A 144179-nucleotide genomic window follows, 5' to 3' on the forward strand; every position below is an offset into this window, starting at 1 on the left:
AATACCTGGTATGTGAGATGGTATGAAGACGTCCTGGACTCATAATTAGTCACCTTGAACATCACCTGGCCTCAGAAAACCAGTTAGAAACTAACATCGAATAAAGGCATGTGAAATGTCAGAACAGGGTAGATTCTGCACTTCTTACGTAGCTTTCCCATTTCTTATTTGACTGAACTGTGATGAAAAAGCAAAAACACACTTTTCTCCATTGCAACGAAATAGGCAGTTGTTTCATTGCGAGCAAATGAAATCATTTCCTGACTGTTGGTGCCCTACTTAGAAGCCATTTGCTGTATGGGGATCATAGTAAATACCTTGCAGGATTGATTTGCGGTTTTGCCATAATGTATGTAAAGTACCAATTAATACTCTGAGCCTCTCCGTGAAATGCCTGGGGAGAGAAGTAAAAGAAGCGCTCCTTGTTTTAAACAGCCTGGCCTGAGGGTTCTGAGCGGGCTTTGAAGAAGCGTTGGCTGAGCCGAGGGTCTCAGGCCTTTCCTCATGCAGGGGGTATGGAAGGCGAGGTGGAAGTAATTTTCAAACTGAAAGAGGATTTTGAGGGTGGGAGGGAGTGTTATGTAATCACTTAGATTATTCACTCAATCAATATTGGTACAATTCTACTCTGTGCTCTGTGCCAGGCTCTGGGAATATAGCGCTGAACAGATAGATCTGGTTTTTGACTTAAGTAGGCAGACAGGGGTCAAGCAGATCACGTAACAAATCAGGATACACACGGCTTGGTGGAGGGGAGATGGTGCTTCCAGAACAGGCCACCAGGCACCTGCGCCAGCCTGGGCGTCAGAGGTACCTCCCTGAAGAGATGGTGCATAAGGCCCGGAGGATGGGCAGGAGATAAGCGGCTGGGCAGGGTTTGGGGAAGAGGGTTCCAGACAGACGGTGGGACCCAGAGGGGAAAAGCGGGGCCCCGTGAGGAGCCTGGCCCAGAAGGAGAGGGGGGTGGGCGCAGTCATGCTGGGGAAGCAAGCAGGGCCCACGTGGCAGCTGCGGGCCACTGGAGGGGCTGGAGAGGGGCGAGGGGGTGGGACTGCCACTTGGATGTGGTGATGACGGAGGCGAGGGTGGGGGCAGAGGTCACAGGCAGCTGGGGGAGCTTGGTCCCAGGAGGAGACACAGGGAGGCGGGGTGGGGTGTAGGAGAAGAATGATGCCCTTGTTCTAGAAACGTCTTGTGTGCTGTGTCTGTCGGACAGCCTGGGGATGTGAAGTAGCTCTCTGTGGATACGGGTCTGAGGTAGTGTTTGGGAGACAAGAGGGACGGGGGCTCCTGCAGCTGGGATGGGAGGGTCTGAGCCCTAGAAGAGCAGGGGGCAGCCCGGAGGCATCTCGTGGCAACTGAGGCTTCCGGGATTCCCCGGGCTAATGGCCTGCTCTCCAGGCTGGGAGGGAATTGTTGCCGGGCGTCCTTGGGAACCACGTGCCGGCTCCAAGTCTCAGGGTGACCTGCAGCACACTGGCCCTCAGGCCCTACTGCCCCTGTGGGTCAAGGTCCTTCTCCCACTTCACTGGACCGCATCAGGGCAGGACTCCTCTCTGCCGCCAGCCAGCTGGTCCTCTAGCTGCTACAAGCCACTAGTTACAGCTCTGCAAGTTCCTTCACTACAAATCCATTAACTTGGAAGGAGCTATGGTGCACCTCCTATGCGTGGTGGTCTGGGATGCGGGATCCCACCTCCCATAGGAGAGGGGGCACCCAGGAGGGCCCTGCCCAGACGGGAGCGGCCAGGGAAGGGGTATGGAAGGACTGAACTCAAGCTGGGTCCTGGAGGACGAGGAGGAATGAAGCAAGGAGAGCAGGGGCAGGGGGACCAGTGTCCTTTGGGGGTGGGGGGCGGGACGGGGCTGGGGCATGGCGGACAGCGAGAGGGGGAGGGGAGGGGGAGGGGAGGGGGAGGGGAGGGGGAGGGGAGGGCCTCGCTGTAAAGCTTTCAGGGAAGCCCGTCCACCGTTTGTGACCCCATCTTACCCTCCCTCCCCTTTCTCCACAGGAGAACCGATGTCCTTCAAGGGCGCCCGGCTCAGCATGAGGAAAAGAGGGAACGGCACGCCGGACAGCACCCGGACCCTGTACTCCAGCGCGTCTCGCAGCACAGACGTGTCCTACAGCGAGAGCGTGAGTTCAGCCTCGCCCCCCAACCCGCTGTTATGTCAGAAAGCATCACTTTGCAACTAGGATTCTTTGGGGACCAATACTCCTTCTTTAAAAAGATCATATCTCAACATATGGCATTTCGTTCTGTGGATTATTTTTGTCGAACATAGAGGCATTTTCTTTTCTGTGTAGTTTTTCAAACATTCCTGTTTTGAAGGTTGTGGCTGTAACCTTAAGTTGCTAAAGAATGCACTTGTTTTTGGCCTTTTAAAAAAAATAGCAGTGTTAATTTCTGCTGTAGAGCAAAGTGATTCAGTTACACATATATATATACCTGCTTTTTCATATGGTTTTCCATTACGGTTTATTACAGGAGACTGGATATAGTTCCCTGTGCTGTACAGTAGGACCTTGTTGTGTATCCATTCAAGAATGCACTTGTTAACTGACTTTTATGAAATCCTAAATACTGCACTTTTAATATTCCTTTTACTATTTAATGCTTGGTGTTCTTGCTTCCATCCCTGTGGGTTCACCTTGGAAGTGATTCTTTTTTTTTTTTTTTTAAACATCTTTATTGGAGTATAATTGCTTTACAATGGTGTGTTAGTTTCTGCTTTATAACAAAGTGAATCAGTTATACATATACATATGTTCCCATATCTCTTCCCTCTTGCATCTCCCTCCCTCCCACCCTCCCCATCCCACCCCTCTAGGTGGTCACAAAGCACCGAGCTGATCTCCCTGTGCTATGCGGCTGCTTCCCACTAGCTATCTATTTTACATTTGGTAGTGTATATATGTCCATGACACTCTCTCACCCTGTCACATCTCACCCCTCCCCCTCCCCATATCCTCAGGTCCATTCTCTAGTAGGTCTGTGTCTTTATTCCCGTCTTGCCACTAGGTTCTTCATGACCTTTTTTTTTTTTTTCCCTTAGATTCCATATATATGTGTTAGCATACTGTACTTGTTTTTCTCTTTCTGACTTACTTCACTCTGTATGACAGACTCTAACTCCATCCACCTCATTACAAATACCTCCATTTCATTTCTTTTTATGGCTGAGTAATATTCCAGTGTATATATGTGCCACATCTTCTTTATCCATTCATCCAATGATGGACACTTAGGTTGCTTCCATGTCCTGGCTATTGTAAATAGAGCTGCAATGAACATTTTGGTACATGACTCTTTTTGAATTATGGTTTTCTCAGAGTATATGCCCAGTAGTGGGATTGCTGGGTCATATGGTAGTTCTATTTTTAGTTTTTTAAGGAACCTCCATACTGTTCTCCATAGTGGCTGTATCAATTTACATTCCCACCAACAGTGCAAGAGTGTTCCTTTTTCTCCACACCCTCTCCAGCATTTATTGTTTGTAGATTTTTTGATGATGGCCATTCTGACCGGTGTGAGATGATGCCTCATTGTAGTTTTGATTTGCATTTCTCTAATGATTAATGATGTTGAGCATTCTTTCATGTGTCTGTTGGCCATCTGTATATCTTCTTTGGAGAAATGTCTATTTAGGTCTTCTGCCCATTTTTGGATTGGGTTGTTTGTTTTTTTTGTTATTGAGCTGCATGAGCTGCTTGTAAATCTTGGAGATTAATCCTTTGTCAGTTGCTTCATTTGCAAATATTTTCTCCCATTCTGAGGGTTGTCTTTTGGTCTTGTTTATGGTTTCCTTTGCTGTGCAAAAGCTTTTAAGTTTCATTAGGTCCCATTTGTTTATTTGTGTTTTTATTTCCATTTCTCTAGGGGCTGGGTCAAAAAGAATCTTGCTGTGATTTATGTCATAGAGTGTTCTGCCTGTGTTTTCCTCTAAGAGTTTGATAGTGTCTGGCCTTACACTTAGGTCTTTAACCCATTTTGAGTTTATTTTTGTGTATGGTGTCAGGGAGTGTTCTAATTTCATACTTTTACATGTACCTGTCCAATTTTCCCAGCACCACTTATTGAAGAGACTGTCTTTTCTCCACTGTATATGCTTGCCTCCTTTATCAAAGATAAGGTGACCATATGTGTGTGGGTTTATCTCTGGGCTTTCTATCCTGTTCCATTGATCTATATTTCTGTTTTTGTGCCAGTACCAAACTGTCTTGATTACTGAAGCTTTGTAATATAGTCTGAAGTCAGGGAGCCTGATTCCCCCAGCTCCATTTTTCGTTCTCAAGATTGCTTTGGCTATTCGGGGTCTTTTGTGTTTCCATACAAATTGTGAAATTTTTTGTTCTAGTTCTGTGAAAAATGCCAATGGTAGTTTGATAGGGATTGCATTGAATCTGTAGATTGCTTTGGGTAGTATACTCATTTTCACAATGTTGATTCTTCCAATCCAAGAACATGGTATATCTCTCCATCTATTTGTATCATCTTTAAATTCTTTCATCAGTGTCCTATAATTTTCTGCATACAGGTCTTTTGTCTCCTTAGGTAGGTTTATTCCTAGATATTTTATTCTTTTTGTTGCAATGGTAAACGGGAGTGTTTTCTTAATTTCACTTTCAGATTTTTCATCATTAGTATATAGGAATGCAAGAGATTTCTGTGCATTAATTTTGTATCCTGCTACTTTACCAAATTCATTGATTAGCTCTAGTAGTTTTCTGGTGGCAGTTTTAGGATTCTCTATGTATAGTATCATGTCATCTGCAAACAGTGACAGCTTTACTTCTTCTTTTCCGATTTGGATTCCTTTTATTTGTTTTTCTTCTCTGATTGCTGTGGCTAACACTTCCAAAACTATGTTGAATAATAGTGGTGAGAGTGGGCAACCTTGTCTTGTTCCTGATCTTAGTGGAAATGGTTTCAGTTTTTCACCATTGAGGACAATGTTGGCTGTGGGTTTGTCATATATGGCCTTTATTATGTTGAGGAAAGTTCCCTCTATGCCTACTTTCTGCAGGGCTTTTATCATAAATGGGTGTTGAATTTTGTCAAAAGCTTTCTCTGCATCTATTGAGATGATCATATGGTTTTTCTCCTTCAGTTTGTTACTATGATGTATCACGTTGATTGATTTGCGTATATTGAAGAATCCTTGCATTCCTGGAATAAACCCCACTTGATCATGGTGTATGATCCTTTTAATGTGCTGTTGGATTCTGTTTGCTAATATTTTGTTGAGGATTTTTGCATCTATGTTCATCAGTGATATTGGCCTGTAGTTTTCTTTCTTTGTGACATCTTTGTCTGGTTTTGGTATCAGGGTGATGGTGGCCTCGTAGAATGAGTTTGGGAGTGTTCCTCCCTCTGCAATATTTTGGAAGAGTTTGAGAAGGATAGGTGTTAGCTCTTCTCTAAATGTTTGATAGAATTCGCCTGTGAAGCCATCTGGTCCTGGGCTTTTGTTTGTTGGAAGATTTTTAATCACAGTTTCAACTTCAGTGCTTGTGATTGGTCTGTTCATATTTTCTATTTCTTCCTGGTTCAGTCTCAGCAGGTTGTGCATTTCTAAGAATCTGTCCATTTCTTCCAGGTTGTCCATTTTATTGGCATAGAGTTGCTTGTAGTAATCTCTCATGATCGTTTGTATTTCTGCAGTGTCAGTGGTTACTTCTCCTTTTTCATTTCTAATTCTATTGATTTGAGTCTTCTCCCTTTTTCTCTTGATGAATCTGGCTAATGGTTTATCAATTTTGTTTATCTTCTCGAAGAACCAGCTTTTAGTTTCATTGATTTTTGCTATTGTTTCCTTCATTTCTTTTTCATTTATTTCTGATCTGATCTTTATGATTTCTTTCCTTCTGCTAGCTTTGGGGTTTTTTTGCTCTTCTTTCTCTAATTGCTTTAGGTGCAAGGTTAGGTTGTTTATTCAAGATGTTTCCTGTTTCTTGATGTAGGCTTGTATTGCTATAATCTTCCCTCTTAGAACTGCTTTTGCTGCATCCCATAGGTTTTGGGTCGTCATGTCTCCATTGTCATTTGTTTCTAGGTATTTTTTGATTTCCCCTTTGATTTCTTCAGTGATCACTTCGTTATTAAGTAGTGTATTGTGTAGCCTCCATGTGTTTGTAGGTTTTACAGATCTTTTCCTGTAATTGATATCTAGTCTCACAGCGTTGTGGTCGGAAAAGATTCTTGATACGATTTCAATTTTCTTAAATTTATCAAGGCTTGATTTGTGACCCAAGATATGATCTATCCTGGAGAATGTTCCATGAGCACTTGAGAAAAATGTGTATTCTGTTGTTTTTGGGTGGAATGTCCTATAAATATCAATCAAGTCCATCTTGTTTAATGTATCATTTAAAGCTTGTGTTTCCTTATTTATTTTCATTTTGGATGATCTGTCCATTGGTGAAAGTGGGGTGTTAAAGTCCCCTACTATGATTGTGTTGCTGTCGATTTCCCCTTTTATGGCTGTTAGTATTTGCCTTATGTATTGAGGTGCTCCTATGTTGGGTGCATAAATATTTACAATTGTTATACCTTCCTCTTGGATCGATCCCTTGATCATTATATAGTGTCCTTCTTTGTCTCTTGTAATAGTCTTTATTTTAAAGTCTATTTTGTCTGATATGAGAATTGTTACTCCAGCTTTCTTTTGATTTCCATTTGCATGGAATATCTTTTTCCATCCCCTCACTTTCAGTCTGTATGTGTCTCTATGTCTGAAGTGAGTCTCTTGTAGACAGCATATAGATGGGTCTTGTTTTTGTATCCATTCAGCCAGTCTGTGTCTTTTGGTGGGAGCATTTAATCCATTTACATTTAAGGTAATTATCGATATGTATGTTCCTATTCCCATTTTCTTAAATATTTTGGGTTTGTTATTGTAGGTGTTTTCCTTCTCTTGTGTTTCTTGCCTAGAGAAGTTCCTTTAGCATTTGTTGTAAAGCTGGTTTGGTGGTGCTGAAGTCTCTCAGCTTTTGCTTGTCTGTAAAGGTTTTAATTTCTCCATCAAATCTGAATGAGATCCTTGCTGGGTAGAGTAACCTTGGTTGTAGGTTTTTCTCCTTCATCACTTTAAGTATATCCTGCCACTCCCTTCTGGCTTGCAGAGTTTCTGCTGAAAGATCAGCTGTTAAACTTATGGGGATTCCCTTGTGTGTTATTTGTTGTTTTTCCCTTGCTGCTTTTAATATGTTTTCTTTATATTTAATTTTTGATAGTTTGATTAATATGTGTCTTGGCGTGTTTCTCCTTGGATTTATCCTGTATGGGACTCTCTGTGCTTCCAGGACTTGATTAACTATTTCCTTTCCCATATTAGGGAAGTTTTCAACTATAATCTCTTCAAATATTTTCTCAGTCCCTTTCTTTTTCTCTTCTTCTTCTGGGACCCCTATAATTCGAATGTTGGTACGTTTAATGTTGTCCCAGAGGTCTCTGAGACTGTCCTCAGTTCTTTTCATTCTTTTTTCTTTATTCTGCTCTGCAGTAGTTATTTCCACTATTTTATCTTCCAGGTCACTTATCCGTTCTTCTGCCTCAGTTATTCTGCTATTGATCCCGTCTAGAGTATTTTTAATTTCATTTATTGTGTTTTTCATCGTTGCTTGGTTCCTCTTTAGTTCTTCTACGTCCTTGTTAAATGTTTCTTGCATTTTGTCTATTCTATTTCCAAGATTTTGGATCATCTTTACTATCATTATTTTGAATTCTTTTTCAGGTAGACTGCCTATTTCCTCTTCATTTGTTAGGTCTGGTGTGTTTTGACCCTGCTCCTTCACCTGCTGTGTGTTTTTTTGTCTTCTCATTTTGCTTATCTTACTGTGTTTGGGGTCTCCTTTTCACAGGCTGCAGGTTCGTAGTTCCCGTTGTTTTTGGTATCTATCCCCAGTGGCTAAGGTTTGTTCAGTGGGTTGTGTAGGCTTCCTGGTGGAGGGGACTAGTGCCTGTGTTCTGGTGGATGAGGTTGGATCTTGTCTTTCTGGTGGGCACGTCCACGTCTGGTGGTGTGTTTTGTGGTGTCTGTGACCTTATTATGATTTTAGGCAGCCTCTCTGCTAATGGATGGGGCTGTGTTCCTGTCTTGCTAGTTGTTTGGCATAGGGTGTCCAGCACTGTAGCTTGCTGGTCGTTGAATGAAGCTGGGTCTTGATGTTGAGATGGAGATCTCTGAGAGATTTTCGCCGTTTGGTATTACGTGGAGCTGGAAGGTCTCTTGTGGACCAGTGTCCTGAAGTTGGCTCTCCCACCTCAGAGGCACAGCCCTGATGCCTGGCTGGAGCACCAAGAGCCCTTCATCCACATGGCTCAGAATGAAAGGGAGAAAAGAATAGAAAGAAAGAAAAAAAGAGGATAAAATAAAATAAAATAAAATAAAACTATTAAATAAAAAATAAGAAAAAAAATTAAGAATAAATTTATTAAGAAAAAAAATTTTTTTAATTTTTAAAAATAGATTTATTAATTTTTTATAATAAAACATAAGAAAAAAATTAAGAAAAAATTTATTAAGACAAAAAATTTTTAATTTTTAAAAATAAAAAATATGAAAAAACTTATTAAAAAATTTTTTTTAATTTCTAAAAATAGAATATAAGGAAAAAATTATTAAGAAAACATTTATTAGGAAAAAAAATTTTTAAGTAAAAAAAAGATAAAAAGAAAAAAAAACAAAACAAAAAAAAACCAAAAAAAAAACGGACGGACCTAACCCTAGGACTAATGATGAAAGCAAAGCTATACAGACAAAATCTCACTCAGAAGCATACACATATACACTCACAAAAAAAGGAAAAGGGGAAAAATTAATATATCCTGCTCCCAAAGTCCACCTCCTGAATTTGGGTTGATTCGTTGTCTACTCAGGTATTCAACAGATGCAGGCACATCAAGTTGTTTGTGGAGCTTTAATCCGCTGCTCCTGAGGCTTCTGGGAGAGATTTGCCTTTCTCTTCTTTGCTCGCACAGCTCCCAGGGTTCAGCTTTGGATTTGGACCCGCCTCTGCGTGTAGGTCGCCTGAGGGCATCTGTTCCAGCCCAGACAGAACAGGGTTAAAGGAGCAGCTGCTTCGGGGGCTCTGGCTCACCCAGGCCACGGGGAGGGAGGGGTACGGAGGAGGCGGGGCGAGCCTGCGGTGTCAGAGGCCGGCATGACGCTGCACCAGCCTGAGGCGTGCTGTGCGTTCTCCCGGGGAAGTTGTCCCTGGCTCACGGGACGCTGGCCGTGGCGGGCTGCAGAGGCTCCCGGGAGGGGCGGTGTGGAGAGTGACCTGTGCTCGCACACAGGCTTCCTGGTGGTGGCAGCAGCAGCCTTAGCGTCTCATGCCCGTCTCTGGGGTCCGCGCTGATAGCCGCGGCTCGCGCCCGTCTCTGGAGTTCGTTTAGGCGGCGCTCTGAATCCCCTCTCCTTGCGCGCCGGCGAAACAAAGAGGCAAGAAAAAGTCTCTTGCCTCTTCGGCAGCTGTAGACTTTTCCCGGACTCCCTCCCGGCTAGCTGTGGTGCGCTAACCCCTTCAGGCTGTGTTCACGCCGCCAACCCCAGTCCTCTCCCTGAGATCCGACCAAAGCCGGAGCCTCAGCTCCCAGCCCCGCCCGCCCCGGCGGCTGAGCAGACAAGCCTCTCGGGCTGGTGAGTGCTGCTCGGCGCCGAGCCTCCGTGCGGGAATCTCTCCGCTTTGCCCTCCGCACCCCCGTGGCTGCGCTCTCCTCCGTGGCTCTGAAGCTTCCCCCCTCCGCCACCCGCAGTCTCCGCCCGCAAAGGGGCTTCCTAGTGTGTGGACATCTTTCCTCCTTCACGGCTCCCTCCCACTGGTGCAGGTGCCGTCCCTATTCTTTTGTCTCTGTTATTTCTTTTTTCTTTTGCCCTACCCGGGTACGTGGGGAGTTTCTTGCCTTTTGGGAGGTCTGAGGTCTTCTGCCAGCGTTCAGTGGGTGTTCTGTAGGAGCAGTTCCACGTGTAGATGTATTTCTACTGTATCTGTGGGAAGGAAGGTGATCTCCGCGTCTTACTCTTCTGCCATCTTGCCTCTTCCCGGAAGTGATTCTTGAAGTCCTTTTCTTCAACTCTGTGGCCGGGGGCTCATTCTGGGTCTGCATTTGTTCTTGCCGTAGCTTCTAGCTGTTCTCCGTGGCACCTGTCTCTCCTCCTTCCAGGCCCGTGTCCATGCTGCCTTCAGGACATAGAGACGCACTGAGCTGTTGCTTAGGGGTGAGCGGACTCGGGGTGGTGGGCCCGGCAGAAGGCTTCCCGCTGTGCTGCGCTGCCTCTTCCATCCCCCAGCCACCTCGAGTGATTCCCGCAGGATTTCTGTTCACTCTCACATCCTAGAGAATACTCTCATTTGTCAGGAAATAAAGACAACGTTCCCGTCTGGTACCAAGCTTCCGCCGACTAGAGTGTTAAAAGTCGGGGCGGTGGCTAACTTTGGAAAAAGGAAGGAGGAGGGACTGGGCGGGGGCTTCTGGGGTGCTGGGCATGTCAGTATTTTGATCTGCTGGGTGGGGTTCTCGGGGGCGCCCGTGCACTTGCCACTCCCAACACCCTGCACCTCCTTAGATTTTGCACCTGCCGTCACCTTGACCCTGGTCCGGTGAGAATTACACAGTGGGCAGAGGGCGCTGGTGGCCCCTCCAATGCTCCCTCCTCCAGCCTCCCTCAGTGACAGACCTCTGGGAGGGCAGAAAAGGCCTTTCCAGATCACACTTGGACGCAGGTGTGGGTGCCTCTGGGAGACAAAGGCTGGCTCTCCCTTGCCCTGCTCCTTTGGGCTCCCATGGGATTTCTGGATGGATTTCCTGCTCCCCTCAGAGATGCCAGCTGCCCTGTGGGTAGAATTTCTGAGATCACCCAAGTACATCCCAGTTATGGCAGGGGGCAGGGGGTCCTGTTTGCCCCTGAGAATAATTACACCTTTGCAAAGTACATTTTTCAGAGGGAACTTTTTTTTTTTTAAAGGCCTTTATTTTTTAATTAAAAAAAAATTTTTTTGGCCACGCCTCATGGCATGTGGGATCTTAGTTCCCCGACCAGAGATCTAACCCATGCCCCCTGCAGTGGAAGCGTGAGTCTTAACCACTGGACTGCCAGGGAAGTCCCCAGAGGGAACTTTCAGCAACAAGGCAGTTTTTATCACCACCCCTCCTCCACCATCATCGATTTCACAAGCTTATACATATAAGCTTATACTGTTGAGTTTTCTTCATCTGTGTTAAGTAGACTTAAAATTAGTGAAGAGCTAGAAGATATTCTGAGGAAGAAAGGGCATCACAGGTTTTCAAAATTCTTCGCGTTCAGATGAGTGTAGGATTTATTTTTGCTCTCTACATTTTTATTATTTGTAGAAAAGAACATGCAGATGTAAATTCCCAGCCTAAGGAAGAATAATAAAATGAACACGCTTGCACCCACCATCAGCCCTTTTCAGGAGTCCCCCACGTGCCCTCCATGCCGAAGGCGACAGCTATCCTGAATTTTGTGTTCCCTGGTCCTGCTTTTATTTATAAGCTTATGATTTGAATATATGTCCGTAAACAATACGTGGCTTTGTTTTGTCTGTTTTGATATTTGTGGAATTACACAATAAGTATTCCTTTGTGAATTCATTTCTTGCTCACCATCCTGTGTTTGTGGTCCCTCTGTGTTGCCAGGTGTCATGATTCACTCCTGCTGGGCCACGCCCCATCCTGTGCAAGTTTGTCCAGCCTAAGCGGGTTGAACATTTGGGTTTCGGGTTTTGCTATTAGGAGCAGGGCCACTTTGAACCTTCCTGGATGTGGGATGTTCTCTCTGGAGAAGGTTCTTCGGCTTGAGGCCGATGGGTAAAGGCGAACACCTTTCCCTCATGGGAACTGGGGTTAAGACACAGGACTTCTGGGGGAAACTTGGGGCACGTGGTCCCCATGCTCTGATGTCTCAGGACGTACGTTGGTGGTGGTAGGGGCTAGCAAAGGGGGAGACTGCTGAAGGCGTGGTGGACCTTCTTCCAGGAGAGGGACTGCCGCCTCCCTTTTCGTGGTGACCTCATTGTGGGGGGGTGAGGAGTCAGGCCTGGCTTTGGTGCAAAGCCGGGGGGCAAACCCACATGACATTGTCTGAGAACTGCTGGCGCCCGGTGACCTAAGGGAAGTTAGTTTGGGCTGCCAGCCCCACCTCCACGGAACAAGACAAACCCCTAAAGCTGGCAGCGCGGTGCCAGGCATCTGAGCTTGCAGGTCATTCACGGGACACAGGGACTATCTCTAGGGGACAGTGGTGGACAGTTTCCCAGAGTGGTCGAGCCAATTCACTCACCGCCCATAGGGGGCTGAGGCCCCCTGGCTGGCTCTTCACTGGCATTTGGTGCCAATGGCTTCTCAATTTTTCCAGCCTGGTGGGTGTGTAATGGGATGTCATTGTGGTTTCACTTCACATATGCCTCATTACTGACAAGGTTGAGCTCCTTTTCACACATCTGTGTGTCCTCTTTTATTTAATGCCTGCTCATGTCTTTTGCGTTTTTCCCATGAGGTTGTCTGTCTTATTCTTAGGGACTTACGGTCTTTTATATATTCTATTTACCAATCTTATGATGATTAATATACGTTGCAAATATCTTCTCCCACTTTGAGGAGTGTAAATATTTTCGAAGTATTCTTCAGCTGTCTCCAAGGGGTTTGTTTCTGCCAACTAAAGGGAAGCGTTCCATTGTTTGTCAGAATTAGGTCCCAGATATGCCTTACCACCTTGCCCATGGGGGGACAGATGCAACTCTGGAAGGAGCATTTGGAATATATCTTCTTTTAAAAAGCAAGCGTAAGAGGAACTAGAATCTGCAATAAAACATTATTTATGCTAAACTATCAATGTATGCTTATATTCCCGCAGTTGCCTTAGAGTCAGAAAAACATACTTTGTATGTATATAATGACATTTGTTACAAGATGATGCCAAGTAACTTTTAGAAATATTTGCATTTAGTTATAAAAATGTAAACGTATGCCTCTTTTTACAAACTTTGTGTACTCTAAAAGCATGAATGGATGCTGGTTGCTATGGATGTGTGGTGAATCCTTAAAACCTTTGAAGTAGGTTTAAGTCATTCATGAAGAGCAGCAGGGGGTGAGAACAGATTAGTGACGTGTTGTTCCAATGTTCTTTCTCCAAAGGACTTGGTGAATTTCATTCAAGCAAATATTAAGAAACGGGAATGTGTCTTCTTTACCAAAGATTCCAAGGCCACGTAAGCAACTATTTTGCCTCCGTTTTTTGCTACCATGTTCAAAAATAAATTATTGACAGCCATGACAACTGACAAACAAATTGATCACTAGTTCATTATTCAAGTTGTTTGCATCTGCAATTCTCAGAAACGGTGTGTGAACAGGAAGAATTTGGCAAGCAGCTTGTCCCTGGAGAGGTATCATTTCATTTCATATTTTAAGCTTTGTCAGTAGTTGGTAAAGGCTCCAAGACAGGCTGTCACTCTCTTTGATATTCCCACGAGCCTGGGAGCCCACCGGAGTGGCCACGGCAGTGAACCTTGTTGTTTCATAGCGGTTGGCAGGAGACCCCAGACTTGCGCACACGTGGCAATCTGACTGGCTCCTCTGTCAGGCTGTTGACTGTGGCCCTTCCCATCTGATCGGGTGTTCATCTTCTCTGAATCTCGTGTGTTTTGAAACATCGAGGCTGAGTCACAAAAGCCTTGGGGAGCACCTCCAGTAGCTCTGCCCACAGGAGGTCCTCAGCGAATGCTACCTAGTGGGCCAGTGATATGTGGGCTGACCTCTGGTGTTTCCCACAGAAGGTGCCCTGGGATCTAACGAAGTGATTTTAGTCCTCCCTCGCTCTCATCTTTTTCCTCTCTGCCCCCTCTCTTTTGCTTACTGGTGATAGGAGAGAGTCTAGCTGTTAATATTTTTAAATTGAAGTGTAGTTGATTTACAAAGTTGTGTTAATTTCAGCAAAGTGATTCAGTTATGAACATAGATACCTTCTTTTCAAAATATTCTTTTCCAATATGGTTTACCATAGGATATTGAATATAGTTCCTGGTGCCATGCGGTACGACCTTGTTGTTTATCCATTCTATATAGAATAGTCCAGCTATTAATTGATTGTTTAGTTGCTGCTGTAGTTTGCAATGAAAGCACTGACTCTGTTGAACGGAGGCAGTGCACAGAGGAAGGCAATAGGAGCAGGAGCCTTAGAATCAGCGTTGGGTCCAACCTTGGCCCGGCTGCCTGCTCACTGCATGAGCTTGAACCAATTATTCTCTTTTCTGAACTGAATCCTCTTATCCTAAACCGCTGGCAAGGTACACCTCCTGGGTTGTAGTAAGGGTGCCGTGGGACGATACATAAAATTCCTGCCGCAGAAAGTTCTCAATCAATGTGTTTTCCTACTTTGTACGAACTAGAAAGCGAACATTGGAAAAACTAAGAGATCTCTATTTTGTCATTGGTATAAACTTAGTCATTATGAGTCATTTTGACAGAGTATAAACTCTGTGAGTCAGCTATTTATTCCCCACATGTTTCCCTGAAAGATTTTGCTGTTAATCTATTTGTTTGACTGGTAGAAAACACTGTTTGGATTCGTTCACTCATTCAACAAATATTTCTTGGGCATTGGCTATGTCGTGGGGACTCATGTACTTGACTACTAATTCTACAACTGCCCTGCAAGGTAGCTGTTATCATTTGACTGACAAGGCAAGTGAGGCCTGGAGGGGCTCAGTGTTTTACCCAGGGTCACACGGCTGGCAGGGGATAGATGAAGGACTGAACTCAGTTTTCTGATTCCTCCTTGTGCATTCCTTTTATGCCCAGCTCCTGCCCCTTCTAAGAACAATCCCGTCTCGGGCCGACTGTAATCGTCAGCACCTTGTCAGTTGCAGATATCCAGTCTAATTGGCCTAAGTGAGCGGTGATTGTAATGGGACAGCCACATCCAGGGCTCAGTGTCACCGAGACCCTCCCTCTTTCTACCTGTGGTCTGTCCTTCTCTGGGTGGGCAGGCTCCTTATTAATGGGGGCAAAATGGACACCACAACTCTGGCTGACACCTTTTCAGCTTCCCAGTGAGGGGAAAGAGGGCCTTGTTCCTAGCAATTCCACCCAAAGTCCTGGGCTCATGTTCATGGCTCTTATTGGCCTGGCACGGGTCAGGCACCCACTCTAATCGCTGCAACTGGGCAGTGGAATATGTGACTGGCCAGCCTTGGGTGTTGTGTCCACATGGACCTGGTGTGGAAAGGATGATTCCTCAAAGGAAAATCAGGGTGTTCCTACTAGCAGAAGGAGAAGTGGATGCAAGGTAGGGAAACCTATGGCTGCCCACCTTATGGTGCTTGACTACCACTCAAGTCTGGCCCCATATAAAGGGAGATGTGGTGAGCAGTCCCCGCCCTCCACAACAACAGCACAGGACAGGAAAACCTCAGGGTCTTCCAGTGCCCATGTCAGAGGGGACCCAAGGTTATAGACCAGAGTCAAGACTCTATAAGATTTTAACATCTTGTATTTATTATTTTCATCTCTCCATCAGCAGTGGGGATGCTCTGCGTAATCTGAATTACTCATCGGACAAGTGAATCAAGGGAAATGACTAGTAATAGTGATACTGTAATTTTGCAGCTACTTGCCACATCAGCTGACATAGGCTGCCCCAAATCTCCCCAGAGCCGCTTCACATGTGCTAAGCCCAGACCACTCATGTTTCTCTACTTTAAACCCTTTCGGATGTCTGTTTCTTGTGTGGTCACTAGGCAGTGACGCCGGACCATGGCTCCTCTTGCCAGGTACCCTCTGAGGCACTGCTGTCCAGCTTAGGGGCCACCTCCTGGCACTCCTGAGGCTGTAAGTCCCTGGATCTGGGTTTATTCTCTTCAGTTCTCACTGCCTCGGCCAGGCTGGGTTCTAGGTAGAAAAAGGAAGAACATTACTTTTGCTGTAACGGGCTCTGTGTAATGGAACTTTCTATTATTACTATGATGGAAATATTCTTTTTTTAAATTAAAAAAACTTTAAAAAATTTTTATTTATTTAATTTATTTTTGGCTGCATTGGATCTTCGCTGCTGCGCGCGGGCTTTCTCTAGTTGCGGCGAGCGGGGGCTACTCTTTGTTGCGGTGTGCGGACTTCTCATTGCGGTGGCTTCTCTTGTTGTGGAGCATTGGCTCTAGGCACGCGGGCTTCAGTAGTTGCAGCATGCGGGTTCAGTAGTTGTGGCTCGCGGGCTCTAGAGTGCAGGCTCAGTAATTGTGGTGCACGGGCTTAGCTGCTCCGTGGCATGTGGGATCTTCCTGGACCAGGGCTCAAACCCCTGTCCCCTGCATTGGCAGGCGGATTCTTAACCACTGCACCACCAGGGAACTCCCAGAAATATTTTTTATCTGCATCGTCCCATATGGTAGCCACTAGCCACGTGTGACTAGTGAGCATTTGAAATGTGGCTAGTGCAACCACGGCATTGAATTTTCAAATTAAGTTAAATTAAATTACGTTTAAAGTAAATTGCCACACACGGCTAGTGGCTACTATATTGACAGTGTAGCTCCAAAGGATTCAGACTTGTCCCGAGGGGTAGAACTAGCGTCCTGACGCTCTCCCGTCCTCTCCGTCTCCCCTCTCTGTCACTCCTTTGCCTCCTCCATGTATCTGTGCTCCTGACGCCTTCCTGGAATTCTTCCTGCCTCTTCTCCATTTGTAAGCCAGTTCATGTAAATTGGTGCTTGGAGGGCTACCAGCCCCATCATCAAGATGGAGACAGAGGTCACCCGAGACACACCCCTACCCTTGGAAGGGAAAAGGGCTCGAGGGTCGGTCTTCAGTTGTAGCAAAGACAGGTGGGGCAGGGAATTCCCTCCCGAATCCTGCAATGAACTTGGGTGGGTGTGGACAGACCCCAAAGGGTAGTGGGACAGTAACAGCTAAAGAGAGAGGGGAGGAAGCCAACTTGGACCCTAGTGAGGAGAGCCCTGAGACTGCTGGGAGCAGCCTTGGCTCAGGAAGTGCCCCCGGGCTTAGTTAGAGAAAAGGCTAAGGCAATTATAATCAATTCTGGTTGACTTTTTTTTCTTTGCCAAACTGAGTGTTGCCCCAGGCAACTGTTCCGAAAGAGGCAAGATTTCTGGTGGAGGAGTGACTTTGGATCCAGGTTCTAGCTCAATTTTTATAGCTCTAGAAAATATTGAATGTTTTGACATATATTTTTGAATACAGATAATTTCCATACTTATAGTAATTAAGACTTTCAGTTGCAAGGAACCCGAGCTAGCGTAACCTAAATGGGGAGATTTACTCTAAGGAAATAGAAATGCCATGCAGAACCTGAGAGAGAGAAGTGGCTGGGAGTCTAGAATTGTTAGGACCATGGCTGGAGCATGTGGAGGCTCAAGGACGCTTCTCTGTTTGTCTTTTATCCCCACCTCTCCCTGCATTCATGCTTTCTTCTTTCTCAGCGGAGATACAATTGTATTGTATTGCCTGGATCTTCCATGTCACAGGGGTAAAACACCAAGATAGTTTTTTGTTTTTGTTTTTTTTTAAAGATTGATTGATTGATTGATTGCTATGTTGGGTCTTCGTTTCTGTGCCAGGGCTTTCTCTAGTTGCGGCCAGCAGGGACCACTCTTCATCGCGGTGCGCGGGCCTCTCACTATCGTGGCCTCTCTTGTTGCGGAGCACAGGCTCCAGACGCGCAGGCTCAATAGTTGCGGCTCATGGGCCTAGTTGCTCCGTGGCATGTGGGATCTTCCCAGACCAGGGCTCGAACCCGTGTCGCCTGCATTAGCAGGCAGATTCTCAACCACTGCGCCACCAGGGAAGCCCACCAAGATAGTTTTTAAACAACTAACTGAGATGATGAAAATAGCCTGAAAATTAGATGTGATGGTGAAATCTCTTTTTGTGTTTATTTAAGCTAATTGCGTGTAGTCTATTCTAAGAAACGTGATGAAATATTTAAGCAGGTTTAATGAAAGCTATTCCTTCCCATCAATATCCTTCTGCTCAGGGAAAATGTGTGCAAGTGTGGCTATACCCAGAGCCAGCACATAGAAGGCACCCAGATCAACCAAAATGAGAAATGGAATTACAAGAAACACACCAAGGAATTTCCCACTGATGCTTTTGGGGATATTCAGTTTGAGACTCTGGGGAAGAAAGGGAAGGTAAGCAATGCTTTCCTACTTGAACTAGCTAATCCATATGCTAACATGGTGTGGGCTACCTTGAGTTACCCTGAATTGGCTAATAGTACACATGGAGGCGGGAGAGATGGGTAGTCAATCCAAAAATGATTGCAGAAAAAGATAAATCTTGTGAAAATCAAAAGCTGTGATTAGATTATGTGCCATAGCAACACTCCACGGGTGATGACTGGCTTGTCACTGAGGGTCTTTTCTCCAGGCACAGGGCAGGCTCATGTGACATCCACACTGGCCCTCACTGCTACAAAAGGCCCGACAAATGCACTTGTGAATCATCTGGTTTAGTTTGGTGTGTGACATTCTTGAGAATAAATGTGGCCTTGAATAAGGTGACATTTTCCTCTACACAATCACACTGCAGGCTCTTACACAGGATTCTACAAAGATGTTTAATGATTATGTCCAATGGAAAAAAAAAAAGCACAACATGAGAGTTGTGAGTTAAGTTTTATTTGGGGCAAAATGAGGACTATAGCCCAGGAGACAGCGTCTCAGATGGCTCTGAGGAACTGCTCCAAAGGGGGCGGGGGCAGTGTTATCTATGATTTTAGTGAAGGGGGGACGTGCAGTCAAGCTCACATTTTGGCAGAGCTTTCTTGCTCGTCACAAGGAGCAGATGTCTCCGTTAACGGTTTTAGTGCTTTTCCAGATACGAGGAGATGCAAGAATTTGGGCTCATAAAATCTCCTGAAAAATATCTAACTATCTGAAGGCCTGTTCTGTCAGTTTTTCCCAGAGCACAGAGGGCCTCATTCCTGATCTGCACCCTGACCTCCTTTCAGGGTGTGCTGAAGGTCAGCGACTGCAGTGGCTGTTGACTTCATCCTTGTAGAGGCAGATGGCAATGCCAGTTTTCAGTTGGCAATTATTAACAGTCTCCTTAAACCCTCCTGTGTCCTCCGTGCCAGTGACACAACCGTCCTCAGGCAGCTGGAAGCTGGGCCTTGACTCCTCACCTCCCCAGGCCCTGCCGTTGCAGCCCTGGAAGGTGACACGGCTCTGTCCACTCTGTCTGTTCCCAAGGCCTCTGTCCCAGGACGGGCCACCACTATCTCACCTCCCTGCATCTCTCGCTACCTGTCTTGTCCCATAGTCAACACTACCGCTGGAGGACTCGCTAACCTGTAAATCCCATCCGGCTTCTACTCTGCTTAGAACGCCTCACACGTGCTCCACTTCCTTTATGATAAAGTCCCAAGTTCTCCAGCCGGCTTGCGGGGGGGGGTGGGGGGGGGTCCCTGCAGGGGCACCCACACCCGCCCCCACTCCACTGCCTTCCTTCCACTTCCCCAAGGGGACGCTCCTCGGCTGCAAGGCGCTCCCCTCTCCCCAAGGGGCAGGTAAACCGGGCTAAGCCCCACCATCAGGAGAACACCTGCGATACTGATGCTTCCCCTCTTCCCCACAGTATATCCGACTGTCCTGCGACACGGACGCGGAAACCCTCTACGAGCTGCTGACCCAGCACTGGCACCTGAAAACGCCCAACCTGGTCATCTCGGTGACCGGCGGCGCCAAAAACTTCGCCCTGAAGCCGCGCATGCGCAAGATCTTCAGCCGCCTGATCTACATCGCGCAGTCGAAAGGTGCGTCGGTCCCCGTTGCGTCCACGCGGCTGTCGCTGCTGCAGCCACGGGACCGTCCCTGCGGCGGCGGGGACCTTGCGCCCGCGGGTTTGTCCATCCAGGCTGCGCAGCGTCTTCAGAGACGGAACGAGATTCTCCTTTGCAATCATGCGCAGACTCCAGATGCTCTAGAACTGTATGATTAATCATTATCTTAATTAAAAGCAAGATCCTTCAATGAAGGGACAGACCGGGAGCTCTGGCCGATGGTGAGGGGGTAGGTGGAGGGTGGGGACACAGTAGCTCTTTAAAATCAGCGTCAAGGAGCTTCCTTGTGGGTAATTTTATGTTTCTTTTAATCTAAAACGTTCATTTTGTTATTTTTACATGTGAACTTTTACCCAGAGTGTTCTGGCGAATCTAAAAGGAAAGTTTCATTCGTTTGCTCTTTGGTGTGTTTTGGAAATAGTGTTAGTGCCTGGCAGGTTGTAAGCACCAGGTAACTGTCTGATGGAGATCAAAACAAATAATCGTGGCTTTGTTATTTGAAATATTCAGCTTATTTTTTTTCTTTTTAACTTTTTATTATGAAAAATGGCAGACCTACAGGAGAGTTGGAAGAATAATACAAGGAGTATCTGTACCCCCTTCACTTAGGCTCACCAATTGTTAACATTTTCCCATATTAATCTTCTCTCTCTCTGTAAATATCCAAATATTATGATTTTTAAAAAATCACCTGAGAGTAAATTTCAGGTATCATAACCCTTAGTGCCTAAATATGTGAGCCTCCCTGAAGGACAGGGGTGTTCTCTCAGATAACCCGATACAACTAGCAAACCTGAGAAAGTTAACCTTGACCAACACTGTTATCTAACAAACAGTCCTTGGTTTAGTTTTGCTAATTATCCTAACAATGTCTTAAGAGAAAAAAAATTTTTTTTCTCCGTCTGGATTCCGATCCATTTAGCTTTTCATATCACAGGAAACTGAAAACCTTTCTTTAGTCTGGAACTACTCTTTAGCTTTTTTCAGTCTTTCAGGACATTTTTGAAGAGTATAGGCAAATTGTTTTTGCAGCCTTACTTCCATTTGAGTTTAACTAGAATGTTAAACTCTAATTTCAAGATTAGATTCCATGTATCAAAGCCTAACCTTTATTTTATTAGTTTATCTAAGGCTAACATTTTAAAAACTTCTTTATTAAGAATATTAGTTGACAGAACTAAGGAAGCATGTCTTGTTTCAGATACGTTTTTCCTTAATGTCAAGAAGAAACTGTGGCACCCCTCCCCCATTTATTCTTAATTTCCTGACCAGTCAGAGGGGACCACACAGTAGGTAGTTACTTTGTTATGAAACCCAGCAACTCAACTTCCTTACTACTAGATCTGAACATACACAATTCATTCATTCAGCAAATGCTTCTTAAATGCCTGCTATGTGTCAGGAATTGTTCTAGGTGCTGGGAATAGAGTAGAACAAAGCAGACAAAAGTCCCCGGTCTGGGACATCTACTTAGATGAAGTGAGGGGCCAGAGCAGGGAGGTTACTTGTCTCCTTGTGGAGAGCTACTATGCCTCCCATTGCCTCATTTGAAAGGGAGATGTTGACAACTGAAATCTGTCTGCTGGAAGGAGGCTGGCTGCCAAGGGGTCTGGAGTTCACCTCCAGTGAGAGCTGGCTGAAGGAATTGGGTCTGAAACTTCTAAGAACTACATCACATTTACCTTAAAATATTGGAAGGACTTTTATGTGGGAGAGGACTAAATTAGTTCCTCATCAGGAAGACTGTAGCAAAATTAGAGAATGGAGACAAAAATGAACAAAAGGACTTTTTAACAGCTGGGGGAGGGGGCTGCTCCGGGACCCCTGAGGCTTCCGTTACCAGAGCTAATCAGGGGAGGCTGGTGACCCAGCCTCAGGCTGGATTCCTGCGTGGGTAGCATATTAGCCTAGGGGCATTTCCAACTTTAGATTCTATTATTATGTGAGATAATATTTTGTAGGTATTATTTACTTCAATTCTGAAAACAAAAACAAAACTGTGCAACACCTTTGACACTGCAAAAATCATCAAATAAAAACCTTAAAATACCAGTGTGCAAAGCTGTGCAATTGTGAAGTTAAATCGTAGGCACCAGGGTCAGGCCAGGAAGATCACCAGGATCCCTGAGGGGGCTCTGGGAGCAGACCGCTCCGCTTTCCATGATGACGTTGCCGAACTTGCTCAAAGGCTCAGGCCAGGCATTCATTACCCATAAAAGATCTACCCAAGAGGCTGGTTAAAGAGGCAGGTGCCCTGGTCCCACTTCCCAGAGTCTGATGATGCGGGTCTAGAGTGCGGTCCAGAATCCGTATTGTTTTTAAAACAGCATCTCTTAGAAACTTGGAGATCTTCTTCTCCTTCCTTTCTATATGGTCAGAGGTCAAGCCCAGTCCAAAGTGTGGCCAGTAATGCCACGTCCTAGCGCTCACGGGTGGGGCTTCTTTAGGGGTCGAGCAAAGGATGGGAAACTTATGCAGAGCCAGCTGAGCGTTTGTTCTTCTCTCTTGTCGACAGGTGCCTGGATTCTCACTGGAGGCACCCATTATGGACTGATGAAGTACATTGGAGAGGTAGTGAGAGATAACACCATCAGCAGGAATTCAGAGGAGAACATAGTGGCCATTGGCATCGCGGCTTGGGGCATGGTCTCCAACAGGGAACCCCTCATCAGGAATTGTGATGTCGAGGTATGGGCTGGACATGAGGGGGTCTGCGGGGTCACGGGGGAGAAAGACCACGGCACAGGGCTCTGGCCTGAACGCTGGGGCTCTGGGATGGAGTCAGCTCATAAGGAAGTCGGCCTTACAAGGTTCCTTTGGAACCTCAGGAATTAAAAACAAGGATGACATAATCAAAGAACTCCTGGGAAGGAGTTACCAGTGGATGTGTTTTGTTCATTAAGATTTGTTCCCAGCAAAACCTGTTAGAGTCAGTTCTTTAGTTTTTTATTCGCTGGTATTAAGTGCAAGGACAAAGTATCTATTTAATTGCCTCTTTTCATGGTCCTGTAACTATGTGCTCCTCAATGGCTAGGACTCCATCTTATTCATTTTCTAATCCCTAGACGCTGTCTTAGGTCTTGGCATATGATGGATTACAGACAAATATGTGTGTGTGTGTATCAATGTCTACCTCTACCTTATCCAGACACACACACATACAAATGTATGTGTCTGGATACACACACACACACACACACACACACTTTCCTGAATGCTATCAGTTTCAATGAATTTATACTAAAGAGCACAGGGCAATGGAACAAGAAATGGATTAGAATCTGATTCTTACATGCCACCGGTTATTTACGTGACAATAGCAAGTGATGCAACCATTATGAGCCTTCATTTCTTCATATTTAAAATGATGGCCTGTACTATAAGACCTCTAAGACCCTTCTGCACTTAGGAATCTGGGAAGAGCATCAGTGTAGTTGAACCCAAAGGGTTACCCTTAATATGAACCTGTGAAAATGTCATCATGCGTTTTGGCCAACAAATAAACCTCAAAGACAAGTCTTCTCTGTGCCTTTCAGGGATATTTTTCAGCCCAGTACATTATGGATGACTTCAAGAGAGACCCTCTGTACATCCTAGACAACAATCACACCCACCTGCTGCTCGTGGACAACGGCTGCCATGGACACCCCGCAGTCGAGGCAAAGCTCCGGGATCAGCTGGAGAAGTACATCTCCGAGCGCACTATTCAAGGTCAGTGTTGAGGAGGTGGGGCCTTAGACAAACATCCTAACAAAAGCAGCAGCAGCAGCACCAACAATAGCTCCCAATTATTGAGTAAAGAATGGTGAACTCACCCAATTCGATGTTCTATTGCCAAAGAAGGGCTGTTACATCTCTTCTTTAATATACTAGAGGTGCTCCTGCCTAGGTAACTCTGATATGTACCCTTCAACGTGCTGGAACACTGACAAATGCTGCCTCGTCCTCCCCTGGTTTGTCCCACCCAGTATAGAGAAGCTGCTGTCCATTCTGCTCGACAACATTTAAGAACAAAGTAAAATTCGCAATGGCAAATTTGTGCTGACAAAGCAATGCGGTTAGCTAGGATAGAGGCGATAAAAACCAACCCACTAGCTTAACTGTTAGATGGTTTACTTCTTTGGTTATTGGCTACTTCTATATACTAGAACCACCTAAAACACTGGTTTCAAGGGGAGAATGCAGCAGTTGAGTGAAAGCCTTTATTTGCTATGGCAAGTGATAAATAACTCTCTCTCTTCCTATTGCTGAGATGTGTCCTGTTGTGGAACCAGATTACTTCGTGATCTAGTGATAGACTCCATCACAGGGACTTGTTGGAGATAATCTCAACCTTTTTCCTTTCTCTAAAGGAAGACATTTATATATGCAATACTCTCACTGGAAAGAACACATAGTTATGCAAATTTTTCACCCACTCAAGAAAGCATAGGATTATGCAAATGAGTGAAAGTGTAATTATTCTAAAGATAAACTTGAACCTGGCCTAATGTATATTAGCAAAAGTCAGTCATTCACAGACTTTGGCATTTTAAATATCAGTAACAAATTGCAACGTGACCTGTGTCATGCTATTACTGGTTTGGAGCACAGAGATGCACCCATTGTGATCAGCTGGTAGATGGTCAAGTCTGTGAGATCTGCAGCCATCACCCCACACCCTGGGCTCATGGGGTCCACCACTTCCTTGAGGTAGGTGAATATTTCTGATGTGCCCAAAATAAGTTTTACGTTTTATATTTTACAGATTCCAACTATGGTGGCAAGATCCCCATTGTGTGTTTTGCCCAAGGAGGTGGGAAAGAGACTTTGAAAGTGAGTCTTGGTTTGGTTTTCTAGAAGATCAGTCAACAAGCTTACTCAAAAAATTTGCATTTTCAGGGCTTTGGGGTTCACCTAATCTAACACGACTAATTTCTTTTCTACAGCAAGTAGGTAGCATTTTCCCAATCACACAGTGTTGCCCTAACAGGCTTAAGTTGTTTCCTCAGCTGAGAAAATTTAGGAAGAGAGTTTGTAGCAACATGAATAGTCTGTGCACTTACTGCTCTCTTTGGCCATCAACCTGCCAAAGGGAAGGCTTGACGTGAACTCACAGGACTTAGTGACCATAACCAGCGCATATGTTGGAAAACCATGGCCACCCCATGATCATATACACCTGGAGTTACATGAAATTTCTGGCAGAGTTATTTGGAATCATAATCTAATGCTTCTGTTTGTTTATTCTTTTCTATAACAGTGATTCATTCATTCATCTATCATTCATCAACATGCATTCATTCATCAACAGGTATCTATTAAGCACCTAAAGACTTTTCAGAGAGAAATTAAAATAGAGATTTTTTTTCATTGTGAAACAGTCAATATGGAAATGCTTGAAGAAGCAGTCACATTACAGAGGAAGAGAGATGGAGAAAAAGTAATTGAAGATGGTTACGTTTATTATCTCTCAGATTTTAGATTTAGAATTATGGTTTCCAGCAACCTGCTCCTGGCCTAGAGTACTGCATTTTTATAGCATTTCCCACAAGGTCTGTTCAGCCAATTCACAACCCACAGAATCCACAGGAGAGAGGAGAGAGGGAGGAGAAACTGCCTGCTGAACACTTCATCCCTTCATCCTTCACCTCACTCTCTTATCATCGCCACTTCCGCCCCAGCACAGCCCCGACACCCACCTGTAGCACAGGTAGTGAGGTGAAGATGGATCTCACTCTGATTTGATGAAGGCACCGCACTCTTTATGGCCAACGTCTTCTCTAAGGAAGACATCACTCCTGGCTAAAGGAAGGGGCTTCACAGTTTCTTCTGTACCCACGTGTACATCACTTTGTTTTGTTGTCAAGTGATTAAAATTTTTCATACCTGGTTCTCCTCTGCTGGTCTCTGTGATTTTTATCAAGGAAATAAAAATGTGGTAGGTGTTTATCCAGAAAGCAAATATATTTTTCTTTTCTTTCAATGGAAGGAGCAAGGGAAATTATTTGAAGAGGGAAATATGTGAGTCAACATAACAAAAAATGTATGGCTGCTGCTGTGAAGGTATTTTCATACCTTAAAAGTACGAATGTTGTAAACCTCCATCAGAAAAGCTATCAACGACAATGTTGAGTACCATCTTAAGAGCTGTCGCTCAAATCTACGATGTCAGTATTTGGAATGATCGATTTTGTATAGAGGCATATTTTAAAGCACTTACTGATGGAAAACTTGCCAGTCACACGTGTCCTCATTATGGAATTTGGTATTAACATAGGATGTAAGACAACTGGCTTACATTTCTGATGCTTAAAGTGGTTGCAAACATTTGGTTTGCTTCTGATTGAAAATAACCCCCCCACTGCCCCGCCAAACGATAAAGTGCAGAGATGTGTCAATGTGATTTGTTAACCAGCTTGATTAGAACCTCCATCCTGAGCTGGGTTCTGTTGATCACCTGGTCAACTCTATCTCCCTTCTCCCAGGCCATCAGCACCTCCATCAAAAGTAAAATTCCCTGTGTGGTGGTGGAAGGCTCCGGGCAGATTGCCGATGTGATCGCCAGCCTGGTGGAGGCGGAGGATGCCCTGACGTCATCCATCATCAAGGAGAAGTTGGTGCGCTTCTTACCCCGCACGGTGTCCCGGCTGCCTGAGGAGGAGATTGAGAGTTGGATCAAATGGGTGAGTTGTAGGGAGCAAGTTCCTGGGAAGGGAGAGCGCCTTCAGTGCCCAACTCCACTAGCAGCTGAGGGTCTTTATACTTTCTCAGTGACTTCGAAACTGCACTCTGGCCCAAACCAGGTTTTTTTGCTGGAAATTGAAGCTCACATAAGTTAAATGACTTGCCCTGTTTCCATACCTCATAAGGGGTAGCAGATGGGGCTTAAATTCCAGTCTGTCTGTTTGCAAAGCTGATAGTCCTTCTTTTACACCCTGTCAACAAGCATTGAGCTTCTGTGTTTTGTAGGTTATCAGCAGCGGGGAGGAAAAAATCCCTGTGATGCTGTTTTAGAAATGCAGATTCTAAATTGAATCTATGTCTAGTGGAGAAGCTGTTACTACAGAATAATTGCCTTTCTAAGTTAACTGACCTGTGATTAATTCAGAATCTCTCACCTTTCCTATTGGATCATATAAGAAATATGTACTAATCGAAATATCTCATGCTTCTTATTGCTAAGCCTGTAAAGCATTTTAACATAGTGCTATGCTTTCTCACCTTTCTCTCTTGTTTCCTGACTGGTGTTGACTTGAAATGACTTTCATTCTGTTGACTGTTCAGTTTGTGATAAAGCTCACATTAATATCAGTAGGTATGTTCACATCAGCTCATTCAAAAATGGCCTTTGCTGTTTGGATATTCTTAGGAGCATGTGCTGCCACTTGGAAATTTTCCCATGAAGGAAATGACAGGCTGTAGACAACAAGAGTTCCTTTAATCATACAGCCCATTTCATCATTAGAGTGAAAGGTTGAATTTAGTATAAATAATTTTAAAAGTTCTTTAATTAGCTTGGTATTTCAGCAGTATTTAGTTGTGGAAGAGCCTCAAAGTGTCAAGTTTGGCAAACTGAAATCCTGGAATAGTGAAGATTATCTGGCTTATGGTAGCCTTTGTCATTATTTTTTTCTTTTACTGAAGTAGAGTTGATTTACAATATTGTGTTAGTTTCAGGTATACAGCAAAGTGATTCAGATACATATATATATATTCAGTCATATGTATGTATATATATATATAAAACTTTCTTTTCCAGATTCTTTTTCATTATAGATTATTACAAGATATTGAATATAGTTCCTGTGCTATACGGTAAATCCTTGTTGTTTATTTTATATAGAGTAGTGTGTATTGGCCTTTGTTGTTATTTAAAGCAAGCCCGGATAAATCAAATTCTTGTAAATAATGAGAAAAATCAACCCCGCCTTCTAGGCTGACAGGTACTCTGTACGAAATTAACACACAGTGAGACCCTATTGGTTTTGTTTAATTTCACATGAGTAGGCAGTTGGGTGATAATCCCGGTAAGGTACAGCAGGGTCAAAGTGACCAGGAAACAAGTCCTTTCTGGATTAAGCCTCATTACTAGGACTCAGGATTAAAAAATGCACATGCATCTTCTGTCTGTAGCTGAGAGTCAGTGTTGGTACTGAACGATGCCCTGCCCAACAAATGCGTATATGATGTTCCTACTTGAGATACTGCATTTTGCAGATTTTACTGAAAAAGGTGAAGCTGATGGTTTTACATGAAAGTTTTTGCTGGGATTTTCTTGTATCTTGGCCAAGTCCAGTTGAGAGACAGACACAAGAATTAGGTAAATGAGAGATCAAAATATCAGCTTCGTTGGTGATGAAGGCCAAGTTGAAAGATGTGGCTTAGGGGTGCAGTCACCATGGGCCTCCTTTTGCTGAGCCCCAGAAAGAGACAAATGAACCCACCCAGACAGAGGCAGCCCTGGATGACTGCTGGCCCCCATCTGCCTAGCCCTAGTCTAGGCATGTGGCTGATAGCAGACACCAGAGCACTAGCACCCTGCAAGGAGCAGATCCCAACGGAGAAGCAGGACAGGACTTGGCTGGGCAAGGCCAAAGTCATCAACTGGCTGTGTCACTCCCCTACCCGGAGTAGCAGGAAGCGAAGGGCTGGGGGATACCTAGGGACCTGATTTGGATGGAGGTCCCTCTGCATGAAAATATGTGGGTGAGGAAAATATGTATCACCCAAAGTAGTTATCTTCAGTTCTCCATGTATTCAGACCTAAACAGTTTGAGTCATTCCAAACACATCAGGGGAGCAATCCCAAAGCGTAGATATCAACCTAATACCTTGTGTGTTGAGCAATGTCCTCAAGGTAACTTCCTGTGATGGATGGAAGAAATTCGGTGGTCCGTTCAAGGATGCCCACAGAGGAAGGAATAGACCACTCTTAATTCTCCCACCAAAGATGGCCCTGGGTCCATTCTAGTGACTTCTCTCTTACTCCTTCTGTGAGTTGGCTTGTTTAGTCCAGACCAGGTCATGTCCAGAGGGCCATGCCACCTTACGGGTCCCCACATCCTTTATGAAGGATTTTGATTTCTGCTTCAAAAAAACTGATACAGGAAAGTCGTCTGAAGCAGGCTAAATGTTGGACACATTTCACTTCCTGTGATTATATTATTCTTTCTGGGATTCACATCTAATTCATATTCATATGCTAATGATTTATCATAATTATAATCAAGTCAACCAGAAGACATACAACAATAATAAAAATTAGCCTGGCATTTTGATTATGCACTTGTATGGGGTTTTGCAGTTGGTAGAAATTTCCCAAAAGACCAAGCCCAAGAGTGGAATTATTAATTAATGAATGTATACATTCAATCAAATTTTTTTTTTGAATTTTTGAATTTTGTTTTATTTATTTTTTTATACAGCAGGTTCTTATTAGTTATCTATTTTATACATATTAGTGTATATATGTCAATCTCAATCTCCCAGTTCATCCCACCACCACCCCCACCCTGCCACTTTCCCCCCTTGGTGTCCATATGTTTGTTCTCTACATCTGTGTCTCTATTTCTGCCCTGCAAACTAGTTCATCTGTACCATTTTTCTAGGTTCCACATATATGTGTTAATATACGATATTTGTTTTTCTCTTTCTGACTTACTTCATTCTGTATGACAGTCTCTAGACCCATCCACGTCTCTACAAATGACCCAATTTCATTCCCTTTTATGGCTGAGTAATATTCCATTGTATATATGTACCACATCTTCTTTATCCATTCGTCTGTCGATGGGCATTTAGGTTGCTTCCATGACCTGGCTATTGTAAATAGTGCTGCAATGAACATTGGGGTGCATGTGTCTTTTTGAATTATGGTTTTCTCTGGGTATATGCCCAGTAGTGGGATTGCTGGGTCGTATGGTAATTCTATTTAGTTTTTTAAGGAACCTCCATACTGTTCTCCATAGTGGCTGTATCAATTTACATTCCCACCAACAGTGCAAGAGGGTTCCCTTTTCTCCACACCCTCTCCAGCATTTGTTGTTTGTAGAGTTTCTGATGATGCTCATTCTAACTGGTGTGAGGTGATACCTCATTGTAGTTTTGATTTGCATCTCTCTAATAATTCATGATGTTGAGCAGCTTTTCATGTGCTTCTTGGCCATCTGTATGTCTTCTTTGGAGAAATGTCTATTTAGGTCTTCTGCCCATTTTTGGATTGGGTTGTTTGTTTTTTTAATATTTAGCTGTGTGAGCTGTTTATATATTTTGGAGATTAATCCTTTGTCTGTTGATTCACTTGCAAATATTTTCTCCCATTCTGAGGGTTGTCTTTTTGTCTTGTTTGTAGTTTCCTTCGCTGTGCAAAAGCTTTTAAGTTTCATTAGGTCGCGTTTGTTTATTTTTGTTTTTATTTCCATTACTCTAGGGGGTGGATCAAAAAAGATTTTGCTGTGAATCATGTCAAAGGGTGTTCTTCCTATGTTTTCCTCTAAGAGTTTTGTAGTGTCCTGTCTTACATTTAGGTCTCTAATCCATTTTGAGTTTATTTTTGTGTACGGTGTTAGAGAGTGTTCTAATTTCATTCTTTTACATGTAACTGTCCAGTTTTCCCAGCACCACTTATTGAAGGGACTGTCTTTTCTCCATTGTATATCCTTGCCTCCTTTGTCATAGATTAGTTGACCATAGGTGCGTGGGTTTATCTCTGGGCTTTCTATCCTGTTCCATTGATCTATATTTCTGTTTTTGTGCCAGTACCATGTTGTCTTGATTACTGTAGCTTTGTAGTGTAGTCTAAAGTCAGGGAGTCCGATTCTTCCAGCTCCGTTTTTTTCCCTCAAGACCACTTTGGCTATTTGGGGTCTTCTGTGTCTCCATACAAATTTTAAGATTTTTTGTTCTAGTTCTGTAAAAAATGCCACTGGTAATTTGATAGGGATTGCATTGAATCTGTAGATTGCTTTGGGTAGTATAGTCATTTTCACAATATTGATTCTTCCAATCCAAGAACATGGTATATCTCTCCATCTGTTTGTGTCATCTTTGATTTCTTTCATCAGTGTCTTATAGTTTTCTGAGTACAGGTCTTTTACCTCCTTAGGTAGGTTTATTCCTAGGTATTTTATTCTTTTTGTTGAAGTGGTGAATGGGATTGTTTCCTTAATTTCTCTTTCTGTTCTTTTGTTGTTAGTGTATAGGAATGCAAGGGATTTCTGTGCATTAATTTTGTATCCTGCAACTTTACCAGATTCATTGATTAGCTCTAGTAGTTTTCTGGTGGCATCTTTAGGATTCTCTATGTATAGTATCATGTCATCTGCAGGCAGTGACAGTTTTACTTCTTTTCCAATTTGTATTCCTTTTATTTCTTTTTCTCCTCTGATTGCCATGGCTATGACTTCCAAAACTATGTTGAATAATAGTGGTGAGAGTGGACATCCTTGTCTTTTTCCTGATCTTAGAGGAAATGCCTTCAGTTTTTCACCATTGAGAATGATGTTTGCTGTGGGTTTGTTGTATATGGCCTTTATTATGTTGAGGTAGGTTCCCTCTATGCCTACTTTCTGGAGAGTGTTTATCATAAATGCATGTTGAATTTTGTCGAACGCTTTTTCTGCATCTATTGAGATGATCAAATGGTTTTTATTCTTCAATTTGTTAATATGGTGTATCACATTGATTGATTTGCATATATTGAAGAATCCTTGCATCCCTGGGATAAATACCACTTTATCATGGTGTATGATCCTTTTAATGTGTTGTTGGAGTCTGTTTGCTATTCTTTTGTTGAGGATTTTTGCACCTATATTCATCAGTGATATTGGTCTGTAATTTTCTTTTTTTGTAGTATCTTTGTCTGGTTTTGGTATCAGTGTGATGGTGGCCTCACAGAATGAGTTTGGGAGTGTTCCTTCCTCTGCAATTTTTTGGAAGAGTTTGAGAAGGATGGGTGTTAGCTCTTCTCTAAATGTTTGATAGAATTCACCTGTGAAGCCTTCTGGTCCTGGACTTTGTTTGTTGGAAGATTTTTAATCATAGTTTCAATTTCAGTGCTTGTGATTGGTTTGTTCATATTTTCTATTTCTTCCTGGTTCAGTCTTGGAAGGTTATACCTTTCTAAGAATTTGTCCATTTCTTCCAGGTTGTCCATTTTATTGGCATAGAGTTGTCTGTAGTAGTCTCTTAGGATGCTTTGTATTTCTGCGGTGTCCATTGTAACTTCTCCTTTTTCTTTTCTTCTCCATTTTTAAAAATTAAGTCCTCTCCCGCTTTTTCTTGATGAGTCTGGCTAAAGGTTTATCAATTTTGTTTATCTTCTCAAAGAACCAGCTTTTAGTTTTATTGATCTTTGCTATTGTTTTCTTTGTTTCTATTTCATTTATTTCTGCTTTGATCTTTATGATTTCTTTCCTTCTACTAACTTTGGGTTTTGTTTGTTCTTCTTTCTCTAGTTCCTTTAGGTGTAAGGTTAGATTGTTTACTTGAGATTTTTCTTGTTTCTTGAGGTAGGCTTGTATTGCTATAAAATTCCCTCTTAGAACTGCTTTTGCTGCATCCCATAGGTTTTGGATTGTCGTGTTTTCATTGTAATTTGTCTCTAGGTATTTTTTGATTTCCTCTTTGATTTCTTCAGTGATCTGTTGGTTATTTAGTAGCATATTGTTTAGCCTCCATGTGTTTGTGTTTTTTACGTTTTTTTCTGTAATTGATTTCTAATCTCATAGCGTTGTGGTCGGAAAATATGCTTGTTATGATTTCAATTTTCTTAAATTTACCAAGGCTTGATTTGTGACCCAAGATGTGATCTATTCTGGAGAATGTTCTGTGCACACTTGAGAAGAAAGTGTAGTCTGCTGTTTTTGGATGGAATGTCTTATAAAATATTAATTAGATCTATTTGGTCTATGATGTCATTTAAAGCTTCTGTTTCCTTATTTATTTTCATTTTGGATGATCTGTCCATTGGTGTAAGTGATGTGTTAAAGTCCCCCACTATTATTGTGTTACTGTCGATTTCCTCTTTTATAGCTGTTAGCAGTTGCCTTATGCATTGAGGTGCTCCTATGTTGGGTGCATATATATTTATAATTGTTATATCTTCTTCTTGGATTGATCCCTTGATCATTATGTAGTGTCCTTCCTTGTCTCTTGTAACATTTTTTATTTTAAAGTCTATTTTATCTTATATGAGTATTGCTATTCCAGCTTTCTTTTGATTTCCATTTGCATGGAATATCTTTTTCCATCCCCCCACTTTCAGTCTGTATGTGTCCCTAGGTCTGAAGTGGGTCTCTTGTAGACAGCATATATATGGGTCTTATTTTTGTATCCATTCAGCAAGCCTGTGTCTTTTGGTTGGAGCATTTAATCCATTCACATTTAAGGTAATTATCGATACGTATGTTCCTATTACCATTTTCTTAATTGTTATGGGTTTGTTTTTGTAGCTCCTTTTCTTCTCTTGTGTTTCCCACTTAGAGAAGTTCCTTTAGCATTTGTTGTAGAGCTGGTTTGGTGGTGCTGAATTCTCTTAGCTTTTGCTTGTCTGTAAAGCTTTTGATTTCTCCATCAAATCTGAATGAGATCCTTGCCGTGTAGAGTAATCTTGGTTGTAGGTTCTTCACATTCATCACTTTAGATATATCATGCCACTCCCTTCTGGCCTGTAGAGTTTCTGCTGAGAAATCAGCTGTTAACCTTATAGGAGTTCCCTTGTATATTATTTGTCATTTTTCCCTTGCTGCTTTCAATAAGTTTTCTTTGTCTTTAATTTTTGTCAATTTGATTACTATGTGTCTCAGCATGTTTCTCCTTGGGTTTATCCTGCCTGGGACTCTCTGTGCTTCCTGGACTTGGGTAGCTATTTCCTTTCCCATGTTAGGGGAGTTTTTGACTATAATCTCTTCAAATATTTTCTCGGGTCCTTTCTCTCTCTTCCTTCTGAGACCTCTATAATGTGAATGTTGTTGCGTTTAACGTTGTCCCAGAGGTCTCTTAGGCTGTCTTCATTCTTTTCATTCTTTTTTCTTTATTCTATTCTGCAGCAGTGCATTCCACCATTCTGTCTTCCAGGTCACTTATCCGTTCTTCTACCTCAGTTATTCTGCTATGGATTCCTTCTAGTGTATGTTTCATTTCAGTTATTGTATTGTTCATCTCTTTGTTTGTTCTTTAATTCTTCTAGGTGTTTGTTCTTTAATCCTTCTAGGTCTTTGTTAAACATTTCTTGCATCTTCTCGATCTTTGCCTCCATTCTTTTTCTGAGGTCCTGGATCATCTTCACTATCATTATTCTGAATTCTTTTTCTGGAAGGTTGCCTATCTCCACTTCATTTAGTTGTTTTTATGGGGTTTTATCTTGTTCCTTCATCTGGTACAAAGTCTTCTGCCTTTTCATTTTGTCTGTCTTTCTGTGAATGTGGTTTTCCTTCCACAGGCTGCAGAATTGTAGTTCTTCTTGCTTCTGCTGTATGCACTCTGGTGGATAAGGCTATCTAAGAGGCTTGTGCAAGCTTCCTGATGGGAGGGACTGGTGGTGGGTAGAGCTGGGTGTTGCTCTGGTGGGCAGAGCTCTGCAAAACTTTAATCTGCTTGTCTGCTTGTCTGGGTGGGGCTGGGTTCCCTCCCTGTTGGTTGTTTGGCCTCAGGCGACCCAGAACTGGAGCCTACCTGCTCATTGGTGGGGCTAACGGTGGACTCTGGGAGGGCTCACGCCAAGGAGTACTTCCCAGAACTTCTACTTCCAGTGTCCTTGTCCCTGTGGTGAGCCACAGCCACCCCCTTCCCTCCACAGGAGACTCTCCAACACTAGCAGGTAGGTCTGGTTCAGTCTCCTATGGGGTCACTGCTCCTTCCCCTGGGTCCCGATGCGCACACTGCTTTGTGTGTGCCCTCCAAGAGTGGAGTCTCTGTTTCCCCCAGTCCTGCCAAAGTCCTGCAGTCAAATCCCACTAGCCCTCAAAGTCTGACTCTCTAGGAATTCCTCCTCCCATTGCCGGACCCCTAGGTTAGGAAGCCTGACATGGGACTCAAAACCTTCACTCCAGTGGGTGGACTTCTGTGGTATAAGTGTTCTCCAGTTTTTGAGTCATCCACCCAGCAGTTATGGGATTTAATTTTATTGTGATTGTGCCCCTCCTACCATCTCATTGTGGCTTCTCCTTTGTTTTTGGTTGTGGGGTATCTTTTTTGGTGAGTTCCAGTGTCTTCCTGTCAATGACTGTTCAGCAGTTGGTTGTGATTCTGGTGCTCTTGCGAGAGGGAGTGAGAGCACGTCCTTCTACTCTGCCATCTTAAACCAATCTCCAATCAAATATTAATTGAGCAACCTCCCAGGGTAATTGTGGGTGACCTCACTGATCATGCGGACAAAGAGCCCCCAAACCTGACCTCATGGTTTCTCATCCTCTTCAAGAGACCCTGTATTCTTCCCCTCTGGGACCAGGCCCTCCTCCCTTAGCAGTGCTCTCATAGTTATTCCGCTGTACCTAGTCCCCACCTTCTCAAGAACTTAACCCTTCAGAGTCTCCCAGTCTATCAGCCAACCAAGGTATCATTCATTCATTCATTCATTTCAAACACTTGGATTTGTTTAGTTGTTATTTATTGAGCACATACTGTATGCCTGGTACTGGAATAGGCATTTCAGAAAGAATAGTATACGCAACAGGGAGTGCTTGTCCTCAGAGAGAACACAGAAATTGAAAAAAATTCATGTTGAGTGATTACAATACAATGTATTGTATAGTTTCAAAACTGAAAGGGTGTTCTGAAGAAAGGTAGCATGGATACACAGGGCTTGAGCCAAGGGAGCCGGGCCTGGTGTGGAAGGCCTTTCAAGGGAGGGCTTCTCAGGGGAAGTGGTGTGGGAGCCATGTCTGAATGATGGGTGGGGTTCAAGGGTGAGGGCTGGGGTTGTTTGGTGCAAAGTTCCTGAGATGTGAGGTAAGCATGGCTACCGAGGAGTTGAAAGATGGCAATGAGGGTGGATACTGTGGGTGGAAACTGGAGGACTTTTGAGGGTTTTGTTCTTGTTCAGGTGTAGTGGGAAGTCACTGAAGGGTTTGAGGCAGGGTGAGGTGTGATCCAAGTGTATTCAGTTAAGGTCACACCGGCTGCAGTGGAGGGTTAGGATCCGAGGAGGTGAGAGTATGTGGGTGGGGAGGGGGGATAAGGTAGGCGCCCCTGCAGCATCTCTGGGTCCCATCAGTTTGCTCTGTATCCATATTCACCTTCTCCTTCTTCCTTTTTATTTTGAAGGAAAAGATGTCTCACCCCCTCTGTGCTGCTTACCCCCACATGTGCCCCAGAATCTTGGGACCTAGACCACTGCCTTCCTGTCATTTCTTGTTGGACCCCTTTCCTCTGCCTGAACAAAGGCTGCCAGCGTAATGAGAGGGACCTTCCCCTCCTGCTGTCAGCCCCTCCTCCTCTCTCCATCAAACCCACCGTGACTTGTGTTTTCCTGCCGTTTTCATTTATTTCCTTGTCACCCTCAGATGTCCTTTGAACTAGGGCCTCTGACACTATTTTTCCCAGGAAACTGCAGCCTTGAGGTCACCTCCTAAAGTCCAAATCCAAGGGCTTTTCTTTTTTCTTTTTTTTAAAAATTGAACTATAGCTGAGTGACAGTATTGTGTTAGTGTCAGGTGTACAGCAAAGTGATTCAATTATATATATATATATACACACACACACACACACACACACACACACACATCTTCTTTATCCATTCATCTGTTGATGGGCACCTGGGTTGCTTTCATGTCTTGGCTACTGTAAGTAGTGCTACCATGAACATTGGGGTGCATATATCTTTTTGAATTAAGAGTTTTCGTCTTTTCTGGATATATGCAAGGGCCCTTTTTAGTCCACATCTTCACCCTTCCAGCCTGACCTGAGGCTTCCCTCTCCACCCAGCTGAAACTCTCTGTAGTTTCAGGCCCTCATTTCCAGATGTTGCCAGGAAAACCCACCACCATCTTGAACGCAGTCTAACCACAGCCAGACTCGTTTCCTCCTCCAGAAGGAGCTCTTCCTTGCCAAGCTCCCACCAAGCTCGCCAATGCCTGAATCCTTGGAATCAAGGGCTCTGCCTCTCCCCCAGCTCTTGAATCTTAAAAAGTGTCTTAAAATTAAACTTTACAGAAAAATCACAAAGGATAATATAGTGAATTCCTCGTCTCCTTAGTCAGTCACCAAGTTGTCTTGGCTTTTGTTCACACTGAAATTTCCTTCCTATAATCTAAGCCCTACATCCACACTCGGATGATTTCTGTGGTCTTCTGTTGTCTTTTCCGCATTTATTCACTCATTCAACAACTGAGCACCTACCATGTGTTACACACACACACACACACACACACACACACACACACTCATCCCTAGTCAATGAGTCTCTCAGCTTTTTTTTTTAAATTAATTTTTATTGGAGTATAGTTGATTTACAATGTTGTGTTGGTTTCTGCTATACAGCAAAGTGAATCAGTTATATATATACATAAATTCACTCTTTTTTAGATTCTGTTCCCACATAGATCATTATAGAGTACTGAGTAGAGTTCCCTGTGCTATACAGTAAGTTCTTATTTGTTATCTATTTTTATGTATAGTAGTGTGTATATGCCAATCCCAATTTATCTTTCCTGCCCCCCCTTTCCCCCTTGGTAACCCTAATTTTGTTTTCTACATCTATGACTCTATTTCTGTTTTGTAAATAGGTTCATTTGTACCATTATTTTTTAGATTCCACATATAAGCGGTATCATATGATATTTGTCTTTCTCTGTCTGACTTCACTCAGTATGACAATCTCTAGGTCCATCCATGTCACTGCAAATGGCATTATTATTTTATGGCTGAGTAATATTCCATCGTATATATATACCACATCTTCTTTATCCATTCTTCCATCGATGGACATTTAGGTTGCTCCCATGTCCTGGCTATTGTAAATAGTGCTGCAATTAACATTGGGGTGCATGTATCTTTTTGAAGTATGGTTTTCTCTGGATATATGCCCAGCAGTGGGATGCCTGGATCATATGGTAGCTCTATTTTTAGTTTTTTAAGAAACTTCCATACCATTCTCCATAGTGGCTGTACCAATTTACATTCCCACCAACAATGTAGGAGGGTTCCTCTCTCAGCTTTTTGATAGGGACTTGTTGATATATGTACCCTTGTAAAGCCAGTACTTTATTCTCATTGTGGTCAAGGACTCACTATTCCAATTTAGAAATTAGATGCTGTGGGTACAGGCGCTGTAGAAGAGGAAAGGAGATTTGGAACATTCCTATAGGTGGTCTTTAAAAAAACGGAATAAAATATTCCTCACCAAAAGAGAGTTTATGCTCCTTGTGCCTAAAATCAGTTGGCTGACAACTCTGCTCTTTATATCTTGCCAGCTCAAAGAAATTCTCGAAAGTTCTCACCTATTAACCGTTATTAAAATAGAAGAAGCTGGGGATGAAATTGTGAGCAATGCTATCTCCTATGCATTGTACAAAGGTGAGTAAAATTAGCTCCTGTAGAAGTTTCAGCTTTGTGTTGCTTTCTGTGGCTTTTAATGGCTTCCATTTATTTTTTAAAACAGCTTTACAGAAATATAATCTTGCACTTAATTTTGATTATCATATATTAGAAGTTGGAATAATTCCTATTGACCTGCTGAGTTAAATCTCCTTGGTTGTATATATTTAAGAGAACAAGAATTTTTATGTCATCAAAATATCAGTTAAATATGATCACAGTGCTTTCCAAAGAGCTGTCTCTAACAGTGGTTTAGAATCTTTATCTGAGTCTCAGACACTTTGAGAATATGATAAAAGCTATGGACCTTTGTCCTAGGACTCCACATCTGTGTACACACGTGCACACACACATAGATCATTTTGCATTCAGTTTCAGGGTTTAACACATCTCCTATGCTTATGAATGAACCTCAGTTTTAAAATCCTCATGTGTGAACTTTGCTGTCTGAGAATCCCATCAAGGTGGAATTACCTGAAGTAAATAGACCCCTGGCAAAGACCACGTAGAGTTGAGCCATCTGATTAATATATTTAAGGCATGCAGAGCAGGGCAAGGCACAAGAGAAGTGCACTTTAAGCATTAGCTATTTATTAGAATCATTCTTAATGTGCTTGTCAGAAATTTGGTTGTAAGGATATTTATTAAAATGGGACTATATCTGTAGAGATACATAGGTACAGAAATTATTAGCTCTGAAAAAGACAAGTGGAATATTGTTATAATAGAGCTCATTATGTCATAGATTTAGATATAGTAAAAGTCAGATGTGGTCCTGGAAATGTGCCATTTATGGAATCTGAATCTATGGAGAAATATCAATGTACCATAGTTACACTGTTAGGATATGAATTGGAAAGATATTATCACCTAAACTGATCCACATTACATACTTCGGGACATATAGAATATGGATAAGATTGAGTGAAAATAAACTGTCAGTGAAATGACAGCTCTGAGTGTCTGATTCTAAGAGAACATGCTTAGAATCTCCTTTGATAAATGGCTGTGATAATTGGCCATATGGAATTGTTCTGACTCTCTTGTTTCTGGGCGTTTGGTTAATTGATTTTTTCCCCTGTCCTCTTACAGCCTTTAGCACCAATGAACAAGATAAGGACAACTGGAATGGGCAGCTGAAGCTTCTGCTGGAGTGGAACCAGCTGGACCTAGCCAGTGATGAGATTTTCACCAATGACCGCCGGTGGGAGGTACATAGGAGGCCCTCCTGGGTTATTCCAGTGACAGGTCTGGTCCATTTCTGACAGGGTCTTTGCTCTTGAATATTGTAAAGGATTGTTCTGTCCTGGTACATCAGTGTTGCCAAGACTCACTTTCCTCATCTGTAGTAGGGGATAATAACATTGACTTAGTAGGTTGCTTGCAAAGAGATAATAAAAATAAATACACTAATGTAAGGTAACATCAATCCACCATTACCATCCAAAATTTATAGCTCTTCCGCCATGATGTGAGAGGCGATTCTCCATCGAGGTGTTGAGGTGCAGATTTCCTCCTGGGAGTTGATGGACAGAAATGTGGGGAAACTAAGTGCAGGATGATTGAAAGGGGTTTATCGAGGTAACTCAACTGAAAATCCAGACAGCGGTACTCATTTTGTGCCCTGTCCCACCTTCTTAGCCAAGTTCTCATAAGAGAATTGTCAGCAGTGAGACGCATAAGAGAAAAATAGAACAAGTTGATTAAAGACATACAATGAATATCTTAGAGTTAGAAAATCAGGACTCCCCCAGACAAACGAGTACCTCCAATATGGAAGTTGTATGTCCAGAAAATCTGTACTTTTTTCCAGTAGAATAACTTTTCTCACTTTGAATTTGATGAGAGTTGTAAGACTGCATTTTCCAGCAGCATCCTCTTGGGTACAACTAAAGTGAGATCCGCCTTAGGAGCTCTGTTTTGTAGGAACAACTATAAACCATCACACTTGGATCTGCAAGGTGGAGGCTTCTTTGTTTTAAGCTCTTCAGTCACTGGTGGGCAGTGAAAACACTTTTAAGCCTATCGTTGTATAATCAAAGATGAAGACTTCATTTATCCTTACATGTGATCAATTTTAATAATAGAATCCAAATAAAGTCATGGCTTACGGGTTTTTAAATTATTCATTCCTTTAGCAAACATTATCTTTGGTTTTTGCAGTATAATGAACCCTATCTCACATGGCAAACCTTTAGTTAGTTGAGGGAAAACAGAGCTGTATGTAAATCTAGGTAATTGATTCAGAAATGAACCCCTGTGTGTGAAATGTTCTATTTAAGTGACATCAGATGGTACAAATAAACATAAACTCAGGCGTGCATTGAATAGTACATTTAATTTTATTAACTCAGCTAAAGATAGTTGAGTGAAGGACATAATGGTTGAGAGTATGGATTCTGGAGCCAGCCCATCTGCATGACCTAACCTCTGCAAGTTACTTAACCTTCCTCAGTTTCCTTGTACAGTGGTGAATTGGGGTCAGTTCATACTGGTTTTAGCAAGAGCTGACTGCTAAAATTTTTAGGGATTTTTGAGTCGGTTGTTAAACACAATCATTAAAAATCAAATACTATACTCTTAGAACTAAATAAATTTTATTAAAAACAAAGGCAATAAATAATCAAACTCGTCCCTTTCTAACTATTTTACTACATTTACTCTGATCTATACTCTGGAGGTTATGTCAATTGTATCTGCATTCTGGAAACACCGTACTTGCTACTCTGTGTTGGGTCCCAATTGTGCATTCAATGATGTCACATGGTAGCCAAAGACTGGCCATGTTGGGAGCATTTACACTGTAGCAATGGTCAAATACTACAAATCAGGGCTTATTATTTTCTTCCAGAGTGTTGGTTGTAAAGTATTTACCAGCACACCACTGCTCATCTGAGAACAGAGATGGTAATAATAGTGGTAGCTACCTCATTGGATTGTTATGATGATTAAATCAGATAATATTTCTAGAGTGCTTAGAACACTGGCACATATTAAGCCGTATATAAGTCTTTGTTTAAAAATAACTAAAAATCTTTGCATAACCTTTTGTAGTGCACAAAGCAGCTTCACCGTGCTAGTTCACTTGGCCGTCATGCCAGCCATCACAGGGATTATCTCATTTTGCTGGTTAATAAGCCAGGGCTCCATGGGTACCACAGGAGGGCCATTCTGATGTTCTTTTGAGGGCCTGCTCCGAACTTGAATCTCTGAAGGCATCTTGACCTGTGTTGTCTCATTTCATCCCCACAAGCACCTATTTTACAGACGAGCAAACTGAGGTTGAGACACAGTCTTGTTCGAGGTCGCACATAAGGTAATGGTAGAACCAAGGTTTGGAAACAAACATGTGTCTGACTGCAAAGCTGTTCTCTTCCCCGTTTGCCAGTGGTTCTCACAGGGTGGTCCCTGGACCCGGGGCAGCATGAGAATAACCTGGGAACTTGTTAGCAGTGCAGATTATCGGGGCAGCCACCTCCTTTTGTCCCTATCCCACCTGGAGCCACAGTGTGGGGACTCAAGGGACCCTTGGCAGTTGCCTCTGCAGGCAATGTGTGATCCCGGAGAGACCAACGTCAGACAGAAACAGAAACCGCTCATGCTGCCCTTGGCAGCGGATATTCCCCTGAACCAGCGCTCAGACCATTAAAGTGAGGGCAGTGGGCTGGGTGAGCAGCAGCGAGGCTAGTGGGGGGCTCAGGGCTACAGTGCCCAGGCTCCTGGAGCTGCCCCAACTGGCTGCAACTGATGGTTCTCTGTGTCGTCAGAGCTTCTGGTATTTACTTGTGAATCTGGATTTTAATGCTGGCAATGTGGATTTTTATGAACTGTCTAATTTTTAATGTTGGCAACAGAATAAAATTGTAAGAAATAGTATGGAGGACAATCAGAACATATCTGAGAGCTGGTGTGGCCCGTGGACCACGGGTTTGTGTCTGAAGTACACATTAATTATCTTTATTAAGATTCTTAATAAGCTTCTATGGGATAAGGATTATCAGGAGCCCAGACAGTAGAGGTAAAGATAAATAATAACCAGGTATCACTGTCAAGTGTTCCAGTGACTCATGGTTATATAACATGACCAGGCCTTTGCCTCATGGCATGGGAAGGGCAGTGGGGCGACCCCCTGGCACAGAAGGAAGAGTTGGCTGGTGGTTGGCTCACAGTTGGTGTCCAGTGTAGACCTCAGAGAAATGGTGCGAGCTGTACCATGAGCCCCCTGCCCCCTAATGGAGCGAGTGCTTCCTTTATGCCGGACACTGGGATCAATTCTTGATCAACATCATCCCTTTTTTTAATGTAATTTTTTTTTTTAGATTTTTATTTGACGTGGACCATTTTTAAAGTCTTTATTGAATTTGTTCCAATACTGCTTCTGTTTTATGTTTTGGTCTTTTGGCCACAAGGCATGTGGGATCATATCTCCACAACCAGGGATCAAACACGCACCCCCTGTATTGGAAGGCAAAGTCTTAACCACTGGACCACCAGGGAAGTCCCTCAACATCATCCTTATGTGGGTGTCATTATCTCCACTTTACAATAGCAAGGGACCAGTTCCCATCCAAGCTCATATCTGGCTGATTTCAAAGATTCCACCTCGCTGCTTCCCCCATCTCAGTGTTTGAGCTGTAATCTAATATTGTGTTACAACTGAAAAGATAAGTTTTATTTACCTCATGATTGAAAATTCGATGTGGCTGAGAAAGAAGATGCCTTGTTTTCTTGATTGGATTTAGGCTGTACGTTCTCTCTCTGCTCTTTCTCCTCAGTCTGCTGACCTTCAGGAAGTCATGTTTATGGCTCTCATAAAGGACAGACCCAAGTTTGTCCGCCTTTTTCTGGAGAATGGCTTGAACCTGCAGAAGTTCCTCACCAATGACGTCCTCACCGAGCTCTTCTCCAATCACTTCAGCATGCTGGTGTATCGGAACCTGCAGATTGCCAAGAATTCCTATAATGACACCCTCCTCACGTTCGTCTGGAAACTGGTTGCTAACTTCCGAAGAGGCTTCCGGAAGGAAGACAGGAATAGCAGGGATGAGATAGACATAGAGCTCCATGTGTGTACTGTCACAGTTGTCTGCTTGAATTCTTTGCTCTCTTGAGTCTTCCCTCAAAACATCTCTCTACTTCCATCTTTCCTACTCCCTACCTCATTGCTGTCATGTAGTTAACATGTTGGGGTTGTTATTTTTTCCTACGGCCTTTATTTAAGCTAGCAAGTCCTAGCGAGGTAACAAGTGGTGCATTTTCTTGCTTTATTCTTTGTGCTATCTTTACAACTAGTTATTGCAGTATTTCCTAATTGCAAAGCTTGGTGTGACACACTTTCTGAAGGCATCTAGCAGGGAACGGGGACAAATGACTGGCTGCCTGATCATGTCTTAGCCTTTTGGACATGATCTACCTAAAATAGTTCTCTGCTACCTATGCAAAGAACTGGAGAACTACCGAGTTTCCTTTTGTGAATAAAAGGGGCAGTGAATCTCTGTAAAGAGATAATCCAGGTTTCCATTTGAGAAGGTGTTGTGGATGTACCACTTATATTCTCTCAAGATTTCCTATTTTAAGGACAGGCAGGCCCAGTTTCTAGCACCTGCAACTCTTTGCTGAAGGTCTGCTCTGGTCAGAGCCCAGTGACTGCCAGAAGTTGGTGTATAAATACCTCAGCAACCCCCCTGCTCAGAGGAGATAATTCTGAGACCTGTGTCCTACACTGGCTCCAAGGGTTGCGTAGTGGGATTAATCTCTGGTTATTTACCATGACAACCTGTTGGTCCTTTCTTTTCCAATCTCATTTCCTCAATTTCCTAGTGGTTTTCCTGGAATCATGTCCAAAATAAACTACTTGTCTCAAATGCTTGATTGTTTCTGGGAAAACTCAAACTAGGTCATTATCTTTTATAGTTTTAGAATTTTATTATATGTGTGTTGCAAAAATCTAAATGAGCTAGGTGTTTGAAGGAATTGGAAATGTTTAAAAAGCTGTTTGATGCTATTTATGTTAAAACTCCCCACAGTATCCATAACTGTGCCAGAAACATGTTGGATCTTGGTAAAACCTGTCGGGAAGATTAAAAGGAATATATACATAGAGTTGTTTTCTATCTGAAAAGGTTCCCTTGGAAGATATGGGAGCATGAATAGGAGCTGGGATTCTTAGTTGATGTATTAGGAATTGTAACTTTGAATAACACTGCAAAGAAATAACTTTAGTTTTACGTTGTGATAGTTGAACTTCAACTATTGGAAAGTTAGAATTTAGTTAGAACGATTTTTCTAGATGAGAAAGAGATTTCTATGATGAGAAGGAACTGCTTTCTCTTCAGCCTGTCAGAAGTCATTCAGTTTTTAAATTGCTGTCAGCCCATTTTTTCACCCTTTATACCTTTCCATCTACTTGTACGTTGTCTTTTATGATAGATCAAAGATTCTGTTGAAACTCACATCACTGTTCTGTGAAAATGGATTCAGACACCAAGTTACAGAGCCCTCCAAACATGGGGCACTCTCCTAGGGCATCCTGACCCTGTTTTCATTCTTATACTAGTGTGTCTGCCAAAGTGATTCTCCATCTGCATGTGCTGACCCCCTGCTCTAATCCCTCCCAGGACGTGTCTCCTATCACTCGGCACCCCCTGCAGGCACTCTTCATCTGGGCCATCCTTCAGAACAAGAAGGAACTTTCCAAAGTCATTTGGGAGCAGGTAAATGTCCAAGTCTGCGGCAGATGTATGCTTGGTTGTGATTGCTCTGACCCTTTCAAACCTCACATACCTAATCTAAAATGTCCTCAGTAAAATGGAATATTTGATGTCGGTGGACACGGTTGTGCCTGTTTCCATGTGAACAGGGGTGTGTTTGGGAGGGGAGGTCCCTGGAAAGTTCTGGGCTTGGTGGGTAATGCAGGAGGCACCTGCTTCTTAGGTTTGTGTGGATGTGTGATTGTCTTCCAAGTGGAGGAGGTTTTAAAGTTTAATTTAAAATTAATTTCTAACTTTCTTGCATTATAGGCAGGAAGTAGGGCCTGTGCAAAGCCTGCTTTGGGAAATGATTGAGATTTTTCTTTGTGATTCCACCCATAATGATTTTTATAAATGATTTATGAACAGTTGAAAAGAAGCTGCATTCTCTGTTTTTAGAGCCTAAGATTAGGTATTGAATATCGATTCACACACACACTCTCACTAACTACAGTTGTCAGTCTTCGTGTCCTTGACCACTTTCCCCCTCTGAGCTGTTACAGCATGATGGTGGGTCATCAGGCTTCCCATTGCCACGTCCAACTATCAGCTTCTCCTGCATTTATCTTTTTTTTTATTGGAGTATAATTGCTTTACAATGTTGTGTTAGTTTCTGCTGTACAATGAAGTGAATCAGCTATATGCATACCTATATCCCCTCCCTCTTAGACCTCCCTCCCCCTCCCCCCCCGCCCCCCCCCCCCCGCCATCTAGGTCATCACAGAGCACTGAGCTGAGCTCCTTGTGCTATACAGCAGGTTCCCACTAGCTATCTATTTTACACATGGTAGTGTATTTATGTCAAACCTAATCTCCCAATTTGTCCCACCCTCCCGTCCCACCCCTGTGTCCACATGTCTGTTCTCTATGTCTGTGTCCCTATTCCTGCCCTACAAATAGGTTCATCTGCACCATTTTTTCTAGATTCCACATATATGCATATACAATATTTGTTTTTTTCTTTCTGGCTTACATCACTCTGTATGACCGACTCTATAGGTCCATCCACATCTCTACAAGTGACCCAGTTTCATTCCTTTTTATGGCTGAGTAATATTCCATTGTATATATGTACCACATCTTCTTTATCCATTCATCTATCATTGGACATTTAGGTTGTTTCCATGTCCTGGCTATTGTAAATAGTGCTACAATGAACATTGGGGTACATGTGTCCTTTTGAATTATGGCTTTCTCAGGGTATATGCCCAGTAGTGAGATTTCTGTGTCATATGGCAGTTCTATTTTTAGTTTGTTAAGGAACCTCCATACTGTTCTCCATAGTGGCTGTATCAATTTACATTCCCACCAACAGTGCAAAATGGTTCCCTTTTCTCCACGCCCTCTCCAGCATTTATGATTTGTAGATTTTTTGGTGATGGCCATTCTGACTGGTGTGAGGTGATACCTCACTGTAGTTTTGATTTGCATTTTTCTAATAATTAGTGATGCATTTATCTTGATATTTTCTTTTTGTATGTTAATTCCATGTTCAAGACTGTGAGTATATTCAGGTTCAAGACTCTTGGTACACTTTGCAAATTTTACTGGGAATCATTATGAACAGTTCAGATTTTTACCTTTTCCTGCTTTTGCCATCAATCTGTGCTTGTCTGACTTTGATGTTGACTCGACTGCAAGGGATTACGAATTAACTGTGACATCCTCACCCCTCTGGAAGACCAGGGGCTGTACTCTGGCAGCCCTGGGAGCCAGCAAGCTTCTGAAGACTCTGGCCAAGGTGAAGAATGACATCAATGCTGCAGGGGAGTCTGAGGAGCTGGCAAACGAGTACGAGACCCGAGCAGTGGGTAAGCCTCTGGGAATGGGAGCCGTGGCCGGCACAGCCACGCAGGGGGCATTTACCGACTTTTCCAAGAATGAAGGTGGTAAAATATAGGCTCTCTCATCCCACAGCTGCCCAGGGCCACACCCAGGCCAGGTCTAAGTAACTCAGCACCATAGGGAAGCCTTGGGGTGTTTTGTTTGGGGGATGCTATTCAGAAACCTTGACACGTGTGAGGTTTTACGTGACGTGCAAGCTAACAGGTTAGCCTGCCAGCTTCCTATACATATACTGACCGACGACCCCAGACCCCTGGGTTAGGGACACAGATGGTTTATTACTAATGGCAAAGGCAGCAACCAGAGCAGCATCTTGGGTTGGTCCCCGTGCCTCGATTCCCCACGAGGTCACGTGAATAAGGGCTGGTGTTGGTGGTCCCACATCTCCCCAAACTTAGGAGGCTCAGAGCTTCTATAACACAAGGCAACAGGCGAGCTGCCCAGCTCCGCCCCCCCAGGGCGATGTTTCTCATCGCCTGGAGCGGAAGAGGGCAGAGGCCCCGCTGAGTGTGACGCTCCTGAAGCATCTGTCCTCTGTTCGCTGTTCACCTGCCCTTGAACACAGCTTGCCGTTGCCCCTGCTCAGAGGGTCCGGACCAGTTGCCTCGCAGCGACAGAGAATTTTAGGCCGGCTCAGTTTTCTTCTTTCCACTGGGGAGTTTTAAGTTTGCAAGGTGGCACGTTGCAAAATGCAGGCATGTTTGTCTGTTGTCTGATGTAATGAAGAAATGTTCATGCATTTAACCTCTCTGTGTTGGGGAAAAGGTGTCTGATTATTTCTTCTACTATATTAAAAATTTCAAGGTATTACGTTGTTTTTGGATTGACTTCAGCTAGGCAATGGCTCCGAGCATTTCGACTTTTAAAAGATTTTCTCTGAGGAGCTGCACACCAATCTGTTTGTCATAAGGTCTCAAAATATAAGCACACCCTCAATGCAGTAGGCCAGTGTTGTTGTTTTTTTTTTAAGTTTTTTTTTTTTTAATTTTTATTTATTTTATTTTTGGCTGCGTTGGGTCTTTGTTGCTACGCGCGGGCTTTTCTCTGGTTGCGGCGAGCGGGGGCTACTCTTTGTTGCGGTGCGCGGGCTTCTCATTGTGGTGGCTTCTCTTGTTGTGGAGCACGGGCTCTAGGCACACGGGCTTCAGTAGTTGTGGCACATGGGCTCAGTAGTTGTGGCTCACGGGCTCTAGGCGCGCAGGCTCAGTAATTGTGGCACACGGGCTTAGTTGCTCTGTGGCATGTGAGATCTTCCTGGACCAGGGCTCAAATCCGTGTCCCCCGCATTGGCAGGCGGATTCTTAACCACTGCACCACCAGGGAAGCCCTGGGCCAGTGTTTTATATTACGTCATTTTGGCTTTTTTTTTGCACTGTGCCTTAACTGCAAAGAACCTCACCAAGAAAGCACAGAAGGTAAATGAGATGGAGGGGGGCTCAGGGTCTGGATCCCCTCCCCAGTGGCTGAACCCCACCAAAGAGGGCATTCCCCACGTTCACTGCAGCTCAATTCAGTGGGCATTTCTGGACACCTGCTGCCAGGGGGCGCTGTGCTGTGTGCGCGGTGCCCAAAGCAGGTCCCTTTGTTCAGTGGAGAATCATATTGTACTGGTGTTCTCTTTGCCTTTTATAATCCAGGAAGCTCGCAGCCAGGCTTTCGTGGAAGTCAGGGCGTGGCTGGTGGGCCCGGGGGCGGGAAAGTTCTGTGTATTGGCGAGCCCTACCTCCCATTTCCCTCTCTCTGGGGACAATGTCACTTAGAGCTGTTCACGGAGTGTTACAGCAGCGACGAGGACTTGGCGGAACAGCTCCTGGTCTATTCCTGTGAAGCCTGGGGCGGAAGCAGCTGTTTGGAGCTGGCGGTGGAGGCCACGGACCAGCATTTCATCGCTCAGCCCGGGGTCCAGGTAAACAACATGCAGTCACCAAACATCATGCCCAGAAATGGGCCTTTCCATCAGCTGGGTCTCTGGATCCAGTGTATCTCTAACTAGGTGTAGGGATGGGCCAGGTTACATGAACTCTCTGAGCCTTAGTTTCCTTATCTGTAAAATGGGCATAATCGGGGGTAAAGGAAGGGTTGCTGTGAGGATTCAATGAGATAATATGTGAGTGGGGCCAGCCCTTTATGGTAGCCGTTACTGTTAGAACTATTAGTAGTAGTAATGGCAGCAGAGAAACTAGTATGAAGTGGGTTCAGCCAGTGTAGATGTTTTCTGCCCCAAGTTACATTAACAGCAGTTTGCACCTGGTATCTCAGGTTTCGGAGGGGAGATTTTTTCCACCCACCATCCCAGCTGGAGGGGTCTGGTGTGAAGGGGAGGAAGACGGGGAAGAGATGGATGGACTGACACTTGTCTGCATAGCCCTTGTACACGCGATCACGCTTCATCTTCACAGCACGCGTGCAGGTCGACATCATCCCATTTTCCTGAGGAGGACTCAGGAGCTCAGAGAGGTTCTGGAGCGTTCCCCAGGTTGCTGCTAGGAAGCGGCAGGGCTGGGATTTGATCCCATGATGATTGCCCGCCTTACGGACTTTCCATCATACCACGCAGCCAATAACTGGCACAGTGTTTACAAAAGAATCCGTTTGCTATTGCAGCCAAGTGGATTCAGTGAGTGTGGCCATGGATGACAAGGGACACACAGGGGGCCTTGCTGTTGTTCTGGTTTAGCCTCTGCGTCGTGGTGGGCTGGAGGGAGGCCAGTGCTGGGGTCAGGGTTGCCTGGGAGACCCAGCCGGCTGCCACGGCTGCCTCGCTCTGCTCATGGCTCTGCTCACAGCTTCTTAGCCCCCAGACCCCCTCTTGCCGGTGTTCCAGAGCTTTGGGCCCTGGGGAGGTTGACTCACGCTCCCGTCCAAGTTCACCAGGCCCGACGGTTTCCACCAGATGCCGGTTCAGCGATGTTTATGGAAAGTCTCCCTGCCCGGCCCGCGGGACCAGGGAGTGTGGCTGCTCTGGGCAGGCTGACATGTGGGGTCAGATGTCGCTGGTGGCCATGGAACCCGAGCTAGCGCGGGAGCTTTCTGTGACCGAGGGCCTCGTGGTGCCGCTCGGCGATGGCCTGGTGGGCTCATCACTCCAGCAAGATCCGGACAGGGAGGAAGACCGGACCTTACTTGTCTCGGTGTGCCCCGCAGAAGCGGACCGCCACACAAGGATTTGACTGCAAGTGGTTTATGCTGGACGTGAGTCCAGGAGGTGCATGAGGGGAGTGGAGGCCGAGAGGCCGGGGAGAGAAGGGAAGGAAGCAGACACAGGTGTGCTAAGGAGAAGTTGCCTTCTGGGGGCTCCTGGGAGCTTCGTGCCGCCTGCCCCAGTGTTGCCCATCCAAGCATCTACCCACCAACTGCAGTTTGCGGTTCCCTGGGGGCTGCCCCTCAAGAGCCAAGTACACGCCCGGCCCCAGAAGCCCAGGCAGAGCGGGGCAGGGCTCTCGGGGGAAGCCGTCCTCTCCTGGAGGGATGCGCCGGGGTATGGATGGGGCACCCGGGTCCCAGCCCTACAGACTGTGCTGGGAAGGCCTCAGGTACCCCCCCTGCTCTACCACGGAGACACACCGGTCCCTTCTGATTGACATGATATTTTTGTTCTTGTGGGGTTTTTTTTTGGCCGTGCTGTGCAGCTTGCGGGATCCTAGTTCCCTGACCAGGGATTGAACCTAGGCCCTTGGTAGTGAAAGTGCGGAGTCCTAACCACCGGATCACCAGGAAATACCCAATACGATCTTTTCTGAGAGCCGCGGGGTCCTTCCGTGTGACCCAGCCTATGCCCACCCCTTCTGTGTTGACTTTCGGTGCTGCTGTCAGAGACAGAGCGAGCTTCTAATTCCTGCCTTCGTGGGAGGCCCTGTTCCACCTTTCAGGGGCTGATACGGTCTGGGGAAAGCTTTTCCATGCCTTTTTAGCTCAAATGGGTGTTGAGACACCAGTGGTCTCTCTCTTGCCGACTTCCTTTCAGTTTCCTGACAGGTGTCACCTGTCTGCCTCCAGAAATGAATCCTTGGGGCCCCGCAGGTAGCACTGGATGTCGTGTGAATTTGTGATCTTTCAAGGAAAAGGAGCTACAGAGGTGCTTGTTTAAACTTACACAGTAAGAATTAGAGTTGGTTAAAATTCATAGGTTTAGTGAATTTGGACTCATACACCTCTGTTTTAAAGTTCACAGAACCCAACGTAGAAAAGGACTGAAAATCAAACAGAATTTTATATGGTTGAATCATAGCCCCTTAAAATCCAGGTAACTAAAAGAATAAGGATCTCAATTCAGAGAGTTATTTATTTTGGAGAGGTTTGAGGGCTGGGAAGAAAGGTCACACACCATCCAGCATGTCATTGCATTAATAAGGACCTGTGTCCTTTGTCTCTGTTTCCTGTAGAATTTTCTTTCCAAGCAATGGTACGGAGAGATTTCCCGAGACACCAAGAACTGGAAGATTATCCTGTGTCTGCTTATTATACCCTTGGTTGGCTGTGGCTTTGTATCATTTAGGTATGAAACCAGGGCACATAATCGTGTGTGTGAGTGTGTGTATACATACATCTGTGCGTGTACAAGCATCTGTGCGTGTGTACATACATCTGTGTGTGTGTACATGTATCTGTGTGTGTGTGCTCTTGTGCAAAGGATCATAAGGCCTGGAAATTACGATGTTCACTCTAGTCCCTGCACTTTAGGTCTGGGATCTCCGTGGGTTTCCCCCAGGTTTGATTTCAAAGAGGTAGAAGTGGGGTCATGTCTTCAATATCTGAGGCAGAATTTGGATCTATTAAGCATGAAATGCCGAGGCTGAATTTTGGCTGGGTCAAACTTAGAACACAATTTGGACACCACCTGTCCCTGGCCCAGCTGTGGGTCTGTGTTCATCTGTGTTCAGAAGGAGAGGTGTAGCCCACGCAGTGATGTTGGCCAGGACGGTGACCATGCTGTCACCTCTCGGTGCAGGAAGAAGCCCCTCGACAAGCACAGGAAGCTCCTGTGGCACTACGTAGCCTTCTTCACCTCCCCGTTTGTGGTCTTCTCCTGGAACGTGGTCTTCTACATCGCCTTCCTCCTGCTCTTTGCCTACGTGCTGCTCATGGATTTCCACCCCGTGCCGCAACCCCCGGAGCTGGTCCTCTACGCGCTGGTCTTTGTCCTGTTCTGTGACGAAGTGAGACAGGTAGGTCAGCCCCGACGTGGGGCGCCCCCTCCTTTCCTCAGTGAGCGGCATCTTCCTAATGCCAAAGGGGAGCAGAAGTTGCTCCTCAAGTTCCAAAGTCATTATTGCCCCCAAATAAATGTTCTCATTTGGTGGCCACCCATGAACATGAAGATGCTCTTCCATGAGATCTCCTAGCCCCAAGCCCAAGCTTTGCTCTCTAATTAACGTTAATTGGTGGAGATGAATTGCTCGGGAATGTGTTCAAAGAGCAGATTGACCTTGGACTTTTAAACCCACTCCCATCGTCAGGAGCCATTTGTGATCCTGTCATTACCGTCACTGGGGCAGGCAGCACCATGATGAGTGGCAGGGGAATTGGAAGGACTTTCCAGCTAAGGGCATCTCAGTGCCCAGCGTGTCAGATTGACAATGTCGGAAATTCATATTCGTCCTTGTGAATTTCAGGGAGTTCATGTCATTTATTCATGGTGTTTTCTCTAGTTTCTTGGGATCTGCATTGTTTGGCATCCTCTTCCCACCCTTAATCCGAACTTAGCCCGGGCCTGGCACGTAGCAGGTGCTCAATTAATAATTCCTGAATGAATAAATGTTGATGGTGAAGGTCAGTGCTGTCCTTAAACCATCATGAAAAGTCATCCCAGAAAATCCTTTTAAAATGGTAGTTTACAGAATATTTGAGAACTGCTGTTGCTGTCACTCTTGTCCCATATGAGCCCAAACCCAAAAACATATCCATTCAACACGTATGGCCTAGGTGCTTACAGTGTAAAAGGAAGGTACTGTGCCAAGTGATACCAGATATTTGGAGGGGCAAAGGATGCTGTTCTTGACCCCACAGAGTTGCTGCCTGGAATAGGATTCCTAAATTGTTTCGACTATCATGCTAACTCTAATAGATTCTTTTTTTTTTTTTTTTTTTGGTGGCTTCTAGGAGCCTTGGGTTGAGAAAGATTCTGAGCCTCTATTTTCAGCAGGAGAACATCTTAATGAATTAGAAGTGTCTGCCATGGGCACGAGGGGCGGCAGGAGTCCTGGTACCAGTGCCCTGGATCTGCCTTTGCTTGCCTAGTAGGTGGGAGGTGCAGACGCTGGCTGGAGATGGAGTACAGGTGGAAGTGTGTTGAGCATGCAAGATTATCAGGCTTTCTGTCTACCAGCAAATCTGCCCCAGGACCTGGTCCTGCTGACGTGCAGAGGGTTTCTATGACTTCAGATCAACCTCAGGGGTGCCCCAGGCACTGGCTCAAGTGGTCACAGTTCAGTCCAGGGCACTTCTGTATTAACTCGCTAGGGCTAGGGCTAGAGCTGCCATGATGAAGCACACCAGCTGGGCGGCTTAAACAACACAAGTTCATCATCTCACTGTTCTGAAGGCCAGAAGTCTGAGATCAAGCTGTGGGCAAGGTTGGTTCCTTCTGAGGATGTGAGGGAGAACCTGTTCCAGGCCCATCCCCAGTTTCTGGAGATTTGGTGGCCATCTCTGCTGTTCCTTGGCTGTAGATGCATTGCTCAATCCCTGACCTCATGCTCACACTGCATTCTCCCTGTGTGCATGTCTCTGTCCAAGTCTCCCCTTGTCATAAGGACACTAATCACATTGGATCAGGGACCCATCCTGCTCCAGTATGACCTCATCTTAACTAATTACATCTGCAAGGACCCTACTTCCAAACAAGGTCACATCCTGAGGTGATGGGGGGTAGGACTTCAATGTATGAATTTGGAGGGACACAATTCAACCCACAGCCCCTTCCATATAGTCTCAGAGGCCTTCTTTTACTTGCTAGTTCTCTCTTTTTTTTGACTTCTGTGTATCAGCAGCCAGGGTGTGAAAATATCCTGCTGGAGAGAAGCAGAGAAAGATGGAAGGAGAGTCAGCATTTAAAACGGGAATGGGCCCTGGCCATTGTGAGAAAGTTAACCAAGAACTTTTAAATTAGGAACCTCCCGAGTTACATTGTCATGGGAGCTGGCGCTGCATGGGGTCGCACGTGTTCCCTCCTAGACCGGTTGGGTGCTGGGGCCCTGACTCCCTTCCTTTGCTGTGCTCACGGGCGTGGTTGAATGCCAAGGCTGAATTTTGGCTGGGTCAAACTTAGAACACAATTGGATTTAAATTGGAGTCCATAAAATTTGGAGTCCTTACGTCACAAGCATCTCCCTTCAGATTCGGATGTACATTTAACTGCTCATCCCACCTTTCAAAGGCACATCAAAGAGAAAGTTTGGCTTTTGCAGAGGAAGAGGGTGAAAGGGTGAGTTTGGAGGGGTTTGTCTGGCTGCAGGGGGAAAGCCCTGCGTCTCATCCTGTTTGAGAGACCAGCAGACAGAGCTCTCATCCTCTGTGGACGGGGAGGCCCAGTGGGGCAAATAAGTCATGAGCACAAATAAGTGTGCGCGGGCTTTCTCTAGTTGCAGCGAGTGGGGGGCTAGTGTTTGTTGCGGTGCGCAGGCTTCTCATTGCAGTGGCTTCTCTTGTTGTGGAGCACGGGCTCTAGGCGTGCGGGCTTCAGTAGTTTTAGCATGCGGGCTCAGTAGTTGTGGCTCGCGGGCTCTAGAGCACAGGCTCAGTAGTTGTGGCACATGGGCTTAGTTGCTACGTGGCATGTGGGATCTTCCCGGACCAGGGCTTGAACCTGTGTCCCCTGCATTGGCAGGCGGATTCTTAACCACTGCGCCACCAGGGAAGCCCAGATGTTTGTTTCTTATTCACATTTGATCCTCGGGGCCTAGCACAGGAGCGGGCGTTGTCGCGTTTCTGGCAGGTGCGTGTATCTTTTTTAAAAAAACGAATTGACAAGGCAGGGTCTTCCTGATTCAACCCCAGAGATGTGCCGTGACCGAGAGTAAGGGGGGAACCATGAAGCCAGCACCGGGCATGTGGGGAGGAACCTGGCAGGAGGGGGCTCAGACGTACCCTTTTTGAGCAGAGGGTGCTGTTGGCAGCTTCTTGGAACGGCTGGTGAAAAGTAAAAAGTTCTTCTCCTGCTTCTGGCTGCCCCTCACTCACGCTCCTAACATTTCTCCCCTCGTCCTGCTCCTGACCCTGCCTCCGGGCTGCATGAAAGCCACAGAGTCCAAACGTCATTTGTGTCCTCCAGGAATCTAAAGGAGCATGAGGTCTAGAGCGACGACTTACCCTGGGTTGCTCTAGGGGCAGAGCTTGGCCTGGAAGGAGGATGCAGGGAGAGTCAGCCTGGCTTAAGCCAAGCGCTTCATTCACGCAGTCTTTCTTTCAACAAGTATTTGTTGAGCACCTACCACAAGCAGTGTCTTAGACCCTGGGGATACAGCGATGAACCAAACAGGCAAATATCTCTGTCCTCATGGACTTTCTACCAGTTAGCGATGGCCGGCAGGGTCTTTTCTGGGAGCTTTCAGGGAGACGAGGTGAGCGCCGCCAGTAGCACTGAATGAGCGAGTCTTGAGTTGACGGGGAGGTTGGCCTAGAGGACTTGGGATAGTAAAATCTGGAGTCCTTACATCACAAGCATCTCCCTTCAGATTCGGATGTACATTTAGCTGCTCATCCCTTATTCGGGTCATGCAAGAAGGAGACTCAGGACAGGTGCATTTTTGCACGGAGAGGGGCCCCCGGCAGGCAGAGTGTGTGGAGCTTTGCTCAGGAGAGGCACAGGGCGGGGACATCGAGTGGGACAGACAGTGGGCAGGAGCCTCGGGGGGAGGTTCTGGGTTTCTGATATGCTTCCCAGTTACTCCCCAGGCCTGATGTGATGCCCACAGGGTCTGGCTGAGTCCCGGCTGTTCCACCTTCATAATGGGTGGTATTTCATGATGCTAAGGATGTGTAGCTTTGTCCAAGTGTGTCCTCTGTTTCTTTGTAAAAGTTATTTTTTATTTATTTATTTTTTTAGTATTTATAGAACAATTATTTATTTATTTATTTATTTATTTATATATTTTTGGCTGTGTCGGGTCTTCGTTTCTGTGCGAGGGCTTTCTCTAGTTGCGGCGAGCGGGGGCCGCTCTTCATTGCGGTGTGTGGGCCTCTTCACTATCGTGGCCTCTCTTGTTGCAGAGCACAGGCTCCAGACGCGCAGGCTCAGTAGTTGTGGCACACGGGCCTAGTTGCACCGCGGCATGTGGGATCTTCCCAGACCAGGGCTCGAACCCACGTCCCCTGCATTAGCAGGCAGATTCTCAACCACTGCGCCACCAGGGAAGCCCGTAAAAGTTATTTTTGAAGGGGCAGGTTTTTTTAAACATCTTTATTGGGGTATAATTGCTTTACAATGGTGTGTTAGTTTCTACTGTATAACAAAGTGAATCAGCTATATGTATACATACATCCCCATATCCCCTCCCTCTTGCGTCTCCCTCCCACCCTCCCTATCCCACCCCTCTAGGTGGTCACAAAGCACCGAGCTGATCTCCCTGTGCTATGTGGCTGCTTCCCACTAGCTATCTATTTTACATTTGGTCGTGTATATATGTCCATGCCACTCTCTCACTTAGTCCCAGCTTACCCTTCCCCCTCCCCGTGTCCTCAAGTCCATTATCTATGTCTGCGTCAGGGGCAGTTTGAATTCAGCAGTCCTGCATATTAAGGCGATGGTGAGGGACGTGCCTGTGCTTAAGGTCAGGAGCGTGGGGTCAAGGCCACCCCTGCCGACTGAGAGCAGCTCTGACTGTGTGGTCTGTGAGCCCCATCATCACAATACAGCCTTGCCGATTCCTGTCATTACAGGACTCTGACACTTGGGGTCGCTGTTTCCCTTTCGGGTCTGCAGACTCAGGCCTTTGGAATGCTTCATGTGGTTGGTTTCCTCAATCAGTTCTGCCGGCCTGGTACTGTCTTAATTAACCTAATTCACACTTGTTAGCGAAAAGCAAAACCAGGCAGGATGTTACCAGCTTCAGATAGTGTCTGGGTGTCAAATGCATGCTTGTCAGTGTCTCCCTGTGTCCCCTTGCCCAGGAGACAGAGGTTGCTATGTTAATTGGAATTTTTAACCAAGGCAATCAATAAGTGCAAACATGGTTGCTAAATAACTCTTAGGTCTATTAAACAGACTGTGAATGTTTATTTAAAATGAGGTAAGTCCCAGCGTCCCTTCATGGAGAGCACATTCAGTCTTGAGGCCCTTGAATCCCCAAATCCTGACAGATAGGATGAAATATGCTGCCAGTATTTTATGAATATAGCCAATCGCTGGCGTTCCATTCAGAAAAGAGGCGGCTATTCCTTTTTAAAAATGTCTTCTTACTGCAACGGTGCCTCCCAGCCCCAGCCTTGATCTACTTACGGTTCTTCCCGTCATGTGGCCCAAGGCTGAGCCAGGCTGGGGCTGCCCCGTGGCCCTGTGCCTACCTGCCTCTCAGGCCAGGGTTTCGAAGAGGGAAGCAGGTGGCAGGTAGAGCCTGTCCCAACTACCCTCGCCTTGCAAATGGCTCTGGGTGGGTGGTGATCAGTTTCACCGGGCCCACCCAAATGGACAGTTAGGGATCCTGACTCGATTTCTGAGCCCACGCGTTCAGCCATCCCACAGGGGAACACGGTCAAATTGGGCTGCTCACACCTGGGGGACTTTAATATTTCCTTGGTACTTGATTTCATAACGCCCTCACCCCTTTGTCCACTAAAGTTGCTGTTTGCATTTATAAATGAGTGAAAAGAAGTACTTGTTGAGAAACCGATGATGTTTCTTGAATCTCTTCCAAGTCTAAGATTGTGGGATCTCTGTGGGGGGGTGTCTAAAGAAGCAGGGTGATGCTGGAGAGAGGAAACCACGTTTCAGAACCCTAAGACCCATCACTTGCTGGCTTTCTGCCTAAGGGCAAGTTCCTTTGTCTCTTTTTCTTAGGCCTTGGTTTCAGGTGCAGAATAGGAAATAAGATATCTTAATAGCAGGTGGACCCATGTTGACGGTTCATTTAGTAGATTTGAAAAGTGCCAAGTACCTTTGATGACACATCTTTGCTGTTGTTTTCCTGCCTTGCACAAGTCTGGTGGTTTCCTTATCTGAGCTCACTTGGACCTTTGATCTTACCTCCCCTCCGACCCTTATCACGTTTCATTTTAAACATGTTTAACGTCTGTCTCTGCTGTGGGCCAGTAGGTTCCTTGAGTGTCGACATCACACCCAATCCGATGATGTCTCTGTGTCCCAGGAGCCCAGGACAGGTGTTTGCAACCCCGTGGATTCTCAGTAAATATGTTTTGAGTGGATGGACGAATGAAAGGGTTAGATGACCACCCTGGAATCCCCCAAATCCAGTGTAGGGATTGCCAGAGAGGCTGTCCAGATGCAGCCTTCTAATGGATACTCTTATCCCTCTTTAAGTGTTTTCCTGACATGCTTTCTTCTGAGAAATCATGACTGATATATACAAATCATGATGGAAGGATCACTGAGGCACACTCTTCCTGTCGGTCATTTCTGTGACCACATCTGTCCTCCTAGCTGCCACACATAGCACCTGTGTGCAAAAAAAAAAAGTTTTTAAAACTTTTTAAAAAGTTTCTTTAATACGATGTTTTATTGCCATGTGCCAGAAAATTTTTACAGTAAACACACAATCTGTGATGACGGCAGGATGGATAACACCCTCTAGAGTTGTGCAGTGCACAGCCTACACCACTGTACGTGGCAGCCATGGGGAGGGGGGTTCCACCTTTGCCCACACAGGTTGTACTCACTCTCTGAAGGTTTCTCTTTAAAAAACAGTTAGGATCCATGAGTCTTTTTTTCTTGACTTTGTTAGCAACACATGAATAACAGCACAGCAAGCATGCAACCTACTTTCCAATCCCCCTGGAACAGCACAGGGCAGTTGCAGGGCATACTTGGCACATCATGGGCTCAAAAAGGGTATGGAAAGAAATTTGTGAGCAAGAATAAATCTGGAAGCAGTTGATATTTCCAAGCTGCTGTGTCCTCTCTCTGTCGCTCTCTGTGCTGCAGTGGTACATGAATGGGGTGAATTATTTTACCGACCTGTGGAACATCATGGATACGCTTGGGCTCTTTTACTTCATAGCAGGGATTGTATTTCGGTAAGTAGTCCTCACCACGTTTTCAAGTTTCAGGTGTTTTTGGATTCTCTTGGGTGGAAAGGCGGAGGAAAGACATTTCAAGCCCAGGATAAGAGAGAGAGGATGAACTGTGGTCCTGTTATTTTATGAATATAGCCTATCTCTGGAATTCCATTCAGAAAAGAGGTTGCTATTCCTTTTAAAAAATGTTTTCTTACTGCAACGGTGCCTCCGAGCCCCAGAATTGGTCAACTGACGGTTCTTCCCATCACGTGACCCGAGGCTGAGCCAGGCTGGGGCTGTCCCATTGCCATGTGCCCTCCCCGCCCCCATTTAGAGATTATTACAAACGCCCATTGTCTCTGCCTCTTAGAGACACAGCTTGGTTGGCATAAAGCTGGGTCTACTCTCTTCCCCCCTCCTGGTGATCTGTAATTGAAAAAGGGTTCTTCATGGTTTTTCTCTTTGTGCTTATAGAATTCGGGGAGAGAATTAGAAATCGAGGAGAGAATGATGAAGGTGTTAAATATAGCACAGTGTTTTCGTTTGGGGCCATATAATCTTCTAACACACACTTAACTTCAACTTAAATGCTGGTTCTGGAGCCTGCCCTCCCAGCTACAAGAGTCCCTCAATCCCTGGGCCACAGCATGTGATTAGAAAAACCAGTTGAAGAGTACGGTTGAAGGCAAAAAGCAATATGACTCCACGTGATAGGGAAATTGGGGTGCATACAAACCTTGGCCCACCTTGTCCAGCCCTGCTCCTTTCCGGCCTGCCTTTCCCAAATAGCTTCAAGGTGAAGCTCGTGGTCTATTGGAGCAGAGAAGCCTGACTATTAATATTCACACCTACCCAGAATGAGATGCTTTACAGTGAGTGCTCACTCTACAATATGAATGGGGTAAGAACTCAATTTCCTCCTCCAAAAAACCTCCCTTTCTGCTTGGGTTAAAGGCCCAGCATTTTTTTTTTTTAAGTTTTTATTTTATATTGGAATATAGCTGATTAACAATGTTGTGATAGTTTCAGGCGCCCAGCAAACTGACTCAGCCATCCATATACATGTATCCATTCTCCCCCAGACTCCCCTCCCATCCAGGCTGCCACATAACATTGAGCAGAGTTCCCTGTGCTATACAGTAGGTCCTTTTTGGTTATTAAAGGCCCAGCATTTGAATCATGGTTGGATGTGATTTCTAGAGCATTCCAGTTAGAAAGCACATGTGGCTTTCAATGAACACGCCAGCAGGAGGTTAGCTAATTAAATGATCTGCTGCAAACGAGGTAAGTTTCACTAGGGGGAACCTGGCAGGGTCAAGTCCCAAGTGGTCGGGGTCTTTGTAGAGGCCTGTGAGACAGGAAGTTAGCGATGTTGGGATTGGGTCCTGCAGGAGTATTTGGGATGAAGGACTAAAGTGTCCTGCCTCTCCTGGAGTCCACGAGGGCAGTAGACGTGGCCTTCGGTTTTCAGTGGCTGATGGGCCGGTGATGTCCCTGGTCTATTTCCACTTACTCTCAGTTCCCAGGCTTTTGGCTGTTTCTTCACGTTTGGTTATTTTTAAAAGCAAAACTTTGATTGTAAATCAACTGTACTTCAATAAAATTTAAAAAAATTAGCAAATAAAATCCAGAAATAAATAAAAATGATAAAAAAGCAAAACTCTGAAATATTTTGTCAGCATCTCACAGCTTCTTTCCTCTTCTTTCCACAGGCTTTACCCTTCTAACAAAACCTCGCTGTACTCCGGACGAGTGATTTTTTGCCTGGATTACATTATATTCACGCTAAGGTTGATTCACATTTTCACGGTCAGCAGGAATTTAGGACCCAAGATTATAATGTTGCAGAGGATGGTAAGAGTGAAGAATATTTGTAGTTAGTTGTCCTTCTTCCAGCTGCACCCAGCGTTCCTTTCATTGTTGAGAGGAGGATTTTGTGCATAGAGTGATGGCTGCATTTCACAATCAGTAGGGTTTACTTTCTTGATGTGTTTTCATCAGGGGCCCCTTCCAGGTTAAAATTTAACAAAAGATCACTGTTAGGAGCAAACAGCATGACTCAGAGCATTGCTAAGAAAGTTCTCTAGATTTTTACATGTTTCCAAGTGCTTTCACTTGAGTCTTAACAACTCACTAGGAGCCTAGGCGGGAGAGGGACTTTTCTACCCATTTTACAGATGCGGACAGTCAGGTTCAAGAAGGTTAATATGTTTGTCTGGAGACATGCAGTGAGCTAGAAGCATAGCGTGGAGTGGAACTTTCATCTTACAACCATGCGATACAGACGTCGGGAAAGCACTACCAGCCCCGTTCCACGGGGACAAATAACAGAAAGACACACATTGACGATGCTGCTTCTCTCAGCTTGTTTTCCACGTGACCCAAACCTCCCGTGTTTCTGTCTTTAAATCAGATGGGCGTTTGGATGAGCTCATCTGGAGGTTCCTTTCCAATACTGAGCTTCTTCGAGTTTGTGGTTTTAATTCAAAGCATATCTGGGGCATCAAGTCACCATGAAGTCATGCTATGTGTGCAAAACATTAAAAAAGATAAAACGGTGCATTCTTGTCTAAAAAGGAGAGCTTTTATTTTCCTTAAGAAAAAAAAAACTAAGGCAAGAGCTTAGGGGTCTGCAGAACGTGGGCTGGAGAGGAGGAGGGGGGGTCCAGAGTTGGATCCCTCTCCTGCTTCCAGGCTGGTCTCATTCAGAAAGTCTCTGCTGCTGAGCTGGTTTGGGGACCTGCAAGCAAAGATGCATCCGTCAGTTTTAGTGCTGGGAAGGAGATGCCCCGAGACCCAAGGGTGATGATGGCCATTTTAAAAAATTAATGATCAAATGCTGGGCACCTTAGGTTCCAGGGTCCCGGAGCCTCTGTCCTTCTCCGTGGTCAGCGGAGCGGACAGGCCGCCCTGGTGCAGTCCTGACTCCCCTCTCCTGTCCTCCCGTGACAGCTGATCGACGTGTTCTTCTTCCTGTTCCTCTTTGCCGTGTGGATGGTGGCCTTCGGCGTGGCCAGGCAAGGGATCCTCAGGCAGAACGAGCGCCGCTGGAAGTGGATCTTCCGCTCGGTCATCTATGAGCCCTACCTGGCCATGTTCGGCCAAGTGCCCAGCGACGTGGATAGTAAGCCTGACGTGGCCTGGGCGGGGGGCAGCTGGGAGGCGGCAGATGCTTCTAGAACCCGCCTCCGAGGCTCCCCACTCTGACCCTGGGGACTGTCTTAGGAGCAGGCGGCTGGCATCTGGCCAGCACGAGGCAGCGGGCACTAACCCTCAAGGCCATTTCTTTCTCCTGAGCAGGATCTTACGTCCACCTTGTGAGCTGGTCCCCAACATGTCAGCCTGCAATTTTTAAACCTTTTTAAAAGGAGTGTTTCTCATATTTCCAACAGCAGCGTGGCCGATGAGAGCAAGGAACCTCACTTGTTTAGAAACGAGTGTCGCGAGTCCGTCCTATACAACAGAGTGACGGCGTGCTCATTTAGTTCAAAAAGTGCAATATTGAAAAATTTTGCACTGGAACCTGGAATTTAAACTTCCAGCATCAGCCTTCTGCCAGCTATCTTTCGGAGGCAGGTTAATGGTGGCAGGGATGGCATTGATTTGGCCACACCCAGTTGACATAAGGGCATGTGTCGGGCGTGTGCAAACTGGTGTGTGTTTTGGATAAACTGTCTAAAGCAGCTCTGGGATGCTGACAGTAGCCTGGGCTTGTCACGTTCTGTCCTGCCATGGGAAAACTGCCCCGATGTGTGCCTGGCCTTATGCTCTCATTTCTCAGCTGCTTGGTGTTTTCTCAATTATCTCCGTGGCCTCGTGTGGTCCTTCTGGCCTCTTCTGCTGCAGCCTCTTCCAAGACCTTAGGAACAGCTCTTTTCCGTGCAACGATGGGAAGGCACCTTGTTATTATTATTTCCCGTCTGCACCCTGTACTTGCCATTTTACAGAAAAGTGAGTGTGTGTTGTCCTCACAGCAATCTCACGTGTCAATGGTTTTAGTCTTGTGAGGGACTGCTTACAGTAACTAACCTAAAGAGCCAGTGGCAGCTGGGGTTCAAGTCCTGGTCCAGCCACGTGTGTGCTGTGTGCCCTGGGGCGCAGCTTGGTGTCTCTGCCTCTCAGTTCCATTGCAGGTAAAATGGGTGTAGCACCGTCTTTTCTGCCGGGAGTCTCACCGACCGGCAGGACTGAACTCAAACTCACAGGCTCGGATGAAGATCTGTAGCCCAGAGCGACTCCCAGAGGGCCAGACACTCACATCCATTGCCTTCTCTGAGATTCTCAGACACACCTCTCCATCCTCCCTTCCAGACTCAGACCTTCTGCAAGTCCCCATTCTAGGATCTGTCACCACCGGTCGCACAGATGTGCAAAGCAGAAGCCTCGACGTCACGTCCTTGACGCCTCCTATGACTTCCTCCCCCACCTCCAGTTCATCAGCTAGTTTTGTTGATTTTATCCCCTAAATGTCTTTGAAACCCAGCCACTTTTTACCATCCCCACCACCACTACCCTAAGCCATCCTCAGCGCCTGCCCGCATGGCTCTTAGTCATAACCTCCTCACATCTCCCTCTGGCTCCTTGTGATCTGTGCTGCAGCCAGAGTGATCCTTGAATGAAGAGAATCTGATGTGTCACACCTCTGCGTCAAGCAGTCTAACGGCTATCTGTTGCTTTTAGTATAAAGATAAAAAAGTTAACATGCTAACTGCATATCCTATTCTCTCATTTCAACAGACCTTTCCAGTCCCCCTACCACAGGGCCTTTGCATGTGCTGTTCCCTCTCCAGATGCTCTGGGCACCCCATCTCTCCCCATTCATTTAGCTGGCTCCTACTCATCCTTCTGTCCTCAGTTCAGAGACGCTTCCTTCCTGTGGAACCGTTCTCAGATGAGATGCCTCAATTTGTGCCCACGGAGTACACTGTACGTGTCCTTCTTAGCACTTCTCAGGGGCTGAAATGTTCAACTTGTGTGGTCAATCATCTGCCTATTCTTCCAAAGAGGTTGGAAGCTCCCTGGGGGCAAAGACCATGTTTACCTTGCCTTCCTTTTTATCTTCCATCCTAGTGAAGTCCTGGCTCACAGTAGCTGCTCAATAAATACTTAAAATTTTTTTATTGAAGTCTAGTTGATTTACAATGTTGTGCTCGTTTCAGGTGTACAGTAAAGTGAATCAGTTATACATATATTCACTCTTTTTTAGATTGGTCATTACACAGTATTGAGTAGAGTTCTCTGGGCTATACAGTAAGTCCTTATTAGTTAACTATTTTATATATAGTAGTGTGTGTATGTCAGTCCTAAGGTATCCCCCCATTTCCCCCTGGTAACCATAAGTTTGCTTTCTACATCTGTGACTTTATTTCTGTTTTGTAAATAAGTTCATTTGTACCATTATTTTTCGGTTCCACATATAAGCAATATCATATGATATTTGTCTTTCTCTTTTTAACTTACTTCACTCAGTGTGACAATCTCTAGGTCCATCCATATTGCTGCAAATGGCATTATTTCAATGCACTGTTATTCAGTCAATAAATACTTAATGAGTAGGTGAACGCATGGTTCTGAGGCTTACACCATGATTCTGAGGCTTACCCATGATAGAGTGCCTTGGAACAATGCCCAACACATTGCATGATCATCACACCTTTGTGGTGCTTTAGCACTGCCCGCTCCAGAGGGTCCTCACATTGCCTGTCTGTTGCTGTATCCTCAGGTACCACGTACGACTTCTCCCACTGCACCTTCACTGGGAATGAGTCCAAGCCCCTGTGCGTGGAGCTGGACGAGCACAAGCTGCCCCGCTTCCCCGAGTGGGTCACCATCCCCCTGGTGTGCATCTACATGCTCTCCACCAACATCCTGTTGGTCAACCTGCTGGTCGCCATGTTCGGGTATGTGCTTGGCCATGCACCGGCTGGGGGTCCACGCCGTGCCGGGCCCCGTGCCAGGCGGGGCTGGGGGAATCGGGAGTGAAGCAGCAAAGGTCCACCCTTGAGGAGCTTATGATAGAGGTCTTATGATAGGAGATTGGTGGTCTGGGGTGGGGAGAGGCCTTGAAGGGACTATATTAAGATATAGCGAGTCCTATAAGCAGTAACGTAAGTTTTTGGACCCCTAAGACAGGTGCCTGTAACCCCCTCCAGCACGTTCAGACTGCATGTTTAGTGTCCATTGAGCAACCTCCCCCGAGCGCCGAGATGCTGGCCTGACAATGACTGTGGTTCAGCTCGGCTCCCAGGTTCTCATTTTCTGTGGACTCCGTGGGATGGATTCTAGGGCTTAAGGGACTCAGCTTTTAGTTAGCTGCTGCTTTAAAATATTTAGTTTAAGTACAAATCAAGAGAGCAGAGTCAGGAGAGCAACTCTCCTTTGGGGCTCATGTCTAATGAGGTTGGCCTGAGAACATGATGGTGACTCTGAAACATTTTTTTTGCTTTTGGCCATTCCCTTTAATCCATTTAGAAAATCATGTTTATCTTGCCCCTTTGTCTTTCTTAGGAGCGTTTCAAAGAACCCCATGTGGTGGGTACCTTAATTTTATGCTGTTGTTGTGAAGTAGGGGGTTATTCTGGGTACATGAATCCTGGCATAGACAGGCAAGCAATTTAGAAACAAAATACAAATTTAAAAAAATTATTAAACTTTGGAGTGAAAGAAAAACCATAGTTGAAACCAGAAACTGAGAAACTATGAAGGACAAGAAAAACACATTTAATTTCGTTAAACAGGATGCCTCAGATGAAGTCATGTCATAAATGATAGACTGGGGGCAATGTTTGCCTAAGGTGAACAAAGGCTTCTCATTCTTACTATAGAAAGAGCTCCTGCAAATTGGTGAGAGAAAGATGAGCCAGTGGAAAATGGGCAGAGGAATGCAATTCAGAGAAATTCAAATGGCCACTAACTGTAGGGGAAGGGGCTCAACCTCATGGGTGGGAAAGGTCAGCTGAAACCAACAACGAGGTGCTGGTTTAGGATCCATCAGGTGAAGAGACATCACAAGAAATGCTGGAGGTGATGCTGGGAAATGGGCACTGCTCTGGGAATGTGAATTGTCTCCCACTTTTGGGAAAGTGACCTGAAAATAGCTATTAAAAAATATGCAAACCTTTGGCCCAACTCCTTCATGTCTGGGAATCTTTCCTAAAGATATCTAGGCAAAAAACGTTTATTAGATCATTGTTTGATGCCTATCAGTAAGGGGATGGTAAAACAAAGCATGTCGTATCCATACCACGGAACATTATGCAGCCCTTAAAAAGAAAAGCTGAGATCTATATTTATTGACTTGGAAGGAAGACATTTTGTTAAATATAAGAAGCTCAGTGCAGGCTTATTTTTATGGCATAATCTTATTTTCTGACAGTAAAAAACAAGAAATCTTTAAAAGGCAAGTATATATTTCACTCAACACAATGATCACATATTACTTCCATAATTTAGAAAAAAAAATCAGAAGATAGTCATCACATAGAGTCCTGAGGGGCACCAGGATTGTAGATGAGGGTCATCTTTCTTTGTCGGTCAGTGGCCTCCCTTTGAGGGAGGCTGGGTGGGGGGTACCTGTGCCTTTGGGGACACCACACATCCAAGGGGCTGAGCCGTGAGTGGTCATCTGGTCTTCAGGTGTACAGTGACGTCCTCCTCTAGACCAGCTTCTACACTGTGGCCACAGTGGTGTTTCTAAAATGTCACTTCTCTGCTTAAAATTCTGGAAAGATTTCAGTATTTCCCCATAGTGTTCAGGGTAAATTTCAGCCTCCTCAGCTTCCTCCAAGGCCATTGACCTGGGCTTTGAAAACACCTTCAGGCTTCACCCCTGCTACCTGTCCATCCCTAAACAGGGTGATCTGTCGTGCCTGACACTTTTGCAAATGTCACCCCTCTGTCGGCATGACCCGTTCTATCTTGACCGTCTCCTCCCCATTCCTCTTGCCCTCTAAGGAGTCCAGCAGCATCCTTCGCCCGAGTGGTCCTCGTGCCCTCCCCACTGTGCAGAGAGACCCCGTGGGCCCCCTTCACAGCGACAGCTTCCTCTTCTTCCAGACCGTAAGCTCTGGAGAGTGGAGATCGTGTCTGTCTCAGCACCTGGACCTTCCTGCGTTTGTTCCATGAATGAAAAGAACAGGATTCTTTCTGCTTTTAGTTCATTATTCAGTTTTAGTTAGGAGAATAGCTTCCTGGTCTGTTATTCACCGAGTAGTGTCAATGGTGAATGTCAGACCAGTGAGGGATTCATCACATAGATGGATAACGTCTGTTCTGTGCCAGGTGCCTGGGCCATGGAGATCATGTGGCCCTTTGTCCCACTCAGCCTTAAAGAGGGAATATGCACCCCCCCACCCCAACTCCATCACCACCCCTAAAGGGGGGTCTGGGAGGGACTCAGGAATCCAGACGCCTATACTGCTTACGGGAAGCTGGACCATGTCAGGCTGCCAGAGGTCCCCAAGTCTGAGCTTGCAGAGAGAAGTGGTAGAGACGGGTGGTTATGTATCCACGTGAGGGCAGAGAAGGGAGGACCGATTCCCAAACTCGAAGCAAGAGTGGGGAGGGAATGAGATGATTTGGGGTCTTATTTTATAGTGGTAACCTATCCTATCAACCTTTACATTGAACATCGGGTAGTCCCTGTAAAAACTGACCACTAATATAATATCTACAAAAATTAAACAGAAGGGCTGACAGCTCCCAATGCGATGGCCTTTGAGCTGCACGAATTCAGTAGATCTCAGGAAGCAGAGTGGAATAATGCTTAGAGCTCTCCCGAGTCTGTGTGCTGTGAACTGTTCACCAAAGCCATTCCTGAGGACCGTATCAGTTTGTAATTCATTATCCCCATGAGAATCATAAAATGATAGAATTTGGAGCTGAGAGGGACAGGAGTCCGGCCTGTGATTTTCAGGTTGAGGAAGTGAAAGTTGGGCAGCTCAGCATCTGTGGCCCTGGCCGCACTGCCGTCCGTCTTGCCTGTGTCCATTCGAGGCTTGAACTTGGGTCTCTTCCCTGCGAGGCCCGAGCCATTGGGCCACACCCCACTGTTGCTTCATTCAGTGTGTAAGTGTGACCACTGGGGAACTTCCCTTCCCTTGGGGGATCCTTAGATTCATCTTGGGCTAAGGCAGAGGGCTTTTTTCTGTTAATACCTGTCTGAGCAGCTAGAGCAGCCCCCTTGCCATCCTTGAGCTAACTCGTCAGGACACTGTTTCTGATGGTTGTGATGGATATGCTGGGTTCACTCCAAGCCGACAGCTCCGGGCTGTGACCTCTGTCTGGCACCGCATCAGAATATTCATGTAAGAGCTTAACTATGCACAATGGCAGCCTTTTGAACTGTAACATAAATGTACACTTGGGAATTTTAAAGTAATATTGGAATGCTCTCTAGATGGTATTCAGCAGGGAAAGGAAATGGGTGTAAACATCTGCGATTATTCCACATTAAAATTATCGATCGCAGGCCCTATGTGGCTTATCAGAGGCACGAAGTGATCTTAAGGTCAGTAGATGACTCGGGGTCGTCTTAACACGGAGACGTTAATGCTTTCAGGCACCGTGTCCTGAAGATAAATTCACCCAAGGCATTTCTGCTGGAAAGGACTCATCAGACATGCCCCATCTAAGATAATTTCTAAGAATAAAATATTTTTCTAATCTTAGGAATAATATATGTTCATTATGAATATGTAGAAAAGTAGACAAAAGAAAATATCTCCTGGTACAGATTAAACGTTCGGGTGACTTCACCAGTCCCAGGCAGGCTACTGAAATGGGATGAAAAGAAGAAAAAGGGAGCAGATAATTGTAACAATAACAATAGCTAATATTGATACTTTTCTGTGCTAGGCACATCCAAGTGCTTTACATGTGCAGTCTCATTGAATTAGTCATCATTTTTGTTTAGGTGTGGCTTTATAATCATTCATAAATGAGGAGTTGGAGGCGGAGAGAGATTAAAGTCTCTGCTATCTGAGCGGAAGATGGGCACATAGACAGTCATATAAGATGATGTGAAAAGATACAGTACGATACGAGTGGCACGAGAAACCTATTCACAGAGGACTCTGGTGCAGAGTCGGGGTTATTAATTGTGACCCATCTTGGGGTTGGGCAGCAGCAAATGGAGGAGACATCTGCTCAGAGGACCCTGTGAGCATTGGTTGGAGAGGGAGAGAAGCAGAGGAGATAAAGCTGTTCTGGGGGGAACTAGAGACTGCGGATGGGGGCAGGTCGGCAGGGGCTGGGTTATGGAGTGTCTCTCATGCCGTGTTAAAGAATTTGGATTTTTCCCTGCAGGTGAAGGGAGATTTCATGGGTCTTTACACAGGCAACGGCACGATCTTAGTTGTGTTACTTTGACAGAAACATGCTCAAAGTTAGCATTTCAAAAGTCAGCGCAGTGAAATCGCTGGCTGTCTCTTACTGTTAGCGTTGATGGTTTTTTGGTGCTGCAGAGCAGGAGGGGAACCAGGACGTGTGGAACGTTTTAACGTGCCCGCTGGGGCACCGAGTGGGTGCAAAAAGTCAGGGTCATCAGGGTTCACTGGATATTGCTGCAGTGTCTGGGAAGGAATGGCAGATGCAAAAATGTATGAAATCTGTGAAAAGCTTGGAAGAGGGGTTTACCTGATTGCAGTCTAGCTGGCAAGTTTCTCGTATTTCAATTTCCTCTAAAATTCTGCCGTTGTTTTAGCATCTCCTTTTTCTTTGTGGATTTTTTGCAGACTTTTCATTCTGTTCTGTTGATCAGTCTTTCTATTTTGGTTTTTACTACCAAATGGCTTTAATTACTGATTTTAAAAAACCATTTTAACATCTGTTGTATGAGTGCCCTTCATTATTCTTACTCAAAACTTTCCTGGCTTTTCTTATATATTTAATCATGTGGCTCATCTTCTGCAATCCTTTTTTCTTTCCTCTTCCAAAAAATTTCTTTAATGAATTTTATTGTGGTGATGTAAACTTTGTAGAGCCATTTAGGGGAAGCTGACATCTTTTAAAAATGCCAGAAAAAATGGCGTGATTCTCCATTTATTCAAATACATATAGTTTCCCAGTAAACTTTTATGGCTGTATTCACATAGATATGGCCGATTGTTTGTTACATTTTTTTTTCTAGCCATTTGTGGTTGTGAGTGAGATATTTTTTCTATTATGGTTTTTCAGTAACTACTTTTTGATATGCAGGAAGGCTATGAAGTATTGCTTACTTATTTTGGAACACGTCTCCTTACTGAATTCTTTTTTTTTTCCCCCCTCTCTTTTCCTTTTATCATATCATGGAAGTTTCCTCCTATTTCTTATTTATTAAGCTCCTTCCTTCTTCTTCTTTATTTCTTCTAATCAGAAATGGATGTTGCATGTTGCCAGAAGACTTTCTAGAAACAGTTTAAATGGTATTTGTCCTTTTGATCTATGATGTATTATGAAAATGATGAATTATATAAATGACCTTAATATTGAGTCATCCTTTTGTTCTTTGGTCAGGCATATTACTCTTTTAACATACTGCTGAATTTCATCCACGTACAAGGCTATCTGAATCCTAAACATTTATCTCTTGGTAACATTTTCACTGTCAGTGGGTGTCTGAGAGTTTGTCTCTCCTGCTTCCTCTTCCTCTCGTGCTTATCTGAGGTGTTCAGCTGCTCTTAGGGGACAGAGCTCCCACCAGCTGGGTAGCTGAGGGCACAAGATATCACAGGAGATGTCAAGTCAAAGGGGACCTTGCAGAGTTCCTCTCAGGGGAGACGCTAGATGGCCAGTGGTCGGCAGGGTCAGTGAGAGCCATCAGAGTTGGGTGGGCGAGAGCCTGAACACGAGAGTTGGCCCGTGAGCCGCTCTGGACATTTGGGTTCGCTGAGGGGGGTGAGGAGGCAGTGGTACCAGAGCTCAGCCTGTCTGCTCTAGAAACGGAAAACCATGTCTAAAAAAAATTAAAATTATTTGAGCAAAGCAGTTGGAAGCAGTGCCCAATTATCAGCCTTGCCTGGGGAACCCTCATGTCTTGTTGGCCGAGTCTGGATCTGACTCTAGAGAAAAAGAACAATTTGGAAGGTTTGGGGTTGGATTTCGCCTCCAGGTCACGTTTTGCCCATTCCTGCTGCTCTCTGGGGAAGATGGACGTAAGTAAATAAACCTCAGCATGACCAGCCCCGGAAATGTGTTATTTATGCAAAGTGGCTTTTGGGTATTAATGTCCAGTAATCAACCAGTTCACCCACACCCCCCGGGGATGCGGATAAGGGCTTTTACCGTTTGCCCAGGAAAGGAGCTCTGCTCACTGGATGCACGTGGACCCAGAGGTGCAGAGGAGCCAGAGGTTCCAGCAGGAGGCTCCTTGGAACCTGCTGGGTTGTCCTGAGGAGCACATGGGGCAGTGATGGGAGGCGGAGTTCTTCAAAATAAAGAATGATACAAACACCACCCCCTGTTGTGGGCACTGGCCTAAGTGCATTCCAGACCAGGGCTTGGCGGCTTTTTCTGTAAGGGCCGGCCAAGGTCTTGGCTTTGGCCAGATGTGCAGAAAGAAGCAGTGCTCGGCGACCCTGCACCCATCCCTGCCTCTTTGCTCGTGGGTCCTACAGAACAGGTTGGGTGTTAGATTTGGCCCCTGGGTCACAGTTTACCAATTCCTTTTCTAGATGACCTGGAAGACTTAAAATGTTTTTCACTGCCTCTGAGTAACCAGTTAAGCTAAAATGCGAATCTCTTCCCATTAGGACCCTGCTTGACCACAGTTCCACTCGAAGCTCCCAAGGAAGGGAGGGAGAAGCCACCTTCCCCAGCTCTAAGCATCTGAGTGTTCCTCCCTTCAACAGGAGCTATTAATTCCTTTTGGATAAAACCTCAGCAAACAACATTCGATGCCTTAAAATGAATGCAATTTGGGTGTCTGCTGAGTTTTAAGGGGCAGTCAGTAGGATCCATTTTTGGCTAAACACGTAAGATTTTAAGATGCTCCTAGGGGCCCATTTGAATGGTGATACTTGTTCTGGAGCAAAGTATGTAGTAAAACATGATCCCTGGCAGGTTCTTCGCCTGGACTTCATTAACCTGGGCGTGCCTGCCGTCCTCTCTTATTGCAGTGACAGAAGACTGCAGTGTCCTTTGCAGGCACAGAATCAGCAGGGACTGGCGAGGACAAATAATGATGCTTGGTATTCCCCTTGGAGCAACCTGACCTACATTTGGAAGACACAGCAGGCTCACTGCCAGATTCAGTTTGCTGCAGTCTCATGCATCACAGTACTGTCTGCTTTTCACCCAGAAAATCTACCACATAGAGTTGACACTTGAATCAGTCAAGAAACCATTTTACATGCCTAGTAAAGGAGTTTACGTATAGTAGATACTCAACAAACATGAATTCCCTTTGCTTTAAAGACCACACTCAGTTGAAGAGGCACTTTCTGGGAAAGCCTGCCCTGACCAGACCCCAGGACCTGTTGTAGAGCTCAGAGGGGTCTGATTCATCAGTAAACGCCAAGATAAGCAGAACCAAGCTTATAAGCAAAGCCACAACCATGATCTGTGTAGGCTAGTTGCTCAAGTGTATGATTCTCACTTGGCTAAAGATATTTAACTCTTAGGTTGTAGTGCACTAAGGGGTAAGAGTGAGGTCTCACAACAAATGTATCCCATTTCTCTGTCTGCAAGGTTTGGCCTCTGAAGTTTTGGCCTCTGATGTTTTTACCCAGAATTTGGAGAATTTAATCTATCTGCAGTCAGGATTTGCTGTTAGGCAATTTTAAGGGGTTTGTTGCTGCTTCTCTGGCTCTTGAAGGAGTGATTTGGTGTTAGCAATAAAAGTATCTCAGATGATTGAACTTCAACAAATGGTAAAATGCTTCACAGGTATCTTTTACTAAGTAGTCCAACCTGATCCTTTTGAAATGGAGCACAGCTCAAAGCATTCACGCTCCACGTCATGAGGTGGCATCATGTAGTGACAGAGCAAATAGGCACTGGGCTGGATTTCAGGGTCCAAATTTTGACTTCATCACCTGCCGGTCAGGGGACTCAGACAATTTACCTACCCCTGTTGTGCCTCAGCTTCTTGATCTGTTAATCACAGATGATAATAGCACTTAATGTGCTACAGAGAGCTGTTTGCAGACTAAATCAACTCATACAAGTAGACTGCTTAGAACAGTGTCTGGTATGTAACAAGTGTTAGCTACTTAACAATCTTGGTTTAATTTGTAACAGATAAGTCAGTGGTACAGTCAGACATTTTCCGGATAAATAGACGTTTTCCTAATTCTTTGTTATGGGATCTATTTCTCCCTGTGAATTGTGATTTACATAGTGAGATTGGGTTGTGAGTACAAGTTTGAGCCTCATTATTTTCACTCACATGTAAGCATTTGCCCAAAATATAAAAGTTAGTCATAAACATATTTTTTAACAGCAGCTGCATAGTGTAATCACATTGATTGGCCATAACTTGTGATATATTTTCTTAGCGTTGAACATTTTGGTTGTTCCGTGCTGCTGGGTGGAAAGTGGGAGCAGCTATTACTCAGAGTGCTGTGGCAGACATCGTGTGTGATATCCATTTCTATATTTTCTTTTCTCAGTATCTCCTTATTCTTAGGTTAGATTTCCAGAAGTAAAATCAATGGGTCAAATGGATAAATATTTTTAAGGCCCCTGATAAATATTAACAAACTGCTCTCCCAGATTGTTTATAATTAAACTCCCACAGTGATGTAGGCAACTTACTCCTTCGAGAGTCACCACCTTGGGCCTCTCGGTATCAAACACAATACCAGACTAACGGAAAAAGGGAATCCTTGAAAAGTCTTGAAACACGCCTCTACCGTGTGGGCGCTTGGCGGGTCCTTCAACCATGCCCTGCCTGCCCCCTCGCAGGCAGGAATCATTTTAAAGTTCATTGGACAATCTTTTGTGATTTAAAAAAAAACAACAAAATAACAAAAGCCAGACCCAATTTTGGCCCAGCATGAACGGAAGGGTGCCTGAGTTGTTCAGGCCCCGATACCACCATAGATTCTTCTCGCCTATGGCAGTGAGAGCTTGGTACCAATATCACCATATTCAGCAATGAAATGACCAGGCCTATGGAAAGCTGAGGCTTGACCTTCTCTTCCCTCCCGCCAGCTACACCGTGGGCACCGTCCAGGAGAACAACGACCAGGTCTGGAAGTTCCAGAGGTACTTCCTGGTGCAGGAATACTGCACCCGCCTCAACGTCCCCTTCCCCTTCGTGGTCTTCGCCTACTTCTACATGGTGGTCAAGAAATGCTTCCGGTGCTGCTGCAAAGAGAGGAGCACCGAGTCTTCCGCCTGCTGTGAGTGGCTCACCCGTTGTGCTGGGGCTTGAAGGCAGGGATTCATTTTGGGGAAGCGTGTCTGGTCCACATCTCAACAGGAAGGTTTAGTCACGGTTATTTCAGCGCTCACAGGTGCCTGTCTGTAAAGTTCAGGCATCGAACCCCCCAGTGACTTACTCGAGAGGAAGAGTAGATTTTTTTTTGAATTTACGGAGCACAATATTAATATTTTAGTAGACTTTACAATACTTAGGGCAGTTGTCCATGCCCACAGGTTTTTTTTCTTGTTTTTTCTTTTCTTTTTTTAACGGTAGTGTTATCATAGCTGTTTTATTTTATTTTTTATTGAAGTATGGTTGATTTACAAAGTTTTGTTAATTACTGCTAGACAGCAAAATGATTCAGTTATACATATATATGCATTGAAAGAGTAGATTGAGAAAGCCTTCGAGATCTGCCAGGACGGCCTTATTCCAGGGGCCTCACTTTGGGATGTACAGAATAATGATGTAAATAGGATGCTGAGCCAACAGGATTCACGGGATGGTGTCAAAATGTGACTTGGTTCTTGCTCTCCGTTGCTTCCGTGACATTTATTCTCTGGGAGATCTTAGCTTTGATTCCGGCAGGGGTCATGACTTTTCTGGTTGTTCTTAGAGAACTAGAAAAGCTTATGATGACTTTACTTGGTAACACAGTCTCAATTTAGAAATTAGGACCTGCAGTCCAATAGATTAACCAGCCCATTCATCGTCATTCAGAGGGGAGACTCCCCGTACCCTGAACCCCCTCTCCGCCGGTGGAGCTGTCAGGAAGGATGGGCTGCTGGCTTTTCTCTCTTTCTTATTCCCTTCCCTCCCGCTCACTCACCAGCTGCTGTTCCTGACCTTCTCTGGGTTGGAGCACAGGGAGAAGGGAGGGGAAAGTGCAGAAATCCTGTTTAGAAACGGTGGCGCTGTCCTGGGCTGGCTCTGTGCTCCCCGGCCTCGTGCATGCCTAAAACTGACCCTCTGCTGTGTGGGCGCTTGGCGGCTCCTTCAACCATGCCCTGCCTGCCCCCTCACACCAACCACAGCTCCCGGGACTTGGCGATGCTCTCTCCGGGGGGCCGCTGCCCCACAGGAGCCTCTGGTTTCCAGGGGTGCGCTCTGCACAGACTCTCCCTGCTGGGGACTCTGGAGGTTGTTCTCTGTCTCACGTGGTCGCCCACCTCCTCAGCCCCGACAAACTCGGGGCAGACAGGTCCCCACCTAGCCCCTCTCCTTGCCCCTGCTGTGGGAGCCGGAACCTCTGACCCTTGACTCTCAGTCACATCTGGGTCCCCATCGTTTTGGCTGCAGGGAGCACACATCTAGCTCTCTTCCCCACGACCCAAGGTTTACTTAACGCCCCTTCCTGGAGCCACTGAGCCGCACAGATCTCCCTCACCCACAAACTTGTTTCAACCAAATTCAGCACAAGGGAGGGAGAGGCCTATTTTCATTCATCTGGATGTCTGGATGCAAAGGAAAAGATGGAAAGGGCACCACTGGCTTGTACACTTTGTCTTCTAACCTCAGACTTGAGCTGGGGACTCCGTCTCCCGGTGGGTGGATAGGGGTGCAGCCACAGGACTGACGTCTGCACGGCGACGGGGCCCAGGCACTTTGGGGTCCACACAGCTCTTTTCATTTCTTTTAAAAATCAGAAGAAAAAGAAAGAACTTTTAGGTGACAGAAAACCTATTGGTATATACTTGTCCTTATACCAACCCAGTCATATAATCTTTTTCATATTTTCTTGATCCAGGAAGGGGCCCACAATGGCAAAAGTGCCGAGGGCCTAGGGTGGCTGACTTGTCCTGGTTCGCCCAGAACGTCCCTGTCTTAGCGCTGAGGGTCCTGCATTCTGGAGGTCCATTTAGGGTGACCGACTTGTCTCAGTTTGCCAGGGACCATCCCTATTGTAAAATTACAAGTCCTGCATCTCAGGAACCCTGTCAGTTCAGGGGCTGCTGGTCACCCTAGCAGGGCCCACAAAAGTCATCAGTGTCCCCATGTGCTGACTGGGTAGGCAGAGTTAATGACTCAGGTTGGACCCAGCCCTGCTACCTGCGGGATTTCCATCCTCAGTCCCATTCTTGGGAAATACAAGCAGATCTGAGTCTCTAAGCAGATCTGTTGTGTCTTATTGTGAAACAACCCTTTGAAATCTGGTTCCCTAAAACTACCACCGTTTATCTGCCCAAGACTCCATGGGTCAGTTCTGCGCTGGTCTCTGCTCCTTGTGGTGTCCGGCTGCTGGCAGGTAGGCTGTGGGCTGGCTGGTCCCAATGTCCATGTGTGCTCACATGTGTGGGGTTGGCTGGGCTGTCATCAAGCAGCCTCAGTCTCCTCCAGCTCAGGTTCCCACAATTGGAGCCTAGACTCCCTCAAAAAGCAGAAACTGCACAGCCTCTGAGGCCCTGGGCTCAGAAAGTCAGATGACATCACTTCTGCCACATTCTATTGGTCAAAGCAAGTCACAGGCCCGCCCACCTCAAGGGAGAGCAGCCTACACACGGGGTGGGCAGAATCTGTGGCCCTGTTTTGCCATTTATCACAAAAGGCATCCCCTGAACAAGCTGGATGAGCTGATCTCCGGAGAGTGCCCTCCCCCTGCCCCCGCCACCACCCCGCCCCGCTCCCATGCTGGTCTATCAAGAGAAAGCAAGGTTCTCACCGCCCTCCCCACCCAGGCATCACAGCTGAGCTGAGTCCTTGCCACTGGGGGCGGTGTGCATGTGGGCTTATCTCTCATTAACTCACCTGCCATATTAAACCTAGATCTGACACACTAGAAATGAAAACATTTCTCAGTCCAGAATTATCTTTGATGCCTCGAACAGTTTAAAATGAAAATTTCTCAGCTATAATGGCTATAACTGTATTCACCATAAGGAAATGCTCAATATCTAGGCTGACCCTCTGTACATATACAGCTGTGCTTTTCTTGAGCCTCAGAAACTTAGACAACTGAGCACGGATCTTTAAGAAACAGCTTCTTGATCTTTCTCAGTCCTTTGCTGCTTTTTCTTTGCCACTTTCTAAAATGATATATTTTCATGAGCAATTGGAATATCTGCTATGTTTTCCTTCCTTGAAATAACCTTTCCTGAGCACTTCCTTTCTGAGCAGGATCTGTGATAGATGTGGATGGTATAGAAAAGTACAAACTTGGTTCCAGAAAATGATCTTAAGCAATTGGGATAGAAGTGGGTGCCTCAATGTTTATGAACTATCCAGTTAGTCCTATCACTTAGATTCTAGACAACCACCAAGAACCAATGAAAAAATTCTCATGAAATGTCTAAATAGAGTGATAAAAAAGGAAAATCACTGCGTTCTTATAAATTCCAAAAGCAAGAGCCTACTAACCTCATTTCCTGCCACCGTTGTCTTTGGAAGATTTTTGTAAAACCCACCCCACATTTTCTGCAGATCTGGGTTTAAAAACAGAGGGAGTGCAGGGATGGATGGATACGGTGCGTGGGAAAGACAAGCAAAGCGTGAAGAGGGGCCTTCCCTACCTGAGCACATGAACGAGAAATACTGTAAAAGTATTACAGGAGGTGTTCATTTCTTTACACACATTTACTCTCAGTTCTGTGGATACAGCTGTGAACACAGCCATGTGCCATGGCCTGGAGGGATGCCAGCCCTGGGATGAGATGGTTAATGTCACAGAGAGCCTGCCAGGCAGGGAGTGAAAGGGACCTGGGGATCATTAATTCACAAATATGCGTCAGGTGCCCACCATGTGGCAGCCAGGCACTGTGGAAATGGTGCTAGCGGCTAACCTTGCCCTCAAACAGGGCTCATAATCTCAGGAGAAGAAAGAAAATGAGAAAGCCTTAATAGAGAAGCGTAGGAAGCATGAATTTAGAGAATGTGCAGGGTGCCATGAGAGCCACATTGTGGACACTTACACCCCAGACTAGAGTGAGTCAGGGGAGACTTCCTGGAGGAAGGGGATATTGAAACTGAGACCTAGAGGATGAGTTGGAATTAGCCAGGCAAAGGCGTAGATGCCGGGTGGGGCCCAGAGAGTGAGGAGAGGTCAGAGAAAGAAGTTACAGAGGTCAGAGGACAGGCGGGAGGGGTCCGGGGGACCAAGGGTTTCAGGGAGACTAATGAAAGACCCTGGTCCGTGTCCCACAGCCAGATTCTAGCTGCACACAGTCTCCTGCCTCCCGTCCTCTGCCGGCTGTGTCACAGTGTACATCCTGAGTCCCAGGGGAAGGAAAAAATGCAGAAGACACGATAGTGCAAGAAATGGTAACATAAATCATGAAACACCCTTTTGCTGATGGAACTTATTTCCCTCAAGATGGAAGTGAACAAAGAAACTCCCAGGGCCAGTAGCAGACACCCTCAGATCACTATGTAAAATGATGCTTCTCAGATCCTGACATTCGTTCTCCTGACTTGGGGAAGAGCAGTCAATTCAGGGTTTGGAGAGTGGGGCAGGATCTTGAGATGTGGCCCCCGAATGGATCACTATGGGTAAAAAGAAAAGTCTCTGTTAAATAGCAAAAAACTGGGTGTTGGGGGCAATTTGGGAAAGGGATAATCTAAGGGAGAATCCAGTACAAACAGTGAAAGGAATACCGTTAAGCTGGTCTTGTCTCCAGCTTACTGATTTTTGTCAGGATGCGTTCGAGCTTGTCTGCTTTGTCTGTGCCTTGTTCCTGCTGTTTACTGTGGTGTGTCTCCCTGGGGCTGCTGGGTGTGTGTTTATGTGTTGCCCTCTGGTCTTTTCTTTATTGCACCTGATAAAATGGTCACTGACTACCATCATGGGATTCATGTTCTGTATTGGGCCAATCATTCCTGTCCCTTTAGTGTATCCCCAATATTTTGATGATTCAGAAAGTAAAAATACGAATTTTACTAACCTAGACACGATAATTGGTGGTAATTAAGAAAAATTTAACTTGCCAAGAACCATCATTTTTTGTGGGATTCCTTAACTACACAGAAAAATGGAGGAAAGATACTCAGGAATATGACCTTAAATATTAGTCATAACTTACTTCTGTGTTATCCCTGGAGCCATGATCTCCTAAAGTTTGGCTTTCAGAATGTAAATGTACCAACGACCCCCATCTCGTGTCTCAGTTTAAAGAATCCTCATAGTCAACTCTTTTAACAGCATTATTTCAAGACGTTATATGTCACTTTGGGGAATGTCATTAGCTATCACACATATGTAAATGCCTTTCCTAATGAAGAAAGGTGTTTTGACAATTTGGATAAGTTGCTGTCTTTCCCCTCATCATTTTGCCATGGAGGACAAAGTGAGTCATTTCTAACTAAAAGAATGAAGAGTCTTTATATCTGGGATGGGAATTGAAAGTTGAGACCTGGAATTTGTACTCAAAGACCACACCCAAAGATCAGAGGTGCGTAATGAAGTGTCTCAGAACCATCTTTGAATCCATTTTGGAGCCATGTCATGGATGAGTGTCTATAGAACCTGAGGGAGGGCTCAGGGGACCAATCCATGCCACAGATTTGGAGGCAAATGCAAAGTAAATTTAGGAAATGTATTGTTGACTAGAGGCTCTGGCAAAAAGTTTCATACTTCTTCCTGAATCGTTCCAGAGAACAAAAACAAATGATGGATAAAAGTTGTGGGGAGGAAGATTTGATGCAGTATAAAGGCAAAGCAATGTCTAACAATTAGTGCTATTTGGAAATGATGTGATACCCTGTGAGGCAGTGAATTCCCTATCACTAGTGGGATTCCAGTTGGGGGTGGGTAAGTAGAGGGGCCGTATGGGATGAAGGTCCACTCTCCAAAGGTACATTGTGTTCAGCCCAGGATCAATGGAACCAGGAAACTCGGTGTTATAGGTAAGGACAAATCAGTCCTCCAGATTCAGGATGGGTTGAGAAGGCAGAACGAAATGCATTACATTCCCCCCAAACTTATTTAATGATTAAGTACAAGAAAGAACATAAAAATGAAAACAAATCCCACAACCTGGCCAGCAAGTGGATGAGAGCTTCAACTAGAGAAAGCGAACAGGTCAGAAATGAGACGTGTTAATCTGCACCTGTGTCCCTGATAGGCCCCTGGGAAAGTGATGCTCTCACAACAATCGGAGAAACAGACAGCGAGCCATGGATGCTCTCTTCTAACAGTTCTTAGTCTCAGGAAGGAATAAAGAAATAGGGAGAATGGGAGACCACAGGACAGGATCCTTTAGTCACTGGGCAGTGATGACAGAAGACAGGGAGCCAAGAGCCCCAGTTTACTCCCTGGAGACTTCTGGGGGGACCTGGTCACCACCTGCTCATTAGTTTCTCCTTAGGGATGCCTAATTCCGGAACCACAGCATCCTGTGGTTGTCGAATCCTCTCATGGTAATTCATTTCCTACCTTTACTTTGCATTTGCCTCCAGTGATAGGACAATCATGGGGTTTAAGCTTAAAATTGCTCTTCTTTAGAGGAAAATGCAAGATTTTTCAAATAACTTTCAGAAAAGGTAGAACCCAAACTTCCATTTTTGGTACTTTTTTGGTGACATCGTCAAGTAATAGTAAAAAATATGCTACCCAGTCATTGCATTTTTATAAAATTTGCTGTTTTTCATGATTGAAAAAGTAATCCAAGCTCATTTATAAAATGTTCAAAAAACACAGAAAAGCACAACTAAGAAAGAGCAAGAGCAGATAACCCACCATCCAGAGATAAATGTTGATAACATATCGGTATTGATTCTATTATTCTTGTGTGGGTGTATAATTTGATTGCTCTGTGCATACACATTCAAAATCTAATTTGTTCATTTAACTAATAATCTCCCAGAGAACATCTCCCATAGCCATAAATATACATCTTTATGACAATTTTTAACTGTGGAATATTCCAGCCTATGGGTATACCATACTCAATTTAACCAATCCCTTGTTAAACACGTAGATTGTTTCTCCTCTTTTGTTATTATATAACACTATAAGAAACAGTTTTATGTATTCATTTTTGAGCATATCAGTAATTTTTTCCTTTGAGTTCTTTCTAGAAGTGAAATTTCTAGATACAGTGTATGTACTTTTGATATGTCTGCCCCCCTTCCCATCCCTCATTCCCTGAGGCTGTAACAATTTACAGATTTCCCCATTAGGTGGGAAACCTGTTTGTTTACATCTTCTCCAACAGAGAGTACAGTCATTATTTTAGACTCTGCTAATTTTCCAGTTTGGTTGTGACAATGCTATGTCATCGTTTCAATCAGCATTTCCTTGACAGTGAGAGAGGTTGGACATTTGGTCATTGGTCATTCTTGATCTTTAGCCGCCTGAATTCAGGAACATCTATCCTTTCCATTGATTATTAAGTACTCCTATTGGGCTTCTACATACATTTAGTTTGAGGAAAAGACATTGGAGATGACTTTGCTAGGAAAAATCCACTTGAAAGAAATTCCGTTAGGAATTATTTTCTAAAGTGAATAACCACCATTTAAAAATAAATCTTTATTTGCTATATAGGAGTTGCTTCAATCCTGCCACTTTCATATGTCTTTGACTTCCAATTAATTCTTTTTATATCTAGGAAGATCTTAAAACGGTTCCTAAACTCTAACATGTAGATGAACACATTTAAAAGTAAACACTAGATACATTTATTCCAAGTGGACACCTGCATGAACATATGTGCTTTTCTTTCCCCGTGAATTCATATGGAGGATTGCTGTCCATTGCACTAGTACCTGAAACGCAGGTGACAGGTTGATTTGTTCCTTTGTTTGCTTGCCATCTGAAAGGTTAAGGCACTCTAAAAAAAAAATTGAACTAAAAATCTTGCTGGAACATTCCCCAGGCTAATTTTGCAGCACACTGGGCTTAGGTGAGAGGAAAAAACTAAACATCAGAATTATCCTTGAGGTCTACACCCAGACTGCATATTTCAAGAGGGTAAGAATGATGTCCAGGGATGATTTTCCTCTCCTCCAAACTTTCTCCCCCCGTGTTAGGTTGAGAATAGACAATCCATCAGTAATTATCCAACTGAATGATCAGAGTAGTATTCTGATGTCATCAAAATGGAACAGGAGCACATAAGAAATGTGAGAACCAAATTCACTAGTGAAATGATTTTGTTAAGTCACAAGACACACAGACAAGCTGTGGATGGATCTCTAGTTGGAATGAAGATTGCATTCCTCTTTCATGCAAGCTCCCATTCCTCATTGTTAGCAAGAAATTCATTGATATTCCATAGTTCTGCTGCTCTCACTAGTAAGTAGCATTAGTCAGATCAGCTTGTGCAGAACGAATCTAATTCTCTTGGTTCCAGAGTATGGCAAAATGCCTAGCAGGTATTGATTTAGGAGGGAAAGGGGGCAAATGAAACAATCTGAATGTTTTTCTTTGTCTCATTATTCAAGGTTTCAAGAATGAAGACAACATGACTCTGGCGTGGGAGGGTGTCATGAAAGAAAATTACCTTATCAAGATCAACACAAAAGCCAGCGACACATCAGAGGAGTATGCCAGTCTTTTATTCCTGCTTTGCGAGCCTCCCCTTGTGTACAGGAGCTGGCAGAACACAGGCAGCTTATTTGAGCAAACTCTGTAAAGAGAATTTGCAGCAGAGAGGAATGGCACCAAAAGGTTATGGCTCAGGCAACTGAAGGTGACAAACGCAAAAGGGTGTGTCAGCCTTTCAGGAAGGGCAAAACCCACCCACCTGCCATCTGATTGTCCCTCTGATTGAAGGGCAGAAAGAGAGATTTGGAGCCTGCAGGACAGGGCCGTGGGACCAGGTGACAAGAGCGTGGGTCCCTGTGCCACTGCTGCAGAGGTGGATTCTAGGAAGACCCGAGGATCGTGGGGAACGGAAGTTACCTTGCAGGGTCTGCACATGTATCTCTGTGAGGAAGAAGCAAGAGATTAGAAGATGGCAAAACCCTTTGGTTGATCTCTTACAGACAGTTGTCCCTGAGAAGTTCTGAACGCCCTTTATGAGTCGCATGGAGTTATTGTGAGCATCCCATAGAACTAGCTAAGTCACTGACTCCCTAGATGGTCCATGAGGAATGTGGGATGCAGGGGATCCGGGAGCGTGCCCTTCGTATTTAAAGTGGGGTTAACAGGGTTAATGGTCAGAAGTCACTCTTACAGAGAGCTCCAAACACACCTCAGAATTCAGTCTAACAAAGAAAGCATAAACATAAGAACAACGAATCCCTTTGTTAGGTTCAACACAGCTATTGGGAGCAGGGGGTGCGAGGCATGCTTTTTCTCTTTGAGTAACAAAGCAGATGCCCTCCATTCTCCTCCATCCCTAGACGCGGAGATCTTAGTTTTGGAAGGAAGGGACGGACCTTACAGGTCATCTTCCACCCCCCGCCCCCCGCCCCCATCAACAAAGGTAGCATCTATTTGCTGTCCTTCCATCTGGGGTGAGAGTGGAATTCTGCTTCGCTTGGGTATTAGGAAGAAAGTAAAAGTGGTAAAAGCAGGTGACGTTGATTTAGTTGAAGATGAAAATGATCTGTATTTTGTTCTTTGAAAGACTGCGAAATGGAGCCTAATAGCCCTTTTTGTTTCTCTCTCTCTCTCTGTTCTCGCTCTCTCTTTTCTTTAACTTCCTTGAAGAATGAGGCATCATTTTAGACAGCTGGATACAAAGGTATACTTCTGTTTATAGTTTGGGAATTATTTTTTTTAATCTCCATTATCTTTGAGCTTTCAGCTAGAAGCCAGTGTCCAAAAATAGATGAAGTTAATTGTTTAAAAAAAAATGGATGTGACCCTGTTCTATACTCAGCTTTCTTTATTCACTGCATAAAGTCGGGGTGCTGGAATGGAATTGCTTCTCCGATGCTCCCAGCCCCACGGGAATAGTCCTGAAGTCCCATTTCCACGACTGTCTCTGTCTAACCCAGGACCCCTCCTTTCTTTTACTCTCAGGTGTAAGATGCTTGCAGTGACAGGGAACACCAGAAAGGCTCAGAAAAGCAGGTTGGGAGCCTAGAGACTCTATGCCAGTCTTTGCTGCCACTCTAATTTGTCATCCACTTCATTTGAATTGCGACTGCACGAATATGCACGTGAATTAGACGTAGAGAGAGTATGCCCACCTCCACCCTGAGCTGGGTAGCTGGAAATTATGATTTGATTCAGCAGAAATGACAAACGATTCATAAATGTTGGCTCCCTGTTAGGCTCTGAAGAGGAGGTGATATCCGTGGCATTTTGGGGATGACATCCTGGGTGACAGAGTCACATACCCCCCCAGGGCTGTGCGGTTCCACGGCTTGACGATACCCCATCAGGGGTGGCAGGGTCTCCAGCACCCAATTCCTTGCCTATAGTAGGGTCTCAAGGAGCATTGAATAAATGAACAAAAGGTGCTCTTCTCAGAGCTCTAAGATGATCATTTATTTGGTTCACAATTTCTCGTATATGTATTTATGTGTTAGTTACCAGCAGCATTTAAGAGATCTGAGGCCGTGTTTCCATGGGCCTCCCTTCCTGAACTCTGGTCTTGTGCAGGACGGTGGGCTGATGCCTGGTACCTTCCTACTTACCCCCCACCCCGCCCCCGCCTTAGCTCTTCTCTTCCTTCCTCTCCTTCCCTCCCCTGGAGCTGCTTGCTCCATATATTGGACTCAACCACTCAGGATGATGGTACATTCTGTGCTGACAGTTGAATGTTTCCATCACAGTTTGCTTTAGTTCCCTATTGCTGTGCAACAAGCAACCCCACATTTTAGTGGCTTCAAACAACCATTTTATTTCACTCTTGCTTTTCTGGGTCAGGGGTTTGGGAAGGGCTCAGCCGGGCAGTTCTTCTGCTTCATGGGGTCTCAGCTGGGTTTACGGGGCTGGATTCAGCTGGCAGCAAGGCCAGGATCTGGCACGTCAGCGCTCCTCCTCATGGCCTCTCTCTTCCACGGGATCTCTAATCCGTGAGGCTTGGGGGTCTCGGGGCAGTTCCCCTTTTTCCATAGGGACTGGCTTCCAAGCGTGAAGAAACAGAAGCCGCCATTGCTCCTAAAGACGAGACCTGGACCTGGCATGACATCATGTCCACCAGCATCTATTGATTAAAGCCGCCCCAGGCTGGCTGGGATCCAGGTGGGGGAGCAGTAGACCCCACCTGTTCACGTTCCACCTCTTGATGTGGGGGTGACACGTGGGCAGGGAGAAACGTGGCAACCATCTTTGGAGACACGCCATCACACAGGAGTATATCTTGTTACAGCTGCTCTCCTTCTGATGTTGTCCTGGTACTGAGTTTTAATTGAGGGGCTGGGAAGACTCCTATGTTCTTAGAGTTGAGTATCTGGACATAAACAATCATGCCAGGATGTATATCATGATTATAATCAGTGAAGAGGGGAAAGAAAAGTGCTGGATATTTTTAAAAATTTTAAAAATGTTAGAATGCATGAAAGGAAGCATAAGGGATAGTATTCTAACACTGAGTATGTATATTAGATGACTATAATATGTAATACAGAATATATATAAAGCCTTATAGGATTATTCACTTTCTCTACATCATATATTTATATTTAAATATATTGTCTGCTGCATCGGTACCTAAGCTACATAGCTCGTAATACTTACTGAGCACCTGCCATGTGCCAGGCATTGGGCTAAGTGCTGTCAAAGCAGACATGGGCCCCAAATTTCATGAATGGATCCCTTGTTAAGTGGTTTGGGTGTAGGAGCACTTTCCAGCTGAATTATGTTGGATTAAATAGCGATAACACTTTTCTTAGCCCTATCAGGCGTATGTTCCAGATTGCCCGTGTCTGCATTACCGGGGAGCAGGGTCAGCAGCTGTGAAGGCCTTAAGCCCAGAGATGCATGGAATGTTCTGGGCAGCTGGAGAGGGATGGCGTGGACCAGGGGAACACCGAGTAGGCAGAAAGGGGGAGGCTGGGTCGTCCTTGGCAGGAACTTGCTGGCCTCTTCAGGGTTGGATTTTATTCCCATGCAGGGCAAGCCTCTGGGGACACATCTGGGAACACTCCTTTCAAAGATCCCTCGGCGAGGTCAGAGTGGCCGCATAAGAGGGGCTTACACAGTTTGGTTTGGGGAATAGAGGTGCTAGGGACTTGTCTAAGTGTGTGTGTCGAGAAAACAGTCTATTTTTGTTTGTTGTGTTGAGTTGTTTTACTTGTGGGTTCGCTTAAGGTGGCTTTGGAGGGAGCCGATGGAAAGTACACTTGGAGCTGGGCTCAAGCTTCTGCAAGACTTTCCACTGCCCCTGCTCTGGGGCACGCAGAGCATAGACAGGATGGCAGCAAGGGGATGGGGCAGAGCGGGACCTGGGTCGGAGGTCAGCTGGAGATCCAGGTACTGGAGCAGCTGAACTGACTCCCAGGGGCCAGGGAGGCCTCCCCGCCAGTGCGTGTCTGGGTGCGGCGGGGCGACCCTCTGGTGGGGACAGTGGACCCGAGCATGGCGGTTGTGGGCGTGGTGCCGCGGGGGTCACAGATGACTGGAGTCCCAGTTAGGGGCTGTCCACACACACGTGCGAGCCAGGGCTCTGTGGGGTCCTCAGAGGAGTGACTGCGGGTCCAGCCCCCCTGCGTCTCCCTGGCTGTGGAGCTCCACCCCTTTGTTGGTTCCTGCAAGAAGTCCACCTACACCATGCCTTTTGCAGGTTTTAGTTGAATTTGGGCAGATCCCAGGGAAACCTCAAACCACACAACACTGAGACATGGGCCACCACCCACAGGATTTCACTGCCTCTCTCCCTGCTTCTCTCCTGCTCCCATGCCCCTTCTCTCCTGCTCCCCTGCCCTCTCTCCCCTTTTTATTCCCTCCCGCTTCCTCTACCCCTTCTCTTCTGAACAACAAAAAGTCTCTCCTTTCTATCCAAGGAGAATTTTAGGGTTGGCCACTTGTTTCTTGAGCAAGCTCTTGGTGTCTTAAACCCTACTAAGCATCATACTGAAGTCCTTTTACTGTCAACCAATACAGAAATCTCTCCCAAGCCCCTCCAGTGAAAAAAAATTTCTCCGTCTCATTCTTACACCAGAAAACAAAGTTATTCACATTGACCTTAAGTCTGTAAGTAGGAATCTTACTATGCCTTCTTTATTTTAGGCAGCCATTAGCCCTTATGGTTTCTTTTTGTCCTTTTTGAAAAAATAGTTAAATGAAGAGGTTAATACTGGAAATAAGCCTAAGTTAAACAGAAAGTTTTCCTTGAGTGAGTGATATAGCAAGTTGGAAACCAACTGTACAGAGATTGCGCTGTGTCTACAGCTTTTATTAAGTGTAAAAATATAGCTTGTAATTTAAAGTGATCTTCATGCATCTTGTGTAAAAACTTGTGAAATATGCATGTATTGCAAATAATTTTATCATGCTTTTTACTTAAATTGTTTTGCTACTTATACTGTTTGTGTGTGTGTGTGTGTGTGTGTGTGTGTGTGTGAGGGGAGACACTTTATTTGCAAAAACTTGATTAGTATTGTATCACATTATTTTCATTATATTATACTTTTACCAAAGCAAAACTTTATTGATACCTTATAATTTTATTAGTTACATATAACATTTTTATTTCTATATATTACTTCTCTGTGTTGTAATCTATCCTTTCTATGTAGGAATCACTAGTGATTTTTATTTGAGTAAAGCTAATCCTAATTGGTGCTAATGATTATTTGCTTGTGATATGATTTCACAAAGTTAGTAATGGACAGAGTCTGAAATATCACCTGGAGTCTGCCATACTCCAGGCATGAACCATACTTGCTATTTCATATATAGTACATCTATTTCACAGAAAAACCATAGAGTCATAATTTAAAATTTAAAGTTGGAAAATTGATCTTAAGACCAGTTTTATTTTTTCCCCTTTCAAGCTTAATGATCTCAAGGGTCTTCTGAAAGAGATTGCTAATAAAATCAAATAAAACTTCATGGACTCTAATGGAGAAAAATCTAATTCTAGCAAGGTAAGTAATTTTAATGGCTTTTCTTTTTGCTCTGAAAATTTACGTATTTTAAGACTAATTCAAAAATCATGATATTTTCTCCATAAAAATAGAAAACAGGGAATCAAAAAGACATTCATATACCAGTGTTTGTAGCAACATTATTCACAATAGCCAAAAGGTGGAAAAAACCCAAATGTCCATCAACAGATGAATATATAAACAAAACATGGTATATACATACAATGGAATATTATTGTCATAGAAAGGATTGAAATTTTGATGTATGCTACAACATGAATGGACTTGGAAAACATCATGCTTAGTGAAATAAGTCAGACACAAAAAGATAAATATTGTATGATGGTATGAAGTTATATGAGGTACCTGGAAGAAGCAAATACACAGAGACAGAAAATAGATTAGAGGTTACCAGGGGTTGGGGTGAGGGGGAAAAGAGGTATTGTTTACTGGGTACAAAGCTTTGCTAGGGATGATGAAAAGTTTTATGTATAGATAATGGTTATGGTTACATAACACTGTGAATATATTTAATGCCACGAATTATACACTTACAAATGGTTAAAAAGATAAAGATAACATTATGTATATCTCACCACAATAAAAATACATAGTACTATAAAAAAATCATGATATTTTCTCAGTTACTTTCACATATGATCAGATTTGAAAATAAGGCATGGTGTAAAAAATTTGAACAATATAGGTATATAGAAAAGAACAGGTAGAAGCTGCCCTCACATTACTTTCCCTGTCTGCTCCCCTGCCTGAGGTTAACACTGCTAGCAGTAGGTTACAGTATCCTTTTGGATCTTTAAAAAAAAAACAAAAACAAAAAACTTCCAAACTATACAGCTATTTTGGCATTAACTGAATCAAGGTCACACTATTCTAAGACTTGGTAATTTTTTTTTTCTTACTTAACTCTTGATCATGGGTAACTTTACAGATCCATGCCTCAGACATGTACCTCATTCTTCTGATACATCATTTATGTTTCCTGCTATAAGGAATGTACAGATGTATGGGTTCTTTTGGTTAGTTTGTTTTAAATATTTGCTATCATCAAATGCATGTTGATCACATTTTACTACCAGAAATGTTTTAGTAAGGCTTTCAAGGTTTTTAGCAATAGCTCATTTGCACAATAAAAACGTAATTCAGTTAACAGACAAAATTGAAGCCAAGGCTTTGCTCCATATCTTACCATTTGCTTTAATTATGTTTTCCCGTTACCCGTCCAAATGCTGAAACAAAATGTTGTTAGGGACTTGTAAAGCTAGGAGAAACAGCAGTGAGCGATCCATTTGATTAGAATTTTTTGAGAAAGTGAATGGTAAGGAATGGAAACAATTAAGCCTCCCTCCTTTCCTCCCTTCCCTTTTTGCGTTTACTGACTGCCTTCTAAGTGCTGGCAGTACTGTGTTCAGACCGTGATGAGGCTCAGACGCTGATTTTTGCCTTTGCATAAATCTTCACGCTGCAGAATTTCTACTCACAGGGTGACTGTGTTATAGGGGTGACTGTGTTATAGGGGTAACTGTGTTAGGGTCCTTTCAGTATATCTGGTAGCTCAATACTTTTCCTTGAGTTCTGACGATTATAGATCATGTTACAAGCCCTCTATCCTGGAAGACTTTGTAAGAGCAAGATTGATGCATATTGCATTTGCATATTTATTTGCATATTTATTTTCTGTGAAGGCAGGTATAGTCTCCCAAGCTGCTCAAGAAAACACACCTTGTATATTTAGGAAGAATGTATTTCAACTCTTCCATCACGGTGTTTCATGAACACAATATTATACTTTAAATTATAATTCGAGTTTTGAAGCATTTATTTTGTTTGATGAATGAACTGAAATATAGGAAAAACAATTAGGAAGAGATAAAACAATTTAAAATGATTTTTAAAACCCTTAGAGGTGTAATAATTAGAAAAGATTCAAAATGAGCTGTACGCATCCATCTCTTAAAGCTCTCATCTCGTCATCTCTCCTTCTTTTTCCAAAAGTGTTGACTATGAGGAAAATGAGCAGACAGACTGGTTTCTTAGCAACTTGATCTTTGCTTAAACTTAAATTGTTATTACTATATGGAGAGTTCATTAATTGGTGAATGAAGATGAATCAGGAGAAGGACGTTACTTCATGTGCAAGTGGGCATCTTTAGAAACAATGCATTTGGCATGTCCAATTTGTTGGTATACTTTTTACTTCTGGATATAAGATCCATTTTCTTTTTGTGATGTCATCTGTTTGGCATATCCTTAAGAGGCTCACTGAAAATGTAATTTTATAGGCAACCACCTACATGCTGCTAAAATATATGTTTTTGATTTTTTAAATTGAAGTATGGTTGCTGTATGATATTATATAATATAGGTGTACGGTATGGTGATTTGCAATTTTTAAAGGTTATACTCTATTTATAGTTATTATAAAATATTGGCTATATTCCCTGTGTTGTACAATATATCCTTGTAGCTTATTTTCTACCTAATAGTTTGTACCTTTAATCCCCTACCCCTATGTTGCCCTCCTCCCTTACCTCTCCCCATTGGTACATGTTGCTGAAATATTATTCTTGTAGTGTCTCTCTGACACTTCTTTCTCTAGAGGGGTGAGGGTGTCTTTCCTGGGGGTGGAGGCAAAGAAAGAGAATGCCAGCCTAAGTGGGTGTGAGCTGGCACCAGTGGAAGTAGGGCAGCAGTGGACATCTGGGGACAGGTCTGTGCCAATTTGCCCGTCTGGGTTTTCCATCTCAAATCATCCTTTGATCCAGTAACTTGGGATGGGACGTTTGCGTATATATTTTCTTTTCTGCCACACTAAATTTGAAAGGAAATAAGAACTAGGGTGAGAGAAAGCTGTTTGTTTTTGTTTTCTCATACCCTTATACCTTCCCTGAGAATGGGGGTGGGGGAGTACTTCCCTGAGGGCACTGGAAATTGTTTGATCCCTACATAATAATCCATTGATTCTTGTATTTGCTGCAGTTAAATTCTAGTTCATTTTGATAAATTATTGTAGTTCTTAACTTTCTTATCAACTCATCCTTTACTTATCAGAAATCGCTCAGCAACTAAAGCACTTGGAAACTTTCTGGGTCTTTGAGGTGAAGTCTTAACCATTCAACCAGAGTCATTCTGTTCACACTGGCAAACTGGTCAGAACTCACATCTTTAAGAGAAAAAATGGTCTTGTAATTACTTCAATACCAAAAGGCAATCTCTCAATTTTTGGTAGTACATTTGGACCCGTTACCAGTATATTACCAATGTATTTTGAGGCACGTCGTATCCTGAGAATGAAAGTGGGAAATCATTCTTAACACAGGGCTCTTCCTTTGTTTTCACAGGTGGTATCAGACATCTAAATGGAAAAGATTCAAGGGATGCTGCTGAAGTTTTGTTCCCGTCTAAATGAGAATTGTTCAGGCCCTTGGGTGCACAGCGATGGTTTTAATCACCCCAGTGTGCTCAATCTGAGAATAAAATGTGTTCCTGATTTCACACGAAAGATGGATGTAAAGGAAGAACATCTCCTACAACTTGCATCCCCTGAAGGCTGCCCTATTACTTTCTGAGTCTCAGTGGCCAGAACCTGCTGTTGATAGTTTAAACTGTACTGTGTCTTCCTGTTTCCTTCTCTCTTCCTCCTTTGACCCATGCATATTAGAGAATATCTCTCCTAGGAACTGGAACCTGGTCATGATTTTCCTCCTGTATTGTTATTTTGTTTATTTCTGATTGATTCTCCATTATTTTTTTTTGTATAGTGTGACTAATTAGCTGGCGTATTGTTAAAAGTCTCCCCAGTCAGGTCAGATTCTAAAAACATGCTGCAGCAAGAAGACTCTGCTTTCTTCAGGAAAAACTATTTTCATTTCTCATTACGCTTTTATTCATTAAAGCAGGTGATAAGACAGCATCTTCCTGTCTCACACTCACCAGTAACTCCACTTGAAGGGAATATCCCCTTCCTAACAATGTGAAAAGGCACCTAAAAATGAAATCCTTAGAGGTGCATCTGATTTTGTTTTCACTGGGTGTTCCTCTTTCTCCTCCTATTTATTATTTTCCTATTAAAAATAATTCGTGGATATTATAGAAAATTCATGGGTATTATAGAAAACACAGACTACATGGAAAAGTAGAAAATATAGTCTCACTACCTAAAGGTAATCACTGCTAACAAGTCAGGATGTTTTTCCAAGTCTGTTTTTTTTCTATGCATGTTTTATTTATCTTTTAAAATTTTACATAATGTCATCATACCACGTATACAATTTTATATACAATTTTTCAGTTAATATTTTATTGAAGATGTTTCCTTTATACTCACAGTCTTCTTAAACTTTACATTAACAATTGCATGTTGTTCAGTCTCTAATGATTTCCACTATGTTGGTCATTGAAGGTGGTTTCTCGTTGGCCAGTTGGATGAGCATCTTTGTGCCAGAATCTTTTTCCACAGTTGGGAAAATTTCCCATGGCTAGATTCCCAGAAATATGTATTGATTATCAAACTATTTACAAGGCTTTTTCATAAATGTTTAGCAAATAGGAATTATTAACTTGATATAAGATATGAGATACATGAACCTAGAACTCAAGATAAAATATTATATTTAATCCTTAGTTTAGGAAGAAACCAATATACTTACTTCAGTATTATAGATGGTGAAGGCATTGGTATAGAATTGGAAAGATTATATTCTTGAACACTTGTAGTCCCAGCTTTGTCTGGAAGTGGTGTTATCTTTGCCCAAAAGAGATGCACTTGGAAGTATGTAAAGTCATTTAAATGTCCACGATTAGTTTTTCCACTTTGAATGGAATATACTCAGTGGCTAAGGAAGAAAATCTTAGAAGGAAGCTGTTAAATGATTATCGAATTAGAAAAACTACAAAAGCATGAACCAAAAAAGCTTTTTCTTTTTTGTCTGGGCAGTAGTTAAAATGACTACTCACAATATTCATGATGTTTGCAGGGAATGAACACAAATAAAAGGTGTCTTTTTACTTAGACCTCGTTAATGGTCTAACAGGGCATCTTATTCGGTAACAGGATTGATCAGTTCATGGTTTTGGATGCTGAAAGTAGATGCGATAAAATTAATGACAAACATTGTCAACGAAAGGAATTTTCAAGTTTTCTCTGTTAGTGAGAGAATTTCACGTTTGTTTCACCATGGCAACTGCCTTTTCTGAAGCCACCAAGAAGAGGCTTGTGTTATCTCCACGGTGACTGGAAAAAACAAAGTATATGGCACTGAATGTATTGTGCAGAGAGTGACAACTGTCCTAACCTCTTACCTTCAATTCAAGTGGTGAATTTGAATAAAATCAGTAAATTAAAGTGAAAACCTACCAGAAGACAAAACTTAGCATAACTATTGGCTGTTACCCTTAATTGTGCTTGTCCCTATATTCACATTTCCACTGACTGTGTTTTTGTTAGTGTAAGAGATAAGCCATGTGCACATCAGTATCATGAGTAAAAGCAATTCTCCCATTGACACTGATGACAGAGAACTTGAACAATACTCGGAATTCACTTGTATTGGACAGGGAACTGCCCAGTGTTTGCAGCTCAGCTTGTCTGGCAGATGTTTTTGCATGGTGACTCTCCATGATTTTTGTGTAGGCCAATTCATTGTTTTAGGTGTAGCTCATGAAAATAGCACATGTCTTGGATGCACCTCTCATCAAAGGTGCTCTGTCTTGTACCTGGTACTAAAAGTGTCCTGTGCACGTGTACGTCACTGATAACCCTGCAGCTTGGTTTAAATGAGTGGGTTAATGAATCAACGAAGAGGAAATGTCATGGGTTGCCTTTGTCATTCTACTGAGAGTGAAAAAAATACAATTCCTTCCTTCGTCCAGATGCATTTCTATGGGGATTTGATTCCCAGAGTCACGTGAGCTGACTTCGCTAAGCAGATGACTAGAACATTCTGCGTGAATGCAAGCAGAAGAATGTCCCCTGTGGTTCTGGCTCTTGCCAGCAGGGCCAGATTTGGATCCCATGGTTAGGCACCCATCTGTAGCCCAAGGGTCTCCAGCTTCTGTGACTTGGAGCTAGCCCCCTATGTCACTAACCCTCAGACATGCATAGCAGTTTCTGAGATTACAGGGGTCTCCTGTGGCCTCAGGATCTGTCTTGGGGCCAACATGGTGTCTTTTGTCCACAGCCGCGTGTGGTGATGGAGCCTCAGGCCCAGACTGAGGTACATGGTTTCCTTGCTGAAGGCGGGGTCCTCCAAAGCCACCTTGGCTCCAGACAGAACTGAGGAAGTGTGTCTCCCTCCCGCCACCCCTTCCCCTTCTTGGTCCATGTGGGGGACTGAACTGTGTGGTTGTCATGGAGACGGCCTCTGCCCATGGCCTCCGTCTCAAAAAGAAAAGGCTTAGAAGTCGGGCCGTTGGTCGAGCTGGAGCTGGATATTGGAGACAAACGTCCCACTGCCCTTCCCGACCCCCCATCCCATGCACGCCTTTATTCTCCTGAAGATGAAAACCGTGAGGGGAAAAGCAGCCTTCGGTGGCCCACCCCCTCCATCCATCAGACCTCAGCAGATGTTTCTGAACCATAGTTCATTTAGGATCAAGCTGGGGCTTTGGGACTGCACGCACACATTTATAGCCTCAATTTTTTACTCAATGTTTTTTCCCCCGGCAGAAGTCCTGTTTGACTAGGAGAAATTTCCCTCATTTTTTCATAATGTGCAATGTGTTGTCACTAAGTGTCCACTGTGAGCACTTCCTGGGGACCCAGAATAAAATAAGTAAAAAATAAAAATTAAAAAAAATCAAAACGGAGCAGGAGGCTCTGCCCTCCACCGTCTTACGATCCATTCGAGGACATTGATTTAAGAAGCAGGAACTTGACGCTACAGACAGCATGCCGAGCGCAAAGGCAGTGGGTTGCAGGCCCAGGAGAGACCTGCGTGGGTGGAAGGGTTCAAGAGGCACCTGCTTGTGCGGCAGAGGCAGGAGATTGGCTTCCCCCGAATTCCTCCGTGTCTGTATCAGATAAGTGCCTTGAGAAGTTCCCTGGGGTAGAGAGTGAGGCCCAAGTGTCTAAAGCGGGTCACCAATGGATGTGCACACGCAGGGCTGAGGTGTCTGAAGTCGCTCGGGGGAAAACTGAGGCAGATTTATTGAGATGGGACACAGCAAAAAAGTGCAGGCTAGGAGGGGCGTGTTAAGGGGTGTGCAGGGCGCAGTTCTTGGGACCCCCTCCCTGTGAGGGTACCAATGGTCAGGAAGGAAATATACAAACCAGGAAGCAATCACGGCAGCAGACAGGGCACACATGGTCATCTAGACTACGGACCACATCATGCCTGGGTGCCACCCTCGGGCTCCTGTCACACTGGACCACAGCAGTATCCTTCCAACACGTGTCTCCATCGTTGCCCTCATGTCGCCTCCTGGTTCTCGGCACCGCCTGAGAGCTATCTTCTTGATGCTCCCCACGGAGCACCCTGCGCCCTGCTCATGAGTCTTCGGTGGGTCCCCATTTAATTTCTGCCCAAATCCCAAAAAGGGAGCTTATGACATGGGCAGCCTGCTCCTCATCCGCCTCTGCAGACACGTGATGTGACCTTCCTGCCTTGTCCCCAAACGGTCCTGCCTTCCCCCTGGATTTTTTCACCTCTTTTGTCATGTGCCTTAATGGGTCTTCTAATGGGTAGCAGTGGAGTGCCATAGTTTGGAAATACAGGACACATTTACCTTGCTGTGAATCCCACAGCTTCACTGCTTGCTGGCTGTGTGACTTTGGGAAGGTTACTTAAACTCTCTGTGCCTCAATTTACTCATCTGTAAAATGACTCCTTCCCCTGAGAGGGGTGGGAGGATGAAATGAGATAACTGAAGAGGTGCTAAGGGCCTGGCTGGCACTTCCTAGCTGCTCAGTGAAGGTTAGCACTCTTTATTGTCACCACTCTTAGCTGCTCCTTTGTTCAAAATCTCTTCCACCTTTCTTGCTGGTGAACTCTTACTCTATCTTCAGGGCCCAACTTGGGAATCACCTTCTTCAGAAAGCCTGCCTTGATCCTCCGCTCCCAGAGCAGCTCTGTCCTAAGAGAGCTTCCCAACTCTTCTACCTCCTGGCTGTGCAGATGATGAGAACATCTGTGGGTCACCTGCGTGCTAGAGAGGGACTTCTCGCGGCCACAGGCCCTGGCCAGCGCCATCCCCCTCCAGCAGCCCCGAGCTGGAGGATGGGCACCTCACTCACTGACCTCCTGCCTGGCCGGCCATCCTGGCCGGGCATCTGTGGTTAACAGTTCCCACCATGCTCTGTTTTGGGTCTCCCTGCCTCCCTCGCTGTGACATTCGGGAGGGAAGGGCTTTGTGTTCCCAGTTTGTTTGGCTCACTGCATCGAGATGGTGCCTGGTCTATTGCTGGAGCTCCATCAGGCGCCTGTGCGGTTGGATTGAATTAGTCACCACTCTCCACGTGCCCAGTGGCTTCCTCATTAGTGTTTCTCCTCTTCCCTTCTTGGCTGGTTCAAATATGACTCATCCCCAATTAAGCACCTTCCTGCCCTTTTCTTGCACCCCAGGCAGAGGTCACCAGTCCTTCCCCATGTGAGTTTGGAACCTGATTTATAAACTTGACTGCAGTCCTTGCAGCCTGTCCATAAGGTGTCATGGTCATCGTGTAGGGATCTGTCCTCCCACTGGATTAGAGCTCTTGTAGGACAAACACCAGGTCTCTTTCACCATTTCATTGATTTGTGCACTCAGACACATACACTGTGTGCCTTACCATGCTTGGATATCACCCTAACCCTGTCCCCGGGGATCTTACTGTCTGCAGGGAGTCCTGAGTCTTGGGTGATGACCGGGGCTGTAGTACAGGGGTCCAGGGGGCAGATACGAGGGGTTCCCAACCTAGCTCTGGCGGATGGGGCAGGAGGGATCCCCAGAACCAGCAAAGCGATAAAGAGGGTTAATGCAGGACAGGTGGGGCTTGTTTGAGGCAGAGGGAACACATGCAGGAGGGGGAGAGTGGTTGAGGGCATAGACTTGAACCAGCTCGCCGGGGTTCATATCCTGACCCTGGAGTATACTTAGACCCCGACCCGCCGATGTTAGCCTTGTACCTGTGGGTCCCTTATTAACTTCCTTTAAGTTCTGAATTCTGTGTTCTCGGCACAATGTTCCACCATGTGGTGATCCTGTGAAATTTGCCCTCACGTGGCAGGAAAGTTTTTGCTGGGGAAGAATGAAAACGAGCAAACACCTCCAGGGAACCAGCCTCATACAGATAAAGAGGATGCGGGCTTCCTGCAGGGGTGCGGGGGACCCGGTGTAGGGGGAACTAGGGCACATCCTCAACGCCTCCTTCCCACCCTCAACCCCAGGGTGAATTCTTCACACAGAACAACACTTGTTTTTATTTTAAAAATAAGCAAAAAGGATATAGCTCCCAAATTAAGAGAGTTAGTATAATGTGTACACACACACATATGTATATGTATATATATATACACGTAGTGATGAGGTGGGGGAACAGTGTTTGCAGTAATTTTGTGTGGATGGAAGTGAAACCTCATGTGCCATTTGCCTTTCTGCTTCTAAGTGAGTACAAAAGAACAAATATGTAGTGTTACAGCCCTGCTGTGACTCCAGCTCAACGGAGCTAAATAGCGATGGTCTCTGTCCTTGTTTCCTCCTGCCCTTCATCCTCCCCCCAAGGCTCTTCCACCCCCTTCCTTCCTCTTTGTCTCCCTTCTTTCAGTTCAGCGCTGGCAGATGGCTCTGATGTCTACTTAATTTTTCTCGGAGATGGGTGAAGAATAGAAGCAAGGCTGCCCTTCTAGGCTGATGGAGAGGGCTTTTGCCTCCAATTTCACCTCTCACATCCCCTGGTTCAACCTCCAGGCACAGACAACCCCCCCTGCAAAGTGAAAATCCCCTGGGCGTCCTCGGCTTTGCCTTGAATCTGCTCAGCGGAAGCTGCAGCACTCTCTTATTATTCCAGAAATGGATTTTCTTTCAAGCCCCACTGTCAGTTTCTTTCAGGCAGATCAGGCAATTTATGGATGCTTAAGGAGCCGTGTGCCTTCGGTGACCCAGAACTGAAGACACTCGGGAGTCCTGGCGCTGGTCGCAGCACCCCCGTGGGTTTCCCTTACAGCCCAGCTCCCCTGGGACAGCCCAGGCACAACCAGCACCCTCACTCCCTGCAGGCCTCCCCCCACTCTCTACCCATCAAAGCCCCAGGCTGTGACCCCTGCTGTCCTTGGAGTGTCTGGAAGCAAGAGACTCGCATTCCAAGTGAGAGATGTTTCCAGATCAGGAGAATAATTTCCTCCCACTCCTGAGAGCACGCTGCGTTCCAGCTCCAGGATCCCGGGCTGTGTCCCTTCTTCATGAGCTTTCCTCTTTGGATCCTTCTGAAATGAAGGAATGACACAATTTCTCCCCCGATTAAAAAGAGAGGCTTTCGTATTCAGACTTGAGGTGCATTTGACTTGGATGCAAGCATTTTTGAGTTCAGAGAAGGGAGATAAATTCACTTGCATAAGCACTCACTGCCTCTGTATCCAGCGTGCTCAGATTAATTATCAAAGAATGCGGACACCGCGGCTGAGATGCAGCCCTTAAACTTCCCTGTGCTTCGGCCTCCTTATTAGAAAAAGGCGAAGTTGAGCTAAACCCTTACCCAGGTTCTCCCCTCTTTGAAACACCAGCATTTGCTGCTCCCTGGACAGGTGAGCAGAGCTCAGCTTTGGCCAGAACACTGATGAGCTTTCTCTTCTTGGTCATTTCGATTGCTTCGAACTTATTTCTGTAAGTGTGACAGGGACGAGAGGATGGAGATGAAGTGTGGAGTGCTGGCAGTGTTCTGCCCTCTCACCATCCACCCAGCCTTCAGAGGGTTCCTCAGGCCGCCTCCTGTGGGAGTGACCCCGGGGATGGGAAGATGAGGGGGCAGACACCAGGCAGGCCAGAAGAAGGGAGGAGGGAGGCCTGGACGTGAGAGAGCGTTTACGGAGTGTGGAGGGACTTTGGGTCCTGGCCAACCAGTGTGTGCATGTATGCATGTGCATGTGTGCATGTGCAAGAGTGTGCATGTGCATGTACGTGTGTGCATGTGTATGGGTGTGCATGTGCATGTGTATGGGTGTGCTGTGCATGTGTGCATGTGTATGGGTGTGCATGTGTATGTGTGCATGTGTATGGGTGTGCTGTGCATGTGTGCATGTGTATGGGTGTGCATGTGCCTGTGTGTGAGAGTGTGCATGTGCCTGTGTGTGTGAGTGTGCATGTGTATGGGTGTGCTGTGCATGTGCATGTGTGTGTGTGCATGTGTGCATGTACGTGTGTGTATGTGCATGTGTGCATGTGTATGGGTGTGCTGTGCATGTGCATGTGTGCGTGTGCATGTGTATGGGTGTGCACATGCATGTGTGCATGTACGTGTGTGTATGTGCATGTGTGCATGTGTATGGGTGTGCTGTGCATGTGTGCGTGTGCATGTGTATGGGTGTGCACATGTATGTGTGCATGTGCATGTGTGCATGTATATGGGTGTTCATGTGCATGTGTGCGTATGCATATGTGTGCACGCACATACAAACCATCTGGAACCCTCCTTGTTTTCCTCCGTCCCACCGGTCTCTGCAGTGGCCACCTCAGACTACTGTGAAACCTCCGGCTCCCCCTCTACCTCCATCCCCTTCTTTGCTCTTGGCAAACAGCCTGACTTCCTACTCCCCCCACCCTCATTCCCATGGACGCTCACTCAGCCCCCTCTTCCAGATTTGCAGACACCCCCGCCCACCGGGCTGGCTTTTCTCCTTCCTTCCCACTGCCCTTTGTCCCTTCCAAGTCGATTCCTTCCTCCTGCGCTTTGGACTCCATCCCCCGCGCTTCTCAGGAACCTTCTAGGATTGGTTACTCCTCCTCCTCACTTTTCCCTTCTCACTGGAAGTATTTCCACTTGCTTCCACCTTTCCTATCCTCAGAATAGAGCACCCCTGCCCTCCATCTTCCCCCAGGCCTCCTGTCTCCTCCCTCTCACAGTCTGAAATCTCACAGATGTTCCCGGACTTACGGCCTCCGTTTCCCTCCCTCTTGCGCACGGCTGAGCCTCCTCCAGCCAGCCCCACACCCCTCATCTCCCGAGGGTCATCACTGGGCTCCGTGTCTTCCATCTGGTGGCGTTTTCCTGTGACCTCTCTTCTCTTGGCTTTCTGGAACCGCAGTCTCGGGTTTCTCACTGCCTCTGTCAGCACCTTCTCAGTGGCCTTTGAAACTTGCCCTGCTCTACTCCTCTTTTCACGTTGACTTTCCTAGGCTCCATCCACGGCTCTCTCCTCCTGTGCCCGGGTCCCCTCCTTCACACCCACAGCTTCAGCTACCATCCACATGCCGCTGATTCCCAGGTGTACGGCTCCAGCCCGTGTTTCCCACCTGAGCTCATACCTGCTCATCGCACTGCCTAGCTAGACTTTCTCCTTACCTTCACTAATGTTTCCTGCGATTGTGCCAGACAGAAATCCTAGCATCACCACTGATGCTCTCTTTCCTCCCACGTCATAGCCTGTCTTTGTACCTGCAAGTATCTTGAGTCTAACCACGTCCCCCCTTCTCCACTTAAATCTAACTTTGTCTCACCTTACTACCCACATCCAAGCCACTGTCTTCTCTGCCTGAACCACAGTCATAGCTTCTGACCCCTCCTGGATCACCTGGTCACCTCCTCGAAATTCTTCTCTGTATCAAGACCAAGGTGATCTCTTCAAAATGAAAACCTGCTCATGTGATGCTCTTGTTCAAAACCCTCAGATAGCTCCCCATTGCTCTTGGGATAATGACCCAGGTTGTTAGCAGAGACTGCAAGGCTAAAGCCTGCTCTGGTCCCATTTATCTTTCTATAGCATCGTCTGATACACGCTCCCTGAACTCTGACACTATTGAGAGGGAAGAGGGATGCTATTAATGATTAGTCTGTGACAACAAGCGTGAAACAGTCAACAGCCTTGGGAAAACTGTGTGATTTCCCCACTCAGGGCTGACATCCTCCCTCTGGCCCCGGGGCCTTTGCTCGTTCTGCCCCATCTGCCTGGGAGTCTCTTCCTTGCCTCGTCACACTTTTGTAGCTCCCACTATGATATATATATAACTCTGTGGTGCCATTGAGCCCTCCTCTGGGGGTCTTCGTCACTGTTGCCGTTTTGCATATATTTATGTGATCTTGGATGTATACTTACGTTCCTGGCTGAAACTGTAATCTCCCTGTCGTCAGGAACCACGTCTGGGTTTGCTCCCTGATGTATATCCAGCAAGCAGCTCAGTGCCTCGCATGTAACTGCTAAATGATGTTCAGTGGGTGAGCGAATGGATAAATCAGGTAATTGCTGGGAGACAGTTACCCATTGGTTTCTCTTCTTTCTGCCCCTCCGCCTTTGTTTCTGACTATTCAAGGATTATCGTATGGCAAACAGCCTTGGAGACAGAGATAATTTCTCCCTTCAGAACAAAGAACAGGCACACTAAGTTTAATAAAGACAATGTCTTCCTCTGGAGAAAAGGGCAGGTAGCCCACAGCCCCTTAGAAAGACTCGGGCTCTCCAAATCAGTGTTCTTCTTCGGCAATGTGATTGACCACATGCGTAGGTATCACCTGGTTCTTTTCATGTTGTCTTGTGGGAATTGGGGCTCAGGTAACCAAAGCAAGAAATGCTGATACTTTGGCTACTGCTGTGACTGATGAATCCCTTGTCTCTGACAGGGGTCTTGGGTCCTCTTCCAGCATCCACGCCAGTCACATGTTGGGTGAAATCTCAGACTTTTCCCAGGGCTTGACATTAACTAGAGTAATTCTACTCTGTCCTTTCTGTATGTTTCTTGGAGTTCAGTATCAACATGTGAACAAATGAAGCGTGAATGCCTTGAGTACCATCCCTTTATCCCTTTTACACAAACGGCATCTCTGGGTGACACTGTGAAGTCAGCAATGTTTTCCTCTCTTTCTTATATGTTCTCTTTTTCTCCTTCTGGTTTTGTAATTTTTTCCCTCCTAGGTCTTTGGTCGATATTCTCTTCCCTTTCAAGTGGTTAAACTAATTCCTCCTACACTGTTAGCCAAATTTTATAGAGGACTCTTAAAGAGGAAACACATTCAAGGTTTAGTAAAGTCTAGAAGAGAAAGCCTTGGATTAGAAGTTAGGAGACAACTTTTAGATTCATTCAGGACGAACTAGTTATCTGAAAATGGACAAGTCATAAAACTTGTTTCCTCGTCTGAACTCACTCACCCATTCATTTAACAAATCAGCTACTGAATTATTTGAAATAAATGACAACATTGCTGCCTTTCAGCGGACTCACCCTCTAACGAGGGAGGCAGACAAGAGAACTTAAGATCCTAACACAGTGAACGATATGATAACAGAGGAAATTCTGGAGAGCCACTGCAGGGCCCAGGGGCTGGGCATGGGCACACGAGTGGTCAGAGTGAGCTGGGGCCTGAGTCGAGTCCCGTCGGCTAAGTGATTGGCCGTGAAGAAGGCCAGGAAAGGGGTTTTAGTCAAAGGAAGGAGAAAGTCCTTACAATTATCTGTTGAGTCTTTTCCTGACTTAACTTGCTTACTAGGCTCTGCCTGTACAAACCTCTTGTGGTGTCTCTAAGGGAGAGTCTTTATCATGTTGAGGGCCACGGCAAGTGCGCCTAGTGGACGGCAGTATAAGAATGCTGTGAAGGGCCCAGCTCCACCGCCAGCATAACCCTACTAAATGGGCCTAGGCTTCTTGTCTGTCAAAAGGGGATCCCATTAGGATCCCACACGGGGTGACAGTGGGGATGTGATTGTTCAACACAGTCCTTGGTTCAAGGCAAACATCCAAGTGCCTGCATCAAAATGGGTGCAGGGGGATACTTTGGAAATCATTCATGTACTTTCTTTTTTGTCTCTTTGAGAACATGACCATTTCCCCAGTTGGCCCAGGGTTCCCATCTGCCGGGGGTGAGAGGCGAGATAAGAAACATCTCAGAATCCAGCAGGGAGGCAGGGGGAATTCTTGGTTTCCCCCGTGCGTGATAGGATTAGACAGCAAGAGGTTAGCCCTGGAAAGCAGGACATTGTCTAGAGGTGGAATTACAAATTCTTTATTCTCCTGTTTCGAGTCTTCTCCCACCAACACCTTCCTCATAGTCTTTAGAAGGAAGACAAGGGCGATTCAGGGCATCCGGTGAGAAGGTGCAAGATTGTCATTATTATTTACATCTATGTGAGTCAATAAGAAGAGTTTAACAGGCTCCGTCACCTGGGGTTGGCTGCCCCGCCAGGAACCAGCAGGAACACAGAGATGTGCTGGCCTCAAAGAGCTCCTTCTCTTCCAATCCTTCAAACAAACGTATGCTTAGAACATGACTGTTCTGAAAATATCCATACCTTATCAAGTAGAAACAAAAAGTAATGTTTCTTATTCATTTCAGAGAGGTACAAAGCCATCCCAAGAATTTGGAAGCATCACAGAAGCTTTTAGATAAATCTTTGGAGTGCGTTCAATGGTTGAGCCTGCAAACATGTCCACTGATTTACATTTTTAAAAGGGAAGTGTGTTATTTTAAAATTATCTGGATTCCTTCCATTGTCATAGAAATGGTATTGTGCTTCCAAGGGGTTGGCACAGGGTTAGATATGGTTAATAGACAGGTAAAAGTCTGCATGCAAATCATCATTCAGTGGGGCTTACTGAGTTCTTCAGTTTTCTTTGCTCTTAAGGGGTGCTTATCTGTTGGTTGTGAAAATGGAAACAGACAAAGGATCTGCTCCGGGTCTGAGTACCTGGAGTTGAGTGGCAAAGATGCCAGTAAGGCAAATCATCGCATTCATCCCTTTTCTGCAGAGGATGACATGTGGAATTGTTGTGCATTTAAAAGATAAAGAGATGATCGCTATTAAATATTTGAGGTATTTCCTCCTAGCCTTGACATTTTAAATTTAATTTCTTTCCTTTCCAAAATAATATTTGACATATTTTAAAAAGCCAGAAAGCTTCACTAGGTTTCTCGTGAAAAATAGCCATCCTTGCCCTACCCCACCCTAAGCACTGAGGCAAACACTTACAAGCCTTTTGCCTATTTGTTCTGCTTTTTTGTTTTCATATTTCTAAATAATTGACATATACTGCTATTTCTTAATTCTTGTGACTTCATCTCGTGGAAGATGAGGACTCAGTTCTTTTCTTCCCTGTCCCCACTCTCACCTCCATGCAATAAACACCTCTCTGACCCTCCATCCTTCCAACTATTCTTGTTCAGTGTGTATGTGATTGTGACCATATAAATATCATTCCCAGCAACACCGCATTTCCTTTTGTGGTTGTCACTAGTGCTCTGTGTCAAATATTGGGGTGACAAATATTTGGGTTTCTATCTTCAGGGTACATGGCAAAACTTTTTTCCTGTTCCCTTGAACTTAGGTGGAATCATGAGACTGGATCTGATTGATAGCTCCAGAGTGTGAATTGCCCATGTGAAATTCTCCACGGCTCTCTTTATATTCGTCGTTGCTAACTGCCATTGTTCAAGAAGATGGTTGCTCCATCAGACTGGGTCCTTTTGTTACTATGATGAGTAAAGCTCCTTTTCAACCAATACTGAGCATAAGCAAAAGATATTTTACTGTTTTAAGCTACTGTGATTTGGGGGATATTTGTTACCGCACTGTAACAAAAGTTTTCTTAACGTATACATCTTTCTTGAACAAATGCTTGTTTTCCCTAGAAATAACAGTGCCTCATTTAAAGTTTGCTTAAGTTTCTCTGTACCCATCAGAAATACACTAAAAGTATAAATCTCTTTCTTTGTCAAAGACTCTTAATTTCTTCTTTTCTTTGGGATTCTCCATTGAAGGGTTGCCTCCAGCCCCCTACACAATGGTCTTCCTGGAGATCCCCTTCATCTCAGTACTGTGGAGCATAAAACCCCTGGTTCCTGCAACTCAAGATGGCAAAGATTATTCTTACTACTCCAATATCTATTCTCCTAGTTAATGGATTACATTTCCTAGCCTCCTTTGCAGCAGGTGGGCTCTGTAAATTATTTTTGGCCAAGGAGATGTAAGCCATAATGGATGTGACCTTTAGAAAGTGTTCTTAAAGAGAAGAGGCTCACCCTTTTTTGTCTTTTTCTTCATCATGCTGCATGGAATAGAATGTGATGGCTGGAGCTCCAGCAGCCATTTTTAAAAACTTTTTATTTTATGTTGGAGTATAGCCAATTAACAGTGTTATGATAGTTTCAGGTGCACAGCAAAGGGACTCAGCCATACGTGCATGTGTATGTATCCATTCTCCCCCAAACTCCCCCAGCAGCCATACTGGATCATAATGACAAGGGCCTCTTGAAGGAGTCTAGGTCACTAATAATTAATAACAGAGCCACGAAACAAGCACTGGTCTGCTTATTGCCACACTTTTATTTATTTATTAATGTGAGAAATAAACGTCCATCTTATTTAATCTGGCATTAAATTTTGGGGCACACGAGAATGAAGCTGATTCAAACTGATCTTTCCTTTTGCTTAGTTAATTCCCTTGTTCTGGTAAAGCACATCCTCTTAGCCATGGCTTGGTCAAGAAATAGAAGTGATTTTCTATATTCCAGGTACAAAGAGTTTTAATACAATAAAGAAATTGTTAGATCATTACTTCACAACTTTTATATCAAAATTCATTCCAAATGGATTAACTATTTAAATGTAAAAAGAGAAATCATAACACAGGTAAACATTTATGTGATTCTAAGCTGGAGGAAGAACTTCTAAAGATGACACTAGTAGAAACCAAGTTGAGTGGGTTTAAAATAAAAATAAAATCATTTGTAAGACGTAAAACCCTGAAAACAAAATAAAATAATAAATGAAAATGAATAGGAAACTGTGATTAAAACTCAGGGTTGCTGATCAAGGTTCTTTCCTTTCACCAGGATTTCTCAACCTTGGAGCTACTGACATTTTGGACTTGGATTCTCTGTTATGGGGGAATCTGGCATGTGCCTTGTAGGGTGTCCAGCAGCATCTTTTGCTTCTACCCACTAGATGCCCAGTGACACCCTCTCCTCTAGTTGTTGACAACTGAAAATGTCTCCAGACGTCAAATGTCCTGGAGGACAAACTCACCCCCGGCTGAGAACCATTGCTCTACACCAGTGGTTCTTACATTTGAGTGTGCATCAGATTCCCCAGAGGATTTGTGAAACACCGATGGCTTGGTCTTCTCCCTAGGGTTTGTGATATAGTAGGTCTGGGTTGGGGTTTGAGAATTTGCATTTTCAGTAAGTTCCCAGGTGATACTGAAGCTGCTGGTGTGGGGACCACACTTTGAGAACTTCTGATTTCTACTACTTTGCTTGCAAATAAACATGCTGTCCCCTATAAAGTAAAAGTAACAATACTACTCACATTTCCAGAACATGGAAAAGGATGAGTATCAGCCATCCTCTTGACAATGGAGTTCAGGAGTTTAGAAACCAGGCTATTATGAGAAATTAGAAGATAGCTGCAAAATCTGTGGTTTATGAATCAGATGAAGATTTGGTTTATACTTGCTCTAAATTTAGTGATTTTTTTCTCAACTAATATTACTGTAGAGATGAGCAAGATGAAAAGAAACTATCTTAAGAGAAATGATCAAGAGGATAGCAATGAACTGTATTACTCTATGATATGGATGTCCACCCATCTTTACTCAACCTTTTCCCAGTTGCTCATTAAGCTTCCTGTGATAAATTTTGTATAAATTTCCAGAGGCTGCATAAGAAAAACTATACTCTACTCTTCACTTAGTGACACAGAATTTTATTTTTTAACATCTTTATTGGAGTATAATTGCTTTACATTGTTGTGTTAGTTTCTGCTTTATAACAAAGTGAATCAGCTATATGTATACATATTTCCCCATATACCCTCCCTCTTGCATCTCTCTTCCACCCTCCCTATCCCACCCCTCTAGGTGGTCACAAAGCACGGAGCTGATCTCCCTGTGCTATGTGACTGCTTCCCACTAGCTATCTATTTTACATTTGGTAGTGTATATATGTCCATGCCACTCTCTCACTTCGTCCCAGCTTATCCTTCCCCCTCCCCATGTCCTCAAGTCCATTCTCTACGTCTATGTCTTTATTCCTGTCCTGCCCCTAGGTTCTTCAGAACCTTTTTTTTTTTTTAGATTCCATATATATGTGTTAGCATACGGTATTTGTTTTTTCTCTTTCTGACTTACTTCACTCTGTATAACAGACTCTAGGTCCATCCACCTCACTACAAATAACTCAATTTCGTTTCTTTTTATGGCTGAGTAATATTCCATTGTATATGTGTGCCACATCTTCTTTATCCATCATCTGTCAATGGACACTTAGGTTGGTTTCATGTCCTGGCTATTGTAAATAGTGCTGCAGTGAACATTGTGGGCCATGACTCATTTTGAATTATGGTTTTCTCAGGGTATATGCCCAGTAGTGGGATTGCTGGGTCATACAGTATTCTATTTTTAGTTTTTTAAGGAACCTCCATACTGTTCTCCATAGTGGCTGTATCAATTTACATTCCCACCAACAGTGTAAGAGGGTTCCCTTTCCTCCACACCCTCTCTAGCATTTATTGTATGTAGACCTTTTTGATGATGGCCATTCTGACCAGTGTGAGGTGATACCTCATTGTAGTTTTGACTTGCATTTTTCTAATGATTAGTGATATTGAGCATCCTTTCATGTGTTTGTTGGCAATCTGTATATCTTCTTTGAAGAAATGTCTATTTAAGTCTTCTGCCCATTTTTGGATTGGGTTGTTTGTTTTTTTGATATTGAGCTGCATGAGCTGCTTGTATATTCTGGAGATTGCTTTGTCCGTTGCTTCGTTTGCAAATATTTTCTCCCATTCTGAGAGTTGTCTTTTTGTCTTGTTTATGGTTTCCTTTGCTGTGCAAAAGCTTTTAAGTTTCATTAGGTCCCATTTGTTTATTTTTGTTTTTATTTCCATTTCTTTAGGAGGTGGGTCAAAAAGGATCTTGCTGTGATTTATGTCATGGAGTGTTCTGCCTATGTTTTCCTCTAAGAGTTTGATAGTGTCTGGCCTTACATTTAGGTCTTTAATCCATTTTGAGTTTATTTTTGTGTATGGTGTTAGGGAATGTTCTAATTTCATTCTTTTACACATAGCTGTCCAGTTTTCTCAGCACCACTTATTGAAGAGGCTACCTTTTCTCCATTGTATATTCTTGCCTCCTTTATTGACAATAAGGTGACCATATGTGCGTGGGTTTATCTCTGGGCTTTCTATCCTGTTCCATTGATCTATATTTCTGTTTTTGTGCCAGTACCATACTGTCTTGATTACTGTAGCTTTGTAGTATAGTCTGAAGTCAGGGAGTCTGATTCCACCAGCTCCGTTTTTCTTTCACAAGATTGCTTTGGCTATTCGGGGTCTTTTGTGTTTCCATACAAACTGTGCAATTTTTTGTTCTAGTTCTGTGAAAAATGCCATTGGTAGTTAGATAGGGATTGCATTGAATCTGTAGATTGCTTTGGGTATTATAGTCATTTTCACAATGTTGATTCTTGCAATCCAAGAACATGGTATATCTCTCCATCTGTTTGTGTTATCTTTAATTTCTTTCATCAGTGTCTTATAGTTTTCTGCATACAGGTCTTTTGTCTCCCTAGGTAGGTTTATTCCTAGGTATTTTATTCTTTTTGTTGCAGTGGTAAATGGGAGTGTTTCCTTAATTTCTCTTTCAGATTGTTCATCATTAGTGTATAGGAATGCAAGAGATTTCTGTGCATTAATTTTGTATCCTGCTACTCTACCAAATTCATTGATTAGCTCTAGTACTTTTCTGGTAGCATCTTTAGGATTCTCTATGTATAGTATTATGTCATCTGCAAACAATGACAGTTTTACTTCTTATTTTCTGATTTGGATTCCTTTTATTTGTTTTTCTTCTCTGATTGCTGTGGCTAAAACTTCCAAAACTATGTTGAATAATAGTGATGAGAGTGGGCAACCGTGTCTTGTTCCTGATCTTAGTGGAAATCGTTTCAGTTTTTCACCATTGAGAATGATGTTGTCTATGGGTTTGTCGTATATGGCCTTTATTATGTTGAGGTAAGTTCCCTCTGTGCCTACTTTCTGGAGAGATTTTTTGTTTTTTTTAAAAATAAATTTATTTATTTATTTATTTTTGGCTGTGTTGGGTCTTTGTTTCTGTGTGAGGGCTTTCTCCAGTTCTGGCAAGCGGGGGCCACTCTTCATCGCGGTGCGCGGGCCTCTCACTGCCGCGGCCTCTCCCATTGTGGAGCACAGGCTCCAGACGCGCAGGCTCAGCAGCCGTGGCTCACGGGCCCAGCTGCTCTGCGGCATGTGGGATCTTCCCAGACCAGGGCTCGAACCCATGTGCCCGGCATTGGCAGGCAGACTCTCAACCACTGCGCCACCAGGGAAGCCCCTGGAGAGTTTTTATGATACACGGGTGTTGAATTTTGTCAAAAGGTTTTTCTGCATCTATTGAGATGATCATATGGTTTTTCTCCTTCAATTTGTTAATATGGTGTATCACATTGATTGATTTGCGTATATTGAAGAATCCTTGCATTCCTGGGATAAACCCCACTTGATCATGGTGTATGATCCTTTTAATGTGCTGCTGGATTCTGTTTGCCAGTATTTTGTTGAGGATTTTCGCATCTATGTTCATCAGTGATATTGGCCTGTAGTATTCTTTTTTTGTGACATCTTTGTCTGATTTTGGTATCAGGGTGATGGTGGCCTCATAGAATGAGTTTGGGAGTGTTCCTCCTTCTGCTATATTTTGGAAGAGTTTGAGAAGGATAAGTGTTCGCTCTTCTCTAAATGTTTGATAGAATTCGCCTGTGAATCCATCTGGTCCTGGGCTTTTGTTTGTTGCAAGATTTTTAATCAGAGTTTCAATTTCAGTGCTTGTGATTGGTCTGATTATATTTTCTATTTCTTCCTGGTTCAGTCTCGGAAGGTTGTGCTTTTCTAAGAATTTGTCCATTTCTTCCAGGTTGTCCACTTTATTGGCATAGAGTTGTTTGTAGTAACCTCTCATGATCCTTTGTATTTCTGCAGTGTCAGTTGTTACTTCTCCTTTTTCATTTCTAATTCTGTTGATTTGTGTCTTCTTTTTCTTCTTGATGAATCTGGCTAATGGTTTATCAATTTTGTTTATCTTCTCAAAGAACCAGCTTTTAGTTTTATTGATCTTTGCTATCGTTTCCTTCATTTCTTTTTCATTTATTTCTGATCTGGTCTTTATGATCTCTTTCCATCTGCTAACTTTGGGTTTGTTTTGTTCTGCTTTCTCTAATTGCTTTAGCTGTAAGGTTAGGTTGTTTACTTGAGATTTTTCTTGTTTCTTGAGGTAGAATTTTATTGCTATAAACTTCCTTCTTAGAACTGCTTTTGCTGCCTCCCATAGGTTTTGGGTCATCGTGTTTTCATTGTCATTTGTTTCTAGGTATTTTTTGATTTCCTCTTTGATTTCTTCAGTGATCTCTTGGTTATTTAGTAGCATATTGTTTAGCCTCCATGTGTTTGTATTTTTTACAGTTTTTTCCCCTGTAATTGATATCTAGTCTCAGAGCGTTGTGGTTGGAAAAGATACTTGATTTCAATTTTCAATTTTCTTAAAATTGAAAATTTCTTAAATTTCAATTTTCTTAAATTTACCAAGGCTTGATCTGTGACCGAAGATATGATCTATCCTGGAGAATGTTCCATGAGCACTTGAGAAGAAATGTATTCTGTTGTTTTTGGATGGAATGTCCTATAGATATCAATTAAGTCCATCTTGTTTAATGTGTCATTTAAAGCTTGTGCTTCCTTATTTATTTTCATTTTGATTGATCTGTCCATTGGTGAAAGTGAGGTATTAAAGTCCCCTACTGTTATTGTGTTACTGTCAATTTCCTCTTTTATGGCTGTTAGCATTTGCCTTATGTATTGAGGTGCTCCTATGTTGGGTGCATAAATATTTACAATTGTTATACCTTCCTCTTGGATCGATCCCTTGATCATTATATAGTGTCCTTCTTTGTCTCTTGTAATAGTCTTTATTTTAAAGTCTATTTTGTCTGATATGAAAATTGTTATTCCAGCTTTCGTTTGATTTCCCTTTGCATGGAGTATCTTTTTCCATCCCCTCACTTTCAGTCTGTATGTGTCCCTAGGTCTGAAGTGGGTCTCTTGTAGACAGTATATATATGGGTCTTGTTTTTGTATCTGTTCAGCCAGTCTATGTCTTTTGGTTGGAGCATTTAATCCATTTACATTTAAGGTAATTATCGATATGTATATTCTTATTACCATTTTCTTAATTGTTTTGGGTTTGTTATTGTAGGTCTTTTCCTTCTCTTGTGTTTCCTGTCTGGAGAAGTTCCTTTTGTTGTAAAGCTGATTTGGTGGTGCTGAATTCTCTTAACTTTTGCTTATCTGTAAAGGTTTTAATTTCTCTGTCGAATCTGAATGAGATCCTTTTTGGGTAGAGTAACCTTGGTTGTAGGTTTTTCCCTTTTATCACTTTAAATATGTCCTGCCACTCCCTTCTGGCTTGCAGAGTTTCTGCTGAAAGATCAGCTGTTAACGTTATGGGGATTGCCTTGTATGTTATTTGTTGTTTTCCCCTTGCTGCTTTTAATAATTTTTCTTTATATTTTATATTTGATAGTTTGATTAATATGTGTCTTGGCATGTTTCTCCTTGGATTTATCCTGTATGGGACTCTGTGCTTCCAGGGCTTGATTAACTATTTCCTTTCCCATATTAGGGAAGTTTTCAACTATAATCTCTTCAAATATTTTCTCAGTCCTTTTCTTTTTCTCTTCTTCTTCTGGGACCCCTATAATTCGAATTTTGGTGCATTTAATGTTGTCTCAGAGATCTCTGAGACAGTCCTCAATTCTTTTCATTCTTTTTTCTTTATTCTGCTCTGCGGTAATTATCTCCACTATTTTATCTTCCAGGTCACTTATCCGTTCTTCTGCCTCAGTTGTTCTGCTATTGATTCCTTCTAGAGAATTTTTAATTTCATTTATTGTGTTGTTCATCATTGTTTGTTTGCTCTTTAGTTCTTCTAGGTCCTTGTTAAACGTTCCTTGTATTTTCTCCATTCTGTTTCCAAGACTTTGGATCATCTTTACTATCATTACTCTGAATTCTTTTTCAGGTAGACTGCCTATTTCCTCTTCATTTGTTTGGTCTGCTGGGTTTTTACCTTGCTCCCTCATCTGCTGTGTATTTCTCTGTCTTCTCATTTTGCTTAACTTACTGTGTTTGGGGTCTCCTTTTCACAGGCTGTAGGTTCATAGTTCCCATTGTTTTTGGTGTCTGCCCCCAGTGGGTAAGGTTGGTTCAGTGGGTTGTGTAGGCTTCCTGGTGGACGGGACTGGTGTCTGTGTTGTGGTGGATGAGGCTGGATCTTGTCTTTCTGGTGGGCAGGACCGAGTCCGGTGGTGTGTTTTTGGGTGTCTATGACCTTATTATGCTTTTAGGCAGCCTCTCTGCTAATGGGTGGGGCTGTGTTCCTGTCTTGCTAGTTGTTTGGCATGGGGGTGTCCAGCACTGGAGCTTGCTGGTCATTGAGTGGAGCTGGGTCTTAGCTTTGAGACAAAGGTCTCTGAGAGAGCTCTGGCCGATTGTTATTATGTGGGACTGGGAGGTCTCTGGTGGTCCAATGTCCTGAACTTGGCTCTCACACCTCCAAGGCTCAGGCCTGACACCCGACAGGAGCACCAAGACCCTGTCAGCCACACGGCTTCAAGCTCTCTTTGATCTCTAGGGCAGAATGCTGGCTAAATCCAGTAGACCAAAGTGAGCAAAGCTCTTCCTCTCACCGGACAGATTCCTGGAGTCTCCCTCTCTGAAGTTTTCCGAAGAGCTACTAAAGGAGGTGGGGTGACACAGAATTTTTAACACCTTAGCTAAATAATTTTTGTTAGAACAGCAGAAAGCTGCTGGAATTATTGCTATGTACATTTCTGCAGATCGGAAAAAGAATAATGAAAGAAATAATTATGGCTTGAATTTCAATGGTTGGCTTCTATTTAATCTTCTAGGTTTACCAGTCATGACGGAGCTCTGCAGAGGCATTTTTAGTAGTAATCGCTTTTTAGCACTAATCAGTGGCTGCTCTGCGTGCCCGGTGTCAATGTTTATTATAACCAAATGAATCTGAGAAATAAAATGGTCTATCCTTGCATCAGCAAGCTACAAGCAAAATCAATAGCCCTGTGCTGGCAACATTATTTTATTGTTGTCTCCTTAATCTCCTATACTCTTTTGCAATTACTTTCATTATTACTGCTCATTTAATGAGACCCTGGAGTTTGGAACCAGATGGTGCGGTTAGTTAAATCTGGAAGACTTTAATGGAATTGAGTTCAAACCAGGTTAGGAGTAACAGAATCACAAATCTTAGTGGTCATCGTCTCATAGGCATTGATTTGTGTACATTTTATGCACCAGAAATCAGTGCAGGCTTCAAACAGAATGACTCAGATTGAGGTTCAGAGAGACCCAGTGTGCTCACTCACTCATTCATTCATTCATTCACTCATTCATTCAACAAATATTTAATCGTGTTCCTATCTGGGTACTGCAGTATGGCATCAACAAGACAGGCACATTTCCTGTCCTATGGAGCTTATAGTCTACTCTAGGAGAAAGAAAATAGCAAACAGACAAGCAAGATTACTCTCCCTTGTGTTAAGTGCTAGGAGGGAAGAAGCAGGGAGTTGAAGTGGGGGGAGAGGAGGTGTGAAGTTCAGGTGGGTGGTCAGGAATCTCCAGGACACCTGTGTGCAAGAAGGAAGGTGGCCCAAGATGAGGCCAGGAGCTGCTGGACCCCGAGATGCTGCATGGGCCAATGGGCATTTAGGCACTGAGATTTTCTGGGGATTTTAAATACACCTTTGTGCCAAGGTGCTGATGAATAAGACTTGTAGGAAGAACACCTTTTGGGTGAGGGCAGTAAATATTGATGATTCAGACAGTATGTAAAGTCAGAAGCATGATTTTAAACCTTTGTGCAGAGGGCAGGGAAAACAGAGGGAACATTTTGATTAAAAATGCCTTACGTAGTAGCAATAATTAAAATTTTGTATCACTCCACTTCCTGTAAGGCATCTCTTTCTTGTTAAATCTACCCAGCATCTCTTCTTCCCTGTCCCCCACCCGCCCCCCTCCTCCTCCTCCATGTTGGTAACAAGGCCCAACCTGCCTCTGGTGAACATCCCTGCCCCACACCACATCCTTGGTAAATGGCTGCAGTTCTCTCCCAGTGGTTTCCTGTCTGCTCTTTCTTCCTGGCCAGAGCCTCCTTCTCTCCTGTTGGGCTCTTCTGCATCTGTCAATCAAAGAGACACAAGACCACCAAAGTCAGGAGGACTGAGCAAACTGCCAAAGTCTCCACCGTCTCCCAGAATTCTCATAACAATTTATGCTTCCCTTGTTGGCACTTATATTTGCCTTGTTTAAGCAGGGTGACCTAGATGATTCGTTCATTTTGATGTTCTCTGGACCTCTTGCCTTTTACACAGCAGATACTAAAAAATATTTATTGAATTGAATTCTTACCATCAGTTGCTGTTTATTGAGCCACTAATTTGCCAAGCTTTCTTCCAAAGGTTTGTTATTTAATTTTTATGTGATGCTTAATTTTATGTGTCAACTTGGCCATGGTGCCCACATATTTGGTCAAGCATTATTGTGCATGTTTCTGTGATAATTTTTAGTTGAGATTAACTCTGAAATCAGTGGACTCTGAGGAAAGCAGATTGCTCTCCGTATTGTGGGTGGGCCTCACCCAATCAGTTGAAGGTCGGAATAAACACAGACTGATCTCCTCAGCAGGAAGGAATTGTGGCAGTAGGTGGCCTTTGGACTCAAAACTGTAACTCTTCCATGGGTCTCCAGCCTGCCAGCCCACGCTGCAGATTTTGGACTCACCAAGTCTCCACCATTGCATGAGCCAATTCCTTAAAATCAATCTCTCTCTCTCTCTGTGCCTCCCTAATAATACACCTTTACATCTAACCATTTATGCCCATTTTATAGGTGAAGAAGCTGAGGTTCAGAGACATTGAGTACCATGCCCAAGGGTACATGCCTGACAGGTATGGAGCCAGGATTCTGATCCAGGTATTTCTGAGCCCCAGGACAATACAGCTTCTTATGCGTGAATTCAAGGAACGAGAGCACCATGAGTTGCATGTAACACAACCTGTATTTACTATAAAGTGTCTCTTCTTTTTAATGATTCACAAACTACCTTGGGATCTTATAGTGCATGAGACTCATCAATATGCAAATACCTTATCATCCAAGTGAGATACGAAAACGCCCATTAGCAGAGAGGGTTGGTGGACACGGAGGCATGTCACTGTTTTTTATTGCACGTGAACTTGTTTGGCATATTTAAGTCCTGCAGATTAAATTCTCTCCTTTCCAGTCATAATTTCCAGTCTGATCATGAAATAACCACACGATTTTTATGAACAGTCAACTGCAGGATCTTTAGGAATATGAGAGGGAATTAAATAGACAATAATGTAAAATTAACTGTTTTGTTGAAAGTAAGTTTGCATCCCTTCCCTCCAAAAATGAAATGAAAATAAAGAGAAATAGGCAGTCCATGTGGATGAAATTAAAATAGAGAAGAACAAACAGCGCATGTGGAGTCCCCGCCTCTTGATGGCTTTTGCTGCAGGCTAAAGTCCCATGTTGAGGTCCAAACTTCAAAAGTGGCCTCAAACTGTCCCCTTTCCCTAGGAAAAGGCAGCAGTAAATATTGACTGCAGGATCAATTGTCTCTGTTGAAGCCGCAGACCGCTTCAGTCGGAGAGAGCAAGCCAGGTCACACTTGATAAAGAGCTGCTTTCAGGACGACTGGTCACCCCCAAACACATAGACACAATCTCCCAGGATCGGAACTGAAATTATCCTTCCCAGAATGGAGAAGATGGTGATGAAGGTGTTGATTATGTTTGTCCTTGGAACGAACTACTGGTTCCACTACTGTGCAGGTAAGGAGCTCGGGGACAGGCCACCTTCCCTTGATGATGTGAAGCTGTCCTCATCCATGCATCCTGTCTCACTGTATCCCCATGTGTTTGTGAGTCCAGGTTTTCCCGTGTATGACTATGACCCGTCTTCCTTGAGGGAAGCTGTCAGCGCCTCCGTGGCAAAAGTGAATTCCCAGTCGCTGAGCCCCTATCTGTTTCGGGCGTTCAGAAGCTCAATTAGAAGAGTAAGTGCCCGGTATGTCTTCTCTAGTCCTCTTTATACTGCTTTCTGGTTTTTTCTTTTGTCCTTTTTTGGGTTACATGTTAAAAATTTTCCAGTGTAAAAAGATAATAGCTACTCATCTCTTTCGCACTCTTTTTTTTTTTTTTTTTTTGATAGAGAAAGGATTTAATTATAATTATTGTCGTAAAGCTCTCAAAGCTACTTCGGATGCCTGATTCTTCTTGCATTTTTCTTCCCTCTGGCCTCATTTCCTATTTCCAGATGTTACCCTCTGCACATCCTGCTTCTGGACCCAAAGCCCCCATGGTTCCTTTTGAGATGTTTTATTAAAAACTGCTTGTTTATTAGAAATGAGACTTTTTCAAGTTCAGCAGTTCTGCTCCTAATACTTATAGGAAATGAATTCTGGCTTTGGAGCCAAAGAAATCCACTTTGCTTTGTCAATTTGGTAATAGTCTGTTTCCTGTTAGCTTGGGGAAATGGGGAAAAGATGAATTTTCATGGGCTTCCAATGACTAAGGCCATGATTGGCAAAGAAAGAAACACAGAATTATCCTTCCAAGGAAATGAGAAACTAGACTGCAGGTCGCTTCCCTCCCGGCTGGGCCCCGGGTGATTTCACTGCCTGCTCATCGGCCCGTGCAAGTGGGGGGGGAGCAGAGATACCTGCCAGAGAGTTTAGGTTAAGATGGGCGGTGAGGAGCTTCTGCAAAGTTCCTGGTCCTACAAATGAGAACTCGTTGCAGACAGGCCGCCTGGGAACTGCGAACTGTGGAGATGTGGCCAGGGGTCCATGCAGCGGCTGCTTCCTCGCAGAGGCCAGAAGGCCATTGCTTCCTCTCCACCTTCACGCTCACCTCTCCCATCCCTGCCGGGCACCACCTTAGCACACACCTGGTTAGTCCCCTCTCCTCCTGTGAAGGGCACACAGCTCACGGCTCCATAGCTCCAGTCTCCAAATACAGTACATTCATCTTGACCCATCTCCTTCATAAACTAGCTCAGTTTCTTATTTCCAGATTCCCAGGAAATTAATTGAATTGTCCCAGTTGTCTTTTCTAATTGGGTCATTGGTCTCGAAGATGATGCTTTAGCTAGCCCAGAACCAGGCTGCTGTGGCCAGACTGGGGTCACTTGGCCTGGCTGTCGCGGTACGGGAGCACGGCGAGATACGTGTGGTCAGCTGCCAGGTCAGAGGGTGAGTTCCTTCTGGAGGAGGACTGGACAGAATAAAGAACCCCTCCCTCGTACACTGGCTGTTTGGGCTTCCATCTTTTGCATTTAATGAAATCCACGCGTGGTGTGGGGCAATCGGTGTCCTCTTGCCAAGCTTGCAAATGAGTTTAGATTTACTTGTAATTTAGCTAGTGCTTGCTACAGAAGAAAGTTAGTAGTTAATTAAGTGAATAAGAGGACAGGTCCCGAGAGAACCGGTTACTGACACCATGGAAATCTGGCCAGTGGAGATGAGCTAGCTTGAGGCGTAGTCATCCAGAGAACATTCCAGTGCCTGGGCCATCTTGGTATCAGACACCTGAGCCCAGACACACAGGCACCTGCAAAGAAACACACCTATGTATGTGGGCATGTGATCCTTAGTGAGAACACAGAAAGGAGATGCCCCTCCACATCCTGAACGCTGCTCTTCTATCTGGAATTCTGCCTATTCTTGTTTCTTTCCAGCTTTTTCTCATTATTCAAATTCATTGGCCAAGTTACATTCACCATGTCCCTTCCATGAAAACTTCCTTTCTTTTCCCAATGGAGGGAAAACTCTCTTACTTTGATCTGTCCTGGTGATACATCTTTCTTCTTAGAAGTGGTTCACATTTTGCTTTATTGTATGCGTTAGTCATGCCTTCTCTAAACGCCCTAAAGATGGCCCCAAATATGCCAATTCCCTTCGTAACAGTAGCCATGAGAGATCCACTCAGAGCTAAGCAAAGTCCTCAGGAAAGAGATGAGGGAACAGATCAGATCACTGACCCTGAGGGTACAAAACAATTCACAAAATAGTAATACAACTGAGCTCGAAACATTGGGAAAAATATGTCACTTCTCCGACAGCCAACAAAATCAGAATGAAAATAACCAGGGAAAAGGTGACAGGGAAATCTCAAACACTGCTAGAGAAAATGTAATTTGGTAAAATTATCTTTGCAAGCATGTAATTTGTTAAGCATGTTTATAAACATGTTAAACATTAAAAATAGCAAATATTTATAACATTTGATCTCATAGTTTCATTTCTAGGAGTATGTCCGAAGGAAATAAGTGGTTTGGTCATGTTTGTGTATGTGCAGGAGGTTTGGGGGAGAGTTCAGTGGGCTTAGGGAGAGGGGTCCGGCCCCGCTACTTTATCCCTGAGTTTGCTTCATAAGCCCAGTGGTTCTCGACCCCGCTGCACATCAATATTATCTGGGAGATTGAAATACTCCTGATGTCCAGGCAGGATGGTGACTAATTAAATCCCAACCCCTGAGGGTGGGGCTCATATTCTTACATGTTTCCTGGTCATTCTAAAGTGTAGTCAGGGTTAAGGACCACTGGGTTTTACCAGGGAGTTGGATCAAATACTCTTGCAATCGATTGTAAGTAACTTAACTCTTGGGCTCCAAGTTTAAAAAGGATGGGAAAGCATGGGGAAATGTGACTTCAGCCACGATGATTTCCTTGTTCCAACATTGACACTAGGCACACACAGACTGTTCCCTCAATGTACACAAGCAGAGAAAGGAAAGGTAGACACAGGCCCCGTGCTGGGGATGAGGAACAGAGAGGCCGGACCAGGCTGTGCTCCCATGGAGCTCAGATACCACTGCAGAGAGAGAGGGGAGGGAGAGGAGGGGAGGGGATGAAGGGGGAATGGGGTGCAAATTATATAAAAAAGTGAAGGTAGTCTCAGAGAGTGGAGAGTCCTGTGGAGAAAATAAAACAGGATGATGGATGGGCCTGGGCCTGGGCTGGGGTAGCTGTCAGATGGGACAGAAGTCTTCACAGAGGCGCCATATTTGAGCTAAGACTCACTCAGTGACGAGAACCTCCAGCCGTGGGAGGACCTCCTGCAGGGGGTAGTTGAGGGGAGGTTTTAAATAAAGTGCAAGAAGACCTTCTAAGATCTCTGCCGCTGTTGTGTGGAGTGGGTGCCAGGAGGAAGCCCAGACAGCAACTGTGGGAAGCAGATGGTGACCAATGGCAACCGAGCCTCTTAGCGTGGGGAGGGTGAGGAGTAGATGGATTCTGGGACCTTTGGGGCAAAGCCACGGAAGCTTTGGGATCCTTTATGTGTCTATGCCCATTTCTGTCCATTTCTACCTTTCCTCTTCTTTGCACGTTTTGCTTTTTGGCTTTCTACGTTATGCTAGGCAGCTATACCTGAGCTTTACTTTTTGTCCAATCATAAGGGCTTAGTTTGAAAAACCTAAATGATCACTGTGTTAGTCAGGCTTCTCCAGAGAAGCAGAGAAGAGAGAGGGACAGAGACAGAGATAGGGAGAGATTGATTTTAAAGAATTGGCCCACACTATTGTGGAGGCTTGGTAAAGCCAAAATCTGCAGGGTGGGCCGGCAGGCTGGAGACCCAGGGAAAAACTGACGTTGCAGTTCAAGCCTGAAGGCTGTCTGTTGGCAGAATTGCTTCCTGCTGAGAAAAAGGTCAGTCTTTGTTCTAGTCTGACCTTCAACTGATTGGATGAGGCCCACCCACACGAAGGAGGGTAATCTGCTTTCCTCAAAGTACACCACTTTAACCTCATCCAAACACATCTTCACAGAAACATCCAGATCAATGTTTGACCACAGATCTGGACACTGTGGCCCAGCTAAATTGACACATAACATTAAACACTGTACTCTCCAAAAGGAATTGTTATGGGTTTTTTATGGCTTGTATATTTTTATTTCTTTTTGAAATAAAAAAATCAAAATATACTCACTATAAGGAGTCACAGCATACAATAAGAAAGAGAAAACCAAAAGTAACATTCATTATCCAGCCCTCTGAGACACCCACTACGAACATGTGGCAGGATGTCTTTTTGGATTTTTTCTCTTCATATGTGGGTATAAAATATATTTTTTTAAAAAAACAGGACCACACTGTAACACCGATTGTAAAGGACCATGATCTATTTCAGCCGTAACGCTGGGTTTGGGATTTTCACCAGTTGATTCATTATGGTTGAGTATTTGGGTTGTCCTACCTTTTTCAAAGAACACAGAGCGTAAATTCACTGGCTGAAAGTGAATTCAAATGAAAAAGCAGAGCTATTTGACTTTTTTCCATATTCTGGAAAGGATGCTTAAAAGTGCTTAGAGATGCAAAAAGTTTGCAAAATCATCTCACAGTTAAAATTATCAGTACTCAAACCCCCTGCATTTTCATCTTTTAAACTAAGCTTTTGTCCTGCCAGTTTGCTTTCATCAGGTTGCTTTACGAAATTGTGGAAGCATGATCTGGGGGGGAGAGCCGGCTTGATGAGCTCCAGCTGAAGAGGTTTTAATTTTTTTTAAGAGATTCAGATTTAATATCTAATATGTAAAAATGATCAGTAAACAGGGTCGTAAACAATGGCAAGGCTGAGTTTTTAATCCTACTTGTTTTTAGAAAACTCGGCTTGTATCAGCACTCCTCATCCTGCGTCAGAAAGAGACACAAAGATGCCCCCTCCCGAGCTTGGAGCTGGCCACTTATTTCCAAAGCAAACTATCCCGTTACTCCCTACCTGAAAGAGGTCTGTGCTGTCACAGTGCTGTCACCACCTCTCTCCCCACTGGGCAGTAGGTGAATGTGTGGGTTGACTCAAATTTGCCAAAGGATGGGCTCAAGAACTCAAAGGGAAGGAGTTTTGGGAGCCTGGGGTGGGGTCGGGCAGTGGCGCCCACCTCCCTGCTGCCATCTTGCACCTGTCCCCGTGTGCTCTCCTTGTAGCAGCCATGGTGACTCAGATCTTACCTCTTAGAGGCCTCTGAGAACTTCTCATTGCAATGAGAATGAAATCAAAACTCGTTCCCATGGGCTATGAGACCATTAACCATCTGGCACACTCCTTTCCAACTTCAGGGCGTTTGGTTTTCCTCTTGTTCATTTTGCTTCACCACCACCGCTGGGCTTGTTCTGCCCCAGGACATTGGCTCTGCTTTTTCCTCACACGATGGGCTCCTTCCCATCCTTGAAGTCCCAGCTTAAATACGCCTCCCTTGGGAAGATTTCTCAGGCGCCTCGTCTAAACTATCTGCTCTCCATCCCCACTGCCACGTTGCTTTTTTGCTCCTAACCCCATAACCATCTGGAAGGTCCTTGTTCAGTTTTCCTTAGTGTGTTTGCTGTGTGGTGCCTCACCACCCTGCCCCAGGTAGAATCTAAGCTCCGTGGGGTCTTCCCTGCTGTGCTTTGGGTGCAGGGCACACAGTGGGCATTTAGTTAAGTCAGGAGACGTCCGTGTCATCAGAACAGCACACCCATCAGGAAGTTTGGAAGGTACCCCCAGTATCCCACCCTTGGTGGAAAGGAGTGGAAAACTGTGTAATCTTGTTCATAGATCCGAACTGATCAACCGGGAAGCAGGGCTGGTTAACACTGTACAGCAGAGATGTACTTGCTAGTTACTTATTTCAGGCATTATTAAGATAGTATGGAGCATTCTTTTAGGAAAATGACACTTAAAATACTTTGATTTTGCTTTGGAATAAGTGGCCAGATCCAAGCTCGGGATGGGGGTGGGTCTTTGTGTCTCTTTCTGACACAGGATGAGGACTACTGATACAAGCCGAGTTTTCTAAAAACAAGTAGGACTAAAAACTCAGCCTTGCCATTATTTATGACCCTGTTTATTGATCATTTTTACATATTAGATATTAAATCTGAATCTCATAAATACGTTGACACTTAAAATAAGTTGATTCTTGTTATTTGCGGCAGTTATATTCCATAAAGATTCCGCGAACGCTGGGTTAGTGAATCCCGAGCCGTTTATCCTGGGGAAATTCAGGGTTAGGTTTCTGAGAGCCTCTGGTCACAGTATTTCGGTTAACTGATCAATATGTGCCCTTGTTTTATGTGTGTTTCCACTTAAAGACTTATTTAATATACATGGTGACTCGTTACCATTGAGCTCACTGCACCAGCGCTATCCCTCAGGCCTGAACAAAGCTCAGCTAACACGTGTACTTTCTCCGTCAGGCACATCATAGCCTTCCTGTGCTTAGGAAACTAGACAGCTTGTCAGCACTAGGCCTGGGGGCCAATTTAAACAGCAAAATCACCAAGGAAAAGCACAAAAATGAGAAAACCGTGACACAAAATAGACCATGAAATTGACTTGTGTACGGTCCGCTTGCTGAGACAGAGGCTGAGCGTCGCCTTATCTGACCCCGGTCGGGACCACGTGCATCTGGCGACTCAAGTTCTTTGCCGCCCAGCGTGTCTTCATGAATGGCTGTGAGGGCACCCAGTACTGATTGGGGTAGACGTACATTTTAGCCAGTAGGCAGATTTGCAAATACGGAATCTGTAAATCCTGAGGCTTCACCGTAAATGTAAGTCGTCAGCAGCAGTGCTCAGCGTGGAGTCAGGACACCCGAGTTGTGGTCCTATTGTCTCAGCAAAGTCTTGTGAGCCGTTGGTAAAGCACTTCTTCCCCTGGTCTTCAGAATGAGGGTGTGGAACTGGGTGATTGCAATTGAAAGCTTTAGTGGTGGGGTATTCTGTCACTTTTTCTCCTCGTGCAGGGAGACACATTTCTAGCGTGTGACCTTCAGAAACACATCTGTGGCAAACTGACGCTTTGTTTTCACGAAGGTCAACATGTTGGATGAGGACAGCTTGACCATGGACATAGAGTTCGGCATCCGAGAGACGACGTGCAGGAGGGGTTCTAGGGAAGACCCCACCACCTGTGACTTCCAGAGGGGCTACTACGCGGTAAGAGTCGGGGGAAAGGCCACCAGCCCAGAAAACAACGCGAGGGAGCACCTGTCTTCCTACATCACTGGGACCTGATTCAAAGCCACACCGAGGGCTTGGCCACTGCCTGGCTTCTGGACACCCTTGGAGGCACCACTAACTGTCCCATGCTGTCCCCTGGGCAGGGGCAGCGTGACTCAGTGGTCGAGGACTCGAGCTCTGGAGTCCACAGTCCTGAGTAATCCTGGCAAATTATTTAACCCCTGCTGCCTCAGTTTTCTGCTGTTTAAAAATAAGGATAATGATGGTTCCAGGCAAAGTGAATACAAAGAGGCCAATAGCCAAGAAAAATCCCAGAGACATTTCAAATTCTATTTTAAATGAATTCAAAATGCCAGCTGTGTTCCTGGTGTGAGGTGCACTGTTTTATAGTTGACTGTTGTATAAAATCTGTCTCCTCCACCAGCTTGGGCTCCATGGGGGTCAGGACCACAGCATGGTCAGTTTCATTTCCCCAGTGACCAGCACATGGCCCCATGCTTGGTTAACCCCAGGGACGGGAGTCACCCCAAATTCAGTCTCCGAGGCATTCTCGTTCAGATGTACGAGGTCTCAGGGTTTTGTTACTTTCTCATTGTGATGTCTGGGTCGTTACACAGGGATGTCAATCCTGAAAAGAGGACCCGTTGTTTTGTTGTTTCGTGAGACTTTTCACTGTGGCTCTGTTTCACAAAGGTCCCAAACCCAAGTGTCACTAGCATTTGTTTCTAATGAAATCTGAGGCCGAGGGAGAGCAGAGCAGAGTCCTTGGGAGACCTTCCCATTTCTTGTTGTTCAAAAGGGAAACCATTCGAGGGACCCCACTCAGTGCTCATGAAGGGAACGTTAGCTTTCCCTCAGGACTTGTAATGTAGCAAAAGTCTAAGACATATTTAAATCATCATTTGTTTCTGCTTAGGTCTTGAGAAATTTTCATTTTGGAAAAATGAAATGTCTCTGTGAATTTTTCCTTTCTGTCTGCATTATTGTGTCAAGCCCTATGGTGTTGCCTGCTTTCTTAGATAGGTCCTAACCATTTTTACCAGCTGCCGGGCATAGAACTCACTGGTTCCCCTTTTCCAGCCAGCGGCTGTTTGCAGAAGCACCGTGCGGGTGTCTGCTGAGCAGGTGCAGGACGTGTGGGTTCGCTGCCACTGGTCCTCCAGCTCCGAGTCTAACAGCAGTGAAGAGGTAAGTGCAGGGGCTCGGCATCCTTTGGGGCAGTACCTACCTCTTAGGGTCTGCCTGGGTCTGTGACAGGCAGGCTGGTGTGATAGAGTAGCTGGAGCGTCACTCAGGTATAGCTCTGCTTACTCAGCTGGCATCTCCCTTTTACACCTGCAATCTCATGTTCAATATCCCTTACTGCTTCCAAGTCTCTCTCTTTTCCTAAGATCAAGGATGTGAGCTTAAAATAACAATGAGCAAATCTTCAAAGTTTTAGATCTAAGTATGCATCTCACTGCCTCTGTGGTTTAGTGGAATGAAGAGGGGCATTTTTGATACATCAGCGTTCATTTACCAGCTCTGCAAGCTAGGTCAGGATATTTAATCTCCATGATCTGAAGCTTCTTCATCTGTTAAATGCCAGTAATAAAGACCACCCGATAGGATGTTGAGAAAACCAAGTAAGTCAGTGGATGTGAAAGATCTGGTCCAGAATCTGACATGTAATAGATGCTTGGTAAATGGCAGGACACATCTTTTTTCCTTCAATTACACTGATATTCATCTGCAATAATACTGTGAAATCAGTAATATATACATTTCTGACTTGGAATTATATTACTTATTTGTCTGTGTATTGACTGCTTTCCTTACTGGAATGTACATCAAATGAGGGCAGGGAATGTTTGTTTTGTCATCTAGGACAATGTTTGATACAGGGTAGATGCTCAGTCAATACTTGAATGAATACAAGAAAAATGAGGAAGAAATTGTCAAGAATATGATATGAGGAGGAAGTTTCTAGACTCTAATTTGGGATAAAAACATAACTATTACGTTATTTGTTTATTCATAATGGATAATATCTTTGACTGCTACTTAAAAAATGTTTCTACCATTATACAGCCAAATCTGTCCAATGACATCTTTCTCTACTTATATTTTTATTAATTTTTTCAAGATTTAAATCTGCAGTGAAAATTACATGAAAAGAGTATACAATTTCAACTTCAAGAATTACACAAAAAAGTAATGTTCCTCTATTATGAACATACCCAGGTCTTACATATTTTATATGGAAGTCCATTTTAGAATTAGGAAGGAGTGAGAAACTCCTGTTGCAGGGGTGTTTTCACTGTTGGAAGGAGAATTCTGCAAAAATGTTCAGTTGAGCATAAGGTTATTGATCAATCTCGTTCTCACCGGCAACGTTTGAGGGTCAATCCCCAGGAGATTTCCGGATCCTATCTCCTTGGTGCTAGTTCAGGTATCCAGGGCCTCGACTCCAGTGAAGTATCCAGGAAGTGAGGCGTGCTTCACAGCTGAAACAATGGCGCACGCCTGGCCAAACTAACCCAGAAGTGACAGGGACCAAGCATCATGTCACAAGCGTTTTGTGCGTATTGATTTTGTGGTTTATATGGGGGAAGCTAGGAGACAGTGGAGAGCAAGAGAAACACTGCTCTGGCTCTTGTGGGGTTTGTGGATGAGTCTGGGGGTGTCCATTATGCAGGGGTTACCCTGACTACCAGGCAAGCTTTCGGGAGCATGTAGCAAGAGGATGCAATAGCGTGTGGGGTGAGAGCGAGCTTTCCCCGGGGGGCTGGAGGGTGGGTGACCTCAGGACAAAGGGCACAGGGTGTGGAGGGGAAGGAGGAGGAGATTCCCAGCACAAGGGAGAGCATGATGGAGTTCCCTGATGTGTGAGAGAAGCTAAGCTGATGGGTAGAAATGGACAGAAATCCATCATGACTGGGAGAAAAATATGAGAAGAGAGGCATAAGGGTGGGGCTGGAGAGGACACCAGCCTGGTCAAGGTGGACCTCATGGGTCATGTCAAGGGTCCTTGGCTTGGGGCTATTCAAGGGTTATAAGTAGGGAAGTGACAGAATAGGTGAAGAACAGACTGGAACTAGGTAAGAATGGATGGGGGCACTGGGAGGCTGGCAGGGCAGAGAGAGTGCCAAGTAGAGCTAGGAGTTAGTGGTGAATGTCGAGAGAAATGGATGCCTGTTCTTCTATGACCTTTAGCACATTAGAAGTTAATAAGTGGCCCCCTAATTTAACCCCTCTTCCATCTCTGATTTGGAAAGTTGATTCTGATTGTTTGCACAACCCACAAACCTATTGCAACTTTCTAACTGCAGACTGAAGACTACTCACTTTTCTTCCAGTCGCAAGTTTTGTAAGAAGACTCTGATACTAAGCTAAGTTAGTCCCGGAAACAAACAAGATTTTAAAATAAACTCCCAGGTTGCTTTGCCTCAAAGATTAGGAGATCATAAAGGATTATGAGGCAAGAAAAAATTCCTTAAATTAAAGGATTCTGCAATTCGAAAGAAAGAGAAGAAAGCAGATGGAGATTTAAAGTAATTCCTGGCAGCACTAAAATAGATTTCTTACATGAAACAGAAGAAAAATTAGACGACAGCTGTAAACCATTTTCAGTGAAATAAATGATGATGCTACAAACATGAAAGACAATTGACTGGAATGGATTTAGACATAGAACAAATAAATCATTGTTGGAAGTAGGGAATAAAAGAAAGAAAACTGAAAAAAAAAATCCCAGAGTAATGAACATAAAGGCCACTTGAAAAACATATGTAGATAGTAAAAGAATTTCCAGAGAAAGGAATCTAATGTGAAGAAAGATGGAAGCCATGGAGAATAAGACCAAACATCCTAATTATTACGAAATAGGACTTAGCTCAAATGGAAAATATCTGGTAAGCATACAATGAGAGAAAGCGTCTCTAATATAAAAACATTCGGGTTTTCCACTACATAATTTTAATAAGTATAAATGCTTTGTAAAATGATTTGAACAAATAAATTTCTAAAATTGCTAATATTCTCCTCTCTTAACCAAATAAATATTTAAATTATGGGCAGTTTTTATTTTTACTTTTTTAATTTTGAAAAAGAAGTATGTAGAGAATGAACGATTTCTATACGGCACTTCAGTCAACCACACGATGAAATGCTAACATCTGTAGGATGATGAATGGACTTGATTTTGGACAAATCCTTCTGATTTCAAGTGGATGAGATGAGGTTTGGCTAGAGTTTCAACTATGAGACCCAAAACAGTGCAAAAGGAGAAACTGAGGAAGAGAGAACAGGAATTCTGAGCTCAGGGGAGGAGAGTTACAGGCATTTCATTTATTTACTCTCTTCCATTTCAAATGATAGAAATTCAACTAGAAGTGGCCTAAGCCAAAATGAGATAATTCCCTGGCTCACGTTCCCAGGAAGGAGAGGGAGGAGTTGTCCTCTTGGACAACTCAATCTAGTGACTGTCAACACTATCTGTGCCACATTCAGTTTTTTCCTTCTCCGCCCCTCCTCCCCTTACTGCAGATGAGTTTTCTCCTTGTAGCAGGAGGCAAGACTACAAGCTACTCCAGATTCATATCCTCTAAACTTAGGAGGAAACAGAGCATTTCTCTCTAGCTCCAGCTGGAGGTACCTCTTGGTATTATTCCCGTTGTCCTGTCTTAGGTCATGTGTCCCATTTTCTTTTTCTTTTTTAATAACACTGGTATTGAAATATATTGGGTTGGCCAAAAATTTCGTTCGGGTTTTTCCATACGATGTTACAGAAAAAGCCGAACGAACTTTTTAGCCAACCCAATAATTCACAGACCATACAATTCACCCCTTTAATGTGTACAGTTCAGTGGTTTTTAGTATATTCATAAGGTTGTACAACTCTCATCAGTATCTAAATCATGAACATTTCGTCATCCAGAAAAGAAATCCCAAGACGCCTGACCCTGTTCCTCATTCTCTCCAGCCCTTAGTAACCACTAATCTACTTTCTTTGTCTATAGATTTACCTTTTCCAGCCATTTCATATAAATGGAAACATACAGTATGTGTTCTTTTGTGACTGGTTTATATTAGTTAGCATGTATGGAGGGTCATACATGTTATAGCATGTATCAGTACTTCTTTCATTGTCAAATAATAATCCATTGTATGGATAAACCACATTTAATTTATCCATTCATTAGTTCATCAAAATTGGGGTTGTTTCTACTTTTTTTTTATACATATCTTTTTTAAAAAAAAATTTATTTATTTATTTGGTTGCACTGAGTCTTGGTTGCAGCTGGCGGGCTCCTTAGTTGCGACATGAGAACTCTTAGTTGCGGCATGCAGCATCTAGTTCCCTGAGCAGGGACGGAACCCAGGCCCCCTGCATTGGGAGCGTGGAGTCTTAACCACTGCGCCACCAGGGAAGTCCCTGTTTCTACTTTTTGACTATTGTAAATAATGCTGCTGTGAGCATTCATGTGCAAGTTTTTGTGGGCATATATTTTTATTTATCTTGGGTATTTACCTATGAGTGGAATTTCTGGGGCGTAAAGTAACTCTATGTGTAACTTTTTGAGAAACTACCAAGCTGTTTTCCATAATAGCTGTACCATGTTACATTCCCACCAGCAATGTATGAGGGTTCCAGTTTCTACACATCGTTATCAACACTTATTATTGTCTGTCTTTTTAACTTTAGCCATTCTAGTGGGTGTGAAGTGGTGCATCATTATTGTTTTAATTTGCATTTTCCTAATGAGCAATGATTGACTATTTGTATATATTCTTTGGAAAAACGTCTACTCAAATCCTTTGTCGGAATTCCCTGGCGGTCCAGTGGTTGGGACTCCGCGATTTCACTGCCACCGAGGGCGTGGGTTTGATCCTTGGTTGGGGAACTAAGATCCTGCAAGCTGTGCAAAGTGGTCAAAAAAGAAAAAAAAAAAATTCCTTTGCCAAATTTTAAATTGGGTTATTTGTCTTTTTTTGTTGAGTAGTAAGACTTCTTTATATATTTTGTATATAAGTTCCATATCAGATACACAATTTGCTGATATTTTCTCCCATCTGTGAATTTTTTTTTACTTTCTTTATGGTGCCCTTTGAAGAACAAAAGTTTTAAAGTTTAATGAAGTCCAATTGATCCATTTTTTTCTTTTGTTGTTTGTGTGATTCTTACATTTAGATCCATGGTCCATATTGATTAGGAAGGGGTCCAGCCTCAGTCTTTTGCATGTGCATACCCAGTTGTCTCAGCACCGTTTATTGAAAAGATTATTCTTTCCCCCACTAAACTGTGCCACCTCCTAGACCAATCACTCTCACAAAAGCCAGCAGGCTAACTGGCTGTTCATGATGGAGAGGGTAACATGTAGGTGGCCCAGACACCTGGTAGAAAGGTTGTGAGTCAAGCAGCCACCTTACTTTGTGACTATGGGCTTTCAGTGGCTTCATGAAGACTACTCGTGCACACTTTTTTTTTTTTTTAATTGAACACATATGGGGACTTCATAGAGAGAAAACTCACAAATTTGACCTAAACACAGTTGATTTGCAAGTCCATATAACGAGGTTCCGTCTTTCTCGTCCACAACAATTGGGAGTCATTTTGAGTCCAGTGGAAACGTTTTTAGACAATTTAAACTTCATGTAAGTTGCTTTTCCCCACATGCTTTTTTAGACATACATGTTCAATACCATATAAAGTTATTTAATATAATATATTGCCTTATTTCATTAAAAATAAATTATATAATACATCTGAGTCCTCCTGATAATATTTGCATATTTTGCAGTGTCCTTTTTTCTCTCTTTCATGTGCTGATATATACTAATGCCTACATTTACTTAGATGGTTTGGGGGGATATCTTGGGATCCTCTACATCAAGAAACAATTATCTGCTTGGTAAGTTGAGATCTGTTCTTTTTAATATACATATATATATATATATATTTTGTGAATCAACTTCATCTTGAAGCTCTCTATCAGGGAGTCATTTAAAACTAGAAATATCTGTACATAAGCTTTGAACAATTACAGAAATCACAGAAAATAAACATTTGCTTTTCCTCCTTTCTTAACAGTAGGCAATAATGTTACAACTCTTCATTTAGGCAGCTCTATATTTATGCAGAGCCTTTCCATATATGATTCCATTTCATGTCCCAACATCTCTACCAATTAGGCAGGACAGGTGGTTTTTACCATAAGAGGGTCCCCCAACTAAACATGCTTGTTCCCTCCTGGGTGCATGACCAGTTTTAGGAGCCAGGTATGCAACAATGTGTAGGTGGAAGGATCTGGACTAAACCTCCTCTGACTGGCTGGGGCTGAATTCTGTAATCCTCCAGCCATGAGACCACAGGTGACCATCCCGTTCAGAATCTTGCTTGGGGGAGGGAGGGCTTTCTTTTTTTCCCTTAAGTGGTCTCTCATTTGAAGTGGTCTCTCATTTGGGTTAGTGTTCTATGGCTTAGGAAACATTTCTGCCTATTGGCAAAATAGGTAAATAGGGGGATTTTTTTCTATTGGAGCCGATGGCAGCAAAACTCTTTGGTGATCTCTCACTGTTTCCTTGCTGGAAAAGCGTATTTGTGGCATCAGTAATAAAATCATAGAACATTCCAGAAGTGGGCAGAGGGGGCCTGCCTTATGACTGTTACTGCGTTACAGGTCTCACTCCTGACAGCTCCAGAAGTGAGCCATTTTATGAACGGTCACTTGGTAAGTGGTCCTGTTTTCTTCTGTAGGACACCAAACACATCCTTTTCTGATCAAGCCAGACTCTGCTGAAGCCATGTCATAAGAGATAAACCCCTGAAATGCAAAATATTTTAAGGGAAAATGAAAAAAAAGAACATTCCTTCATAAACCAGTTTTGCAAATCATTGAAAAGCTAACTTTGAGGCATCAAAACTCACTTGAAATTTGTCAGGAATCAAAATATCAAATTTAGCTGAGGAAATCAGCACTCACCTGCCTCCTGTCCCAATCTGGAGCATTTTCTGAGGAACCCAAACTCTTTTAAACTTCTCTTTGCCCTCCAACTTCAACTGTACTTTTCAGCAAGCAGACAGAACTAACAGTTATTTAGTTTCTCCCTTTTACGATCAGTTTTCTCATTTAACCTTCATGACAGCACTGTAAACCAGGTGTATTACCTGCTTACACAGAAGAAATGAGTAACAACTCATGTTGTTTGTTGTAGACACAAAATACTACCTCTCTACTAATTGCTTGACAGTTTTCTCCTTCAACTTCACAACCATCTTGAGAGGCAGCACTATGTTCCTTCCCATTTTGTAGATGGGCAAACTGAGGCTTAATGAGTTTCTGTAACTTGTCCAAGGCTACACAGCCAATGTTGGACTTTGATCCAGGTAGGGAGGGGCAGAGACAGGACTTAGAGACAGACCTGTCAGACTCTAAAGCCTCTGTTTTTTTCTTGCTGCTTTACAGAAGAGTTGTGAAATTTACCCTCTGATCGGAGTTCTCCATTAAAATGAATAACACAGATATTAATGTTTCATTGAGCTCTTTCATTGAGCTCCTCCTTAGGCTTTTTCCTAATTTATTTGAAGTACTAAAGCTTACAATCTGAGGCTTGCTTAAAAAAAGGCCTGTGTTTAGACCTCCTCCAATGTGCCACTTTGGGAGAAATATAGTTATTCTAACAATGTGACCACTGCTGAGAACATTTTTGAACAATTTTTTTAGGAATTAACTTCCGAGTCTAGGGGTCATTCTTTTGAATCTCTGTAGTGATGGAAAACATGTGCTCTTGGATTTAATTTTGGAAACAAATTCAGTTAATCAGATTAATAACCAACTTGGGTGCATTAGTCATCTATTGCTGTGTGTCAAATTACCACAAAACTTAGCAGCTTAAAACAACAAACATTTATTATCTCACAGTTTCTGACGGTCAGGAACCTGGAAGTAGCCTAGCTGGGTGTTTCTGGCTCAGGGTCTCTAAAATGTTGTAGAGAAGATGTTGACTGTGGCTGTGATCTCATCTGAAGGCTTGGCTGAGACTGAGGGATCCACTTCCAAGGTTACTCACATGGTGGTTGGCAGGCCTCAATTCTTCAGGGGCTATTGGAACGAGGGCTTTGGTTTCCTACCATATGGTCCTTTCCACTGGGCTGTCTGAATGTCCTCAAAACATGACAGCTGGCTTCTGCCAGAGAATATGATGCAAGAGAGAGAGAGAGAGAGAGAGAGAGAGAGAGAGAGAGAGGAGAATGAGCAAGCAACAGAGAACCCAAGACAGAAGGCACAGTCTTTTATTACCTAATTTTGAAAGGGATATAGCATCACTTCTGCATAGTTTATTAATCACGCAGACCAACCCTGGTCCGATGTGGGAGGAGAATACCCGAGAGTGTGAATACCAGCAGGCCATCTCTGAGGCTGGCTACCACACTGAGAAAATGTCATTTGGGACAAAAAAAATATTATATGGATATAAATTAATGCGACTGATCCTTTTTATATTCCTTGGAAGGTAATTCCAGAGCTGAATTCTAAAAACATTTTGGGCATTGGGACCTTCATTGACGCAGAGGTGCAGCCATCTCAGAGACTGCTTTGAACATGACAATTCAATTTAATTCAACAAATGTGTGTGACAAGCCCTGGGCAGATCCCTCAGAGGACTGAAAGATAAATGTGACAGTCCCTGCCCTCGAGGGCTTACGGCAGTGGGTTCAGCTGTCACACTGTGCAGGCGAGAGTGAGGGAGAACTTGATAAGCAAGATGAGGTCATCGTGTTCTTGGGTAGCCTCTTGGCAGGAGGGGCTCTGGGGGTGCTGGTCACAGTCTTTCTCATTAATTTATAGTCACAGAGTCCATGTTGGCTTAGATTTTGATGTGAATGACAGAGCCTGTATATCCCCTTTCTATCTTCAGAGATCATGAGAAGGGGCTTTCCTTCTGGAAATAGAAGGAACCTGAACCTGTGGCCCAGAGCAAGAGTAAACACTGGCTTTGAGTGACAGCCTTGAGGTAAGGGGACACAGCTAAAAACACGTGTATTTAGAAATAGAAGCTACCAGCAGGGGTTTGGAGGGTGGGGATGTCTTAAAGCTGCTGCTCCCACACCTCCAACGTCTGTAGTCTGCTCTTCAGCTCCTGTCTGGCCTCCCACCTTTTCTTCTCTCCTCCCAGATACTGATCCTCGACTGTCTCTTCATTCTCGCACCCTCAATCTTTTTCCCATGGCTTTTGTATGTGCTGTGGTTGATGTGATCAAATTTCTCTACTCTAAGAACAAAAAACAAACCACAAACAGAACAGCCCCCTTTCTTTGACCCAGTCTCCCCATCTCAGCAGCTGCCTTCCCTCCCTTCTTCCTTCTCTGCTCAGCGTCTTGACAAAATTGTGGTCTACGACTGCTGCCCCCACCTCCCATTCACTTTTCTGCGTTTTGCAAACTGGATAGTAATCTTTCAGATCTCTAGCATCTAATCTGCCTTCCTTTTCTTGATCAGTCATTTCAACCCTGGTGACCATTTGTCTGGTCTCCTTTGCCCAGTCCTTTCCTTCTTCTATAGATTACTGTCATCTCTTCCACTTGGCTGACTTGATCACTGATGTACAGTTGCTTCCAAATACACATTGCTCACCTTACTCTATCCCGAGATCCAGGCTCTTATATCAACCGCCCACTGGATGCAGTTGCCGTGAGCATCCCTGAGCTTCTGAAGCTCAACTAGCCTCCTGTTCAGCTCCCTGTCTTAATAGAAGACATCACCATCCACTGAATTTTCTCCAGCTCAAAATTTTAGAGTATCATTGGCTCTTCTTTAAAATTTTTATTGAAGTATAGTTAATTTACAAGGCTGTGTTAGTTTCAGGTGTACAGCAAAGTGATTCAGTTTATATATATATTTTTTAGATTCTTTCCCATTATAGGTTATTACAATCGTTGGCCCTTCTTTACCCTTCGTCTTCTCCCGACATCCACAGGGGTCCACACATTTTCTCTGGCTTTAGCCCATCATTTCACCACTGTCACCACTGACCTGTTGCCTGAGATCTTGCCTCGGGTCCTGATTCCACACTGTCCACCTTGCACACTGCCCTCAGGTTTATCTGGGAATGCAGAGGAGACTGATCCTTCTCCACTTAACCCCCTAATGCTCACTTCATTTATATAACAAAGCAGAGGCAGACCCTGAGTCAGGAGGAAGAACAGCCTATTTGCCCCAGTGCTGGAGGCTGAGTCCTGGTTTTGCAAACCCACACTGAGCACCACTGCCTCATGCATATATAAATCCCCAGCTACTAGGGACCAGAGCCAAGGCAGCTCTGTCTTTTTAAAGGCTCCCAAGTACTAAAGGAACATGACAAAAGGCACATTTAAAAGGAATCTTTGGATGCAATTATAGGTATGGATTCAGTGTACATTCATTTTTACATACACACACACACGTTAATCATGAAGCTTGGGCTTTCACAGGTTTTACAGTTTACATAACACTGTATGCCTTCAGGATAAAGTCCAAACTCCCTAGCGTGGCCTGCAAAGGCCTTCGTGGTCCGGCCCCTGCCCACTTCTCCAGCCTCATCTCTCCCAAGGCCACCAGCCCTGAAGCTCCTGCAAAACTGAAATACCTGCAGTTCTTCCTGCTCAGACCTCTACCTGGAATGTCTACCTGGCTAATTCCTCCCCCTCACTTACATCTCAGCTCAGTGTTTCTTCCCCAAGGGGTCTCCCCACGTCAGAGACACATCCCTTTATGGGCCTCCCTAAAGCCCTCATCACAGGGCACTGCAGTGACCTGTTCCCTCTCTGCTCCGTCTGGTTCCACCAGGCCCCCCCGAGGCGAGGAGGGAGATAATTTCTGTCACCGGCATCTCCCATGGCCCCGCACAGAGCAGGGCACCCCGCAAGCATTCTAGAAGTATTTTTTGAGTGGATGACAGACTCTCACTTTGGGTTCTTGAGCTTCTGTTATCAAAAAATTCAACTAAGCCTAGGATGATAAATTTTTACCCACCGGAATTTGAAAGAGATCAACTGACATTTTACTAAAATCGAAGGGAAATTTACCAGTGAGTCTGTGTTGGATAAAAGATGCAAATGGTAGGTTTTCTTTTGAATCTATACACACCCTAAAAATAAAAACCAGCTTCAGGCTGAAATCAAGAAAGTACTCATCACAAAGAAGCAGACTCAGCATATTCTTTTTTTATAAACTTAAATCATTTCTTTTTGATTCACAGAACATCCTCAGTGGGAGAAAGTAGAATTCTCAATGGACTGGCTGTATGTTATTTATTAATGATTATATTGGATATATATATATATGTATACATATATATAAACGTATATATGTATGTATATGTATACACATACATATATCCCAATATAAATTTATGATCTGACTTCTGTAAAGAAATTGATCACTTAAAAAAATGTCTCCTTAAAGGCAGCACAGACTAAAGGCCAAACATTGTGGCCCGGGCCTGGACATTGACCTTGATGTCCCAGCTGTATCCCTGCCCTCCCCTGACCCTCAGCAGGGCCGGTTTCCACACTGTGCTCTGAGTTTCCTAGAATCCTAAGATAAGGCCAGCACAGCGGGTCCAGTGAGGAGGCCTATCCACTGTGTCTGGAATCCGTTTCCAAGCTTTCTCTGCTACTTAGGAGCCGTGAGAATGACATAGTCCCTAAACTCTCGGGCTCAGTTCTCCAAAGATTTATGATTCTTATTTTATTTGCTTTTGTCCCTGCTAGACCGTGAGCTCTTTTAGGATGTGTTACCTTGTCATCTTTATTATTTTAGTTTAATAACATGAAAAATACGATTAATAATATGTCTATACTAAGTTATTAATAACGATATCCGTTGTCTAGTTCCTAATGCTAAAAATAGTGCCTAGACTATAATAAGGGTTCCCTCAGGTTGAAGGGAAGGGATGAACCAATGTGGGAACAAGTTCAGGACACCTCTTTTCAAACTGTGGATGACATGTTTCCAGTGGGGAGCTTTCTGAAGGCAGAGACTTTGGCTCATCGAGAATCACAGAATCCTCAGAGCTTAGCTCAGTTTCTGCAACAAATTAGGAGCTGAGGAAGTATTTTTGTAACTTAACAACCACTGTTCTAGGATTCTTTCAGATTGCTAGAAAATCATTTAATATGTAGGTGTGGGTAGTGAAAGGGAGTATTTAAACAAAGAGGTCTAAGATTTTTTTTCTTATTTGCTACCCTAAAATAGGAACAGGGGAAAATCAGGTCCCAGCTCTCATGTCGAAAGAAATCTGTTTGAGAGTCTCACACTTTCTTGATCTTTATAGCTGGCCTAGTTCTGACTTTTGCATGACGTAGTGGCCTGAAGGCCACAAACCACACTGCCGTCACCCAAACCACAGCAGCGTGAGTGATACTCTTTCCTTTTTGTTGCAATCATCAATTAGTGTGGAATTCCTAGGCTACGTGTCCAAGAGCAGCAAAGGAGGCAGTTCTTAGACAGGTCTTTTGTCAATAACTGCATGGTGAAAAGAATCAGTCTCCTGATTTTATCAGTTTGTCCAAAAAATATTCATCGAATCCCCACTTCGTTCCTGGCCCTGCACACATGAAGATCAGAACTCTTAAGGTTGCCTGGGTCTGTGTTTGGACCTTCCACCTACGTTGCCTTATATAAATCTTGCAACCATCTAAGTGAAGTTTTATCACTGTATCTCCGTTTTGTAGATGAGGAAGCTGAGGCCTTGGAGGCCCCTCCTCTCAGAGCTGGTGCTGGATTAGGATTAACTCCCGATGTCTGTCTGTCCCCAAAGCGCCTCTTTTTCTTCCTGGATTACTTGACCTCATGTCAATATCTACACATTTAGAAAATAGCCCAAGAGGGCAAAACCTCAAGGATCATTTGTTTAAGAAACATCTGTCATGTGTTGGGTGAAGCACCTACGGAGTAAAGCACACCTGGAAGGCAAAAACCTGAATTGACTGGCAATGTTGACAGCATACGTACCCGCCAGCGACTACGTAGGGGGGTGACCCTAAAACCTGGGCCTCTTCCGTGAGCCTGTTCAGTGATTTCAATATTCAGAAATGAAGCTTATTAGTCACAACCTCTTGTCATGATCTTCCATGACAGCCCACCCACTGGGGGAGCCAGACACCCTCCCTCCCTGCCCCCCACACATAAGACAGACAAGCCCAGCCAGTGCCCGGAGGTGGAAAGCCGGCCGTGTGTGGCTGGATTTTCTCACCCCCTGCTCTGATGCTCCGTCACTGCACGTGCCTACCAACTGCCCCACCAAGCACAGTGCGTTCCCCTTACTCACTGTAGTGATGATCTATAAAGTTGCTGCAGACGCTGAATCAGCAAATCCTGAACCATTGCTCCTGTGGGAAATACACAGTTAGGTTCCTACCAGCCTTTGGTCACATTTTGTCCCGTAATCAGTATGCTTGTTTTATGTGTGTGTCTGTTGAAAGACGTCTTATTGAATACATATGGTTGATTCATTGATACTGAACTCACAGCCAATGGCACTGTCACTCGTGCCTGAGGGAAGTTCATCTCATGGATGTATTTTCTCCGCAAGGCACATCACAGCCTTCTCACGCTCAGGACGCTAGAGCACTTCAGGACTACACGTGGGGGCCATTTTAAACAGCAAAATCACCAAGAAAAAGTACAGACATGCAAAAAACATGGCACTAAGTAGACTGCAAGAGGACACTTGTTTACAACATGGGATCAGAGACAGGGGGCAGATGGCCTTGAATGAGCTCGTTTGGGAACGTGGGCAAATTTCTGTCACTCTGTGAACATCCTAGAATGACTCAGAAGCACCAGGAGTATTGATTTGGAGGTTACAAGTAAAATATGAGCAAGTAGACAAATCTCTGTGACTGATGAGTATCTACTGTACAATGGGCTCCCTACCCTTAGTTTATCCCTAGTTTCTCTGTAATCCCTCTTGTTCCTTTCCATCTGGTCTTTAAGGAAAAGATCTCTGTACCTGGTGCCTCCACGACCCCCCCTCTCCCTTCTCTCAGGGCACTGGCTCTGCCCTGCTCTCTATCCACCCTTTGTTCCTGCCTGGTCCCTGTCCATCCCTTTCCTGCTGAACCTCGTGGCAGAATTTGATGCTGATGAGAACTCCCTTCTTCCCTGAAATCCTCTGGCCTCTGAGACATGGCCTCCTTGGCCCTCCTCTTGGCCAAGACGTCTCTGTTCTTCGTGGATCTCTCTTCTTCCTCCTGCTCCTTGAATGGTGGTGATGGTCACCAGGGCTCTAGCCTTGGCTCTCCCTCCACTCGCCGTCCTCCCTCTCCTAGGTCATCCCAGGCACCCCAGGGCTTTGAGGCCCACCTGTCTGGGGACTATGTACACACCGTCCCTCTAACCTGAACTCCAGGCTTGATTAAACAGCACCCGGATGTTCCACAACATCCTCAGAATGGAATTCTTCCCTTCGGAACTTACTCTTCCTCCTGTATCCAACTCAGCCTCCAGCTCCCCAGACCGGAAACGGATTTGTCTTGGACCTCCTCCCTACCCTCATCCAGCTGTCACTGTGTCCTGCCTGCCCGTCCTTCCTCTGAAATATTTCTTGGCTCTGACCCTCCTCACCATGTTCTGGCCTCATCACTCTAGCCTGGGGTGGTCAGCATCTTCCTGATGGTCTCAAAAGCCACCTCTGTACTGTCACCAGAGTTATCTTAACATCAGTCCTTACAGGTCAAAGTCCCGATCACCTGGGAGGTGGAATCTAAACTCACTAGTGATTTGGGACACGAGAAATCAGGCACTCCCCGCAATGGTAGGGTCCCTGTCTGTGTCCCTGGTTTCTCTTGGCCTTTGCTTCACATGGAAGACTCACACGTCTGACTGTTCCATGGCCCCCAGTCTGGGTCTGACCTTCACTCCCAGGCCCACTAACCCTGCCTCCCAGCTTGTGCTTGGAGTCTAGCTCACACGTCTTCTGCAGAAACCTTTTTCCCCAAGGTTTCCTGCACGTGGGAATCTGGAATTGCGTTTACTATTCTGTCCTCTGACTGCCTCTGTCTTCTCTACTTGCCTGTGATTTCTATCTTCTTCTTTTGGAGGTTGGGGCTATGCTTTATTAATCTTCATAAGCCCCAGTGGATACTCAATGCACACATGTTTACTGAATGGACGAATAGACGGATGAATGAGTGAATGAATGAATAGTCCTACCTCCAACCCCAGCCTTCAAAAGACCACAGCTACAGCCAGTCTCTTCTTAAGTGGCTTGATTGATTCCCTCCCTCACAGCCTCCCACCACCAGCACCTCCTTAGACCAGACTGAGTCCAGGACCTGGCTGCAGCCTTTCCTCGGGGACCCACTGACCCTTCCCTTTTTGGGACTTGACCTTCCTTTCTGGGCCTTCATCTCCATTCCTTGGACTCCATTACCTCCTCTTCTCCCTGCAGGTGTCTCTCACCCTTTTCCTTGTTCAAGGAACTGACTGCTTTGCATAGTTGCTCTAGTCTCTGGTGCACTCTTGGATTCCTTTTCGAATAGCGCCCAGGAATCCTGGGCCCTGTGCCTCCATAGTAAGAGTGTGAAGTGCCATAGGGTCTAATGCTCCCCTTCTTCTTTCTTTTAACAGCAAAATGCATTGGAAGGAATAGAAGGTCCAATGAAGAAAGATACTTTAAAATTGTGTGATTTTTCTTTTGATCAGTTCCAGTCGATAATAAATGGCTTACTTTTCCTCTTTCTTTCATCCCTTGATCTTTTCTTTTTTTTTTTTAATAGAAGTAACTCTCACATTTTTAGATGAGAAGCTAATGCCATGAGGAGAGTTCACTCAGTGTGTGTCTCTGCCCGTGGGCCTGCTGGCCCCCAAGGAAAGGCAGTGCCAGGCTGAGCTAGCGCAAGGTAGCGGTGCTCAGGGAGGGGACCGGCTGGAACGATCCCCATGTACACGCTGACATCACAAATCAGAGTGTTCTGTTGCCAGATACGCGACCCGACAGACTCCTGCTTCAGGTCCCATGACTATCACTAGGCAAAGACTGAACCTTGCAGGCTTAGTGTTTGTTTAATCCTATTCTCTGCCTCCAGAATAAAGTGACAGGAATGTGTTAGACCAAATGTTTGGGAAAGGCTGATGAATTCAGAGATTGGCAAATTACAGAAATGTAGGTTACTTTATATGCGGTTAATACCTTATTCTGACCATTAAAGACATCACACCTGTCCTCCATGGATGTTCAGGTAAGGACCAGGGTGCTGGGGGTTGCCGAGCAGGGGAGGTGCCACGTAGAGATTGTAAAGATAGAAGGGGTTTCACAATATTGATACCAAAACCTGATAAAGACAGTAGAGCAGGAAACCATAGATCACACTCAGTTATGAAGAGGAAGAGGCAAAACTAATACCATTTGCAAAAGCTATGGCTGAATGCATGGAATATTCTAGAATATCAACTGAAAACCTGTTAAAAACAATGTGACGGTTGAGTAGGAAGACAACCCCCAAACCTCATACATACTAGTCAATTTTATAAGATATAAGACAAAAGATGTTATAGTAACAATAAAAAGAATAATACCAACAAATACATTTTAAAAGAAATATGCAGAACACACACACAAAACCCTTAAACTCTATTAAAGGACATAAAAGAAGATTCAGTAAATGGAAACATATCTTATTCTTTTCTTTCTTTTCCATTACAGTTTATTACAAGGTATTGAATATAGTTCCCTGTGCTTTACAGCAAATCTTTGTTGTTTATCTATTTTATACCTGGTAGTATGCATCTATTAATCCCAAACTCCCAATTTATCCCTCCCCCAGATATATCTTATTCTTATAAAGCAAAACTCGAAAGCCTAAACATGTCAGTTTTTTTCTAAATTAATCTACAAAGTTGATATAATTATATTTGATTTAAAATGTCAACAGAATTTTTTTTCATAACCTGACAAGCTGATCTTAAAGTCGAAATAAAACAAGTCGATGGGAATAGCCAGGAAAGTTCTGAAAAATATAGAAGATCGATGTGAGGTGTGGTCTAGCCTTGCCAGCATTTATAAGCTGTAGTAAGCAGAGCAATTCACAAAGGAGCAGGAAGAAAAAGGCAAATTGGAATCAAGGTACAAATGACCGGTAATGACTTAGTGTATTATCCTGACACTTCGTGGAAGCCATGGTAACCGATGTCAGTTTCAGTCTCACTGCGGGGGGACCACGTCTGGGTTTAGGGGTTCTCAGATCCTTCAGTCCTCTCTCTACTGGATCACCAATTGGGGCCCTTTTCTAAGTAAGCGGCTTGGGGGACAAAGACCTCAGTCCCTTGGGTACTTTCTTGGCGATTCCTGCTTTGGCAGAAACCTCACTTTGCATAGTGGGAAAGTTGGCTCACTGGCTCTTGGCCACAACTGAGACTTCACGAAGGATGGGTGCTGAGTGTGGGACCCACATGCTCTGCTCGCTCAGGCGATGTTGTTCCTGAGAACAAACAAAGTGACCTCGTGGCTGTCCTTTGAATGGCGCAGCCCTGCCCTCAACCGTGGGTGGAGGAATGTGGTCACCACTAGCCTTCTCTCCTAGCTCTGACCTCTTTGGGAACAAGACCAACAGCAGTGAGCCTCTCCATAAAAATATCATTGTGCCACTTCTACACACAGTGTGAAATGTATATCAGATATTTCAGGGTATCTCCACCTCAAGATCTTTAACTTAATCACATCTGCAAAATCCCTTTCACCATGTAAAGTACCATGTTCACAGACTTTAGGGATCAGGACATAGACATGTTTGGGGAGGACATTATTTAGTCTACCCTACAACCATGGTCAAATTGCCAAACAGCTGTCGCCTATTGAACGCTGCAAACCAGTCAGGCACTTTACATGTATCCCATCCCTTAATTCTTCAAACAGCCCTATTGGGTAGCTACTGATACTACCCCAGTTTGACTGACTGGGGAAAAGATGGCTTAGAAAGAAACTTCTCTCATGGCTGGTAAGAGGCAAACCTAGGGCTTAAATCCCAGCTTTCTGAATTCTGCCCTCCCTTCCCTAAAAAAAATGAAAAAAAGAATTAAATCTTTGGAAAGTCAATCAATGGATTTGAAGTTCTCTCAGTAGATGTGAAGCAAAGGGCATCGTCGCCAGACTGTTCTCTTGATGGACCACTCTGGCCGTCAGGGGCTGCCACGCATGCTTCTTACAAAGCCACTGCCAGTGCCTCCTGCATCCCACCTGCCCCTCTGATAAATGTACTTTAAGTGACTCCAGGAGCTGATCTAGGGAGCTTGGTTCTCTGAATCTGCCACAGGGACTCCAGGCGGGAGAGGGTGACGAATTGTTTTACCCCAAAACATGCTGTTAAACGCTCACACTGTTACCCGTCTATTCTCTTCTTCCCTAGACCAAAGGTCTGGACTTCTCAGCTGATGAAGTGAGATGAGCAGCTGGGGTTTATTGCAAGTTTTCCTTGCCCAGGACCCTGGCATTCTTTCTTTGGTGTCCAAATGACATTCTCTTTACTATCACTCAACAGAAAATTGGCATCCCTCAAAGCCAAACAAAGCCTACCTTGAAAGAAAAACCAAAATTCATGAACAGATGAGACATCCGAGCCTTATTTTTCTCTGAACTAGGGTACTGGGGAGGTCATGGCTTGGTGAATAAAGAGAAGAAGGGAAAGAAAAACAAGCGACCTCCCCAGGCTCCCGGAGCTGCGGGCACTAGGTGGCAGGTTTGGCTCAGCACAACTCTGCGGGCCGGCTTGGTGTTGTCGCCAGGGCCTGGTGACTAGGTCACGGTGAAACCGGGAAATGTGTGTCAGCCTGCAGGCAGAAGCACAGGGGCTGCAGCTGCTGCTTCAGAGGCAGAGCTCTGCGAGGTCCCCGCAGCCGCTGCAGCCTGCCTACTTCTCCCCCTCTCCTCCCCCTCCTTTTTGCTCTGCTTTGTCATAGCGGGTCCCTCTCCTGTGTCCCCTGGCTGGGCCAGGACCTGCTGGGACATCACCCAGTTCAACACCGGTGGCTCAGAGGGCGGGTGTGGTTACTACCTCCCATTCCAAGGCCACTCATTCTCCACTCTAATAGTTAGCTTTTGTGGTAGCAAAACTCACATTCTCAAGGAAGTGTCGTTCGTTGTAAAAGGAAGCTCCACATTAAAACATAAATAAATAAAATTCACGGAAAATCCCACCCATGTACATTCGTCTCTCGAACTCCCTTTAAAATCTCTAAAGAAGATGTGACACATACATACAATGGAATATTATTCAGCCATAAAAAGAAACAAAACTGAGTTATTTGTAGCGAGGTGGATGGACCTAGAGTCTGTCATACAGAGTGAAGTTAAGTCAGAAAGAGAAAAACAAACACCGTATGCTAACACATATATATGGAATCTAAAAAAAAAAATGGTTCTGAAGAACCTAGGGCAGGACGGGAGTAAAGTCACAGGCATAAAGAATGGACTTGAGGACACGGCGGGGGTGAAAGATAAGCTGGGACAATGTGAGAGAGTGGCATGGACATATACACACTACCAAATGTAAAATAGATAGCTAGTGGGAAGCAGCCGCATAGCACAGGGAGATCAGCTCGGTGC

At 44.3% G+C, this 144179-nt stretch overlaps 2 protein-coding genes across 2 annotated transcripts; both read left to right on the forward strand.

The window, feature by feature from the left end:
* Positions 1-2019: 2019 nt before the first annotated feature.
* TRPM8 (transient receptor potential cation channel subfamily M member 8) lies at positions 2020-88325 on the forward strand. Its single transcript, XM_059927505.1, has 24 exons — positions 2020-2136; positions 13160-13233; positions 18012-18168; positions 19616-19793; positions 22336-22508; positions 23357-23531; positions 24568-24635; positions 26288-26485; positions 38213-38315; positions 39429-39547; positions 43112-43402; positions 44954-45049; positions 46767-46896; positions 48691-48836; positions 51313-51425; positions 51879-52095; positions 59025-59116; positions 60811-60952; positions 62051-62222; positions 64821-64998; positions 74234-74424; positions 82824-82923; positions 84037-84070; positions 88275-88325. Exons 1-24 carry the CDS (start codon positions 2020-2022, stop codon positions 88323-88325), a joined length of 3315 nt encoding a protein of 1104 aa, XP_059783488.1.
* Positions 88326-116366: 28041 nt separating this feature from the next.
* SPP2 (secreted phosphoprotein 2) lies at positions 116367-140231 on the forward strand. The gene is made up of 8 exons (XM_059927506.1): positions 116367-116445; positions 116545-116669; positions 123468-123590; positions 124695-124802; positions 130453-130507; positions 131276-131326; positions 133515-133610; positions 140210-140231. Exons 1-7 carry the CDS (start codon positions 116373-116375, stop codon positions 133598-133600), a joined length of 621 nt encoding a protein of 206 aa, XP_059783489.1. The 5' UTR covers positions 116367-116372; the 3' UTR covers positions 133601-133610; positions 140210-140231.
* The last annotated feature ends 3948 nt before the right edge of the window (positions 140232-144179 follow it).

This window comes from Balaenoptera ricei, chromosome 7, assembly GCF_028023285.1.
Source record: "Balaenoptera ricei isolate mBalRic1 chromosome 7, mBalRic1.hap2, whole genome shotgun sequence".
NCBI lineage: Eukaryota > Metazoa > Chordata > Mammalia > Artiodactyla > Balaenopteridae > Balaenoptera > Balaenoptera ricei.

Bases quoted from the DNA above. Each gene is read 5' to 3' on its own strand.
- TRPM8 (XM_059927505.1), top strand. From the start codon at position 2,020: ATGTCCTTCAAGGGCGCCCGGCTCAGCATGAGGAAAAGAGGGAACGGC. The intron at 62,223-64,820 runs GTAAGCCTGACG...CTGTATCCTCAG, and splicing joins AGTGCCCAGCGACGTGGATA to GTACCACGTACGACTTCTCC. The intron at 64,999-74,233 runs GTATGTGCTTGG...CCCTCCCGCCAG, and splicing joins CTGCTGGTCGCCATGTTCGG to CTACACCGTGGGCACCGTCC.
- SPP2 (XM_059927506.1), top strand. From the start codon at position 116,373: ATGGAGAAGATGGTGATGAAGGTGTTGATTATGTTTGTCCTTGGAACG. The intron at 116,670-123,467 runs GTAAGTGCCCGG...GTTTTCACGAAG, and splicing joins TCAGAAGCTCAATTAGAAGA to GTCAACATGTTGGATGAGGA. The intron at 131,327-133,514 runs GTAAGTGGTCCT...TTCTATCTTCAG, and splicing joins ATTTTATGAACGGTCACTTG to AGATCATGAGAAGGGGCTTT.